This window comes from Centrocercus urophasianus, unplaced genomic scaffold (genome assembly GCF_019232065.1).
Source record: "Centrocercus urophasianus isolate 14NV4802_14NV808 unplaced genomic scaffold, USGS_Curo_1.0 seq_30, whole genome shotgun sequence".
Lineage (NCBI taxonomy): Eukaryota > Metazoa > Chordata > Aves > Galliformes > Phasianidae > Centrocercus > Centrocercus urophasianus.
Window position 1 is genome coordinate 3,228,727 of NW_024884867.1, and position 104,642 is coordinate 3,333,368.

The 104,642-nt window shown below is 47.1% G+C and overlaps 10 protein-coding genes and 1 long non-coding RNA gene across 14 annotated transcripts; 7 read left to right on the forward strand and 4 right to left on the reverse strand.

Moving 5' to 3' along the window:
* Nucleotides 1-29,702: 29,702 nt before the first annotated feature.
* On the reverse strand, nt 29,703-41,069 carry LOC122165547. 2 transcript variants are annotated; one of them, XR_006170541.1, is made up of 5 exons: nt 40,994-41,069; nt 35,386-35,522; nt 34,910-35,035; nt 30,114-30,313; nt 29,703-30,005 (listed from the first exon to the last, which is right to left on the reverse strand). It is a non-coding gene; the product is annotated as an uncharacterized LOC122165547 (long non-coding RNA). The 2 variants fall into 2 exon arrangements; XR_006170540.1 differs by lacking the exon at nt 40,994-41,069 and adding an exon at nt 37,626-37,801.
* A 61-nt stretch (nt 41,070-41,130) lies between these two features.
* LOC122165543 (cytochrome c oxidase subunit 6A2, mitochondrial) lies at nt 41,131-42,361 on the forward strand. The gene is made up of 3 exons (XM_042828650.1): nt 41,131-41,245; nt 41,450-41,589; nt 42,105-42,361. The coding sequence occupies exons 1-3, from the start codon at nt 41,146-41,148 to the stop codon at nt 42,189-42,191; spliced, it is 327 nt and encodes a 108-aa protein (XP_042684584.1). The 5' UTR covers nt 41,131-41,145; the 3' UTR covers nt 42,192-42,361.
* Nucleotides 42,362-43,968: 1,607 nt separating this feature from the next.
* TRIAP1 (TP53 regulated inhibitor of apoptosis 1) lies at nt 43,969-44,985 on the reverse strand. The gene is made up of 2 exons (XM_042828654.1): nt 44,795-44,985; nt 43,969-44,606 (listed from the first exon to the last, which is right to left on the reverse strand). Exons 1-2 carry the CDS (start codon nt 44,939-44,941, stop codon nt 44,523-44,525), a joined length of 231 nt encoding a protein of 76 aa, XP_042684588.1. The 5' UTR covers nt 44,942-44,985; the 3' UTR covers nt 43,969-44,522.
* Nucleotides 44,940-46,273, forward strand: GATC (glutamyl-tRNA amidotransferase subunit C). Its single transcript, XM_042829075.1, has 4 exons — nt 44,940-45,122; nt 45,201-45,367; nt 45,481-45,584; nt 45,934-46,273. Exons 1-4 carry the CDS (start codon nt 44,940-44,942, stop codon nt 45,987-45,989), a joined length of 510 nt encoding a protein of 169 aa, XP_042685009.1. The 3' UTR covers nt 45,990-46,273.
* A 2,918-nt stretch (nt 46,274-49,191) lies between these two features.
* Nucleotides 49,192-50,805, forward strand: LOC122165545 (dynein light chain 1, cytoplasmic). The gene is made up of 3 exons (XM_042828653.1): nt 49,192-49,245; nt 49,407-49,544; nt 50,427-50,805. The coding sequence occupies exons 2-3, from the start codon at nt 49,413-49,415 to the stop codon at nt 50,562-50,564; spliced, it is 270 nt and encodes an 89-aa protein (XP_042684587.1). The 5' UTR covers nt 49,192-49,245; nt 49,407-49,412; the 3' UTR covers nt 50,565-50,805.
* Nucleotides 50,806-51,436: 631 nt separating this feature from the next.
* On the reverse strand, nt 51,437-56,963 carry COQ5 (coenzyme Q5, methyltransferase). The gene is made up of 7 exons (XM_042828649.1): nt 56,813-56,963; nt 56,294-56,443; nt 55,766-55,990; nt 54,156-54,262; nt 52,439-52,527; nt 52,133-52,241; nt 51,437-52,015 (listed from the first exon to the last, which is right to left on the reverse strand). Exons 1-7 carry the CDS (start codon nt 56,961-56,963, stop codon nt 51,911-51,913), a joined length of 936 nt encoding a protein of 311 aa, XP_042684583.1. The 3' UTR covers nt 51,437-51,910.
* Nucleotides 56,964-57,574: 611 nt separating this feature from the next.
* LOC122165544 (dynein light chain 1, cytoplasmic-like) lies at nt 57,575-59,972 on the forward strand. Its single transcript, XM_042828651.1, has 3 exons — nt 57,575-57,673; nt 57,958-58,095; nt 59,377-59,972. The coding sequence occupies exons 2-3, from the start codon at nt 57,964-57,966 to the stop codon at nt 59,512-59,514; spliced, it is 270 nt and encodes an 89-aa protein (XP_042684585.1). The 5' UTR covers nt 57,575-57,673; nt 57,958-57,963; the 3' UTR covers nt 59,515-59,972.
* Nucleotides 59,973-60,117: 145 nt separating this feature from the next.
* On the forward strand, nt 60,118-61,711 carry LOC122165850 (dynein light chain 2, cytoplasmic-like). The gene is made up of 2 exons (XM_042829214.1): nt 60,118-60,331; nt 61,394-61,711. The coding sequence occupies exons 1-2, from the start codon at nt 60,200-60,202 to the stop codon at nt 61,529-61,531; spliced, it is 270 nt and encodes an 89-aa protein (XP_042685148.1). The 5' UTR covers nt 60,118-60,199; the 3' UTR covers nt 61,532-61,711.
* A 265-nt stretch (nt 61,712-61,976) lies between these two features.
* Nucleotides 61,977-62,565, forward strand: LOC122165849 (dynein light chain LC6, flagellar outer arm-like). The gene is made up of 2 exons (XM_042829213.1): nt 61,977-62,148; nt 62,232-62,565. Exons 1-2 carry the CDS (start codon nt 62,017-62,019, stop codon nt 62,367-62,369), a joined length of 270 nt encoding a protein of 89 aa, XP_042685147.1. The 5' UTR covers nt 61,977-62,016; the 3' UTR covers nt 62,370-62,565.
* Nucleotides 62,566-64,358: 1,793 nt separating this feature from the next.
* Nucleotides 64,359-80,242, forward strand: RNF10 (ring finger protein 10). Its single transcript, XM_042828768.1, has 17 exons — nt 64,359-64,496; nt 67,952-68,154; nt 69,172-69,371; nt 70,060-70,150; nt 71,152-71,336; nt 71,413-71,549; nt 73,087-73,247; nt 73,756-73,884; nt 74,038-74,296; nt 74,508-74,641; nt 75,130-75,247; nt 75,567-75,668; nt 76,116-76,250; nt 76,947-77,044; nt 77,250-77,310; nt 77,458-77,616; nt 77,893-80,242. Exons 1-17 carry the CDS (start codon nt 64,460-64,462, stop codon nt 77,967-77,969), a joined length of 2,286 nt encoding a protein of 761 aa, XP_042684702.1. The 5' UTR covers nt 64,359-64,459; the 3' UTR covers nt 77,970-80,242.
* Nucleotides 79,880-81,622, reverse strand: POP5 (POP5 homolog, ribonuclease P/MRP subunit). 3 transcript variants are annotated; one of them, XR_006170555.1, is made up of 7 exons: nt 81,585-81,622; nt 81,376-81,518; nt 81,158-81,307; nt 80,908-80,991; nt 80,653-80,838; nt 80,477-80,533; nt 79,880-80,378 (listed from the first exon to the last, which is right to left on the reverse strand). XR_006170555.1 is itself a non-coding variant. In XM_042828770.1 (5 exons), the coding sequence occupies exons 1-5, from the start codon at nt 81,602-81,604 to the stop codon at nt 80,738-80,740; spliced, it is 498 nt and encodes a 165-aa protein (XP_042684704.1). In that variant the 5' UTR covers nt 81,605-81,622; the 3' UTR covers nt 80,573-80,737. The 3 variants fall into 3 exon arrangements, 1 of the variants encoding a protein (XP_042684704.1); XR_006170554.1 differs by having other exon boundaries at nt 79,880-80,533; XM_042828770.1 differs by lacking the exons at nt 79,880-80,378; nt 80,477-80,533 and having other exon boundaries at nt 80,573-80,838.
* Nucleotides 81,623-104,642: the final 23,020 nt, after the last annotated feature.

Genomic DNA, 104,642 nt, shown 5'->3' on the forward strand with positions numbered 1-104,642 from the left:
CCGGACGGACAGGCCATGCTGCCCCCTCCCCCGACCCCTCTCCGCCGGGCGGGGAGGGAGCGAGGGAGGAGGGCCCGGCGGGCACAACCTGCCCGGCTCCTCCCACCCCCGCCGGCCCGCCGGCCGCCGTGCGCATAAAACCCGCCGGCGGCGCCGGGCCGCTCCGGGACCGAACGCCGGGAGCCGCGGCCGGACCGCGCTGGAGGAGAACGGAGGCAGCGGAGGCAGCTGGAACAGAGCGGAGCGGCGGCGGAGGCGGCCCGGGGCCCCGCGGGCGCTTTGTCCTCGGCCGCGCCGCTCCGCACCTGCGCTAGCGGACAAAAGGCCGCGGGCTCTGCCCCGCCGCTGCGGCCTCGGCCGGGCTGGGTCCTCCGGGTGCCGCGGGGCGAGGCCCGACTCGGGCCTCTCGAGTTCGCCGCGGCGGCTCCGGAGCTCCCGGTGGCGAAGGAGACGCCGGCAGCGGGCGGGTTAAAGCCGGCGGGCAGAGGGCCCGGCCCGGCCCCCGGGGCCGCCCTGCCCGCCCGGAGCGCGCTCGAGGCCGCGGCCCCCGCCGAGCGGAGCCTGCCCGCGGGCTCGGGATGCCGACGGGGCCGTGGGCGCGGACGGCTCGCACCCGGGTTTCCTGCTCGGAGCTCGGCGCTGCCCGTCCGGGAGGCTCCTCCGGCAGAACCCCGAACCGCTGCCGGACGGCCCCGCTCGCAGCACCGGAGCGGCGGTTCGGCGCGGCCCGAGCCCTTCCCCGCGGGTGGAGCGGAGCGGCCCCCGGCGCTCAGCAGTTCCTCGCCCGTATAAATCAACAGAGCCGTGCCAGGCTCCGGCGTCTCTCAAGTTCACCCGTGTACTGCGGGCCCTGCGCTCCGCTCGGGGGAGCTGGCATGGAGGAGCCCAGTGAGGAACAACTGATATGCTGGGTGTCAGAGGAGAACCGGAGCCTCTCTGCCCTGCCTGCACGGCGCATCACCCTGAGAAAGGGCGCTTGTTAGCAGTGGTGACACATCAGAACACAGCAGCACACAAAGCCTCTCTCGGGACAGGGGCGGCACAGGCTGATGGGCCGTTCCTGCTCCGTGCCACGGTGCTGCCAAACATTCTCCTGCCCATCTCTGCACCGCAGCATGAGCCTTCCTCAGCCAAACGGCTGTAGGTCAGCACCAGCCTCACCTGACCATTCTTCCCCTTTAACGACTGCTTTTCCCTGTGCCAATACACCTCACCTCCCTCCTGGAGGTGAACCAGGACACCTTTGTTTTAATAGCCCCCCTAGTAGCATTTTTCATTACCTAAGCTCATCCCAAAGGCTGTGGCTGCAACCGAGAGCTGAATTCATCCACCCACTAGCTCTGCCAAACCACCATTCACCCGCTCCATTTCCTGAGCTGAAGTCAGTGGCACTATCTCATCTTCTGGCCCCGCACCTGGCACTCAGTGAGCTCACAACCAGACGCTCAGTGACCACCCCAGGGACTGAGCTGTACCTCAGCCATGGTTGCAGCACAGCAGCACATGGCAGTCACCTCCCCTTGCATACCCTGTGAGTTCTGGGCCATCAGAAAGCCACTGCTGCTCCTGCCTCACTGCCCAAACTCACTGCTGCTGCGCTGCCTCTGGCACCTGCTCCAAGTTGGATGGCAAATACTTCAAGTGGGGAACTAATGTTTTGCAAGTCACCTGGCACAGGCTTTCGTGCTCCACTGACTGGCCAACTTCGGCAGAGTAGCAGTGCTAATTAAACTCCAGAAAGGAGAAAAGAAACAAGAGATCAGTGCTGGGCATACAAAAGGACAACATCCTTCGGTTTACTCCCAGCAGACTGTTATAATTTTAAGTGCATTATAAACAACAGATAATGCAGAGCACTCAGAGGCAGCATTAAAACACTTCACTAAAAATATATATATCTTCTGCATTATGCTTATTATTTTATTCTCTTCCACCAATATTGGAGGAGAGAGAACAGGATCAAAGTGAGCTACCATCTGTGAACATAAGAGAAAAAGCAATCTTCAGGAGGGGCTGGATGGAGAATGTGGTTGGAGCTGCATCCCTGGGAGTGACGGCACGCTGTACCACGTAACTTATTCCAAGGCCCTTTCCAAAACACAAGTCATATTTTGAGTTTCCACCTCAGGACCCCAAAGCCCTTTGGAAGTATCGATGCATTTATCTCTATAACACACAAGCCTGAAAAATCTGTTGATTAGTGACAGTAGGAAGCTTTCCTCACAGAGAAGTAAATATATAAAACATTCCAGACCTTATGATTGGAAAGATGATCTCCAAATATAAAATAATGCAGCATTGTATTCCTGGGGCTGCAGACAGACAGCTGTAGTGCCTCTGTGGCTGCTGCTGAGAGGTTGCCAAACACCAGCGAGATTAACAAAACTGCTCAGTTTTCTTGCTGCTATTCAGCGTCTCGTGTGTGGTAGAGTGACACTATCAAAATCATGTCCACTTCCTGCTGGGGACGATGACTGGCAAAGTGCTGCCCAGCACCAGTGGCAGACACTGGAGGTATTCATGGGGAGAGGGAGGTTCCCAGAAGTGGAGGTTAGGGGAGGGGCAGGGCAGCAGGGCCTCCTTTGCTCCTCCATCATAGACGAGTGACAGAGAGCCCAAGTCCTGGAGGCTCGGCTGTGTCCTGGAGCCAGGAGGTTCTGGCCAGCGGTACTCAGAGAAGTTTTGTTTTTCATTCAGTTTGGAAAGTTAATAAACAACCTTGAACTGGAACCCAAATCTCTCCTGTCGAATTCATGTTCCGATTCTGAACAAGCAAACCTGGAAGATATTAAGATATGGATACATAGGTGCATAGTGAAGGTGAATAAGGAGTAAATAGAGACAAGAGGGATAACGAAAAAGGACTGAAGTAGAAAAGAGGAGACTATTCAAATTACCACAGGGCAGCAGGAGAGATTGGAACCTCAGAAACAAGAATGGAAAGAACCCTGCATGGAAAGAAAAGCAGAATAAAATATCAGTTTGCTTTCTTGGAGAGAAGAAGAAAAAGTAACTTTCAGCTTGGTGAATAGGGATTCAGCATAAAACAGCAGAAGAGAAGAGGTCTGTGAAGGACAGCAGGCTTCCAATTGCTGGTGGATGGGGACAAAAATAAAAATAAAAATCAGTCCTTCCTGCTGCTCTCCCCCTCCACAAGCTCCAGCAGCTTCTACCTACAGCGATACAGCAAAGAGGGAGGAAGCACTGCCTGCTCAGCCAGGAGCACTGCGGGCGCCCAGCTCTGCGCAGCCTGCCCCTGTGCAGGCACCAGCTCTCCTATGAAGGGGTTCCCCTCTCCAAAGGTGGGCTGGCAACGTCTCCACTTCCCATTAACCTGGTCTCAAAACAAACAGCAGATCCGAAAAATGGGACCCCTCTCTCCTATCCACTTCCCCCTTCATCACTTCGTTACCATTTGTCACAGACTTTCATCAGCCACTGCTTTCTGCTCCATCCTGGCTCCTGCTTAACCTATGCCCAGCCCTCACTCAGCACCCCACACAGAGGTGGCCTTCCTGGATCGTCAGTCCACCCACCCCAGAAGCAGCGCATTGCATTGCCTCCTGTTCTTTCCTTCTTCACCAGGAAGCTCGTGGTGGGGTGGTGACACAGAAGAATCCATTTTCCCCACTGTCAGAGAAAAGACATGGCAACAGAAATCCACCGGATCTGTCAGACTTTTCTGCAAAGGACACTGACTGAACTGGTCCTTGTGCTCACCCAGGATAGGACAATCAGCTCAGCTGACAGAGAGAGACATCAAGGTTAGATGTGCCAAGAAACTCAGCAATTGTGGTGATGGCTGAAGATGGAAGAGGCCTGAGAAATCCACATCCATGAAGATTTTTAAGAACAAATTAAGCAAGCGTTGGTTTGCTGATCAGGTTATACTTTGCCCTTGCCTGTGGCTAAGAGGCGACTTCTCAGCAGTGTTTTTTAATGCTCAGTTTCTATTATTTCTTCACCTTGTTAGGTCAAGAACCTCTAAAATCCACCTTAGAGAAAGCGAGGGAAAAGAGGAGCAAGGGGAGAACAAGGCTGCAGGAAGGACAGCTGGATCCCCAGCTGAGATGCTTGCAGGAGACAGAAGTCTGGGTCCTGGCACTGCCCCAGAGCAGCACCAGAAGGAATAGGCATTGACAGGAGCAGGCAGAGAACTTTTGGCCCAACACAAGAACAGGAGCCAAGCAAGCAGAAGCTGTTTCTCCTTCCCCTCTCTTTCCAGACACAATCAGTTTCCCACCTCTGCTGTAACACTCACATCAGCTCTTAACTCTCCCATTTCTTCAGGACTTATTTTCTAATCTAATTTGATGGGACCTTTGCTCCACAAATCCCAACAGCACTTCCCAGAAGACATCTTTATAGCATTCTGGTACCTTGGTGGTGTAAAGCAACCGGGACTACACTGTTAAACTTAAGAGCACAAAATTGAGAAGGTTTGCAGATCATTTGGGGAACGAACAGGAAAAAACTTCTTCAAAATCCCAGGTATATGCTGGAGCTCCTGAGACAGGAAAGGTTCAGCCCAAGGCGAGTGCACAGGACAGAAATACACACTGCAAATCTCCTTAAGCAGCTCAGCCTGTCCTGGTTCCTCAAGGTTTTGTCAAGGTATTTTGTTTGTGCTTGTCACATGACTTACATCAGGCATCATGTCCTAATCAAGACGGACAGCATCATCTTCCCAGGCAAAGCTCCATCTTCAGCCTGCAGAAGCAGCTTATCTGCTTGGTGCATGTCACTCCTGCCTGAGCTGCCTCTGCTGAGCCAGACTACAACGTCCAGGTGCACCTGGAGACCTCATGGTCATTCTCCTGTTTGCTGCTGAAGAATACTGAAGCATCACTCACCAAGCAAGGCTCCAACACACCCAGAGGGTGCAGTATGCAGAAGAACTCCTGGCGTTCCAAAGTAGTGCACTCAGCACAGTCGCTCTGGGGCCAGGAGTGGTACCTTCCAGAGAAGGAGGGTTTGACTTCTTCCCCAGGGCGCACCATCTTCTCCCAGGCTTAGAGGCTGCTGAGCTGTTCAGGCTTGGGAATGTGAAACAAGGGGACTGTTGCTCGAGACTCCAGTCACAGAAACCTCGACCAGGTTTCAATTATGTTTAGAACTGAAAGCAGCTCAAAATCCGTTCCTTGGTCTGAATACACAGCGATTCCTCCCTGCCCACAGACCAACGAGCTGACCTCTAACTGAAGACAAGCTCTGATTCTGCATCACTCATAACCTAGTGGGAAATACTTTGCTCCTGCTGCTACTTGTCTGTTCTTGCCCTTGTATCTTCTGCTCAGTTTTCACAGCCTTTAAGCATTTATCTTTTCACGCCTCTGCCTGCTCCGGATTTCCCTCAAGGCTGATTTTGCTACATTCAGGTCCTTATGCCATTTTCTTTCTTTTTTTTTTGCTGCACACAGACCTCCACCACCCACCTCACACCCAGGCAATCCTCGAGCAGAAGGAAACTGAGGCATCGAGCCTTCTCCCCTCCAGAACAAGCAGCAATTCGCCAACTCACAGCACCCAGCTGTTAGGTGGCCAAGCCACCACAACCACAAGGGACCCAAACAGCCATCCAGGACATTGCTCAGCCCAGAGCTGGGACATGAGCAACGTGGAGACGCTGCCAAAAATGGGGGGATGCAGAGGAGCAGCAGGAAAGCTCTCTCACTGTGGAGATAGGCAATATATATTGGAGCCATCCCTTTATTAGAAATAAGAATGAAATTGTAACCTCTACAGTTCAGAGTTTGTCAGATACACGTATCAAAATGCAGCATTCTAGTATCAAATCTTATGGGTCTTAAAAAAAGAAGTAATGGAATGTTTGTAATTATTATTGCTTTTTAACTCCATGTCCCCTCCTTGGAGGCATTCAAGGTTGGGTGGATGTGGCTCTGAGCACCTGATAAGCTGTAGGTGTCCCTGTGCACTGCAGGGGAGTTGGACCAGGAGGCCCTTCAAGCTCCCTCCAAACTCACACCATTCTATGATGTACTTGCGGCATTCCAAGTTGATCAGAGAACAGATCCTCATGCTCCTGTTTGTGGGAATGACCAGGGCAGCTCCAGAGGCTTCAGAATACAGGAATCTCATGAGTTATACTGGAAATAGCAAGATCATACTCAGGCTTGTGAAATCTTGACTCACTGGACTTGTACTCTGATTACACGGGCTTTTGGAAGCCCTGTTTAGTGTGTCCTGCCCTGCCCCAGCATTACCCCTCTGGAGATCACCACGTTTGCTGCTTCAGACACCCATGGGGTTTGAAAGCTGCCTACTTGGGAAGGATGGAAACAGTGAGGCAGGAAATGTTTTTTTTTTTTTCAAAATTCACTGTTGTTTCTGAACATTTTAGTCAAAAAGCTGGAGGTGCAGGGAACATCCTTACTTCTGGACAAGGTCTATGGGAGCTATGGGCTCACATTCCTGCAATATCCCACGATGCATGCCCACAGTCTGTATGTCCTTATGCATAGTGGCAGACTTGTCGAGGTGGAAAGCATGACACTCAGATAATCCATACCTTGTGTTTTCAGCTGAACAACACCCTGCTTTCTGCTCAGCAGCACGCTGCTAGACACCAGGAAAGCTTGCACAAATATTTTCCTACCTCAGAAGTTATCATATTCCTGTTACATCTTATAAAGCGTATTTAAACCAAAACACGTTTCAGAGAATTGAACCTAAAAAAAACCCTTGCTGGTGTTTGGAGAAAGCTGGGGACAGAAGAGACATTTGCTGGGAAAGCAGCTCTAGAGCCAAGCAAATTTTTCAAGTGGGAAAGCTCCTCTTACACACTCCTGCTAGGCAGACGAAACGTGCTCAAGTTTGTTGGTCATTCTGGAGCCTTGCAAGAAATGCAGGGTCTGGTAAATTCATTCCCAGATGCTGGGGGAACGAGGGGTTGTGGGATTCGATTCAAGATGGGGAGATTTACTGCAGAACAGAGAAAAAGCCAATCAATGGAAGTTTGTTCAGCCTTCTTCCTTTTTCCCCCCCCCTCCAATGAGGCTGCAGTAGGAGAAATTTTGGGATTTTATGCTTGTGTTGCTTTAAGGGCAGGAATGCTGGAAACAGAGGTATTTGATACCTTTGCTGCTAATTACAGTGCAAGCTCTCAGTGTCCTGACAATGCCCTTGTCCCTGACCTGGAGGGGCCTCACTGTCTCAGGGTCAGCTGCAATTTAGTTTTAGGTCAGACCAGGGACTCTCCTGCCCAACTAACCACGCTTTGTTTTGAAGTAGAAACCATTTACTAGCAAGGAAGGGTCTGAGACCATCAAACTCTCTTCATTAACAAGAAACAGGAATGAAGTGCAGAGCCCCAGAGACGAAGGTCAGTGTAGAACACAAGGAGGGCTTGCCAAACTGCATCACTAAGGAAGGGGCCGTTCTGCCCATCAGCCGCACGGGCTCACATCTCCTGTTCCCTTCAATTAAGCAAAAGCATCCAGGGACCAACTAGGCTGTGCCAGTCCCCAGTCTGGCACAATGGCATCGTCAGCCTCTCACCTTAGAGGGTTTACAGCACATAGTAAGAGGCTTGAGAAAGAACTGATCTCAGCACAGCTCATGAAGTGCTCATGCTGCTCCTGCCTCTTCTCACAGGTTAGCTAAGTGATTTGGGGGCAAGAAAGTCTGTTTCTTTACTTGAAATCTGGGATTTTTCTTCCCTACCTCAAGAACTGCTTTGAGCTCTTCAGAGAGAACATGCTGCAGAAAATAACCTACAAGCTGTAAAGGAAAATGCTTTTTAACTTTAAGCACTCTAACTCAGAAAGGGAATGAAGTATTTTTTTTTTCAAACCAACAGATCTGGATCTGATCTTCTTCCCCCTCACCACATTCACGGACAGAGATTATACTGTCACCATACCACAAAACACTGCCTGAAATTAGCTTGCCACGTAAAGAACTGTTCTTTACCATTTGTGGGTTAGACTGAAAGACCAATACATTTCACGTGCTTTCAGAGCCCCCATTTCTGCATTTCTGTGGACGTAGGGCTGTGTTTGCCAAAGAAAGCCCACCCTTAGCACAAATTTTGCACATCACTCTGACAAGAGGTCAGATTGCACTTACAAGAAGAAAAAAAAAAGCTAGATTATAAAGAACAAAAAGTCAATTTAGTAAAAAGTAAGGTGCTTTGACAGTGGGTTACAGTGTCCAAATCATGAAAACATGGAGAGAAGAGTAGAACAAAATACACTCTTTGGGAACACTGACATATCTTCAGTTCCAGATGCTGGCCAACACTGGGGTTGGAGATCAAATGTGAGATTTGAGCTATGGAGAGAAGCGGGACTGCTAGGGGATGTTCAAACAGTGATGCTCAAGTCTCTCTTTGATAGAAGTTGACTACAAGACAGCAGCACACCCTGACGTGTGTTAATGCTTGCTCACTGCCATGCTCGACAGCTACAAAACATTGCAGTAGAAAGAATCACCAGCCCTGCAAACTTTCAGATGAGTTCAAAATGCAATATCCCAGTTGCCAACCACAGCTCCCCAGCTACACATAACCCCAATCTCTGCTCTCACTATTGATTCCTCTGTAAATACCAACACAGCTTCCAAGAGCCCATCTGAATTGCCAGAACTCTTTGTGGGACAGGTCCCAGTGACCCAAGAGACCTCTTCTTCACGGCCCCCGACAAAGGCATGATTTTCAGGAGCAACGCAACTGCTGTGTACCAGCACAAGGCTCTGGAGCAGAGCAGATAGCTTTCTTGGCAGCTGGCCCTCCATGCTGGAGCTCACTCCCAGGAGAGATTAGAGAGAGTAAAAACCTCATTGCCTTCAGAGCAAAGCGCTCAACCTGCTTCTACCAGAGATTTCTCACAAGAGGAAAAAAAAAATCCAAACGTCTCTACAAATAGAAGACTGCAGGAACAGAGAACAGATAGCCCAGCTAGTGCCATTTGTACCACTTTGTGAACAGCTCAGCCAACACTGTGATCAGTAAGGACAGTCAGAAGCTCTGAGCGTTTTACACTGTGAAGATCACCTTACTAACATCTGGACAGGTAATTGCCTCCCTACATAAAATCACCCAAAAAACAAATCTGCAATCGCAAAGTTTTCAAGCGAGGTTTTAAAATTGTTGAATAGCATGAAATGTATGTTATCTCCCAGGCAACCTTGTTCAAGCCCCCTTTTTATTTTCAAGGCATGCTAGAGGATGGAAATTATCCTCAGGTGCCCAGGTAGTGCAATTTATAGACTGAGGCTGCTGAAAGTGCAAGTAGAAACTACTCAGACTCTCTTAGACTGCACGTGCTTTCAGACTCTTCTCTCACTTCAGGTGTCACCATATCCACATAACCCCTGTAGCAAAGAAGAAAGGAGAGAGCTTTCACTGGTGTCAAGGAAGGCTGAACTCCGTCTATAGACAAGGAAGTTTTCTGTCCACACACAGAGCACTGCACAAATGAGCTGCTTCCCAAGGGCAGAGAAGAGTCCCCTTCAGAAGCAGCTCCCAGAGCTGGAGCTGCTGTGCAGCAGCACACAACGCCAACTCACCCTGCAGCTCAGCAGGCTCCCAGGGATGGGGCCACGAGCACCACGGGACACTCGGTTAACAACAGAGCGGTCACCTCCTGTCCTCTGCCACCGAGGCCAGGCTCTGCAAGGTGCAGCACAGAGCTCTGGGCAGGGAGCGCAGGCAGCAGCCTGGCCTGGGAACTCAGGAGCAGCAAGGAGGGAGAGGATGCTGGAGTGGAAGTGATTTGAATTAGAACAAACCGGCTGCTGAATAGAAGCTTTTATTCCAGCATGGAGAAAGCTTTGTTAGTCAAGCACATGTGATGCACAAAAGCCTCCACTTGAATTCATTGAGTTTTAATTGGTTCTCAGGTGGGGGAGGAGACGGGTGTTAGGAATTAGGGATTCCTTAAAGAGGCAATATCATTAAATCTTAACGCCTCTTCCCTCTCGCTCCACACCCCCAGCTTCAGCTTAGGAGTCTGGCCCCATTCAATTGTCTTACACTAGAGAATCAGAAAAACTGAAGGAGAGAAAGGCTGGGAGGGGGAGTCACTAATAAAGCCTAAAGGGAGATCAATGAACGAGGAGGGTGAGGGGCAGGACGAAGGCTGAAAAAAGAAAGGCTGGTTGGGAGAGGAAGAAGGTCACACACAGGCAGGGAATGCAGGAGAACCTCCAAGGGATGAACGAAAGAAAATGATGCCATTTGAGTCATGGCTTTCTTTTCTGCCTGCATTCCTTCTTTTATTGAAGACTTGAAACTTCCCCTGGAGATCCTCCATCTTGGCTCCGCGAGTCTGCGCTCAGTAGTAAGTCACTCATCATGAGGAAGGAAGAAAATACTGGGATAGGCACAGGACCGAGCGTGTGCACAAAACGACAGCAGCAAGAGAAACCTGTCTGGGAGGACCTTGTAAGAGCTGCCACTTGTTTTTGCCAGACACAGCACGTTTCAGACAGAAGTTTTGTCACTAGGAGCCCGCTACAGAAGTAGCTGAATCAAGGTCCTTGTGAGTGAAAGAGAAAGGGAGTAATTGGGAGCTAAGGAGATTTCACAGTCAGCATTGTAGGAGCTATGGCACACTGCCTGCTTTACGAGACTGTAGGTACCTGCAAGCCAGACCCCAACGAACGACTGCCATGGGGTGATGGGGCATGTTTCAAATGTATAACAATTCCCATCAGCCCAATATATCACAGCAAAGTGAGTTAATCTTGTTTTGCCTTTTACAATTGGAATTTAGATACATGAGTGAACAACGTACCAAACACACTGCTTGCAAGCATTAACCCTAATGCATTTTCTTCTAGAGATCCTGACAGAAGAATGCTGCTTCTGTGTTTAAGACAGAACATTTATCCTGTATAAAGCCATACATAGGATACGTGCTACTCAGGAAGCATGGCTTACTGTTTACAGTTCTCAATTACAAAATTAGAGTGCACAGTCTCTGATTGTAGACTTAGCCACAGCACTAATCTCCTCCAAAACAGGGACACTGCAACTAATTACTTCATGGACTCCATCAGGAGCTCTCAGGCTTCAGTACATTATGGGATGCTGAAAACAACATTCCCATACTGGCCTCTCCTCAGGAGACTGTCTGACCCAGCTGTGGCATGGGGCAGCTCTCACATACGTGCAGTTTATTCATGTATTTCAGGGGAAAAAAAGATGAGCGAATTCACTCATTGAAAAAGTCATAGGATCCCATTTTCCAGACTCCCTCCCTGAAACATGAGCCTAAGCATCACTTCAGAGTGACACAGAAGTGTCTCATTTGGTCCTTAACTCCAACTTACAGCAGACGGGGTCTCCACCTGGGGAAGGCATTCGTGAGCAGTGGGATGTGACAGTGCCTGGCACCAGCCACACAGAGTGCTCACCCACACATGGACAGCTGACAATACTTCGCCTTGATCTTAAATTGTGCGTACTCCACACTCTGACTTCACCACGCTGCTTACTGTCATTGCTTGACCAGCACCAACCCACAACAGCCCTGCCCTACAGGAGCAGCAGAACTTTCCACTAACAAGGCAGCCTCCCCTGCAAGGCTGGTGCAGGAAAAGTTAACAGAAAACCCCACAAGTAATGTTAGAGATATGATTTTTCTTTAAGCAATGTTTCTTGTGCACTTTATTTTTCCTCCTCTCATAGACGCACCTGCACTCCACATAGCACTCATGTTATAGATTTAATTTCTTGTTTCCACCTTGCATGTTTCTGTTAATCCACAGCATCATTTCAAACAATACCCAACCTGCTTGGAGCACCCAGCTGCTCTTCATCATCAACAGTAATATTTGGTAAGTCCATATTTGTGTGCACAATTGTAAATGTAATTCCTGCCTTCTCAAAAAGCCACAGTGCTCTGCAGAGGACAAAGTCACTGAACTGTTCCCTATAGCCCTGTGTGCTATGCTAGACACAGAACTCCTGTGATCATCTTCCCAGTCAAAAAGCCTAAGGCTGTCATGGTAAGGATGGGCAAGGTCATGCCTCTAAGATAGCTCCCAAGGTTTGTTCTATTCCTATTGCATTGGATGTATCTGCTCTCCCTCCCAACAGTTTTCTAGTAACAGTCTCTCCTGTAATTGTTTCCCTCTCTTTCAGACACATTCAGTTTATCTTTATACCTCAGCACAAGACTGTCGATTTTTCCAGTATCTCCTTGTTCCCCAGGAGCTCCCTGTTTTGTAGCTTAGAGCAGAATCAGACCACCAAGTACTATTTGTGCCTTTGGAAAAAATACCTTTATACTTTTTTTAAATCTTCCATTATGCTCAAAATCTTGCTGTCATCTTGCAGCTTTCTGTACATGCCATTGGTAGCAGAGATCCTCTTACAACACCTTTCCTAGCAGGTACCATTTCCACGGGCTCTTGGTATGCAGCAGCAGGCGCTTCTGAAGTGCTTCACTAAACAAGCTCCACGTTTGTCTGTCACAAACAGTGTCAGTTATAGCAGCATCAAATTTGTTGTATGCAGCAGGTCTCTTTAAGATTGCCATGAATTGAAAATTGTTTTCCTACCTCTTCTCAATGTGTGATGGAACTGGTATCTCAGCAATCAGCAGTGGCTTTGGGGCAAAGTGTGACTGACACATCTATATCAGCTATCTATTAATTTTATTCCCAGCCTGTTTTGTTACATTAAATCTCGAGATGCTCACCACACTCTTTTTTCAAAGCAGGAGCCATCCTTTCAGCTCTAGAAGAAGCTTAGCTATGGCTGCTCCCTCAGTTATGCCAACTTCACCTCTCAGGACCTCCTGAAAAGAGAAGATTGACTCTATTTGCAAGAACCAATATCACACAGAGACAATATTCAGCCTTAACAAAGGAACACTGCCAGCTTCAACAGGATCACAGCAGATACATCTTACACCAAGACAATGGTTAGGTACAAACTGACTTCCCTTGTGAAGTATTTGTAGGACTCTTGACAGTTTCATACCACAGAAATGAAGACCACTCCAGCAAAAGCCTTTAAAAACTAGATCAGAACACTAGCAGAGCAACATACTCCACTCTCCTTGGAAATCATCTGTTTCTGCTCCAGCAGTCAAGTAAGCCTTTGCAATGGCTTTGGGAGCACCTATCCCTTGGTCTGCGGCTGGCAGCACCTTGCACACAGACCAAAGGTTTCCTGCAACTTGCACACACAGAAACAGGCTGTAGCTTTTTGCTTGTGTTTGCCTGGCAGGCTCCCAACACCAGCTTCAGCCCCAGCCCATGCAAGGCTGTAGGACTGGACCTCAGAACATGCAGAGTCACTGTGGGTCCAAAAGCCACATCCCAGCTAGCGCAGGGAGAGGCAGAAAGCAGCACGAGAGCAGGGTGCTACGTACTGCAGAGACAGAATGAGGCTAGGATGACTAATGAGAGAAACCAGTGCAGCAGAAGCTTTCCAGTCCAGTGCCCTCACAGGTTTCTGTGCAAGATGGTAAAGCTTTGCACATTTATTGGTGTAATACCACATACTTATCATTTCTTAAGCTAGCACAACACCACACCTTTGGGCCCCACCAGCATTGTGCCTTGCTTGGAAGGATCTTCACAAACATACATGGCTGATATCAACCAACAACATGCAAGTTACCACTGTAAACTTCTGGGAGCACGTTGAGTGCTTTGCCCATTGTATCTAAACATGTTATTTCTCTGAATGGTATCACTGCTCCATCTCCTATGTTTTGACACGCAAGTAAGAAGACGAGGGGCACTGTGGCTTTAAGAAGGTCATTTCCACTGTCCTGCCAACGTAATTAGCCTGCTAAAGAAAGGGCAGAGGCTGGAAATTGGATTGAGCAAACCAGGCTTTAGCCTCAGGATGAAGGCAGAGCCCCAGGATTGTTATGTTAATCACCTGAGCTCAGCAGTCCCTGCCCTTCAAACCAGTACAAGCCCAGTACAAACCCGGGACCTCTCTGCAGAACAAACCCAACCTCATTTGCGTCAGCTCCAGCTGCCCTACGCATCTCCTGTGCCGCTGGGGATGGGGACAACGATGCCATCCCTGCAGACAGACCTCGGGCCACCCAGCACTGGGGGGAGCCCCTGTCTGCCAGCAGGCACAGCCCACAGTCACACTGTGCCACCCACCCTGAGTGCAGGACCACAACTAGATGAGGTCAACAATAAACTGGGAGCGATGCTGTGAGCTGATGGGCCAGGGCTGCATTTCACCAGCTGTGGTTGGAACCCTGGCTGCTTTGAATCAATAAGCACGTCTAAAAGTACAAATATTAAAAATCTAGGAGTACAAAAGCTTACTGTTATTTCACTGATAGAAACACAGCATTAAGAATAATAAGCCAGATTTGCATCAATAATAACAACCATAGGCAGTGGGGCTGCATGAGATGAGACTTGAGTTTGGTTTGGAGCTAGTGACAGCGCAAGACCCCCTCAAGCACAAGTCCAGCACCTTCAGCATCAGGGCTATCCCCAAGGTAATCTCAGAGGCAAGCCCAGGGAGTGCAGCTCTGTACCAGAACTGCCACCTGCACCTCCCTGGTGCACTTTACTGGTTCTCCCCACAGGCCTACTGGCCTGGAAGCATGACTCTGCATCTCTTCTCTGTGCAAAAACTCTGTGCTAACAACCCTCATCACCACCCACCTTCCTTTTAACACAGCGACCCAGGCAGGCCATCTTCCCCTCCCTGCAGCCTGTTTTTGCTGGGTGAGCTCGCACCTCTTCCCTTCCCAGACCAGTTGAGCTCTGCGCTGCCTCCCTTGTTCTTTCAGGCATTTTTTCACTGCACCCCTGCGCTGCCTGGGAGGGGGAGGGAAGGAGGAGGATGGGAGGGCAGCGTCTGGCCCCGCATCCAGCATGCCGGATGGCATGGTTTTGGAGAGGCCTGGCTTAGTGAAGTTATTCAAGCCAACGGCAGCCTGGCAACCGGGCGGCCACAATGGGAGCGCAGGAGGAGGAATGTTTCCACATGCCTGATCAATGGGAGCAAGGGAGACAGCAAAGCAAACAGAAGCTGGGAAAGAGACACAAAGAGAAAGCAGCCTTTTCTCTGCTCAGTTCCTTTCATTTGTCACAGCTCTTTGTGAAGCTGATGACAACGGAGGCCCTTTGGAGGCTAGTTTTAGGGAGTTTGGTTTTTCTAATTAAATAAAACGCTGTGTCCTTTTTCTTCACTTGTCACCCTCCAGCTCGCCAAAAAATGTCCACACAGCCCCATCTGCACTCCAGCCCCCAACTCCCTGCACCTCCAGGGAGCCCCAAGCACCTCCTCCTCCCTGGGGAGGCAGAAGCACCCTGGCTCGCTCCAAAGGATCTCCTGGGCTGTGCGGAGCCCTGCCTGAGCACGGCTGGGGGCCAGCAGCACCAAGCTGCACATGCCACCCCCCAGCTGCTCATTATGGGAATAAAGAGCTCTGCAGAGGACAACTCCTCTGGAGGTGCTGTGCTCTCTGCGGCAGCTGCTGACGAGACTAACGGGCAACTTTCTATGGGAACAAGGCAGCGTTCAAAATAGGGTTAGAGAGTAGTTGCCTTGGAAACTTGGATCATTTCTACCAAGGGGTTACAACTTTCCCCAGTAAGTCCAGACAGGATTTACCTGGTAGTCAACTATGGGGCAGAAGTTCCCATTTGCTGACTCCTGCAGCCTGCACAGAGGCTCCCCAGGAGGGAGACAGAGGTGAAGGAGGGGTTTCTGGAAAGAGGCACCAGCTTGGTGGCATTGGGCCGTGCGGCAACGAACAGCAGCCAGATCCAGCCCTGTTGCATAAACAGTGGTGGGAGCCCAAAGTTGTTTCCTCTAATTACTATGCAAGAGTTCACAGCAACAGGCCTCTTCTGTGCGGGAGCTTGCAGAAAAGGTCCTCCTTGGCTCCAACTCAGAGCCAAGCGCATCAACAGGAGCAGAAGTTTGGGGTGAACTTTCCTGTATTGAGGTCAGAGCAGAGACTTTTCTCCTAAAAGCACAAAGTCTGCTTTGATGTATGCATCCCTGAAGAACAGAAAGACCTCGTTGCTTGCCAAAGACACCTACCTCTTCTTAGCCACCACCAAATGCAGGATTCCTCTCCTGCAATATCTCTGTCCCCAGCCAGGGCACCGTGGGTGCCAGAGGAGGACTGCTGCTCCTGCCTGTGCATCTCAGCAGTCCTTTACTCAGTTTGACTCAAGATGTAGCCAAACTGCAGAAGGGAGACCCAGCAGCACAAGCTGTGTGTATGGCAGCACGAGCTCAAGGAAAGTGATCAAAATGCAGTCCAGATCACTGATGTAGCACTGGCTCAACAGCAAAGGAAGATTCCTGGCTATTTCCAACAGCCAAAAGACACAGTGGCCAAATGCAGGCTCTTCAGAACCGCAGGCTTGCTTGCTGCCAGGCTCTCCAGGCAGACAGCAATTACCTCAGCTGATACCTGTTTGCTTCCAGCATTGCCACTGAGCCCTACCATAAATCCCTTGGTTCCTCTGTGGTGCTGTTTCTCACCCAGCAGGATGAGAATCAGGTGCTTTGGCAGTCAGTTTCCGAGTGGGTAAGGTCACATCATCTTACCAGCTCCACTCAGCCTAACCACAGTGTGTTTCACAACCTGCATCTCCACCCAGCCCTCCCCTTGGAGGACTCAGACACTCCTCGGCTGCCTGGTCAGGTTAAAGAGGATCTCAGGATACATTTTGCATGAAAGCCATGGAGGTTTTCTCTACTTCAGTCTAAAGGAATCAAGAGGATGACACTGCCTCAGTTTTACTGCTTCCCCACCTCCCAACAGGGCCATGTGTGACCATCAGCTGGGCAATGACATTTGTCAGCTGCTCATTTAATATCATACTTCTAAAGAAAGACAATCATAACAAAAATTATAGATGACTGAAGAATCGGATTCCACCTTCTCCCAGTCTCCACAACATCAAGCTGTTTGCTTCTCTGTAATCAGCAAATATGCTCTTGGGAACTGTCTCGATTTCCATATCGGAGTGCATCACTGCCATCCCACGGATCCACCTGGCTCTCCCACTGCCCCCAGACATGCACCAGGCACCAGCCTGCAGCTGAATGACAATCAGGAACCTCGCCTCCCCAACTTCACAGTGAAATCTCACCCCACGAGCATTACTTACTGCTTAAAAAAATTATTCCACAACTCCTTGAGTTTTATTGTAAGGAAGGAGAAATCCTCCTTCACTCCTGCTCAAAGGATTGCTTTCATTAGGGCCTCTATAGATTTGCAATGGCAAGTATTTAACCTGCTTCAAAAATATTCATGAGACTCTCACATGCATTCAGTAAGGGCAGACAAGCAAAATCTTCAGCTCGTGTTCTCCTGGGGTCCCATGGTGCTGATGGCAATATACATCCTAATTACCATATATACCATATTGAGAATGAGACCTTGTCGGGCCTGGCGATGCTCTCTTTGAGAGAAAGAAACAGTCTGGAAGCATTTGTGATTATTTCTCAGTAGATCAGGAAAAAAGTCTAACCCTGTGTGAACATTTCTAAATACCTGCCCTGTCCCTGGCCTCAGCGAGCAGCTTCCCAGCCAGGTCACAGGAAAGAGCAGAGCTACACCAGAATATTCAGACATTTCCAAAACTCAGGTAATGCATAATGGCAAAACGTGCTCCTCTCCAGGGGGAGGAGGAAATCCTCAGATATGAAAAACTGTCAAGAGAGAGTGATATGATATTAACTGAGCTTCTACACAACAGCATTGCTCTTCCTTACAAACAGCACATTTGAAATGTCACAGCATAACACGCATGAGACAACAAGCAGGAAAAGCAGCATTCACTCACTGCACACAAGCACCACAGAATGCTAACCACTGACTGCACCTTTCCAGAAAGGATGCAGATGAGCACAGAGTGCAGTGCAAGTGGTCCCTTACGACAAAGGAAAGCAAAGCGTGCTCCCTTTTAACACGATCACCGCAAGGCAACGCAGGTCTCACATAGCTGGTGCTCTTCTTTCACTCATGCACCTGCTGAGAAGACACCGTCCTGATAAGTAGCAGCACTCTATAGCTCCCCAGCCTGCTTCTCTCAACAAGACCCTTCTGTGCTGCCTATGGATTCATCTCGAGATAACATTCTTCGGTATAAGGACAGCCTGCTGACGGACACATGCAATTAGCAGCCTGCTGACAGGCGCCCTTTCAACCTCTCTGTGGCCCCTTTTACTCAGGTGAAGCTGGTGGAGTGATCCAGGCACCCGTGCTTTGTTACAGCTCTATAAAGCAGAGGAAATAATTCAAAAAGTCTTCAAGGGAATCTGAGGGTAAGAAGAAAAAAATTGCGACAGGTATTCCGTATCTGAAGAAGCAGCAGCATTTTATCACTGTTGAATGGATCCCACTACTGAATCAATAAATGCTTGAGCTTTTTACAATTCCCCTTAGCACAGGTAGTACAACAGGCAAACAGTCAGCAGCTGCAAGCAAATAAACTTCAGAGGGGAAAGGGTGGGCAAAAAAAGAGAGCATTTCTTTCAGGAACAGCTGCATTAATCCAGATGTATCAATCCCATTAATCCCACACAGAAATGCCTCCTCTAAAATGCTTTCTTCCTATCTTTTGAAAACGCACCCCTGACACAGACAACAAAAAGCCACTGGGATGATGTTACTGCTGCCCCAGTCATTGGTGTTCTGTGGGGTACAGGGAGTGCTGGGCCCAGTATGAGATCTCCAAACAGCACAATCAAGTGACCTTTCCACAAGGTTCAACCCTCTGGGCGGGAGGGAAGGAAATCCTTTCAGACATTATCTCTGAGCTTCTTGAGATCTTCCCTGTTTACTTGTACCTCAGTGCCACCAGGCTCACATGTGGGTCACAGCTTTGTGTAACAAAACAAAACGTAAAGTGATCCCAGCAGGTTTTGGTATGGATTGAACAAAACAGTGTCACACAGTTGCAGGACAGAGCACAAGCACAGCCTCCTCCACACACAAGCTCTTTTAAGAGCTCTTTAAAAGCAATCAGAGAAATCCCTTTACCTTGAATATGAGATGTTCATGCACCTGAGTCCCAGACACAGAGCACATCCAGCCCCATTCCTTTCAGCACTTGAGCCCTGACCAACCATTTAGCAGAAGGTGTGCATGCTGTTCAGACCTTCCCCTCTGCTTCACAGGTATATGACAGGAGACAGCCCAAACTTACACAGGAGACAGGCAACTGTGAAAGACAGACATGTTTTCCATAGAAGTTTGTCAGTCTCTGCTTCACCTGCCACATCCCACTTCAAACATTCTTTCAAAACCTTGGAAAGTGTTTTTTAAATATTATTTCACTTGCAGACCCCTTCAAGCTTCTCACAAGAGGTACAGACCTGCACGTAACCTCAGCCTACCAAAGGCAGGCTTACTGTGGGCTCTGAGGTAGTCCATGGATCTCCATAAGAGCACAGATGGACAGTTCCTCTTGTTAAAGCATGCATAAGAATACTTACAAGGTAGAGAAGCAGAAAATAAGTAGTACCAATCAAGAGAAAAAGAAAAATCATAATTATTTATCCTTATCTGGGGAAGAAGTCATCTTCCCTATCCAAGGAAACAGCCTTTACCTTTGTTCTAATGAAAGAGATCTTTCATTTGATCATTTCATTCTGCAGCTTCCAGAGATCTCAGGAACATTATCTTGTAGAGCTCTTCCCTCATTTTGCAGTGACCACCCAACCCATGTAGCACAAGGCAGAAACCTCTTGGCTCCCTGTCTGGCTTAGTGTGGCAGACCAAAGAGCAGATGTGAGTGCTACCCAAAACCTCCACCAGAATTAAAAAGCCATTCACACTAAGCCATCAGTAACCTCCTATACTGTACCAAGATCGATAGCTAGGCATAGAAGCTCTCTTCTGATAGCCTTGCTAACTCCCTTTTGGAAGGGCTGTAACGGTTGTCACTGATATAGCACTTAGCACCTGATGAGGAGCAGCTGGGAAGGGGGAGCATGGCCTGGGGATGCTTACAGGTGGCCACAGAAACATGCTTCTCAATACAGAGCCCACCAGTGGCAGATTCCTGCACAGGTCTGGGGAAAGGAAGCTTCCATCATCCTGAAATTCTGCCAGCGCAGCAGGTAAGACCTCTTCTGCATCGTCACTCTATCATACTGGCTACAGGCAGTTGGGTCTACCTCCAGGAGCACCACAGGCTACTGTCCCATTTCCTCTGTCATCTGCCTTCTCTCAACCCTGAAAGACATACAAATCTATAGTTAAATCCACCCACTGCTGCGATTCCAGAGGTGGTGCATCATTCTAGTGCATGAAAACTACCACACTAATGGTACTCAACAGCAAGCCTCCATCCTACCTGTTGGTCATTTAAAAATAACTCTAAGTGATTCTCTGTCATGCTAGAAGAGTTTGTCAGCTTGTCTCACACCTGGCTCTGGCAGTCCTGGTGTATCCAAAAGACATCTCACAGCATTCACCCAACACAAAAACAGCCACAGGGCTGAACGCCGAATCTGGCCATGGGACAGATATCTGCCTGCAGCTCCAAGAAGCTAATTTGAATCAGACCAAGCCCACAAACTCAATAATTAACAAAGAATGTACCTGAAGCCAGAATATTAAGGGGTGAGAATGCATTTTAGGTCTACAGAATTAAGCCATTGTAATCAGAGAAGAAAAAAAATTTGAAGCAAAATCCTTGCATAGACCTTGACTATTCCCTGAGCAGGACGAACCTGATGACTAGTTGTTGTTTACAACGATAAGGTCAGAGGAAAGGCCATTTCCTCTCAACAATTGTCAGAAGGGATTAAAACCTGCATTCAGGCCCGCTTTGAACTAGCAGGTACTCCATTCCCCGATGGTATCAGACTCCATTCAGCGAGGTCTCAAGCAGCCTCCGGGGCATGTCTCCATAATGCCCCCATTGTGGAAATATGCAGGACTGCTTCCTGCATTCACTCTATCTTTATGAAGCTTCACCCTTGTGGTCTGATATCCAGGTCAGGAAGCAATCCTGCAATCACTGTTTAATTAGTCATTTCCCAAGTCTGCCTTAGCTGAAAGCTGCTGTTGCTTGTCAGCTTCTAAAAGGGAGTTTGGGAATCAGAAACATCGCTACCAGATTGAGAAAGAAAAGTTGCACACAGGGTTTGAGACTTGTTTGTATTGCAGGGTGATGTTCCATATTCTCAATTTCCAACTTTTTTTCCTCTGAGTAGAGAGGATGAAGGGGACATTGCACCTCCTGCAAGTCAAGACAAAAGGTGATTTATAACAAAAGCAGGTTTTACTTTTGTCAGTTGGTTTTTATTGACTGGACTTTGGTTGGCTTGAATTGTTTGTTTGTTTGTTCTCTTAATAAATCCCACTGCTCACACAAAACGTACTTCAGGAGAGGGCTGTTGCAGGAATTCAGCTGCATACTTGTCTTTGTGGAAGTCAGCACTGAGCCTGAGAGTTCAGATACACACAGCTCCTAACTTTTCCAAATGAGTTCACTGGGAGAGGTATTTCCTAATGCACAAACATCAATTTTAAAAGCATGGGAGTTATGTATTAAATTGGAGTATTAAAATATTTGTCTAGATAATGAACGTCTGTGTGAGGAATGCAAAAGGAAAAAATATGGCTGTGGAAATGCAACCGTTTGGGGAAATGATTTTTTCTGTTCAAAAAAATAAATGAAGTATTTCCATAATGTCAAAAACCCATTTTGCCATCTTCAGCGTTTGGGGGTTGTTGGGAAAAGCTTTTCAAACAAACAAAAAAGGAATTATATAATAAGTCATATAAAGTTGTGCAAGTTTAAAGGCACTGCAGTCAGAGGAACTGCTCTGATCTCAGTAATGTTTTCAGTTTCATTTTGTAAGAAACTTTTATCCATCCTGGAATAGAAAAGGTTTTGAAATCTTAGCGTTTCCTAGTAAAATGAAAACTTCTGTCCTTCTCTACTCCCAATTTCTTTTGATCTAAAGAAATATTTATGAAAGAAGAGTGCAATAATTTACCTGTGACAGCAGCATGACCTTGATTTTGATAAGTATGTGTGAGGTAGAAAACAAAAAAAACAACCAAAAAACAAAAACAACCCAGTAGAAAAACCTTAACAAATCAGAAATCCCATTGAGGAAATGACATATGTTTCAAGAAATTGTATTGGAGTTCACAGAAACCAGTGCCAGTGGGAAGCAGAACTGGCAGGGAGTTACAAGAGGAATTGTGTCCATCGTGTGAGAAGCTCCTGCTTGCTCTCTGGATGCAGTGTAACCTGCTCAAATCACGTGGTTACACAGGTCTTTGCACTAAGCCAGTGCACTGCACACTGCTTCCAGCAGCTCCAGGAAAGCTACACAGCTGCTAGCAGGCACTGTGCAGCTGTGTCCTCACCAAGGCGATATCACCGCAGCAACAGCTACATCCAGAAGACACAGAGATGAGAAAACTTCACAGGAACACCCCTTCTCCTCTGCTGCTCTTCTGTGTCTCGAGATCAGTGCCACCTGCTCTGAGCTGTTCATCCCCTGATTTTCCCCAAATTTTCCTACCCACAGCAATGTATCTGGGATTAGCCTCTGATTAGTCTTCTGTTTTCTTTCTTTTAAGCTGAGATTTCTTGCAAAGTGCCAAAATGCCGTATAAAAAATTATTTTTGATACCCACACTGATCAAAGAAGGGTGCAGAATAGATCTGTAAAGAGAGCTGAAGAACACCTGTGAGGTTGTCCTCTCCTCCTCCTCACCTGGGGGAACAAAAGCTCAGCATCCAGCATTACCATTCAGCAGCAATAGCAATAAATAAATTGCTCTTGTAAGAAAAGAACAGATGTGATAAAGATTGTTCCAGGGTCTATAGCAGACAACAGCCAAAGCACAAGAGTCTAAATGTGCCGGGCAGAGATGGCAAGGGAAGTCACAACTGGGTTCCATCTAGGGGAAATTATTCTTACACTCAATTCATCAATTTATGGGCAAGCAATTGTACAGGCAGCGCTGACTTGATTAAACAGAGCCATAATGACTGTGAGTGTAGGGAAGCATCCAGCCAAGTATGCAAACTAGCCTTCTCAGCCTAGAATAAAAGCTTCCTAACCAATAATTTCATGCTTTTATCTATCTGATCATTAATACAGATACCAAACAATGCCAGCTCGACGTGGTGTCAAAGGCTCTGACAACCTCTAATTGATAATAAATAATTCAATTTCTATCCCAATCCAAAACTGCTGAATCTTGGGGCATGTTCCAAATAAATGATTAAAAAGAACTTTGAGTGTAATTATATCTAACACAATTGGGGATATTGCCCAGATGAAATTTACAGCAACTATTCAGAGCGACAAAATCTCAATGACACTGGCAACTCCTTATGGCTGCTAGAAAATGAAATGTTCTTTACTCAGGCAATGGCGTAGGCTGCATTTCTGTCTGACAGCTGGCCTCAGCCAGGCCAGTCGTGCTGCCCACAGAGGTGCAGACTATCCCAAAATCACCCAAGAGAATTTGGGTGCGTGGTTTTACCTGATTGTCTCTGTTCTGTACATGCAGAACTTGAGATATATATATATATATACACACACATACACATACACTTTTTTTTTCTGACACAGCTGATTATTCTCCTCTTCCAAAATTGCTTTCATTACAATTAATGAAAGTTTATTTAGAAATTATCATCCTGCTTCCTGGAATGAAGGTAAGGCAATGTGTTTCAGCAAGGAAAGTGACTACCTGAACAGCCCTGAAGAGATGAACACAGCATTTTAGAGGCACATCAGCTGTTCCCACTAATTCTCAAACTCCAAAGCCAGAAGGAACTCCAAACACCAGTGAAGACACAGGACAAGTATTTACAAAAACATCATTTCACAAAATTTGATTCCTGATCTCCTCCCAGTAAACTTGCTGAAATCTTAGTTTCTGTATCTCTATTCTGTATCTTAGTTCCTGTATCTGTAAAACAGGGATGATAACATTCACTTTGGTTTCTTTGAATACAAATCGCCCATTTTTCCTTGGGAGGATGGTGGGAGAGGTGGTGCTGTTTAAGAACCTTCTAGATCTGCAGCAGTTGTCTTTGTGAGCTCAGGTGAGTTTCCAGTAACACACAGGGCTCACGTGCATTGTCCAACCTGTCCCATTTCTTCATTTCCACTTCCTTCTGGAAAATGCAACACTGGTGCCACCAGAATCCCCCCACTGAGAGGCAGGCAAACAGCACCAGTGTGAAGATGTACCTGTATCATCCATCTAGAATCTAATCACAGCTTAGACAGATTCCTCAGTCCTTTACATTTTGTTATTTGTAAATACAAAGGAAACAACAATTCATCATTCACAACAGGCTGTTCTGGGCTTTGAACATCAACTGTCTTGACCTGGCAAATACAGCAGCCAGGGATCAGCTGCAATATCTGCAGGATCCTGAGAACACCTGAGAAAAGAAAATAGCTCCATAATTTGCTGAACTTCACAAGTACCACGATTGGGTGAGCCAAGCTTGTTTCTTCAAGAAAAACATAAAACATAAGGAAGTGCCACGAACACCTGGAAGTGTGTCCAGTGCAGTTATCCAGAGCTGCACTGTGAGTTCCACATTACAGACATTCAACTGTGCTGCTCTCCAGCAGACCTAAAGGTGTCACTGTGCTCTGAACAGTTTCAGATCTTGCCCAGCTAGGCACCTTCACATTAGTATTCAAATAACAGAAAGAGGGATTTATAACAATAATTGTAATAGACAGTTATGTTAAACAGTAGATCAGTAGACCATTTAAGCATATATTTTGCTTGAAGCAAAGATGTAGTATTACTGAAATCAGGGGTTTATTGGACCCTCTGGGACCAGCCCATGAGCTGAGGTCAGAGCTGGGGCCTCAGTTCACTGCAGATATTCACCCTGCCTTATCTACAGGAGAGAAATTCCCTCACAGGTGAGAAATCCAAATGGCTCTTCATTATACGTCTTCTTACATTAAATACCTTCTCTGAAGGTGTCTTCTGCTAGCTCAGGTAACAACCAAAGTATCATATAAATTAGTGGTGACAACATAATAACAATGATAGAACTTCACAGGTTTTCTTTAATAAAGGAAAAAAAACCTTCTAAACTACGATTAAAACCCAATATTTGAAATGCATTGCAAGTGTAGTAATAGAGAAGCCAAGTTAAATCCTGATTTCTCATCCTACAATTGGAGTAAAGGGGCATGAGATGCCAGAAGAATGGTATGGATCACCTTCAGGAAAACAGGCACCACACTTCTGTTAACAGCTCTTCTGCTGAACAGAGGGGGCAGGACAGGGAGACTTGACCTATAATCTGTGTCAAAAACAAATTCTTGAGAAATAAAAAAAGCCTCTCAAAAGCAAACAAGAAGGAAAATAATTTCAGAACTCTACGAAGGGTTAGAAATGAGAAAAGAAGCAGAAATGAAGAAATATGGATTAAAAAAGGAGGTATTATGGCATCACCTCCTTAATACATCACTAAGTGTTTTGACTTGCCAGCTGTAAACATCTGCAGCTTCTCCATTTCCACGGTACACAAGATGGGAAAAGGCTGAGCCTTGTAGCACTACTCAGGGCTGGAGCTGGCCTTGCTGACTAGGCACAGGGCGAGTGCTGCAGAGGTGAACTCAGTTTAACAGCTTGCTACTTACAGGCTTAGGCTGATTTACAGGTGTTTGTCCTGAAATATGACCATCCATGTACTCGCTGCTAATCCTTTCCCTAACAAGCCTCCTCCCTCTCTGAAATCCTCCAGCTTTGGTAGATAGCTATTTTTGCACACCAAAAAGCAACGTCTCCCTCTAAATCTCCTCCCACAGGAAGGGCAGTCTGACTATCACACACCCAGCACGCTGTCTGCTGCAGCACAACACCAAACCTTGACTTTGACACAGTGGGTGTCAGCCGTCTGCATGTGACAGTAATAACAAGGATGTCACAGGGAGAGCAGCACAGATCTTGCATCTCTGCAGCCTGGCAGAAAACCTCCTGTTGGCAACATAAGGCCCACAAAGTAGAGTTGAGTGGCTATTGTTGTGTCCTGGGGAGCAGAATTTCCCATTTTCTCTCCTGAAGGCTTTGCTTGCTCTCACATCTGTGAACCTTTTTCTGCAATCGAGTTTCCATCCAGGTTGTAACCCAGTTTTGGATCCCAGCACACTGCTCAAGACCCAGCCTGGTGGAGGGAGCTGCAGCACTGTGACATTCCATGCCAGTTTCTACTCCTGCACATGCTATTCCAGCACCACGGTAATGACTTGCAGACATACAAGAGATTAAGGTTCACAGACTTTGTAATCTAAACACACACAAAAAAAATCTTCAGATTGAAAATAAACTCACAAAAGTAGATAACCTTTTTTTCCTTAACCTTATAAGTAATATATATCATATAGGTTCTCACTGCACTGCATTCATCTGTCTCTTAGCTGAGTATGACATCTAGACATCTATCACTCACAGCAAAATACAGGAGGCCATGTCAAGTCTCACATATAGAGCATGAGCCTGGTACTCTTGCTGATATCCTTTGCTCCCTACCCACAGAACCTGCATTTCAGCTATTTTGAAGCACGGACTCCCTCTCTTTTTCTCTCTCGTGCTTTAGGATTTTCACATGGCAGATGAGATGGGTTGTTGGGTCATGGTGAGCTCCACAGCTTTGCCAGGTCCCTGGGCACACCTTGGGATAATGAATCACAGGAAAACTCCTGCTGGAAGGCATGAGCCTGGTGCTGGGGGCCTTTCCCATCACATGGACCAATGGGACACACTACCTACCCGGGCATCAGGATGTCAGTCAGCCCAGCTTGTCCTATAACTTAGAGAATCAAATGCAAAGTCACAAGCCTCCCACTTTTTAACCCTGAAAAAGCCCAAGAAAGTCCTATAAATGTTTATAGACTTTCCAAGCAGCCGAGTGAAACACATAAAGCCAAACTACACGAGTTAGAGGTGAAACTGGAGAAAAGTGCACAGGAAGCCTGAGTTCCAAAACACCTGAGAAAATTCACCTCCATACTGCTGCAAATCAGTCACACTGGAGACCATGACATTGCAGGAACAATCCCATGCAGGACTTCTCACTTCTTTTCAGTGCTACAGAACCAACACCTCCAGTAAAAGCTGCCTCGAAGTGCTGATGGTGCAGGGATCCCATTCCCTGCAGCACAGAGTACAAGGGACTCTTCGTATGCTTCAGGTTTCATCTTCACCACTCCTATTCCTGGTTTTACAAGAACAAAGCTTTGAGGTATCTGGGTGCATATCAACACACCACAGGCTGTCCTCCAGTTTCTGTGGCTGCTACCATTCTCCAAAAGTCCTCCCTAGGACAAACAGCAGCATATTTGTATTTTTGCCCTGGTTAGTTTGCCCAAAGGCTTCCTCTTTTGATCTCCTCCTGGCTTTCTCTGATATGCCCTTGCTACGTGTGCAGTTCTCTATTCCTGCTTCTTTCTGCTCCAAGTCTGCACAGCACTTACTTGTTGGTTACTTAAAATCTGAATAAATTAGGTCAAAAAGCCTGATTAATCTGATGTGGCTTGTTTCACATTAAAAAAAAAAAGAGTGAAATTGAAAACCACCTTATTGTTCTCTACTGAAATGCTGCATCCCTATTAATTCAGGTGTATAAATAACGCTCTCTAATGCTGCATCAAGGGCTCTGCTGTGTGATTAAACCTGCTTCTCTGACCTGTAATTAGAAACTTTGCCTCTGAAAGTCAGTTTGGAGAAGAACGAAAAAAAAAAAGGAGAAAAAGAGAAGGAACCAGCTCTCAAACCCAACAATTTTGTTCTTAATAAATTATTCAGCATTTTTGAAAGTTGAGCTGGATTTCCATCTGCTAGCATTAACAAACCAAAAAGAACTGAAGGATTCTGACCACCCAGTACAACAGTACAGAGCGTGGGGCTGGAAATAAGAAGCCAGCTGAGAAGTTCAGTGTGTTCCTCTCTGCCTGTCTCTGTTCAGCTGTTGCCACTGAATACTTGGATATCTGACAGGTCTTGGAGTAATGCAGCGACCCTCCACCAGAGTCACACTGAATTACAGCTGTGTTTGGGATACAAAATCAGAAGAAAACCCCAGTATTCAGCAAATGACTTCTTAGTATCAGCTGAACCAAACAATGAACACGTGAAATTGATGGTGATGGTCTGAGTTGAGAAACAATATAGAGACCAGACTGCTTGGTCACACCTTTTCAAGGCAAGTAACTTCAAGATGATTCATTAATGATTAAGCTGATCTTTTGCCCCAAGGCTATCTAGACAGTATAAACTATACTACTGTTAGTGCTGGTAGTCACTGTTGCCATCCCAAGGGTACACCCAGAGCTGGAAGGTGAACTTCTCGCTTGGAAATGGGGAGACAGTGATGTCTTTTTGTCCTGCAGTCACTATGAGAAGAACTATTAATTCAGCTACATGTAGACTCATTTCAACAACAGCAACAAAGACCAGGCAAAATATTTCAATTGCTACAATGAATATTAGCAATCTTTCCATAAACTGGAAACAGAACAAGCTTTAGATCACCGTATAACACAAGAACTGGCCTGAGGACGAGGAGTCTCTGGCCTTGGGTATTTAGCAGCCGTTCCCAGAGTTCTGCTCAATTTCAGATCAGAGAGATTTTGTAGCAAATTCCTGCTCTGGTTAGGCCTGTAGTCTTTGTGTTGAGGGTGTGACTGGCATTACACTTTCAGTCTTCTTGGTCTTCAGGCTCAAGTTTGCCAGGCTTTACATGGGGTGAATCTGAAGTCCGGTGATTTTGTGTATAATTATTTTTCTAGGAACCTTACAAGATGGATCCAGAGTTTTGGGGAAGCCTTACATATTAAAATATCAAGTTCAAGGCGACTTACACAAGAGAGGAGAAACCTATTATTTACATACCAAGGACCCTTTGGTCAATTCCACAATGCCTCCTATCTTCTACTGTGGTTCAGACACACACAGTTTTATCACAAAGAACACAGTGAATCCACCAAAGTATTAAAGTGCCTCTGGAGGAAGTTCTTCATTCCAGATTGCCCGAGCTTGTAGATGTGTGAGGCACAGAGCCGTGGAGACCACAGCTGTGGGCTGAGGGTGATGTACTGCACGAAACAGAAGAGCCCTTCAAACTCAATAATAAGGGCAACTTTAAGTAATCTGTTCGTTTGTAATGTGGTGGGGTCCAAGTTTATCACAGAACATAAATCTCATACACAGTATTTTGGATTAGACAGTGCAGCAGAGAGAGCTTTGCAGGGACAGTGTGACAAGTTTTATGAACTTCTTAAAGAAACAGAACATGGAAATACTAGCAGTGTTGTTAGGTTATTGCTTAGTAAGCTTCAACATCCAGTACTAAGATGAAAAGAAGAGAATCTAATGAGTTTAGAAAATAGAGCAGTACTTGAAAGCCATTAAGGCTCCTTTGTTTTTCAACAGCATTAAGGCAGTACTTAAAAGCTGGGCCCTGTGAAGCCAGGACACTCACCTTCCTCGAGCCCACCACGGGCTATCCTCTCCCCCATTTTTACAAATCCTCAGAACAAATCCAGTCTCACCCCACTTCCCTTTACTCTAAGGGCCTCTCTCATTTTTTAACACTCCCCCCTGCTTCACAGATGCCTCATGTGCCACCTTTCCAAAGCCCTCTCTCAGCCTCCCCTCTAACACCTGAAGCACACACATGCTCACAAGCAGGCTGCACACAGGTTGGTGTGATGCCAATACTTCTCCCCTTCAGGAATCCTCTTCCTACTCTCCTTGAGAATCCTTCATTCCCTCCTACAACAGCAGCACAGTGCCCCATCTACCTCCTCTCAAGGTCACTATCAGCATTTCCATGCATACCTTCACTCCTGCTGTTGTTGCATGTCCACCATCCTTTCCTCCATTCTGAACTTCAGATCTGTTTTCCTTCAGTTTTGCACAGATTGCATACAAGCTCTGTATTATTTGTCCAGCCACAGATCTTTCAGTGATGTGATAACTCCAGTTCTCAGAGAGGAGAAAAAATGTATTGGTATGCCAGGAACACAAATGAGTGCTACTGCCCAATCACTTGATCTGCAAATGAGTGATATCTAAATTACTGCTGCTACCTCATTTTTCCATGTTGGTTTCTACTGTTTTCCCAGAGTAGTGATACTCTCCCACAGTAATAATAGGAATTACCTGAATGTTTACAATTGATCAGATGGAGCATTTTCAAGTTGTCACGTTTCGTAAAGTCAGGGAGAAATAATGTCCAGGTGAGAACATGGTTTCACGTGTTTAGCCTTAAACATCATGGAAATCAATGTGATCCTTTTGTCCTTCAAACCCTGAACAGAATGAACCACAGTGGGATAACCTTCAGATGGTATGCTGATATCCTGGGAAAAGGAAGGTTTATGTGAGGTTTTCTTGGTGACGTACTAAATGACTTCCAAATATCAGAGTAATAGAAAAGGTAGATCCAATGGTTTCCAATTTACCAGCCTTCAAACTAAAATATGGCACTACATTGAAAAATCACCTTCAAAAAATAAAATAAAGAATTTCTCTTAATAATTATCATCTAATGACTCTAAAGAACATCATTTCTGTTCATCAGTACACTTTTCTAGCTTCCAGAATGCAAAGAGAGTTCTGAAAAATCAAGCTGGATTTCTGTGCATCAAGGGAGTCAGAAAGTAGCACTTCTGCACAGAGGCTTTGCAAACGTGATTGAAATCCGAAGCACAGCGCTGTGCTCCGTGGGACATATCTGACCCATACACTGCCTTTCAGCTCTGCATTTTCCAAATCACATACATTATGGTTGAATAGGAAGAAAATGTGTAAACAAGAACATAAAAGATCACTGTGAATTCATTAAATCTGATAAGCTGTAAATTGAAGTGCATGAATTCCATTCTCTGAACACCAGGATAAATTTGAAGAATCTCTATTGACTTAACTTGCACTGATATGCATTACAATAGTTTCTAGTGCATTCCAAATAATTATTACAGCAATATTCAAGACCAGAAGGCACTTAGCTCCCGTTTGGATAACTAAACAAAGGCCAGACTTACAAAAAAAGTCCATCATAGGAAAGAAAAAACAATAATCTGGATTTGTTTTTAGAGGTGGTGCAGAGGCGTGGCTACAGGACCCACTCAGTTTGGGTCTGGATTTAAGAAGCAGGGGGAACACAGAGTATGACTGTTGTCCTCCTGTTCCTCCAATGACTGTTGTTTCTTACAGAAGAAAAAGATCAACTGTATACCAGGAGACAGAGCTATTTGAAGAACTTTGTCAGCTGAACACTCAGAGTGGTACTGATGCATTGCAGAGCTCCTTTGCTTAGAGGTTCCCTCATAGGGTGTAAGGAATCCAAATTGTTATCTTTCCTTGATATCTTTCTACTCAGAGATAAGGATTGCTTAGGAATTCTTTACTCCGTGGTTAGGATGCTGTTCATTAGCTTTCTTGGAAGTTAAAAAACCCATCTGCCTCCTTCCAGGAACCAAAATGATCCCTAATGTTTTCATGAATAGTAAGTTTCTCAATCAATGACTGAGAGAGACATCACAATGAAAGAAGGGACCTGAGAAAATGGGGGTGTGGAGGAATTACAAATATGTAAAATAAAAGTCACTGAAGCAGCTCAATTAAGTCAGTTTTTCTGCAAGAAAGTGCCTCTAAAGTGATGCCCTTAAAATATACCGCTAGGACTGTCCAAAAACTGATCAAGCAAAATGTCTTGAGAGCTCCTCCTGCCGGCTGTTTGCTTAGCATTCCAAGCCCTTGCCAACAGACCCAATTTGGGGTTTGTCTTTTTAAGAAGTTGGAAAACATGGAAGGCAAAACTAATGCAACGTTTCTTTTATTTGTCATAGCAATAAACCAGCATGGTCTCCCAGCATCTCCTGTACTCCTGCCCACTTGCTCTCTAACTTTCCAGATAGAGATGCTTTGCAGGGAGGCTGAGGTCAATGCTGGGAGCAGAGCAGTGTGGGAGCTGCAGAGGAGCACAAGAGAAGCCTGGCACACTGTGACAGCAGGGCAGGCAGAGACCTCAGCAGTAGGCAGAGTGCAGAAACAAGAGTGGAGCAGGTCTGGTAAGACTAACCAAGTCTAACCAGGAGTCCAAGAAGCATCAAACAAGCCTGCTGATTCGAGGCCAAGGCAGAAAGTCAAGTCAGCAAGTCAGAATCAGGAAGGGTGACACTTGGACACACCTACAGCCTACCCCCAGACAAGGACAGCTCTGTGTCACAGCTCTCAAGGAAAGCAGAGAGCCCCCAGCAGGCTTCTCTCAGCACTCTGGTCCCAGGATACACCCACCATATCAGAGCAGACCTTGAACACATGCAGCTGGACCTGCAGGAGCTTGCAGAGTTGGCTGATGCATGCAGGGCCTGACAACACGCTGCCCAGCACAGTCAGTAAAGAACATAAAAATTATGTGAAGTGCTGACAAGAGCCTGGGTACAAATGTACCACAGGGGTTGGCAGTGCGAAAGGCTGACAGTGTGTACTTCAGGTGTTTCAGAGCCTGGACAGGACTGACCTTTTTGTAGGGCATTGTGTGCATGCTTTTGTTTTGGCAATCTGCTGGGAAACATTTCTTTCAGAGCCAGAATAATTTTTAAATTACCACTGGCATGTAATAACAAAACCCCTCCAAGTTTTTCGCCTATCATTTAAAAAATAAACGTAAAGTAATCCTGGCTTCCCAGGAGAAACCCATCCGCATACATCTGTGACATTTTGACTGCTCAGTTTTTTGGCCAAATTATGCCCCAAAAGAAGAAAGCAGATGAGACTTACTGGCAGCTCCTTTCCTGCCTTCCAACTGGTGACATTTGCTGTAACCCTGCATTGGCTATCTCTTGCAGGTATGTGCACGAACCCAAACTCCCAGCGCTGCCTGCATGAGGCAGAACATCCCGAGGTTACAAAGCTCAAGTGGCAGGTGCAAAATATCTTCCCAAAAAGAAGCTTGTCAAATCAACAGGGAGAAGAATAACCCTTTCGAAAAGGTTGGCTGTGATTATCTTATAGAGTTACAACAGGAAAAATCAAAGGCAGACACAGAGGGGAAGGGAAACAATATGAGGAGAGTATCCTGGTAGTGTTCCCAGCTGGACTGACACTGATACACTGCCTAGATAAAGGTAGGCTGCTCTGAAAGACTGTGTGACTACAGAAGAGAGCAATGGTTTGCTAGAAAAAGAACATTCTTTATCAATACATTTATCAATGATAAAAAACAGCTCCAGGTTATGTGAGCTATTTTGGGAAGCAAAAAAAGAAGTCACATATACGACAGGGACCTGTAATTCTGCTAAGTTGGTCAGGGAGATATTTTGTCTCCTTCTGTATAGAGTACTGAATGTATACAGGACTTAATAAATGTGGTTTCTCTGCCAAGCAATTGTATTTCTGCACTTTATATTTCCAGTGTGAAAAAATTAATGAAACGTTTTAAACCAAAGCCGTTTCCTTGGAGCCTCCTCTGACCTTCTTTTCCTCCTCTCTCAGCCGAATCTCCCCGGCAGGATGAATTCAGACCTGATGTCTGCTCCTCCCACCAGGCTTTTGGATATGTGACAATAACCCAGTCACTGGGAGCCGTGCCTGCTGGTGTCCATTGTCCTGCGTCCAGTTTAAGGAAAAGCCCGGAATGAAATTGATGAAGAATACAGTGATTTACAGGAATGGTCGAAGGTTGTTTCTGCACACATCTATCAGCAGCTTGAGCGTCCTTGGAAATTAACACACAAGGCTGAAGCATGGGAATGATTCAAGGCTCACCAACAGACTCTCAAAAGTTAAAAAAACATCTGAAATAAAGCACCAATCTCAAACTGCTACAATCCTGTGGAACAGCAGAGCTGTGGTAGGAAATCAGGGTGTGCCTGTGTGGGGAACTGCCCCAGACCTGCCGGGCAGAGCCTGTTATGTTCTCCAGCAGAGCACTGACAGGCACAAAGAAGGGATATGCACTATATGCACTGACAAGAGGAGCTGCTGGCTGTGCTCTGTGGAAGGCATCACTTCAGCCACAGACTGCAGGTACTGCCAAGGACAGCCTACAACTACATCAAGTTACCTAAGCCCCAGTAAAAGGAAAAAAGACACACAGCATCCAAGAAAGCCAATATGCATAAAGCAGGTTGCATTGTCCATGGTGGAACAGGAGTGGGTCTGTGGAACAGGGGACACAAGCCAGCAGCCAGGTACAAGGCCCCAAATAACCCAGCAGTGATGCTCACAGGATGGTAGGGGGGCAGGGGGTTACCAGAAGGAAATTCACATGCCTTCTTTGCAGACAGGATTATCTGTGGGATATTATGTGCCCACACCCCATAGTGTTACCTGCTTCCCTCTTTCAGTGGTATCATACACACTGCCTGCTCTGTGTATTTTAGATACATAAACAAATAAAAGACCTAGGTAGCAAGTAAAACTGCTTTCTCTATTAGCATATCCCACAATCACACTGCAAACAGGGTTCAAAAACCTTTGCAGATATTTATCCAACTCCCACCTTAAATCATCACTTTACTTAACAAATGCTTCCATTTGAAGACCAGTTACCTGATAGGAATTCACAACTAGCACCAAGCCCTTTATCTACAAACTTTTATCATTTCTTCTGCCCTGTCCCCCCTTCCATCAGCGTTCTGCAATATCTGCCAGCCTCCTTTACGTCTCAGTTTTGCGTTCACAATGTGAGGCAGGCAGACTCATGTGCCCACAAGCAGAAAAAGCTCCTCCAGCTCACAATAACTCAGCAGGTTTCGGAGATTTTCAGAGACTGCATTACTGTGTGCCCATGTCTGCTGTCAAATTACTGCCTGGATGCAGGCGCCATGGCTAACCTCAGCCTTACCCCAAACACAAAACTGTCCCCAAGCCCTCAGAAACATCCATCTTCTCTTTCAGCACCACTTACAGCCTGGCTGACGTTTCTAAGAAATAAAGAGCGTGTTTACCTCTCTGAAAACTTATTATGGTTTTACGTCCTTTTTCTGCAACCTCCTGAGAGCATCAGTACTCAGCATCATGAAGTGAAAATGTACCAAAACAGATCTGAAACATGGAGAGTCTTCCTGACATTTCTAAAGGAAAATGAAAATAAAGCCATAAAAACAATCCTTCACATACAGCAGAGGTCAAAAAATAAAGTCTAAGCTTAAGTTTGTTTTTATCTTCAGCATAAGCCCCATGACTTCTCTAACTCTTAGCTGCTTGCCTCAGGCCCTGGCTGTAGCACCACAGCAGCAAGGAAAAACCCAGAGCATAGCTACTGTGACCTTAGCCACCTTCCCTTAAAACCCTCACCCTCCCCTGCTCCACAATAATAGAAAGCTGTTCCTGGAGCTGCTACAGGGGAAGCAGCTATTTCCGTGTCATGTCTTGCCTTAAATACCTGTACGTAGTGAAGATGGCATACAGAGATCATACAAACCTGTAATTGGGGCTGGATTTTCTCCAGTCATAGACAGACATTACTGCCTGCAACTGCTGCTGTCTGTTTCGACCTTCTCCTCGAGGTGTCTCCACCTCCCATTACAATGTCACAGCAAAAAAAAGTTCCACGGTGGTCTGCAAAGCAAAAGCAAATGGAAGGACAGAACTGACATTGTTTGTCTGCTGTCAGGGGAATTCCAAACCAACACATCGAAAGAATTAACATTGTTGCACAAAAAGCAGACAAAACCAGTAACTATGACCATAACTACAACATATGACATAACTATGGCCACCAATAAGAGCATGCTACTTAACAGCACACATGCATACATGAAGGATCCCAAATTCTCAACACCTCTAAGAAAAAGATACTCCTATTATTCAGTGTTTTACAGGGAAAATGATGCATCAGGTATTCATAGGACTTGTCAAAGTAAGTGAAAATTTACCATCAGAAAGAAGAGAATCAAGGCTTTTAAATCCCTGATGCTCAGTTAAGTGCATTACTTTAAAGCAGCCCTTAGATTGGATGAGAAGGAGCACTAACACAGAGAGAAACATGTGTTCTACATCTTAACACAAGATTTTCCTAGTGGAATGGCAATAAGGATACCCTGCAGCCTTTGGTTTCCTCTGCTGCCATGAAGCCTGCATCCTCCTGACCATGCTGGTAGCCAGGATAACCCCCAGTCCATATTCTATGGCCACAGCATGCTGAGGGAGGCAAAGATAACAAAGGCTGCGACAGAACTCTTATCAGGAAAGTCCTTTCGGGCCCCATTTCCATCAGCTCATAAAAGGAACAGCCTGGACCCACATGCTGGGCCCTGCTAAGGCTGCTCCAGGCTGGAGCTCTTCATTTGCAAAAGAAATGACCCATTCATTTCTCCCTGACCTCTGCAGGCACTTCAGGCTGCTGGCCCCCACCGCTCCTCAAACAGGTGCTCAGGGCCTCCAACCTCGGCCTTCCCAGGCAAGCTGACCTAATGCAGCTTCAAGAGCCCTGCACTGGGGCTCCAGGAGGGTTGTGGCACAGGTTGGGGACATTTACCTCTCAAAGCATTTATTTCCAATCCAGAAAGCCAGAGACCATATGAAAAGCAGCTACAAATGACACGGTGTAACCTTAATTGAAGCTGAATAAATAAATAAATGCAAATCCGCTTGCGTGCACTTGCACACCACTGCACAAGTGATCTCTTCCCTGCAACTGCTGACAGCTGCATTTTGCAGCTGCATTTCATGCTGTCTCGTGGTTGCACAAGCAGGTCCTGTGGTTCCTGTAAAGAACTGGCTGGTTTCTGTCACAACTGGGGAATGCTTTGCCTCTGCAATGGATTTCCAGATTCGATTTTGTGTTGATGGATGAACAGCAACCACGAAACTTCAGCAGGGAAATCCACATGCTTGCACTGCATTCCAAGAAAAAGACCGACCTCTTCAGACATGCAGAGTCACCTTAGAACTCAGCCCGAAAACCAAGAGCATCACAATCCATATCTTTTGTTCTCAACAGCCCCATTCTGGAAAGATGATGCTGTTTCACAGCTAGGCACAGGGCAGCCTCTTGTCAAAGGCCACAAAGGCCCTCTATGGCTGAACTGGGAACTCAGTGCTGATTTTAAGACCAAGTTCAGAGCCCCTTTCATGGCACTAATCTCCAAACAACATTTTTCTACTTTGCAGACAGCCTCCACAGAACGCAGAGTTATCAGACTGAACATAACCATCTTTAATAAGAAAGCTGGTTTGGAAGCTGACTTGTTTTTAGTGCCACATACACATAAGCTCTGTAACTGGAAGAGGAGTCCTGTGATTCAGAACCCGAAGTCTGATGCAATTGGGCGTTTCAAGCTGCTTTCCCCAGCAGAGAACAACCCTATTAGTTTGAGAAAGTCCCCTGCCTGCTTTCTCTCTGAGTAATTAAGAGAGAAATCCTCCTCTCAGTGACCCCAATGCTCTCAGCCTGGGCTGATTTACACATGAAAGGCCCCCTCTGAGGGGCTTTCTCCCTTTCACATTCACAACCAGGCAGGACCTATAAATAAAACCTTTCTGAAAACAGGAGCTTTCAAAAAGGTCTGTGTATATGCGTAAACGTGTATGAGAGAAAGGGAATGGATGCGTGCACTTGAGAATGCGTGTGTTTGCATGCATATGGGAAGAGCGGGTGAGCAGAATGTGCGTTCAGGCGCTGGCCCACATGCAAACAAGTGTACTTGGAAAAGCACCTACACGGATATGGTACACGGAAGCGTGCACAGGTAGCTGCATCCCTTGCAGGAGTGAGGCTGGTTTCCAGCTAGCACAGTTCCACAGGGCATTCGTTGAAGTCAGCTGAGTCACTCCGGAGTTACACATGAAGGAAAAAAAAAAGAGTGAATTTAGACCCAGCTGGGCACAAGAGGACGCCTGCAATACACCCTCCAACAAGCAGTAAAGTCCTTGCAGAACAAACTGGTAGGCTTACGTAGCACTGGATATGTGGAAGCTAAGAGAACCAGGCCTTGTGGTATGGAGACCTCCGTTCAAAAATCTCCGGTGAGATTTTTGAAAAGGCTGCATCTTCTTGGATGAACATAGAGAACAGCATTACACTGAAACAATGACAGCCCTGGAGAAAGTCATTCTTTTTGAGTTTGTTGGAACACAAAAACCCCTCCACGTTTGAAAATAAGCAGTGAAAATAAACAGAGCTACTGCCATGAAAAAGAAGGTGAGAAAAGTAAAAAGTCCGTGACGGCCTTTAACATGCATAAACCCCAAAATGCCCAGATTTGAATCCATGCTTCCCTCCTCCCCCCGCCCTGTTCTCCCTCGTGTCTGTGCAGCAGGGGTATTTCCCTTTCCAAGAGGCCTAAGCAGGACCCTACGCAGTTTCCAGGAAGCTGGCAGTTAGTGTGATCCTCTCCTAATACAAAACAGGTGACACACAGCATTAAGCCATGCCAGGACAGACTGCAGGGTTTCATAAAGCAGGTACTGGGCTGCGAGTCTTTGCCCCAGTAAGAGAGGGCTTTTTAAGACCTGGCTACAATGTGCTAATTTGAGAACTGCAAACTATTTCACTCCACTATTCCTTACCAGCTGAACCGTTTGCTCACTGAAACCGGGTCTGTGCTCTATGCTAACGCAGTGCCAGCAGTCAGGCTATGCTGACACGCAACTCAGACTAGCACACTGCAGCTGCACCACTGCCTGGTAGGAGGCTCCAGATCAACGCGCAAGGAAGGCAGGCAGGAGGGGTGCTGCACCCTCCTGACCTCATAATCAGTAACAGTAACTCCTCGATCTCCCCCCCCTTCCCAATTTTTTGCAAAAAGTTTGAAAGGAGGGCAGGGAAAAAAAGCACAAAGCAGGAGGACAGCAAAGCCTCACAGAAGCGCACAAAGCACAAAACGTCTGTTCTGCCAGTTCAAAAAACTCTTCCCAGCTACTCGCAGTAAGCAGGAGTGTGCGAGCAGGGACACTGAGCTCCCCTCCTACTGAGCTCTCAGCTAAAGCCCTCCCCCGGTTCCCAGAGTCTTCAAATGAAGATTTGCATAGTACTTCTAGATCATTCCCTAGAGAAGGGACAATGGCCCTCTAAACGCCCTCCCCCCCCCCCCCCCCCGGCCCCCCTTCACTTACAAAGCTGATAAAGCCCTGGTGAAAAGGGGAACAAAGAATTTACAGATGGCAGAATATTGATTTCCGCTGTCGCAGAACTACAGGGAGAAGATGAAGAACCCCCCCCAGGAACTCTGTGAAGTTTGAGACACGGGCACTATCTCTGCAGCTCGAACTCCGCATTCGTTATGGCAGTGCCCCGTCAATATCTGATGCAGGAAGCATTGCTATTGTAGAGGGATGAGCAGGCCGCTGAAAGCCTCAGAACGCAGAGAGATGAGATTACAGCCTGAAATCCCAGTGAGCGTGCTCGTTGTTTCCCAACTTGCTCAGCAGAGAGGCGCTGCCAGTGACAGCAGTTTGCCACCAGGCGGGCCAGCCCGGCATTGCTCCCAGAGGCTTCAACTCCAGCTGACAGTATCGAAGGCTTTCACGTATCACATTTCACCCCGAGATTCGTATTGCTACCCACGTCCTCTTTTCCCTGCTACCCAGCACCGCAGCTGGGAAAAGCAAGACAAGAAAATGGCCTAAGTCTCTTCTGTAAGGAAACAGTGTATAAAAGTGAGTCCAAACAGCGGTTCTCAGTGATCAGAGGCAGCCAGAGTCGATGGCAGAGCTGCCTGTTTGCTCACCAGTATTTTCCCCACACCTTCATAAAGACACATGCTGTCATGATAGATGCAGTCATCGTGGTGATAACAACCAGTACGTATTGCACAGTTCAGCATGTTTCATTCAGAACTGTTAGCAGAACATCCCTCACAATTCTCTCTTTAGAATAGCTTGCTTTCTTCAAATACCTGCCTGGCTTTTCTTATCCACAAGAAGATTTTTCATATGGAATCTTTTGTATATTTAAGTAGTCACTCCCCATTTATACCACGTTTAAAGAAGAGGTGAATCAGACCCATTAGTCTCCTGACATGCCCAAGATAGAGATTATTTGTAGGGATGATAAAGCTTGAGGAAGTACTATTTTAAATCAGAAAGTAATGAAACCAGCAGCACACCCAGGGGAGGACAGACAGGAACCCTTTTTAGTTGTTCTCCATGAGCCCTCTGGAGCTTCGCAGGCTGCTGCTCTGACTGTGCCCTCCATCAACCTGGCTTCTACCAAAGGTCAAACAGGCTATTGCCAGGCTCCAGTAAGAACCACAGTCAAATAGGATCCAGACATTTGCAAATTAATTACCATGAAGAGTTCTTCTGGAGATGTTTTGTTGATCCAAAAGATGTTGTCAGCAGAATTATCCCAGGAATCCACATAATTAAAAATATACCAGTGGCTACAAAAATACATTTAATTACAGGCATACTTTTACTGTTATGACCAACATAACTTTTATATCCCAGTGAGAACATTGGTCCCTAATACATACCTGTAAACAAACAAACAAAAACCTTAAGAAACACAACAGATGTCCTCTTGATGTTGCCTAAAAGCAATCAAAATACAGCAGTGCAATCACCTCACTGGCAGGGAACGTTACCCAGGACGCAAGGAGCATCTCTGAAGCTGCCTGCACTGAGCACAGACTCTGAATCTCAGCCACAGAACACTAGGAAACGTTCCTCCTCTACGTTTCATTTGCACACAGTGCCATGCATGGTTACCTTCCCTTCTTCTGCTTGGAGATCAGCCTGAACACCAATTCCACCCTGTGCTGACCTGCAGTACCCAGGATGAGTTCACATCAGCCACAGCCTCACTGCAGCCTCCTCTGTGCCCCAGCCCAGCCAGCCCTATGCCCACACCTCCTAAAGCTGGCTCCTTTCCTCACTGCTCTGCACTGACTGCCACTGCTTATGCACAGCCTCAATCGAGGGCCCCTTCCCATCCTCTTTCCAGGGCTCTCCAATCCCATCCTCACAGCTCCAGAGCTCACACAGCAACACCCTAAGCCTCCAACAGCAACACATCAGCATCACCCCTCAGCACCAAAATGGCGCCCCTTCACCACCCTTCAGCGACTTAGCGCGAGGATGCTCACGTGACTAAAGATCCTCCCGCCCTGCGACAACGCATGCGCAGAAGCGTGCCGCAGCTCAAGGTCAGGCAGGCGGTGGCGGAACACTGCGCGTGCTCCGTCCCGCTGCAGTGACGTCATTTCCGGTTCCGGAGGGCGCTCCGGACGCTGAGGACATGGCGGCGCTCAGAGGGCTGTCCCGGCTGCTGCCCGCCGCTCCCGGCTCAGTGCCTGCCCGGAGCATGGCGGCCGCGGTGGCGCACGAAGGCGGCGGAGGTAACGGGGACGAGGGGGCGTAGCGCGGGTTCGCATCGCGCCGCTGCCCTCTGCGCCGGGCCGGGACGTGCTGCCCCCGGGGTGCCCTTTGGGGGCTGGCAGGGGCCAGCGCTGCGGCCCCGTTCACGTGTTAACACTTAACGTGCCCTCGGGTCCCGCCGTGACGCGGACAGTCACTGTTGCTGTGTTCCGTACCGCCTCCAGCCCGCCTGTGGAAGACGCTGAGCTTCGTCGTGGCGCTGCCTGCGGTCGGTGTCTGTATGCTGAACTGCTACCTGAAGGCACAGCACAAGCACGAGCGGCCCGAGTTCATCCGCTACTCTCATCTCCGCATCCGCACTAAGGTGCATTTGTTTACCTGCTGTGTTCTGTGAGCTCCGAGTGCCCAGAGTTTCAAATTGGAGGAGCACAGGCATCTGCTGAGCAAGGTGCTGTGTGTACAGCCGTGCTTTTAACTCGCGGCTTTGCTCCCAGCTCAGCAGTGTCTGGCAGCTCTGGTACCACCGTGCATCTCCCAGCCCCAGGTAGCCTTGGTGATGTCTCCCAGAACAACATCTCAGGTGTAGAGATGCTGTGTTTACCTCTGGCTAATACAGATTGCACGTTAACAGCTGATCCCAGCCTCTCGTAGCAGGGGTCCTCATGGCACAGCACAGTGGATGTCCAAATGACAGCAGTGACTTTGCTGTTTGGAGACAACAGCTGTCAGCTAATGGAGATTTTTTCATCTCTAGTTTTGTACAGCCTGGGAGTGCTACCAGCTTGCTTAAGCTGGAGTCTGTGTTTGGTGTTGAGTCCATTTTTGCTATGCTCCTTCAGTTAATTGCTAAAGGCTTATTTTCCTTCTTTCCTCCAACAGCCTTTTCCCTGGGGTGATGGGAACAAAACTCTATTCCATAACCCTCGTACAAATGCTCTCCCAACCGGTTATGAAGATGAAAACTAAAATCTCAACCACAGCCACAACTTTGGCTCTTCTTGTGTTTGGACCAGGCTGTTCTGTGGGAACCATCACTTAAGAAGATCTGCATTCCTTCTACAGTCAAGTTGAATGGTGGTCTGGTCTCCACCAGTATTTCTGTAGAAGTCCTTTAAATAAACAGTTCCAAGCCTGAATTTAGGCTCTGACTTTTTTATTAATCTGTGACTCCTTAAAAATTCCTAATTTTAGCGTTGAACCTTCCCCAGCACAGAAACAGGGGGCTTTGACTGAGTGTTAATACCTGCTCCCATATCTGGTAATGCTAACAAGTCACACATCCATCACAAAGGATATAAAATCAAATAATGGATTTTGTCTGGTTTAACTGATACTTGTTATCCCACATGCAGATGAACGGCTATTAGTCTAATATTATAAATTCAGTTCCATTTATACTGAGTGACCCAGCAGTAAGCATTAACAGCTTACTCTGTAAGTGCTACACTTGATTTCTGCACAGGCTGTTTTGCCAGCTGCCTCATGCATGTGAGGAGTGTGGTTAATGCAGGCTATGTGACCGTGCTGGAGCTACTGCTGTTGCTGAGGGCATGGGGCACAACGATCCCCAGTGCTGCAGTTTCTGAGCTGCACAAGCCTCAAACCTCTAATTGCTCGCAGTTATTACTTAGAAGCTGTGGGGTAGACAGGCCAGCACTTATGTTTGAGAACTCCTAACTTCTTAATTAAAAAAATAAAGAAGTAAAACCCGAGTTGCCCTTCAGGTAGCGTCTAAGAGCCAAGGAGCGTGGCGTTCTCCATTTTCCCCTCACTGTAATTCCAAGAAAATTAAGAAATTTACTCCTGTTTTGTCCCCAGCATAGATTGTCTCTTTTATCTGTGTTGATGTAGAGGGGACAGCTCTGCCCATTCCTGCCACAGTGCTCACAGGGCCATGGGATGACATGGGTGAGTCCTGAGCTCGTGCTTCTCCTCCTGCACCCTTTCTCTCTAACTGTTGCAAGATCTGCAGGAGTGAAAGAACCTTTGTTGCTATAATATTGTGGTGGACCAAGTAGAAAATACTTGGAGAGGACAAGGGTAATTCCTAACAACTTCACAATTAGATGGGAAAATAAACACCATCCTATTCTTTTTGCTGAGAAGCCTCCTTTACTTTTCTACATTCAAAGGAAGAGAATTTCAGATACTCATTTTAGGAAAAAACAAAGTGCCTGCTACTCAGTCAAGTTGCACAGGAGTGACACAAACACTCAGATGGGGCGTCTGGCACATCAGCCAACCATCTCACTCTTTCAGCATCCACTACCAAATTGCTGAATAACTTACTTGGAATTTCTGCAGTTTACGAGCCAACGCATTAAGACCGACAGTACCTTTAGTTTGCTTTACAAGGTGTGAAGTGCACACAGTCCAGGAGCAGCTTCGTAAGCAGGTGAGGTGAGGCAGGACAAGCTGCTGGGGCTTTTAACTTATCAGCTGTAAAACTTCAGTTCACCACTGTTCTCATTCAACACACACTTTGATTATCTCAATGAAAAATGTAACAGTAGTTGTAGACAACCCGGTGCTCCATTGGTAGCGTGTACAAAGATGGCCAGGCCTGTGCAGTTCTACTGCAGTAACACATTACACCAAAGGAGCAAGAATTCAAATTCAGGATTACTTCAGTACCTCAGAAAAGGCCGAAGAAAGTGGGCTCTGCATTAACCGTTCCTTCACTTCTGTTACAGGCTGCCTTTGTTCCTCTTGGAGGTCATAATCAGACGCTACCAGACACTTATCCACTTGAACAAAATGTAACTTGTTATATTTATTTCATTTCAGTTATTGCAAGTCCAGCAAAAGTGCTTTTACACTATCTCTGTTAATGGCAAAATCAATGCTTTAGCCCCTCGTCTTTTGGGATCATATAAACCAGACTTCTTCCACCCAAATTCAGCACCACAGAGATGAGGCAAAGTAAATCAACCTTCTTGTTAAACACCTCCAAGTGTTATATAAATAAGCAAGAGAAATGGGTCAGAGATTAACTATAAGTTCAACATCTCCCATTACAAAGTACATTCGATAGAAGTTACTTAAATCATCTTTCTGCACTGTTATAAGCCGAACCACCACCACAATTCATTGGAAAGGAGGCAGCAGGTAGCACATCATGAAGTCTTTTGGTTCGTGGCAGTTTGTTTTTACAAGCATAGAAAACACCCCACTTCCTAGAATGCTACAGAGAGGAAGCAGCTTAGCAAAACGCTATCCAGGTGCGTCCCGGCTGCTGGCTGGTCACTGTTCTCAGCCCACAGGCTCGTATTAATGACTCCCTCCAGTCAGCTGAAGTCAAGAGGAATTTTCAGCTTTCCCTTTGCTCGGGCCCATGAACTCCAGCCCTTCGATGGGTATGTCCTTCTCCTTGATCGCTTTCTGGAAAGAACAAGAACAAAACAAGTTATGTTGGAAGCGTGTTTCAGACAGCGCTTTACAGTGCTGAGAAACAAAAGTTTCGGTTCAAACCATCATCTAGAAATAGCAGCCCCAGGTCTGCCCCGGGTGGGCTCCTAACGTTACGGACGCTGAAGTCCGTGCAGGCGGCGGCTCCGCAGGGCCCGCACCTGCACGCAGAGCTGGTAGCGCTTGAAGAGCTGCCCGCAGGGGTCCCCGTCGTTCTCGCCCTTGAGGAACTTCTCGGCGAACCAGCGGTTGAAGCACTGGTCGTACTCGCGCTTCAGCTCGGTGCACGCCTCCCCTACGCTGTTCATGGCGGCGGCACGGCCCCTCCGCCACCGTTCCGACGCACTTCCGGCGCGTGTCGATGACATCACGAGCCGCTTCCGGTGGCGCGCGATGCGGGTGTTGGGCTTGTGCCGGTGGCTGCGGGGCGGGACGGTGCGAGCCCTCGGACGCGGGGCGGTCACTGCGAGCTCCGCGCCGCCCCCGCAGGTCGGGCAGCTCCCGGGGCCGCGCCGCTCCGCTGGGGGCGGTAACGGTTTGAGCAGCCCGGTCTCCGCTCTGTTGCAGGACGGCGTCACGGTGGAGGTTCTCGACCACCTGGAGCGCCTGGCCCTGGTGGACTTCCGCGATGCCGAGGGCGTTGAGCGGCTGCGGGAGGCGGTGCGGTTCGCTGAGCGGCTGCGGGAGGTGAACACGGAGGGAGTCGAGCCGATGGACTCGGTGCTGGAGGACAGGTAAGGGCCGCGGCTCTGCGCTGTGCGGCCGTCGGGCGCCTTGGTGCTGGGAGTCGCCCACGTTCGCATCCGGCCCTCTGCGCAGCGCACCGACCCCTGGCCGCTGTCCTCAGGTGTCTGTATCTCCGGGAAGATGACGTTACAGAGGGCAGCTGCACGGCAGAGCTGCTGAAAAACGCCAGAGAGAAAGTAGAGGAATATTTCGTAGCCCCACCAGGTACTGCCTTCTTTATAGAACCTTTGTATTGTGCTTGAGTTAACCTGAGGAGCGTCACCTGCCATCACAAATTGCTTTCCAAAGTAAGGAATGACTGCAGTCATCTGTGCTAACAAACACAAAACCTGGGGCACACTGCAAGCTGTTGAGCCAAAAGCAGTTTAATGTTACCTTGCAGCTCTTCTGCACATCACTGCTTACAGGAAGCCAAACAGAACTTCCTGACTTTCCTTACGTGCTCACAAATTCAGACTGTCTGCATGCGCTCAGGATGAACTGGAGTAGCACTGTTGCATTAAGCTGCACTGCTCACTGACAGCTGGTCTCACACAACTCTGTTTTCTCCCAGGTAACATCCCTTTACCAGAGCTGGAAGAACGAGATACTGTCCTGAAGGGTTCGTAGTGAGAGAACTCAAATGCCATGTCCGTATTTTATTTGGGAAAACTGTTTTGTGTGGTCACAACTGAAATACCCCAGCATGAATTTGGATCCACAGAACACTTGCTCTGCTAAACTTTCTGTCCCATCCTTCTGTAAATTCTCTTGGTGCTGAAATACTTGATGTTCATGAAACTGGAAGGCAGCATGACAAGTGCTTCCATATATCAAAGCATATTTTATGTATTTTATATTCCTGAATGGCTTAAGGGCTTTAAAGAGAACATTAAAAACTGAAGGTTAAAACAGATAGTTTTATTGAGCTAATTTGTTAGGAAAACAAGGGAAAGTTGTATCCAACATTTCTCAGCTGGCTGAGAAGCTTCCTCACTGAACCTGTACAAATCAGAGACAAGGTAAGGTCAAGCTTGTTGAGGAAAGGCAGTGACACATTTGAAGAATGCTTCAGCAAACCAGAACCAAATAGCCCAGACCATTCATTTCCAGGCCACAGTAACTGGACTTAAAGGCTTAAAACCAATCTTTTTCTTCCCATGTGGTGCCCCTCCAAATACAGATTTAAGGATCCAGATTTATTTCCTCCGGCTATAATGCCACGCACTAAAAAAGATCACGACATGCTGAGCCACAGTGAAATTTCTGAAGAAGTGCTAGAAAAGACCCTTGAAGTTGTTGTAATGGAATACTGCTGGTCAGCAGTTTTAAGTCTGCTCTTGTGGCTCTTGAGATGTGCCAGGACAGCAGGGTCTTCCACAGCTCCTGGCACAAACTCCTCGAGGGCAGAAACTCCTCCTCAGATCAGAATTCAGTGTCGTCCACACAATGCGTGTTCTGTATCTGATTGCAGGAAAAAAAATTACTCCCACTTTGCTTCTCTGCATTTCTGTATAATGAACAACAGCAGCTTTGTGCATGTGATGCTTGGTAGAGGAGATGCTAAACAGCCATAATTGTAATTGTTTCTCCTATGGACTCTATATTCTACATCCCTACAAACAAGACTTAATTAATAAACTAAGTCTCTTTCTGACTGTCAAATTCACTGCAAAGCTTGAAAATTAGAGCTTGTGTCAGACTTGTCAAGAATCCGACCCTGCAAACTGTAAACCAGGTTGTGTTTGTATATAAATCACAAGGACAGACTTCAAGGTGCACCATATGACGCACACACGTTAGCAGAGAATTCCCACCCTGAGAAATCCCTGTGTGTTCTGTCCATGTTGGCTGTCGTCTTTTCCCTGTCAGAGGGAATGGGGACATTATTTACATAAAGAAAGGGAGAGGAGTTGAACAGCATGGCCGCAGGAGCCAGCAGCCCAGTGTATCATAAGGCAGCAATCAAAGCAATTTGGACCAAGATGATCCCACGTTCCCCGTGCAGCACGGGCTGAGCTTAAAGCTTCCAATTCTCTGCTGCTCCCTTAACCACACACCCTGGTGAGAGGACAGACTGCCTAATGCTTGTTCCCTGCAGCCTCAAACTGTCTTACAAGTTGAAAGCATCTATTTCCTTAATGAAGGGGTTTGTTACAATGTCCCTGCTAATAAGGGAATTACAGCCCTGACTCAGATCCCCACAACCTGCACTTCAGGAACCCTTGCACAGGGTGGACGAGGTGCCTGTGGGGCAGCATGCGTTGATTGGTGCCTCAACTCCATGTAATGAGGTGGTGCTGCCCTGTGGGATGGCTGAGCTCCACCGGGGTGGGCTGCACCCAGAGGAGAGGAGGCGCCCCTGGCTCACATCCTTACACCATTGTGCTACATACAATTGAGAAAAAAAAAACAACAAAAACAAAAGTGAGGCCAACATAATACAAACCTGTAAAACAACTGTTTTTTCTCAGTGGATTACCACAGCCAAAAGAGAAAAGTCTTTTTGGTTAAAAAAAGAAAGAAAGGAAGCCATATTCTGAGCTGCTATAGCTATTCCGGTTCCCTTGGAGACCATGGAGCTGGTTTGACTTACACCTGCTATGTTTTCTCCACAGCTATGCAGATCTGTAACATAACACTGGGCTAGATGCCCTGGCAGATAGATGCTATGTTTACAAAGACATTTCAAGGCAGAGATTTCTTCAGTTGTATGGAAACACAAAAACTGAGGGTGTTCTATTGTTAATAATTATTATTTGAAGTTTTGGTAGAAACTGGGAGCCCCAGGAAAAGCGTCATTCTGATACGTATTCAACACAGAGCAAAAAAAAAGAAAAGAAACCTCGGCTGAACAGTGCTGGCTGTCCAACCTCCACCTGCAGCAGGAGTCTCTTGACAGGCACCATCCCCTGCCCAACATCTCTGGCACGTCCTCTGCTCCAGCTGCCATCTCCTTGCATGTATGTTCTGCCTTCCCCTGCAGTTCTGGCCTGAGGGAAACGCGCTTTCACATTCCTGATCAACAGGAAAAGCTGTACAGTGTTTCTTTAAAGCCACGTATCTCTGGCTTTCGTGTTTGTGCAGCCCCACGTCTCACCCACAGACAGTTCTTGCAGCTGTCATCACATTGCTCCTTCAGCAAACCAGTTCTTAATAAAAGCACAGAAATGTGCCTGCAGCTACCAAACACCGCCTCCTCAGAGCCCACGGCTGGTTCTGAAGGTCACCGCAGGCACAGGGCAGACACTTCAGTGCCTCATTTCTGCCATACGCACGGAGCCATTGCTGGCGCTCTGTGCATTCATTGCACACTGTGGCCCCAGGACCCCAAAGCTTTTCAGGCTGTCAGCAGCAGGGCTCCTTCTGCCTCCTCACTGCTGCGCTCAGTCAGAACGGCGCAGAGATGGCGATGGCTGCCAAACTGCCTGACATCAAACTTGGACCCGATGGGTTCCGCTCGTTAAAGGAGCCGATTTTAGAGCCGGACCTGATCGATCTCCGTAGACGTGGGCAAAAGGCTTTTATCAGAGGTCGGTCGGTCAGAAAGACAACCAAAAACTGAAAATAGGCACATTAATGTGAAGATCGATGGAGCGCGGTTCCCGAGCTTCGGAGCGGGCGCCCTCCCGCCGCCCCGCCCGTCGCTATGGGAACGGACGCGGACACGCGGCATGCCGGGCGGAAAGAAAACGCCGGAATAAAATCCGAGAGGAGCTCCGCCGGCTGGCCAATGAGAGTTCGGGGAGGCGGGGCCGCAGCCAATGGCAGGCGGGCAGCGCGGAGGAGGTGGAGCTCGGGGCGGGGCTGCGGGAGCGGAGGCGTGCGCCGGGAGCGGCGTGCAGGCGGCAGCTCCGATCGGCGCCGGTCCGCAGCGCCCGCATCGGTGAGCGGGTCCGGGCACGGAGAGTGCGGGGCGACGGCGGCGGCGGGGCGGGGGGAGGACTGCCGGAACGGGACGGGGGGCTGCTGGGGTGGGAGGGGAACGGCGATGTGCGCGTAAGCGCGCGGCTGCACCTCCAGCTCCGGGTTCCGTGCCCGCTGCAGGCAACCATGAGTGACCGAAAAGCGGTGATCAAGAACGCCGACATGTCGGAGGAGATGCAGCAGGACTCCGTGGAGTGCGCTACGCAGGCACTGGAGAAGTATAACATCGAGAAGGACATCGCGGCGCACATCAAGAAGGTAAAGCGCTGCGGTGCTGTGTGTGACACCGACGGGGGGAATGCTGCTGGGCGAGCAGCGCTCGAGGAACGAGTTCCAGAGATACCGGCTCCCCGAGCTGGGCTTTCTTGAAGGCTGAGATCGCTTTCCTCGCCTTTGCATGGACTTCTCTGGTCCTTCTGCCTTTCTCTCGCAGTACTTTAAGCTTTTATTTCCATTGCCTCCCCATCCAAACGAACCTATTTGAGAAGGGCTGCTTTGCTGACCTTGTCACCCTTCGGCTTTCCTTCCCACCGCACGCAGGACAAACTGTTCTCACTAAAGCAGAACAGATGGGTCGTTCCTTACAGTGTGTCACATTTTCTGCCTCCTACTTGGAGCCTGACTGAGCTGAGCAGAAGACAAACTGCTGCACGCTCTTACTGCTGTGGACAGGCACTGCAGCACACAGCCACCAGCTGGAAGGTTCTGCTCAGACTAGGATTGCACTGATGAGTTTTAAATAATCTCATAGCAGGCTCCTGGTATGATGGGTAGAAAAAATGTTCTCATGGCACTGGTGTAAAGATTTGGGCAAAGAATATTTCAGAGTCCTTTCAGCATCCTTGCTGATAAGAACAGCTAATGAAGTTAAAATAATCTGCACAGATTCAGAACGAGCAGTGAAGCGTGGCTTTGGAGGAAGCAACCAGATTTCAGTCTTATTCCTGGTGAGCTTTTTTAAAGTAAGCAGCAGATAGTTATAAGACAACAGATGATCCCTGCACTTAAGAGCATATGCTGCTCCTTAATTGCTATCTTCAGAATGCGGTACTTGCTAAGAAGTGACAGATCAGTGCCAAAACAGAAGTGTTAGGCCAGTTCTCATAAGAAATGCTAAATTTGTAGTTCTCTCTTCTGTAGGAATTTGACAAGAAATACAATCCTACTTGGCACTGCATCGTGGGAAGGAACTTTGGCAGCTACGTGACTCATGAGACCAAACACTTCATCTACTTCTACCTCGGCCAAGTTGCTATTCTTCTCTTCAAGTCTGGTTAAACCACGGGCTCTCAGTGGCACTGAGTGTGGCTGCAGGACTGCACTGCCAAGCCAAGCAGCCTGCTACCCTCAGCCTTGCTGAGGACACAGACCTCCATCTCCAGGTCTTGTGTTGTATTGTTCATGATCAGGGATTTCTCTGTAGTAGCTGGTATTTTCATTGTGGCTATAAAGGTGTCTTCCTCATATTTATTTTCTTTCAAAACAAAGCTTATTTGCTAATAAAACTAATGGAACAGTTCATCCTGGAAGATTTCTATCTACCCTTCTGCTGTCTTAGTGCTTGCATTGAACTCTATTCCTCTCTAAAGGAACATCCACACAGTTTTTCTCCTAAATGCACAGCATGTGAGTGCCGAGTTATCTATGAGTAGATCATCCATCACTAAGAAAGAATACGAGGAAAGATTGTTTTTCCTGAGAGAAAGTAGAAAAAAAGAGTCTGTGTTTTGAGTCTTTTTCAGTAGGCATAACCTCCCATGCAAGCTGTGGAGCTGCTTTGCTGATCTCGTGTGAAGCGCTGAGCTAAGAGCAATTGCCCTTTTTGGCCTTCAGAACACAGGGTTTTTCATGTGCTTACATTACACAGCTGTCACTTCGTACATCCTCTAGTTTTGTTTTGAGGGGTTTTTAGTTTTCTTTATCCCTGCAGCCTGCAACAGCAGCACCACATCTTCAACAGTTTAGTTTAAGGAACAGAAAGAAAGGTGTGGTGTTTTCATGTAGAGATTATACATCTAGAATTGACAGAGGGGAAGACTTCACATGTAGGTGAGCATACGTAGTCTGATTTTGGAATAGTTATGCAGTTATTCTCTGAAAAATCTCCTCTCTTTTAGAAAGATAAAAATACCAAGTTAAGTGAAAAGTAGTTGATGGAGAGCTGTTTTATTCTACAAGCTTTTCATTTGTTTGAAAGAAGGCAGAAGAACACAGAAAAGTCCATTAAGGTCCATATGGCTGAAAGACAATCAGAGCTTTAACAGATTTAATAAATCCAAGTTACTTCTTGTTGCTACAGTAGCCTCCTTGAACCTCAGTAAGAGAAAGGAGAAATCTTATTTGAAGACTAGACAGTCTGTATCCACAGCAGTGTGACTGAAGCTGCCCCATTCATTGGCACTGCTCAGTTTTGTCCACATTCTCTATGCACTTGGAAGGGAAATTCAAGGGTAAGAAACTGGCCACAGAATTCACTTCACCCTCAGGTCTCTTGAGGGAAAAAAAGTAACCGATGTCCTTCTGGATCTGACTGCTGAGCAAATATCTGCTGCACACGTTACAGTTGCAGGGCTTTCAGATCCCTGAGGAAAGTCATACTTGCTGTGTTTCACTACATAGCAGACTCACAGTTTGAAACCTGAGTGAATGGCAACAATGCCGGAGTTCAAGTTCTGATAATCCACTTTTAAAAACCCTGCATCTTCTATCATTGCCTTCAGCTCCTCCTGAAAAGTAACAGTTCCATCATTACAACCACCTGGACGCCTACAAGCCCGCTGCCACCACGATTATTTTGGAAGCAATTCTGCACGTTGGTGCATGCAGAGAAATGCTGCCTTACCTGGGGGGGGGAAGCGCCGGATGCTCTCCACAAGATACTGGTAAGACTTCCAGTCACCAGCAATAACCTCACCCAGAACAGGGATGACCTGGAAGCTGTACAGATCATAGAGCCTGCAAAGACAGACAGCAAATACGTATCAGTACAAACGAATCTAAAATCAGTCCTCTCCAAAAGTTGGTATCTTTATCACTCTGCAGTCTGAATTTGATTTAAATGCACAATGAAAAGGCCCAAAGCATCTCCATCTCTTAATGTGAGTGCATGGAAGAGTCTTATGGCATGGCATAAGGTGTCACCATGTTCCTACCTGGAAAGAAGAGGGTTGCTGACATGACTAAATTCAAGGCAGAGAAATCTCCCTCCTGGCTTCAGCACACGATAGGCCTCCTGAAGTGCCTGAGACAAAGCAGACAAACTGAGTTTGTTTCTGTAGGACAGCACCTGTCTGTTACCATGCACGTAACAGCAATTCAGTGATCAGCTGAGGGCAGTAAAGACAATCCTGACTGGCAGTGTCTGATTTTTACTTGTAGGGAAGCATTGCAAGACCCTCAAAACCCAGAACACTCTGACTGTTGCATAAATAGATTTATACCAGGCTTTAAGATTAAACTATATTAGGAAAGCAATTTTTCTTCTCTTTTTTCCTACACTTAAGTTGATCAACATTTGCCAACAGAGCTCCTGTAATTACAGACCAAATCTGGAAAGGAGGTGACTCAACTAGAATAAAATGAAAACGAGAAGAGTAATACAAATACTTTTAATCAAAAGGCTTTGTTCAACTGCAAGACACACCAGAGAATCAAAGAAATGATTCTAGGTTTTGGAGGAATAATGTGTGAGAACAGGAAGGAGGGAAAGGGAAGAAGAGAATATTTAGCCACTTAGAAAATTCCATCCCGTATTCAAAACAAGATAACCAAAGGAAACACCAAGAAGCATTACAAGAACCACCAAGAAGTTACACTGATAACTCTGTGTCTTTTCCACCAAGAATACAACAAAACTGTGCTCCACAGCCTCTGCAGGTTTTACGTCTCACTGGCTCCAACTGTCATTCTCCCAAGGAAACGACATCAAAATATGAACAGTACACATATATGGCAGGAACAGAAACAGAGGCTTGAGTGTGTTTGTATCAGCTCTCCAAGGAGTCACGCTACCAGACTGCTGCACCTGGTTTCCTCAAAGAAATACGAGCTACTGAGCTTTGCTTCCAAGGGTGCAGATGAAGCACTGTGAAAGGTTACTGCATTAAGGTAAGTTCAAGGGCAGACTTTTCAAGGTGCTCTGGATCTGAACGCTGCACCTTCCACGGAAGGAGCTTTGCCAAGGTCTGTAACATGCTCCTCCAGAACACAGGCAACTGATCTAACTAGACACGGGTGCTCTGAGCTGTCTTCATCCACATGACAGCCCGTGTTCCCAAAGGCAGATACAACTCAGAGTTGTATCTAGAGTTGTACTTAGAGTTGCAGAGTACCACTCTCACTAATTAAAACTGTACTTGTTTTTTATGGCAAACTGTAAAGACACTGAGCAGAAGTGGGCTGAGCAGGTTACATCAACCTGCTGCTTCATACTTTCTTCTCTGGGAGCTCTGCTGGCTCAAGCAGGGAAACAACAGTGGGTCAGATGCTTCCTGCACCAGAGGCGTGATACAGATCAGGTGCTTCAGGAAGTTTTGGGACGTGTAGACTGCAGTGTCATCGGTTAAGAAAAGGTGGGGAATATAGCATTCAGCCCTTTTTGCCTTAGGAAGAGATTGCAGGGCTTGCCAAGCTGGAAAGATTGGCTGCAAATGGTATAAATCTAAGTTCTTATAACAAAGGTGGGGCATTTTATTGCATTCCTTGTTCAAACACACTGCACACTACACGTCACTTATATTAAGTGTCTTGGGAGTAGACAAAGCCATTTCTTTATCTAAAGGTGTTCCTCCTTGGCTTCCTCTGCTAGAACCACAAAAACATCAGATGGACTAAAAGGACTTTGTGCCAGTAAATGCTGTAGCAACTTACCAAATCAATGCGAGTGACATTTCTTATTCCAAAGGCAATTGTGTAAACATCAAACTTGTCATCATCGAAGGGCAGCTCTTCAGCATTCCCAAGCACCCAGGACAAACCTAAGATAAAAACAAAGAACATCCTGAACAGACTTCCCATCACTCCTGCTCCTCAGACTACTCCAAAACAAACAGAACTTCCCTAATCCAGAAGGAAGTGATTATTAATAAATTGCTATTGAAAAGCAGTGCTTCCATTTTGCCTTTCTGCCGGAGCGAAACAACAACATCTTTGCCTTCACTCACAAATCTCTCGATGCCCTGTATTGTAGCATAGCAGCCAAAGCATTCCTCTGTGTGCATGTGAATGCCTTCCACTCACAGGGTTTTGGTCTGCCAGAAAGATTTCACCCAAATTTTGCACTGAAGTGGAAAGTGACACAAACTGGCTTCTAACACTTAAAATTTTTTTGCTAGAAAGTTTCCATTGATTGAGGAACATAAAAAAACCCCACACTCCATCAGCACTCAACTTGTGACCCTGCTGCAGCCGTGTTGTTTCCCAAACCCCAAGGACCATCTGTGCACCATTAGATGTTTGGGTTATTTGTACTATAAATAAGGCTGCTTAATTTAGAATTAACAGTTTTTAAGGTCACTTTTTGGTGACTGTGATGCAGAACAATAACAATAAACTAAAAAAAAACAAGCAACCAGGAGCTTTCTGCACTGGAGAGCAGCAGTTTCAAAGGACAGTATGCTAGAAACAGGCACAGAGAACAACAGAAAACCTGAGTTGTTGCCAGGAAGCATTCAAATTTCATTTTTATGAAGTCAATATGTTAACAGTTGTAGAAAATACTGTAAGCAAAGGAGCATGCAACATTATTAAGCAAATATTAGCTTTATTTAAACCCCGGCAGTCTGGAAAGACAAAAAGTGAGCATCAAGAACAGGTTTTAAGCAACAGCAAAATGTCCCTCAGAATACACTGCAATAAAATCACAGGGCAGAAGTTTGTAAGGGGAGAGATGACAGGGACCGCTGGTGGCAAACAAGATCTGGGTGCATGCAGTGCACCCTACCACTCCTGCTGGCACCAGCCATTGTGAAGCACTCGTGTTTCTTCTCAGCACGCGCAGCCACCACTGTTGGCAGATATGAATGCAGAAATGTGTACATGGGAGAAGAGTGAGAGAAAAACTACGCTCCTTGAAATTGGGCAAATGTCAGACCTTGGACAACGAGCAAATGAGCTCAGAAATGAGTTCCATGGCAGAAGGGGGAATCACATGAAGAGCAGAAGGCAGGACACACCCAGTGGGTATGTGCTGAACGAGGGAGTGAAAGAGAGGAAGTCAGAATTGTGGCACAGGGGGACAACCCAGGCAACAGGAAGACAACTGAGTTTCTAAAGCTGCATTCTACAGAGAAAGGAAGTGGAAATCTAAACACCCATTTTGAGAATCTGTTATTAATTTTTTTAAATTTCTAATTTTCAAGCACAGCTTTGGTATAAACCATGGCTATATATTTTAAATCCCAAAGTGGTGACTACCTGAAGGCTATCACTCGTCAAATTCTATCAACCATGTTACTGAAACGGTCCAAAGCATGACTTACCTTCAGAGTAGCCGAGATGCTGCGCTTTCTGCTTCCCAGCTTTTAACATTTCTTTGTTAATGTCACAAACCACAACCTGGGAATCCCCCAGTGGATTATTTTTTTCCTCCTGGTAACTCTTAGAAATTTCCTGCCACGACAAATTCTGGTGGTGCTTAAGCTTCTGCTGGAGCTGCCGTTCTCGTACGGAACGAACGTAATTAAGGAATCGAAAGGCAATGTCACCTGCAATGGTTTGAGAAGAAGGAGATGTTTTTTAGAATGTTTTCTCAACTTGGAAATACTGAAACTCCATGAAATTGGAACATAAAGCTTTGAACATCAAACTCAGCACATACACATTACACATATAGCATGTATGCAAATAGAAGTATGTAAGTATGTATTTAAGTAAAGGGAACATACTAAAAGCAAACATTTCCACATCTTCCTGCAAAAGGAAAGTTTCTGGTAGCGTATCATGGCACTACCACGGTAACTTCAGAGCCTTACAGTGACGTGGTCATACAGAACTACAGGAGCGTTTACCTGTTCCACCAGCAACATCCACAAGGAGCGTTCCTGGGGAAGGATTCATTTTGTGCACGAGGATGTCCTTCCACACCCGATGGATCCCCAGGGACATCGAGTCATTCATTATATCGTATTTCTCGGCCACGTTTTCAAACACCTGGTAAACTGCAAAGAGAGAGGTGTGAGGATGAGATGCGACCGACTTAAAATCGGCCCCGTGGAAACCAGACGGGAGAAACTCTTCTCTCCTTGGGGAGGTCTGGCACCGTGCTGAACTGGGAAAGTTCACCCGAGAATTCCTTATACCGAGAAAACGAGAGGATCCCATTGACCTTGCTGAGCCACAAAGGTCTCTCTGGAGGAACAGCGTCTATTCCCGTAACCCTTCTGTGGCTCCGCGGAGATGAAATGAGTGGAAATAAAATGAGCGGGGATGAAACGAGTGGGGACGACGCCGCACACCGAGCCCCCCCAGCCCCGCGAGGCCCTAAGCCCCCCCAGACTGTTGTCCGGCCCCGGCGCTGCCGCCCTCACTTTTCTCCCTCCGCTCCGCCTCCGTCACGTTCTGGAAGCCGAAATGTGTCTCCGGCCGGGCTGCCAACCCCCGGGCGGCGCAGAGTAGCGCGCAGAGAGCCCCGCGGCGGCGGGAGAGCAGCGCGCGGCCCGGCCTCAGCCCCGCCGCCATCTTGGAGGGCGCGTCCGCCACTCTGCCACCGCGCGGGGTCCTACCGGCGCTCGGTCCGCCCGGCTGCCCCGGCCCGGCACCACTCCCTTAGCGCAGCGCACCGGGCAGAGCTCCGGGCTCACCCGCTCCGACCGAGCGGTTTCCCCCTCGTGCACCGCTGGAGCCATCCGCGACCACCAGCGCCTCAGAGACACGACAAGGGCGCCGAGCTCTGTGTCACGTTGGAGGGAGTAGCGCGCTTAAGGCCATTACTGGGAGAGCCCCACACGCTGCGCTCACGGAACCGCGTCCGGGCGGCTCAGCCGTGAGGAAAAACAAATGGGAAAGGCCCAGCGCAGGCAGCACGCCGGCAAGCGGAGCCCCGCGAGCAGGCCACGGCCAGACCCCACCCCGTCGGCCGGCACATACGTCGCTATGGCAACGGCCGCGGAGCACGCCGGTCCGAAAGAAAACGCAGGAGTAAAACGCGGCGAGAGTGCCGACTCGTAGCCAATGAGCGCGCGGAGCGGCCGCGGCGTTGACCAATAGCCGACGGGCAGTGCGGAGAGGGCGGGGCTGGCGGCACCGGGAGGCGGGTGCGACGCGCGCGGGTCGGTTAAACCGGCGCGGCGGCGACGCGAGCGGCTGATTGTGGTGTGCGTTCCCCTTCCTGCGCCTGTCCGCTGCGCGCCGATTCGCCAGGGCTGCTCCTGCTCCGCGCTCGCGGAACGGTAAGGGGTGGAGGGGGAGCGGGGGGGGGGCTGCCGGGCGGGGGGGCACCGGGCTGCGTCAGCTCCCGATCGGGGCCGGCCGGGAGCTGCGCGCGGTGAGTTGCTGCGTCCGGGCGCTTCCAGCGCCGCAGCATGCGGCCTGCGCTCGGCTCCGTGGGGCGGCGGCCTCGCGTTGCGGAAGAGCTGCGGGGCGGTGGCTGCCGGGCTCCGTGCGGCGCCGGGCTGCAGGAGTCGGAGGGAGCGGCCGCGTGTGACCGCAGCACGGCGCTCCGTGCCCGCTGCAGGCAACCATGAGTGACCGAAAGGCGGTGATCAAGAACGCCGACATGTCGGAGGAGATGCAGCAGGACGCTGTGGAGTGCGCTACGCAGGCACTGGAGAAGTACAACATCGAGAAGGACATCGCGGCGCACATCAAGAAGGTAAAGCGCTGCGGTGCTGTGTGTGCTGGGCGGGGGGAATGCTGCTGGGCGAGTAGCGCTCGAGGAACGAGTTCCAGAGATACCGGCTCCCCGAGCTGGGCTTTCTTGAAGGCTGAGATCGCTTTCCTCGCCTTTGCATGGACTTCTCTGTTCTTTTTGCTGCTGTCCTGTAATACTTCCCATTTAAGCGTTTACCTCTGTTGTCTCCTGTCCGGTTGAACACAAAAGTGGCAGCTGAGCCGTCCCTGGGACTGATCTGGGCCAAAATACAGTGGTTCTATTGAGTGCCCCTACAGCTTCCCTCTGAGAGAAGGCTTGTTTGATGGAGTTCTCAGTTACAGCTTTATTTAACTTAATCTTCAGGATCTCTTCAGTTCTGTACAGCTGAAACAGAAACCGTGTGGCAGCATCCTCTTCTGCAAGTTTACTGTAATTGTGTCTTATGTAGTAACCAAAGCAAAAAAAACAAACAGACAAAAAAACCCACCAAAACTTAAAACCGAAGTAAATAACATCTGCTTGTTTTTTAATCTGTTTGCTGTTTTTTTAATATCAAATTAACTGTAATGAATGAGGAGCATAGTCAGCCCAGGTGAATAGAAAAATCAGAGTTTTAGTAGAAGTGACTAATTTGAATGGCAGAGCTACCTGAAAAGCAATGAAACTAAGAAAAAATCTTTCTTTTAGAGAAAATGCTGCTCATAATACAGAAAGGAGTTTTTTTTCCCCAGATGCTGGAGATATCTGTGATAGTGGAGAGAGTTTAGCCTAATGTTACTCAGGTACTTTTTGTGGCAACTGCTAGAGACTTCTAGAGAATTTACTTGATAGGTGTAAAGCACAGCTACGTAGGAGATGAGTAGATAGCACTGGTATTACACAGCTTCTGGCAGAGTGTTTTCCACAAACAGTCCCATCAGCACCCGTGTTAGACATGAACAAAGGAGTTCAAATAATGGCTTCGTCTCCATAGATACAAAACTGGTGGTGAAGCCTTCACTTGGAGGCTGTAGTTTTAGATGATGAATTAGGGGAGGGAGAAGAGTACCTTCACTGAGCAAAGGCAGTGTTCTGAGCTTCTGTCTGCTCAGATGGGAGGCACTGTGTTTTTCTTTTTCTTTCTCTTTTTTTTTTTTTGTCTGACTAAGCAGCAGGTGAACAATGCTAGGATTATCTTGTTTAGAACGTATTCGAGAGCATCTGCTGCTCCTCTAATTGCCCTGCCCAGAAATTAAATGCCTGTTTAGAAGTGTTCTTAGCATCTAGTGGTCTGTTTTGCAGGAATTTGACAAGAAATACAATCCTACTTGGCACTGCATCGTGGGAAGGAACTTTGGCAGCTACGTGACTCATGAGACCAAACACTTCATCTACTTCTACCTCGGCCAAGTTGCTATTCTTCTCTTCAAGTCTGGTTAAACCACGGACTCTCTCTGACACTGCATCTGGCTGCAGGACTGCTGGCTCCTGTGCCCAGATCCTTCAGCCTTCCTGAGGACGCAGACCTTGATCTTCAAGGGCAATGGCAGGGATCATGATATAGCAGAAGGTGTTACGTTGTGGATATGAAAATGAAAAATACCAAAAAAAAAGTCTTCCTTATATTTATTTTTTTTTTCTAAAAGGCTTCATTTTTCCTAGTAGAGCTGATGGAGGAGTGTGGCCTTTAAGAGTTCTATGCCATCTGCAGTATCAGTCCATTACTGCTTATGCTCTGTGAGTACTGACAGTGTTCTGTTCCAAAGCTCTCCTTTTCCTTTCTGATTCTCTCGTACTGTTGGATATACTGACAGCTGTACTGTTGCAGAGCCTGAGCTGTTTCTTTTTCTGCTGATGCCTCTTGGAGATTTGATTTGGAAAATAAACGTCGAGATCCACCTGGCTGCCGCCTTGTTTTCTGGGTAGGGTCGGAGTGCCAGCGGGACTACAACTCCCGGCATGCCCCGCGCCCCCACCCGGCCCCACCCGCTGCCCAGCACCGCCGCGGGGCGCTGCTCGCACGTGGGGAGCGGTTAAACCGCAGCGGGGCGGAGGGAGACGGTGCGGGGCTGCCGGTGGACTCCGGGTACCTCCGCTCCTCCCGGGAGTGTGGGTGCAGGTGGCCATGGATGAGCAGAAGGCGGTGATAAAGGACACGGACATGCTGGAGGAGATGCAGGAGCAGGCTGTGCAGTGTGCCGTTTTGGCCATAGAGAAGTACAGCGTTGAAAGAGAAATCGCTGCCCTTATAAAGAGGGTAAATAGCTGCGATATCCTGCTTTTTGATCTGCTCACATCAGAGGTAGGGTGGGGTGGGTAGCACTGAGCTTCCTGGAAAAGCCAGTTCTGCGGGGGCAAGGCACGGTGGGCCCTGGGCTTCTTTCCCTCTGTTCCTTTTTGTCACCCTTACATGTGTCTTATCTAGAACGTGTGCTTTTCCAGGTCCTTCCCATTTTGTTTTGCAGTACCTCCTGTTTTAAATTTCTTTGTTGCTCTCATTGAGCAACAGGAGGGCATCTGCTGGCCTGTCCCAGTGCCTGGAGCTGGTAGGAAACTGAGTCTGCCATAGCTTTCCTCTGAGGAATACTTGAACTGTGCCTGAATTGGTCTTAAGGTTCTGTTCACATTTCTGTAGCAGTTGTGCAACACTGGCTGCCTGGTTTGAAATTTGCAGTGGGAAATAATTTTCAGCATAGCTTCTGTATTCACTCCCCTGTGCTGAACTATGCAAACATCTTGAGGCCTGGGGGCCTTGTGTCCTTACGGCTGTGTGAGAAGCAACAAGGGGTGCATGAAGTTCCTTCTGCCTTGCCATCTTAAGTTGCTGAAGGAATCCAAAGGTACCGCAGCTCTGAGAGGGAGCTGTTCAGTCCTTCAATAGGAGTACAAATGCTTCTTTTGTGGGAGTCTTCCTTTCCTCTCATAAGGAATATACTTTGGTGCTGATGAGCAGAGGGTTTGCAGTTTGTTGTGTGGCTCCTTGGTGGAGCCTGAAAACTGGGAGATAGGAACTGCTTAACCAAGGTTGTAAGAGCTGACCCTTAGCTGGTATGGGCTGAGGCCAAACTCTGACATTTGGGGAGATGTCCCTGAGCTCATTCCTGCTCAGCTATGAAGTGCTGTGGGTTTGACTTTCTGTAGTCTGAGCAGCAGTGAGCTGCAAAATGTAACAGTCTTTGAAGCAAACAGCACCCAGTGCTTCTTAATTGCTGTTCCAAATGGCTGCCTATTGAGAAGAGACACATCCTGACAGAAAATCTACAGCCAGGGCAAGGGAAGGTCTGCGCCAGCACTAACTTCCCTGTGGTCTCTTCCCCAGGAGTTTGAGAAGATGTACAGCCCCACTTGGCACTGCGTTGTAGGAAGGAAGTTTGGCAGCTACGTGTCTCACGAGACCAAGCACTTCATTTTCTTCCTGGTGCGCGGCCTCAATGTGCTCCTGTTCAAGGCTGGGTAGCAGCTATTGCTGGAAGCTGCAGTGCTGTGCAGGCTGCAGGTGACAGCACAGTGCTTCTGGGAAGCTGTTGTGTTCGACACGGGAAAAAAAAAAGAATAGTTATTTGTTTTTATTTCTGAAGTCAGCTCCTTTGTTATTTCAAATGCTGTGTTTACGCGTCTTTCTGAAGTCAGTCCCTGCCCAGAGGGAGCCTCGGCGGGCCAGCAGGGGGCGCTGTGCGCGCAACCTGGGCGCAGGGCCGGCTCTGGGACCGCGCTTTCATGTCGCTATAGCAACGAGTGCAGGCGCGAGGCATGCGCGAGGATCTTCCGCTCTCCGCCCCGTGGCCAATGAGCGCGCGGAATGGTGGAGGCGTTGGCCAATGGGTAGCGGAGGGGGTGGGGCTAGCGGCTCCCCGGGGCGGTTAAAGCGTTGAGGCGGCGGCGGTGCGCGTCCGCCCGCGGGATTGCGCGGCTGCTGGCTGCGCGGCGTTGGTGCAGGGGGCCATGGGCGAGCAGAAGGCGGTGATAAAGGATACGGACATGCCGGAGGAGATGCAGCAGCAGGCCGTGCAGTGCGCCCTGCGGTCCCTGGAGGAACACAGCCCTGAGTGCAGCGTTGCCGCTCATATAAAGAGGGTAAATGTGACTAAGCTGCTGAGCGCGGCACCCCGCCCTGCTCTGCACCGCTCCGCCGGGTGACGCCTTCTCCGCTCCTGCAGGAGTTTGACAGGAGATACAACCCCACGTGGCACTGCGTTGTGGGGAGGAACTTTTCCAGCTGCGTGACGCATGAGACCAATCACTTCATCTTCGCCTACCTGGGCCACGTCGCTCTTCTTCTCTTCAAGTCTGCTTAGAGCCGGGGGCCGCTTCCCGAGCCCAGCCCCGCCCTTCCGTAACCCGCAGCCCGCTGCTCTCAGGCCGGCCGGGGGAGGACACCGGGCACGGGCTTTGCTGAAGTGAATGGTGTTCTTGTTGCTCCTAGGGGCGAAATGGAAAAAGGAACCCCTCTTTGTGTTTATTTGTGTTCTACAGCAGGCTTCTTTCCCAATAAAAGCGTTCTGCCTTTCGAAGCTGTGTGGCTATCTGCACTCTCTCTGACGTTGCTTGGGCTGCTTGTTTCTCCCCGAGCCCTGCAGTGAATATACTCACAGCTTGGTCAGTGATCGAAAGGTAACAGATGAATTGGGGACAAATGAAAGCAGTCCCTTTGTAAGGCTTTTGCTAAAAGGTAACATATGTATGGTTATGTAGTCTTTTTGTTAACTCTCCTTGTCTTTTTGGGCCCAGTGCTGTTGCACTGAGGCTGAAGTTCCTGCCCAGAAAATAACAGGAAAGGGATCAGCGCCTTGCACTCAGGATATTCAAACGCTATTTTTCGATTGAATTAAAACCCCTTTAAGAAGCCGTTGTAATTTCAGTCTGAATCCCCATTTTATTTATTTATCTATTGTTTGGAGGACCAATTTGCAAGTCTTACACAAATTCAGCAGAACGGACTTGTTTTTATTTATAACCTTCACAACCGTTTGTCTCGGTTACTGCGTGCTATCGAGGTAGGCTCACACGGGAGCCCCGAGGACGGGTTGCGATCTGTTCCCCGCCCCGATACCTCTCGCTTTCGTGGCCCGGCAGCCGCTGGGCACTACAACTCCCGGCGTGTCCCGCGCGGCCCCGCACTACAACTCCCGGCGTGCCCCGCGCCCCGCTCGGGCCCTGCTCCATCCGGGTCCCGGCAGTGCTGCGGGCGACTCGTCGCCATTACGGGGCAGCGGCGGCGGCGGCCGAGCCGGGGCCGGGGCGGCGCCGAGGAGCCGTAGGGTGCCTGCGTGGCGCCGACCGACCGCGCGGGCGGCAGGCAGAGCCGGGCCCCGCGGGGCTCCGCCAGCAGCTCTTTCCGTCGTCGCCCGGAGCCCCGCAGGCCCGGCCCGGCCTTCCGCGGCCTTCCCCCGGTTCAAGCGGAGCGCCGAGAAGATGTCGCCATGAAGGAGGCCGAGTCCGCGCTGCGCCGCCCCCGCCGGTCCCCCCCGCGGGCCATGAGCCTGGGCCCCCGCCGGCTCCTCCAGCGCCCGTTGTGCCCCCCCGCCCAGGGCCGCCGCTCGCCCGCCGGGGCGCCCGTTGATGCTGCAGAGCCCGCCCGGCGCGCCCCCCTCCTCCGCCCCCGCCATGGACAAGAGCGGCCCCTGCGGCCCCGGTGCGCCCGGCTCCTCGGCCGGCGGCAAAGCGCAGCCGCCGCGCTCCGCCTCGGCCGGGCCCGCCGCTGGGGAGTCTAAGCCTAAAGGCGGTAAGAGCCAGGACGGGACGGGGGGGCGTCGCGGCCTTCGGGCTGCGCGGGGCTCCGTGATTCGGGACGGGGGGGAGGGACCCCGGGCCGTGCGTTCAGCTCGGTGCCTGGTGTGGTTATGGTTTTCCCTCCTCCTCGGCCCCGTTCTCCAAGGGTTTCTCTTCTTCCCTCAGGGTTGTGTTTGGTTTCAGGTCGGGTGTTAAGAAAAGCGTGTTGTTAGGAGCTGTAAGGCTCTGGCACAGGTTGCCTGGGGGTGGTGTGGTCACTTTGACAGGTGTTCTAGAGCTGGGGAGATGTGGCACTGAGGGACACCGTCAGAGGGCATGGTGGGCTGAGGATCTGAGAGGTCTTTTCTAACCCAATGGCTCCATGATCTATACTGGCATTGGAGCAATCTGTTTGAGAGACAGAGCTCTGGTTTTGCACTAAGAACACATGTGTGCTGCTGCTTGTCAAGAAGCACTGACTTTGTGCTGCACTCAGGCCTGTGCCTTTTTGCTGAGCTTAAGGAGGTGCTGTGTCCCTGCAGCAGTCCTTCACTGAGTGCTCTGCTGACCATCTTTGGGAGAGGTCAGAGTACATGTTGCAGCCTATCTGGTGTTGCAATCGAAGTGCCACAGCTGTCATTGTACACAGCTGGTTCTGCTGACGGAGCAGTTGGTGATGAGCCTTCCTGCTTCCTCTCCTGGTTCTTCTCCAGGTAAGACCTGAACCTCCCCCAGCTCCCTAAGGGTGATCAGAAGCCTCATTCCTGCATTTTCTTCAAATTGTAGAAGCGAGGCAGCAGCATTCAGAGCGTGTGGTTGTGGTCCCGGAAGTGTGTGTGTGTGCTTACAGGTTGCTTCAACACCATCGCTGTCCATATTTCCTTCCTCACTGGTTTATTTTGGCTGAAATACTTCAGGCAGCCCACACACAGCATTAGGTGTCCTGAAGATGCTGGCTCCTTTTTAGATCTCGTAAATGTGTTCAGGTTCCAGGTGGCTGAGTACTGCCTGCTGTTCAGCTGTATTCACTGATCTCCCACTGAGCAGCCTGTGTGTAGTTTTCTCTAGATATGTAGGGTTTTTCTGTTTTCAAGTGTATAGATGTTGTTTTTTAATAATTTTGAAGTGTATGCTTATAAAGAATATCTGATGTGATGTAGTTCTGCCTCTGAGACATCTGTTAATTGTAGTGGGGAGGTGCTATGGGATGAGGCCCTGCCTATATGGCACATTGAGGAGGTCTGTAAAGCAAGCAGCAACTTCTTCAGCAGGAGTTTATGTATGTTTGGGAGTGTCTTCCTTGGAGTGTATTGAGAACTAAAATGAGAAGGTTCCCCTGGTTGGATGGGATCAAACAGCCCTGGGCTGAGTGTACACAATGCAGTGGTGTTGAACAGTGACTTTGTTTTCTCACTGTCTTGTCTCACAGCAGACACTGACACCTCTTTCTCACACAGGCTTTCTTTCTCAAGTTCCTTATCCACCCAGAAGCAGCCAGGCTGAGGCTAGCTGATGCAGCCTGCCCAGGTTGAGAACTGTATGGGAGGAATTCTGAAACTCTGGTGTCTCCTTTTGAAATGCTCTCCACAGAAGGCTGACCTGTTTCCTAAATGCTTTTGCACCAGTGCTCGCTGGCTTTAAGTCCAGCCAAGCTCTTGTCCTTTATGTGCTGCTCAGTTACCCGATGCAGCTGTGTCCAGCTGAGGAGTAGAAGGAAAGGACATTCCTGAAACCATGGAGAAGCTCCTCCTGTTCTCTTGCAGCACGGCTTGAAGCGAGCTAATGGGGATGCTGCAGGTGCTCCTGACTGTGGGAGAGGCATTCCAACTTCCTTTCAAACATGGCCTTAGAAACTAAATTAAACTTCACTCCATAAGGCAGGAACAGTTTTCTTGTTAGCACTATAAAGTTATGTAGACAGCATTTTGTAGGTCTGCTCTTGGAGCATGAGTGGGTAAATATTACAGGTTAGGTCTAAGGAGAACTGAGGATGTAGGGGAAGAGAAAATACCTCACCTGCACTGCTGCTGCCAATGTCCAATTTGCCAAGAAAAGATGGAAAAATAAACCCCAAATCCAAACATACCCTGCTTAAAACTAATGAGTGGCTGTTGTGAGAATCTTTTGCTTTTCTCCCTGCGTGAGGGCAGATATCCCTGTGCTCTGTGCAGCTCTGAAGGGAATGCAGGGAGGGGTGACGCAAAGCAGAGCTCTGGCACGTGGCCTGCTGTAAAGGTCAGCAGGAATGGCACTGCTTAGTTTTGCTGGGGGAAAAAGAGGTGTTCCAGATTACAGATGCATATTTTAAACTCTTGGTTGTCTGCTGACTTATTTCACTGCTACCTTGATGGACTGGAATCCTCGTGGGGTTAGTTACTTTGGGAGGGGGAAAAAGGGATCAGTAAAATCAAGTTTGAAGCGTTGTCAGGCTGTAATGTGAAGACCTTCCTGAAGAGGCACAGGTGGGGAGGACTCTCCTGTAAAATGTAAGAGCTGTTGCTGTGAATCGCAGAGCTTGGAGGAGCCTGTCTGGAGTGATGCAGTGTGGCAGGAATGTGTGTAAACCAGCTGGCTGACACACTGGTGCCCTTGATGATGACTAATGTGATTGAAACGACAAGGGGAAGGAAGTTCTGTTAGCAGCACGTAGGAGAGCTGCTCCTGGACCTCGTAGAGAAATGTAAAAACTCACTTCAGACTGAACGTCTCCTCTTGAGTTTGTTTTTCTCCATTGGGGGTTGCAGAAAAAACTGCAAAGCCGCTACAGGCAAAACAGGAACGCTCCTTTCTGTGGCATTGGCTGCAGTTGTGGTTTTCAGAGGGCTCTGAAGCAGTGAGCTTTGCTCGTAAACAACTGAAGCAGTGGTCCAAACCTGCTCTAAATAACTTGATTTTTGACCAGAGGCTGAAGGGTGTTGATTATGGCCTCTTTCCTGCAAACACTCCAAAAAAGGTCTATCTAATCATGAAACCAGGCCCGGTTACACCCTGAGCACTTGGCAGCTTCTGGTGTGTTTTTTTCCCTGATAACTCTAAAGCTGTGTCCTTTCAGCCTGCGTGTGGCTGTGGGGCACAGCAGGTGTTGGAGTTGCATGTCTGTGGTTCTGGTGGGGTTGGTTTTATTCTGAACTGAGGGATTTGTGTGAGCAATGCCACTGTGAGGTACACTGACCTGTTTGCTGCCATATGAGATTCATCTGAAGGGGTGGGAAGGGCTATGGAGTGGGAAAGGAGAAACTGATTGGATTGTTTTACAAAGCAGAGCTGGATGCCATGGCCAATATGAGGTGTGTGTGGTGCTCGGTAGCTGCAGCATGGGGATGGCAGTTGTGCAGAGAACCTGGGGAGCTCAGCTTCTAAGTTCATCAGCAGAGCTCTTCTGCCACTAAAGCTTATGGCAGGTGGTGGGAAAGCAGCCTGCTGCGTATTTGAGGCAATTCCAGCAGTAGGTTAAGGCTACTGGAGACATCTCCATAGCGTTAGACTTCAGTTTAACCATTTAAGAAGTAGCTGTGTAGACATAGGAAACGTTTCTCAGGAGCTTGACTGATTGTTCGGCTCTTGTGAGCCTCAGGCCTGCAGTGTTTTGCTCTGTGCTCGTTCCCTGTGCTGTATGGCAGCTGTGTGCTCAGCACACTGCCAGGCAAACCGTCCTTGTTGTGTGGGTGATGGATTCAGTACTCAGATATTGGGAATGTGCACTGAGAGGCTGAGGTGTCAGCATCAGTGGGTGTTTGTTGGCCTTGTGAAAGAAAAGGGTATTAATTTTTAAAACAGATCAGCTGGGGGCAGAGTGAAAATTGGCAGTGGAGTTTTGAAAAGAGGGAGACTTCAAGGCAGATGCGGGTGGCTGCATTTATTTAAGGGAAGGATATAAAATATTCAGAAATGGAATGAAAAATGACCCGGCTGCTGTCAGTTCTTGTAATGGGCCATGGAGGCACAGCGTCGGTGCTCATCGCTGAGTGCACCAGGGAACGTGCTGATGAATTAAACTAAGAGAACTGTTTGAATAAGGGCTGAATCACAGGAGATCAACCTTCCCTACGCTCTGACCAGTTTGTTGGGCTGTGTGCATGCCCTCCTTCTGAGCAGTGCTCAAACCAGGGGGCAAGGTGGTGCTGTCTCTGGGGCTCTGGTTGATCCTTGTGTTGTTCTTTTCTTTCAGATGGAAAGAATACGAATGGATCCAAACAGCGCTACAATCGGAAAAGAGAAACTTCATATTCCAAAAATGAGAACTTTTCCAGCCAGTCCCGTCGCTCCAATTCACAGAAAAGCAAAGCTTTTAACAAGATGCCCCCTCAGAGGGGCGGTAGCGGTGGAAGTGGCAAACTTTTTAGCTCTAGTAATGGTGGAAGACGAGATGAGGTGAGAATTGTAACGTGGTGTCTCCAAGGCCTTCTTTCTTGGAACGAGAGGATCGCTGACCTGCATAGATAGGTCTTCCGTGTTCAGCTCCTGGGCTGGGAAGGGAAGGAGCAATAAGAGGTGCTCACATCGGTGAGATGCCAGATTGCAAGGTTGTTCTGCTCCCACTCAACAACAGAAGAGGAGTGCTGTCTGCTCTGAGGGACTCGCAATAAAAAGAACAGTAAAACTAGTGAAATGGCCATCTGAGGAATGGGTACCTAGGCAGGCTGTGTACATATCTCGTGAAGGAAAGGTCCTCCATGAAAATGTGTAGTGGTAACAATTTCTAGCTTTTAAAGGTCTGAGATGATTGTATCTGACCATTTGAGTGTACAGATTTGCACATGGTAGCATCATTGGGAAAGTAATCAAATTAACCTTGGTGACAACAAGATGGAGTAAAACCAGACTGAGGCTTCTTATGGTGACGTGGGTGTAAAAACTGTAGAGTATTGGTGGTTTTGCATTGATACAGAAGACACTGATGTCAGTATTAGTGGGTGAGCAACGCTCCTTTGCTTGAAGAGCTAACTGTCAAAACTCATTGGCTGTCTCTTGAATTCTCATTCTCTGCTTTGTTATATGAAAACTAACAAAAACAAATATGATCTGTGTAAATAGGAATCAAACTTGTATTGCTGGCTATCTGAGAGAATACTGTGAGGATCTGAACAACTTCCTTCTGTTATTAACCTTGGCTGCTGGGTATTGTTGGCTTTTACTTTTCATCACGTAGGTTGATTTTATACTCTCCTCCATTTGATCAGTGTGGGTAAGACCGCTCAGTTCTAACTTCCAGGTTCTCATGCCCTTCTTATGCTGCAGTGCTTGATTTGCACAGTGGGAATGGGAGAAGGTAAGTGAGTGAGTGCTGCACGTTCTGTACTTAATCATTGATGGAGCCTGGGTATCCACCTGTACTGATGCTTTTGCAGTAAATTCTGGCAAGTTCTAATAAATGCTGTTGTCTCTTAGGTAGCAGAGGCTCAACGGGCAGAGTTCAGTCCTGCCCAATTCTCTGGTCCCAAGAAGATTAATCTGAACCACTTGCTGAACTTCACTTTTGAACCCCGTGGCCAGACTGGTCATTTTGACGGGAATGGACATGGCAACTGGGGGAAAAGGAACAAGTGGGGACATAAGCCTTTCAACAAGGAGCTCTTCCTACAGGCCAAGTGAGTGGAAGACTGGCAGGGCTGTTAGATTTCTACAGAGACAGTATGCTGCGAGGGTTGAGGAGCCAGGGAATTGTCTGACCATGCATACTTGTATTGACTTCCTCAGGGTGAAGTTACCTCTGTACTTTTTAGAGGTCACAACTGTACTTAAGAGATAAAAATATATCAAGTTCCCTTCTTTGCCTATTGACAGGATATTTAATTGAGTCCTTTAGGCACAAACCTGTTAGACTTCCACCTTAATTTTCTAGCATCAGTGGAATATGACACTCCATTTGGGAGGACCTATGTAGCTTCCTTATGGAAGATGTTCCTTTCTTCCAAAACTCAACATGTTGAGATGGTAGGGATGTGGCAATTGCTGAATCAAAGCCAGTCTGAATTTGTAAGTCCCAGAAGCAAAGACCCTGACTCTGCTTCTTATGGTTTTTGGTTTGTTTGTTTGTTTTGGTTTTTTTGAAGACCACTCTGTGTGGCTCGCTCTGTGATGCTATTTCTAACTGCAGTTAGACATACCTGTATCCTGGGAAAACGATTGTGAACTGAACATCATTTTTTTATTGGTAGAGATTAGCAACTGCATCCAGCAGTCTTGTGCAAAGAAGCTCTGAGAGTCCTATGGGGTACTTTTTAAGAATTCTTAGAAACAACTGAGTAGATCATCTGTCTCTTTGCCTTTCCCCAGCTGCCAGTTTGTTGTCTCTGAAGAACAGGACTACACAGTCCACTTTGCTGATCCAGATACCTTGGTCAACTGGGACTTTGTGGAGCAAGTGGTCAGTTGTGATGGGATGGATCTTTTTTTTTCCCTCTTTATTAAGAAACTCAACTTGTTTTTAACTGTTTCTTTGTGATGTTACATAAAACTCAGCTGCTTCTGAGCTTGAGGCCTTTTCTGTCACTCCCACAATACTGGGGAAGATCTGTCATGGAATATGTTATGAAGTGCTTTGACAGGAAAAGAGAAGTGCTAAAATCTATTAGGAAAATTAGCAGCTTCTTGCTTTTGCAGATGGAAGCTCATCAAAAATAGTATCTGACATTCTATAGACTCAGTCCTTGTGATCAAGATATTAACAGAAAACCTGGGCATGAGTCCATGAAACAGGACTACAGTGTAGAGTTTTGAAGAATTATCGTGTGCATACGTGGCCCATCTTGCCTAGCAACAAAGTGGAAAATCTTCTGATGATTGTGCCCGTAACTTTAGGTTGCCTCAAGTAGAAACTTACAGTCTGCAAAGATCAGTCATGGTGTATTACCTAGGTGATGGGCAGGTATGTTTGTTTATTGCTGTGTGACCCTGAGAGATCTGATGAATAAGATGCTTGTGTGGCTGATTTGTCCCCGCAACATCCAGATGCTAACAGAGCATCTGACTAAAGTAGTTTGTTCATGGAAATAGGTAAGTTCAGTCTCTCAGTTCAGTCTGTCAGGACTGCACATGGGTGCTGTGTAAGTGAGGTAACATGATTCATTTGCTATCTTCTCCATATCTGAATTCAGATGATGTCGTCAACTCTTAAGAGATGGCAAATGAAGAAGTTGCTATTTCAATGTTATTAGGGTAAAAATGCCAGATGGGTGACTTTGTGGGTTATTGTGTGTATAGACTGTAGGTGTTTAGTCCACAGTGTACTTCGTTTCTTGATAAACGAGCAGAACCTAAGCTGGGAGTCTGACACGTTAGAGAAGATCTCACGGGTGGTTTATTTCTGTGCTACAGAATGATTCCCAAGTCTGTAACTTGTGCTGTTCTTCTCATGTGCCGTTTCAGCGAATCTGTAGCCATGAGGTGCCCTCCTGCCCAATCTGTCTGTACCCACCCACAGCTGCAAAGATCACCCGCTGCGGGCATATCTTCTGCTGGGCCTGCATCCTTCATTATCTCTCCTTGAGTGAAAAGACCTGGAGTAAATGTCCTATTTGTTATGGCTCGGTTCACAAGAAGGATCTCAAGAGGTGAGATGATATTTATTAAGTGATAAGTCTTTTGAAATGTCAGTTTTACCCTGCTAACCTCGTCCTTGCATTGCAGTGTTGTAGCTATGGCAACACGTCAGTATGCAATCGGTGATGTCATCACAATGCAACTGATGAGAAGAGAGAAAGGTGTTCTGATAGCACTGCCCAAATCTCAGTGGATGAATATGGTGCAGCCTGTTTATGTTGGAGGTGAGTGTCTCGGTCCTGCTGGCTGGCATCCTGTTCTGAGCTGTCATTAGGACGTGCCTAAAGATTTCCCATGAAAGTTCCATGCTGCCATCTTGCAATAGTTCAGACCAAAGCATGTGTTTTAGCATCTGAAAACCATAATGATCACATCTTAATTATCCTTCTACTCACGCTTGACTTTGTGTAAGGCTTAAACATGAGTTCTGTTTTCCTGCAAGCAGGCTTCCTGTACTTTTGTTATTAGTTTGTGCATTCTGTACTGTTTAGTCACGAGTGTCACTCACTGCTTTGGCTTTTTGGTGGCCTTAACTTTGCCTTCTGGCTCCTCAATTCTACGGCTTAGTCTCTGCGTCTGAACTATTTCAAGGATGTATTTTTCAACAAGGTTTTCACCGTCTTCACTTATCCACTAAGATCTGTGAACAATTTGGGGAAATAGTAAAAATTCTTGCAGACCCACTGCAAACATCTGTTGCCTGACTTCTTCAGTTTTCTCCACTCGAGTGATGTGTGACAAATACATCAACTTATCTGTTAATATTGCAAAAATTCTTTGATTAAATGATTTTACTTAACATTGCTGTTTTGGGGCTGCTATTGGCTCACTTTGTTTTGCAGCCATGTTTGTGAAAAGCTGCATGCATTTAAGCTCTCTGTAAAAAGTCAAGCTTCGCAGCTTATGATGTGTATCCAAGTATGCAGAACGTGTGCTTACATTTCCCTGGCCTTTGAGAGTAAAAGACTTTAAATCCCCTTACAAAAGAACAAATCCTTCTATAAAAACCCAGTACTGGCTGTGAGATTATTCCAAACCCAGAAAGTTCAGCATTAATGGGGTGTTGTGTAGACAAAGCTATGCACAAGTTGGACCTTAGAAAGCAGTGAATACAGACTGTACCAGTATGTGCTGCTGTTCCTGCTGTAAAGCTTATAGTTAAGCACTTTAGTAACAGGATGAGTACATTTTGCTAAGCTTCTTTAGTTTATCTATAATTTCTGCTGTGCTTACTGTAAAAGACTAATTATCAGACTAATTGTTATTGGGCTAATTATTATTAGACTGTTAACAGTCTATGGGTTTTGAATAAGTAAGGGATTATGACCTTATTTAAGACAAAACAGTTGCAGTGTGTGTGAGTATGCAGAGAAGAGGAAGAAGCTGCAGACTGGATTTTCAGGAAGCTGTGACCACTGTGGGCTTTACAGGGCTGATGCTTCCACAGAAAAGAAGCTTGGATGTAATTTTTTGATGCTAAGCACTTAGGTGGTGAATTGGCAGGTTGAAAGTGGCAGATAAAAATGCTGTAGCAGAGATCCATGTAGCAGGGCAGGCATTTGGCACCAGTTTGTGCCATCAGTAATAGAACAGTAACGTGCAGAGTTTGTATCAAGCACATTCTAAGTATTGTCCACCTCACAGTGATTTAACTCACAAAATTGAGCAGTAGTGAAACTTCAGAAGAAATTGTAATTCCCTATGCCTATTCAAACTGGTGCCTCTCCTTGAAGATACTAATGTTTCTGCTGCTTCTGTTAGATGATCAGCACAGCCAGTATTCAAAGCTGCTCCTGGCATCCAGGGAGCAGGTCTTGCAGCTGGTGATTCTGGAGGAGAAAGCAGCATTGCTAAAGCAGTATGAGGAGGAAAAACATACTCCTGAGGCATGCTTCATTGAGGCAGCCATCCAGGAACTGAAGGTGAGAGCCTTTTTTAGTAACTTTATTTTTAACAGTATGCTGAGCATTCTGCCACTGAAGTGGCTGTGTGTGATTGTTCTGGTCTCTGTGATAGACATGCTATCAAAGTGGTAATGTTTGCTGCTAGAGGAGTGATAGAAATCTTGGAGGAGGCTGTAGCCTTTGGGCTCCAGGTACCTGGTGTGATGCCTTCACGTGATAAGAGAATGCATTTCACTAAATGGGATTCCTTCAAAAAATGTGGAAGGGTTTTGCTCTCAAAAGAAATCTAGTAGTTTCTGGGGTAAATTCTGTGCCACAAATATGAGCAAACCTGTAGAGTATTCTTTTTCAAAGCCTTTAGGTGCCATGCAGTGGGAGGGGACCTCTCTTCAATGATCACCTTTTATCACAGATGGATTAAAGGTCTTTGAAAACCTGAACATAGGCCAGGGCTGAAAATAATTGTGGTGACAGTCTCCTGTCTGAAATAGGAAGCTGACTCTTGTTCTCTTTTGATCACCTGCAGGAGCGAGAAGCGGCGCTCTCTGCTGACCAGGATAAAAACAGTGGTGTTGCTGCAATTAGTGCAGCTGTGGAAGAATTGGTCCTAGACAGCTCCAAGCCAATGGAGCCTGCAGTTTCCCAAGAGAAAAAGGTGAGTGACAGCTCTGACCAGACAGACCTTAATATCTAGTTCTGCCACTTTACGCTGCAATGCAGGGCGAACTGGTACCAAAGATTTTTGCGGCGGTGATTATCCTTTGAAGGAGGTGATGTGGTTCTAACTGTGTGCTCTCTGCTGTGTTAGTGTGATGTGGAGTATCTCTCTGCGTTTGACGAGGAGCTTGTGGAGCCTTGCTCTGATGTAGCAAGTTCCTTTTTGCCTCCTGCTGAGTCAGAAGAGGCGGTGTTGGATGAAGAGGAAATGCATGAGGTGGATAACATAGGGGAACCTGAAGTGAACACTAGAGGAGAATCAAATCCAGCTGAAACAAGCTACCAGGAGTCTAAAGAAACAGTTAGCAGCGGACATCTTAACAACTCTCCTTTTTACTATTTCTATCAAGGTCAGTGCAGTGAAATCCTGGAGTCATGGGGGCAGAGATGCCTCCTTTGGGGCTCTTGTCACTTTGTTAGGTTCAGCTAAAGTCTGTGCAGTAAAACTCCCACACCCTCAGAAAGGAACTTCATTTTCATTACGGTTGAGTGGACTGAGGTGGGGAGAAGCCTTTTAAAAATTAACAGGCAAAGAACAACTGATGGTGTCTTATGTTGCAGCGGAGGATGGACAGTGCATGTATCTTCACCCTGTGAACGTTCGATGCCTCGTTCGTGAATATGGCAGCTTGGAGAAGAGCCCGGAGAAGATAACTGCAGCTGTGGTGGAGATAGCTGGATACTCAATGACAGAGGTAGTTATTTTACTTCCACGTTTGATCTCTGATAGGTGAGATGTTTCTCTTCAGTAATAAGGAAATGGATGGGTGTGCTACTCTGTGAAAGGCATCTGTGTAAGCTGCAGTACTTTAAGTTGTTTTTGATGCACAGCTGCAGTTTGGCTTGCTTTGTTCTAGAAGGTAAGAAGTTGTAGGAGTAAGAGAGTTGCAAGCTTGGTGTTGGTTTGTTCTTAGAGCTATCTTAAAAATAAAAAATCTGGGATAACCTCATCCAGGTATGGGTATGATGCATTTGTTGGAGATTTTGGAGTATTTGGTTCTGACCCAAGGCATCATTCACATTTTTGTAGTTCATGAAATAATTACTGTGTTGCTATGTTCTTTGTTTTTTTTCCCCCCCCCATTTGATTTGATGAAGGATGGGCATTCAGTCTCCACTGTTGTTCATCAGTATGGCAGTCTCTAGATTTTGCAGTTGTATGTTTGCCTTTTTTCTTAATCAGGATATAAGACAGCGTCATCGTTACCTCTGTCACTTGCCCCTCACCTGCGAGTTCAGCATTTGTGAACTGGCTCTGAAGCCTCCCATCATCTCTAAGGAGACCTTAGAGCTGTTCTCAGGTTGGTATTTACCTTTCTAAAAATCTTGGTAAGGGGGGAATCTTTCCTATCCCTTAATAGCAGGAAAAATTACAAAAGTAGCAGCTTTATTCCTCTTGCATCAACTGGCTGCTGACTGCAAGACAGAACAGCCTTTACTCACTGCTGTGACGACAACTACACAAAGAATAAAAAGGCTTGACTGCTTGCAGGAGTGTATGTAGTTTGTAAGCATGTCTTGTTACTAATATAACTGAGCACATTGTTCACAAAGCTGGAGGAAACATTGCCAAAGCACTGGTGTGGTTCTTTTATATCCAACGCTGCGTGTTGCTCCTAGATGACATTGAGAAGAGGAAGCGCCTGCGGCAGAAGAAGGCTCGCGATGAGCGGCGTCGGGAACGCAGAATTGAGATAGAGGAAAACAAGAAACAGGGCAAGTGTAAGTTTTGCTCGAGTGTAACTGGTGGGTTCACGGTCATCTTTAGTGCTGAGCTGATTTCTTGAGCTGTGGAATGAATTGTAAGGCCTTTAGTTTGTAGTGTGTACTTAGAAATGGTTCTGAGTGACAAAGTGTTTTTAGGGTGCTGAATGATGTGATTCAGTTCCTGCATACTTGTACGTTATTGGAGAGAGAGCATTTGAGGGCACAGTTGTCTCCATCTAGCTCTCGGGATTTTTGACTTCTGTTTTTATAGTAGAAAGTGTAGAAGGTGGGGGGGGAGGAGAGGGGGGAGAAGCCTGAAAGCTGCTTCCATCCAGCAGCAGAGCTTGTAAAATAGAGGATGGAAAGAAAATTTCTGAGGTGGCACCTACTAGCATCCTGAAACAACTTGCTCGACAGTCTTCCCCCACGTTGTGTACTACTTTAATTAAAACCTCTTTCTAGATCCAGAAGTCCATATTGCTTTAGAGAATCTGCAGCAGTTCCCTGCCTTTACCTCTTGCCATAGAGAAACTACCAGCACTGATCATCAGAGCTTCTGTCTCTCTCCTCTTGGCAGAAGCCCTGTGTTTCAGACAGGTGAGCATCTGGAGAAACTTAATACATCTAGCTCTTGGTCAGTTCTCTGGGGATCTGTTGCTCAGGTCAAGCTAAGGTTTCTTAATACTGACCAATGACTACTTTCTTAGGTTGCCTTAAAGATCGTACTGGAATGACTAACACTGCTAAGGGATTTGCTTTTTCCTGTACTGTAATGACAACGATATCTACACTGTAATTACTGCATCTGTTAAATCTTTGCTGACACAGAAGAGAATAAAGGGGACAGAGCTGGGGAAAGGCAGAAATGCATGTGTGCCAGGAACACTCTACTGGCATTTCTTCTATCTCTATTTTCCCCCATGGTGTAGCAAAAACATAGCAAAATATAACTGATAAGCACCCCATTTGTTATCTGGTGATGCATCTCCAAATGTTATATAGTATATCTTGCAGTTCTTAAAAAACATTAAGTAGAGATTATTAATAAGTGCTGTTTTTAAAGTAAACAAAAACAACTCAGAAATGAAACAAAACAAAACAAAAAAACCATCCCACAATCTTTAATTTAAATATTGAGCAAATTCAAAACTTCCCTCTATGTGATCAAGGAATGGAACCAGTGAGAGAAAATGGAAGATAATAAAATCCTTTATTTCTGTTTTGTATTTATGAGCTGCATAAGTGCCTTTGCTAAAATGCACCTGGCTTTAACCAAGTTCTTTTTCTTGATAGATTCTATTCCAACTCCATTTTCTCCTGCTGCCAGCCAGGCCAGCCCGTCACTCTGTGGGAGTTTAGAAGAAGAGTCTCCATTCCCATCCTTTGCCCAGGTAAGAGACAAGAGTAAATCTTGTCAGAATTACTTGTATCTTAGTGGATGAGTCTGAAAACACAATTGCAATCTGGGATAAATCTCAAGGAGAAAATATAGGGTTTGGAGGCTGAATGTATTCCTGGGTTTTCTTGCTACTTAGGGCATAAGCAGGATTGTTCTGATGCATGGGATTTAATCAGATCTTACCACTTTTTTGATAGATGCTGAGGGTTGGAAGGGCAAAACCTGAAACGTGGCCCAAACCTGCTCCAAAGACAAAGGGTAAGAAAACTTAATATTACTACATTGGCTTCTTTACTGTGCATCTAAATCTTAAGGACATTTTGTAGCTTAACGAGAGACACCTGGAGTGGGGGGGAAAGGCATTTGCACTGTGGAAGTCTCACACATCCCTTCCCTTTCTTTCAGATGAGAACACTCTGGCACTGCCTGTGCCAGTGGAGAGCGATGCAGAAAGTGACAGCTCTGACCGCATACCTGTGCCCAGCTTCCAGAATTCCTTCAGCCAAGCTATTGAAGCTGCCCTCCTGAAACTGGACAAACCGTCCACAGCTGATCATTTGTCAGGTGAGGAGGGGAGGCTTCTGAAAATTCTGAAGCAAGAAAAAATGAATATTTCTGCCTCCGGGAGAAGGAAGAGAAGAAATTTTGGGGATCAAAAATCAGCTGCAAAGCAGGTCTGAAAAGTATCAAGTTGTGGTTTCTGAACCACTTGGTTAGGGCTTCTGGTAGCTTAAAGCAGTTATCTTAGAGGGAGCTTAGAAGATCTCAGTTAGCACTGGTTTCTTGTGTGCTATCCCTGTTCCACAAGAAGAATGACAGTGTCTTTTTCATTCTTTACAGAGGAAAAAGGAGGGAAGAAAAGAAAGAAACAGAAGCAGAAGCTACTATTCAGCACCTCTGTTGTTCACACAAAGTGATTCTGCTATTCAAGAGAAGTTTCCTCTCCTGGTTTTCTTTTCATTTTGCTTTGTTTTGCTGCTATAGTTTAAGTATTTAAATTTGAACAGACTAAACTTGTTTTTCCAGGGCTTCTAGGGTGTTTCAGGAGGAAACCATGACAGTATATGTTGAAGATTTCTTTTTTTATTCCAGCTTACCAAATTGGTTTATACTGAAACAAAGTTTTGAAAGATAAAACCCAGAGATTATTCAGCCAAGGCTTCTAGTCTGTACCACGTCAGTTCTTTTGGCCTAGTAAGCAGTATGAAAGTGTTTACATCTGAATGGTACTGCCAGAGTGCTGCAATATTGCCTAAGTGAAGAGGCAGAGTCTTTACCTCCCCCAGAAATGCACGGACAGAAGTCTGTCTGATTGTGAGTGCTGTTTCAGTAAAGCTGTTAAACTGCTTTCTTTGGAAACTGGTTTCCTCTGCACTGGGGCAAAAGAGCTTTCTGGCTTTCAAGTGTTAGCTGCTATCTGTTCTTTTTCTAAAGAGCAAGAATTCCTTCTGTTCTCCTGGCTTTGAAAGGCTTAAAGCTGAGGTGAGTGTAAAGAACTTGGCTACTTGGCTTTGAAGTGACTGTTGCTGAAATTGTGTATTTCAAAGTGCATACTGGCACTGTGGTAGAAGGAACTCCTGGCTTATCTCAGTTGTTTAGCTCTGTTTTAATGTGGGTTGAATGAGGCTGCTCTTTTTTTTTTTTTTCCTTTTGCCAACCATGGCTGACAAATTCTTTGTAACCTGATGATCATCCAGAGCAAACACTCCACCCTAGGGCTCTTGGTAAATAGGTGAACTACATTTTGACGCTGGCTGCTCTTGAATTGGAGGAACAACTGATAGCTGGAGTGTATAGACTCTTTTATCCCTCAGCAAGAAACATGGATCTCTTGCACTGGGATAAAGTTCTGTATCTGCTTGGTTCTGGGATGCGAGCTGATCTGCAGTAAGCACCTCGGCTATAACCATGCCTCTTTTGGACCCCTCCTCCCTCTTTCTTTGGGTGGTTGCATTCTGCACTGCTTGTGGTTTGATTTGAAGCTAATGAGTTAAGTGGTGTGGATTTTGTTAAATAAAATGAACTGTAGGTGTAATGTACCAGTCAAGGCCACCAGTCGCAATAAATCATATGCGCACACTTACAATACTGCAGACTTTTTGAGCTCCAAGTTTGTATCACCACAGTGTCACACCACTTTTGGTAACACGAGCAAGTTTAGCATCATACTAATGCTACAGATTTCCTTTCAGGAAGCTGCTATGAAGTAACACGTAACATAGTGACAGGTGTCTTCTGTTATATTCAGCCCCACCTGTGCCAAGAGCGTTCACATAGCTTTTGAAAAGCTTATGGGCTTCCTTTAAGAAGCAGCCTCTGCCCTCTCTCTCTTCTGTGCTGTGACCAGTTTGAGCAGAGATCCCATGGATTTGAAACTTCTGTTATTAGGTATCCTCACACCACTGACATGTTCACTGGTTTTATTCCTACCTTGAAAAGTCTGTCAGTAAATTGCTGCTTCATGTCAAAAAAAAGAGGCTCCTTCTACAGGTGCTTCCTCCAGGCACCCGAGTACCACAGAGCACAAAAAACTGCAGCTGCGAGCCAGAAAGAGGGGGGAGACTGGGGAGGGCAGGAATGTTTCTATTACTAGGGGAGAACAGAGGAAACACTGGCAAAACATTCTTTGAAAGCAGCTTAATTTCACACTTGGTCACAATTAACTACACTTGAGGGAAAGAGCACAGCTTGTCAAGGGAATATAAAGAAACAAAGTGCCTAGGAGTGGCACACAGCTTGCTGTTAATGCTTCAAATGCACATTGGAAAATTGTTGGTGAGGGCACAGAAAGCCATTAAATAAAAAAAAATTCAAGTATGCAGTTAACTGTTTTCACAATGGTATTGTTTCTTACTTGTAACAGTTATTTTAAGCCATGGAACAGGAGTAACTACTTGAGTGTCTAACCATTATATTGTTTATTATCTCCTACACTGTTACAGTTGAGTTTTCTTTGAGTTGACAAGAAGGAGGAGTTGGAGCTGGTACAACTCACCTCCCTGTCTCACAGGCACTGTCACAAGGGAAGAACGCAGGCAAAGAAGGCTCTCCTGTGTGCAGGGGCAGCCTCTATTGGGCAGATCTTCAAGTTGTGTTTTGTTTTCCAATGGATTCAAGAGATGTGAGCAGCAGTGCTACTTTCCTGTAACTGACTGGTGTAACCTCAATAAATATCTAAGCAGTAATTGTACCTATGAGTTTTAAAAGGGGTTGGGTGGAGCTGAGCCACGTAGTTCCACCTTGTGTTCCCTGTAGTCTATGCTCCTGTAGACAATCAGTGCTTTTGTGACTTGAAACACCAGACAACCCTTTCAAGAACAGCTGCACTGGAAGATAAGGGCAAAAACTAAAGTTATTGCTCTCTGTACCGAGGGAGCATAACTACATTTCTTTCCCATACCAACTGCCTGAAGTTCACTTCTACCTCAGCACAAAGATCACGTTGAGCTTCGCTCCTTTGGAGCAGTCAAAGGTTTGAATCCTGGAATAAAAGAGGCAAGAAACCTACTTAAGCATAATCTTTTGTGGTTTTTTGAATGCATTTTATTTAAGAACACTTGGAAGGGAGAAATGAAATCTAAGTAGAGCCAGGAAAAGCACCTTTACTTGCTTTACTTAACACAGGAGGATACTTGGTATCGCTTTGATGATAGCCAGGTCCAGAACAAAGGCGAACAAGTGCTGCTCAGTCTGTCTCTGTGCCATCCTCCTCCTCCTCCCCGCTCTGCGCCTGCTCTTCTGTGAGGGAGCAGCTCAGCACCGCCTGCCGCACGCTGCGCCTCTCCTCTGCCAAAAGACACAGCAGCAGTGGTGCCGCAGCCCCACGAGCAGAGCCGCGGGGCCGGAGGAACTCACCTTCACTCGTACACTTCTGCAGCAGCAGCAGCAGCTGCCTTCTGTTATACTGGATGAGAAACTTCTGACAGGTTCTGATGGTACCTGCGGGAGGCGCGAAAGCGGCGCGTTTGGAACCGAGCGTTGTTGTAGCACGCGGCATCCGTGCGCAGGCCGCCCTGCCGCCCATTAACGGTACCCCTCCGTCAGCGCAGGTGCCGAGCGGCCGCGCTACGGACGGATCCGTTCCCCCCCCAGGTACCGCACTCACCGCCCACGTGCAGCGTGCGCAGCGCGCAGGGGAAGCGCTGCCCGCGGCCCTCCAGGTGCCGGACGAGCGGCAGCGCCGAGCTCAGCAGGCGCTGGAAGTCCTTGCGGCAGCGCAGCAGCACGGTGCCGGTGTACGCGTTCAGGTACTTCACTGCGGGCCGAACGCAGCCGTCAGCGCCCGCGCCGCCCCGCCGAGCCCCCGCGGCCCCGCCCCGCTACCTGTGAAGGACACGCAGCAGCAGCCCAGCCCGTAGTCCCCGTGCGCCCGCGCGACGGCGTCCCTGACGGCGAGGCCCACCGCGCGGTCCTCGATGCACTGCCGGCACCGCGGGTCCTCCGAGAGCACCTCGCACAGCACGTACCTGCGGGCGGCAGGCCGCTGTGAGCTGCCGGCGGAACCGCACCGCGCCGCCACACCGCGGCCTCACCTGTTCTTGAAGCGAACCATGCCGCCGCCGGGCCCCTCCGCGCGGATGATGCTCATCCAATGAGCGAGCGGCCTCCGCTCACCGCAGCCAATCGCCATGGCGCAGGGGCGGGGAAAGAGGAAGGACTTCCCGTCCTCGCTCAGCCTGCGTGCTGCGTTCCTTCCTCCCGCGGCTGGCTGTGGCTTTGCGCATGCGCGCTGCTTCCCGCGCTTCGCCGCTTTCCTCACAGCCGCCGCGCGGGGGCGCTCGAGGCGCGGTGCGAGGCGTCGAGGGGCGTCCGCGCGCCTCACGGCTCATTGGGAGTGGAAACGTCGCCCTTAACGGCCTTCTGTGGACAAAGCAGTGATAAAGGCAGAGCAATTCCTGTCCTGGGTGTTAAACTCCTGCCTCGTGACACAGGTGCTGCTGACTGCCCGCTCTGCTGCTCCCGCTCTCTCCTGACTCCCCTCCGTCGCCTTCAGGCAGGCGTTAATGAGACTTTCTGGGGAGAAAAGCACCAAGTCTGCTGCGAGGCCTTTACCTGTGTGCTGTGAACAGAGGCAATGTGGATATATGCCAGCCTGTGGTGCAGGTAGCAGGCCTTTCCTGCATTGCTCTGTGCTCTGACAGCTGCCTGGGCTCCGTTCTGTGCTCCCACATCTCTGTGTGCTACCAAAGGCATCGCTCTGTGGGGTTCCCGTGTGGTTTTGCTGTGCAGTGAGGAGCCAGCAGCTGTCAGTGCAGTGCTGTTCCCCTCCCTGCCTTCTGACCTGTTCAGGTTGCTGTCACTGCTGCCCTCCTCGTTTCCCGGTTCTTGCGGAGGCACAGCTGGGGCTGGACGAGCAGCCCGCCTGAGTGCACTGTGCCCTATAATCCGATAGGACATGTGCACTGTGCATGCTACAGGCACGGCCCCGTGCATTGCGAAAGCCTCAGTTTTCGGTCCAGAAAGCTGATTAGGAGAGACACAGTGCAAAGAGAGAGCAGTGTGGTGAGAGAGCGCCGTCCTGCTTCATTTGACGTAGGATATGGCCTTCAGTTCCCTGTTGTTGATTTGGACGATGCGCAGAGCAGCCCTGAGCCACCACAGCTCCCTGCAGACAGCGCTCGTGTCAGCACAAGGCGTGCAGATCTGGGCAGGCTTCACGGTTTGTTGAGCTGACAGCCCAGGACTACAAGATTCTAACACCTCCTCGTTTGTTTTCTTTCCTCCTCGCCCTGTCCTCTGCAAGCTTTGCTGTATTGATTTGTGTCAGTGATTCAAGAAGCAATCATAAGAGACACTGAGTTACATGGCCAAGGTGGGAAAGAACTGTCTCCTGAAATAGGGTTGGAGAGAGAAAAATTTGGAAAATGCAATTTGAGTTGAAGATTGGCTGCAGAGAGCTGCCAAGAAGGAGGATGGGTGTCTCTCCTGCAGACCTAGAGAGACTATATGGCCTTGGAATAGCTTATCAAATAGAAATTATGGAGGTCAGAGTGTGCTAGGGCAGGGGCAAGTAACATGCACTCTAGGTGCATTAGAAATGATTTGTAAAGCTTTTTGAGAACTTTGGATAGAAGGCTCTTAATCAATGTATAAGGAATGATGGCTTCATCAATGATTGTCCTACAAAGGGGTGAGTCCAATAAACTCCTGGGCTGATTTTTTCTGATCTTGGTTCGCATAATGATTTCATTTTGAGAATAATACAGTAAAGGCTACAAATGGCTGATATTAACTGATGTGTTTTAGAGAGCAGGACAAAGCATGTTTCAGAGTCCTTTGGGTCTTGTGTTGCTGTCACTGCCAGACGCTTCAGGGGCCTCAGAGGATTCCCTGTTGAGGTTTTCTTCCATCCATGTCCCGTGGATCCTGCCCAGATGCTGGGTGCCCATGTGGGCAGTTGTAGATTTGGACTCAAGCTGCTGATGCATATTGGGAGGATGAGTTTTGGGAACAGGTGCCAAATTCACCCAACCCAGGCGGTGAACCAAATACCTTACACTTATCAGAAATGGTCGAGGGGCTTTTGAACCTGTCAGCCATGCCCTGCCTGATCTGAAAAGCAGGATGGGGCTAGAAAATGGGGGAGGTTACATCTGCTGTGGGAATGGAGCCCTGGTGTCCTCTGAAGTGGCTCTGTTCTGTTTGCTCCAGATGGGGTTGGCCTTTGAGAGCTGGGCCTTTGGGATCCAGACCTTTGTGTTGGGTTTACACAATATATGTAATCTCCAGATTATGGGCTAAGTCATATTTGTATCGTATGGAATTAATTGTGCTAATAAGCTGCAGTAAACAGTGTGATTGATGTACACCCTTTACTGCATGCAGTCAGCTCTTAGAATTCATAACTTTTTGCTATATTTAAAATCACCAGCATATGCGTTCACTGAAAAGACAGAGATCAGTTCGTGAATCTTCGTCCTTTTTAGATAGGATGTTTGCATTTTGTAGACAAGGAAGCAGAGGTACAAAAGGAATCAACACATCGTTTGTGGTAAATAGCTGTCAGGCTGGAGATGGGGAGCAAGGACACAATGGGAGCAGAGGGAGCCAGCGTGTTAGAGCATACTGTGTTGGAGTCTCAGTCTTGTATGTTGCTCACACATAATGTAGCCAAGTAATTAATTATGTTCTGGAGTAAAATTAGGCGTGCTGGTGCTCCATCCTGGTGATACCACAATTTGATCTTCCTCGCACAGCCAAAGCCATGGCTTTGCTTCCCCCTGGAAGCACTGAGCTGAACTTGCCATCAGGTGTGGTATGAGGGTGACAGCTATGTTTTGTTCCACTGCATGCACATTGCATCCCCAGATAACCCTGTGGTTGAACACAAAACAATCTGCCTAAAATTAAAACTGCTTCTTAAATCCTCTGTGTGATGCTGCCCGAAGCTTTTTGTTCAGTTTATCTTCACAAGGTCACTGACACAGAAGAGTGCATTCTGTAAGCATGTTGGCCTGGAGCCTTTCATGTAGATGCTTTAAAGGAATATTTGGGACGTGTTCTCTCTCACTTTGGTCCCTTCCTTTTACTCTCTCATTTTCTGTATTTCCCCTCCTTCCTTTTTAGCTCAGGAGCCCTCAGATCAATATACTTAGGAATAAAGCTATCCTTTTTTATCACCTTAGCATATAAATGCTAATGCAAATATAATCAACGCATAATGAAAGAATGAAATTTGCAGATTTCTTTGTTGGAACAGTCAAGAACTGTTGGAAACAGTCGTTCTCTTTAGATTAATGGTGACCATGTGCTCTTAATTATCAAATGCAGTAAAACTGCTTCTAAATAGGAAATCTGTGGGCAGCGCCCTTTTTGTTTGCAGCAAGCTGCTGCAAGGAGCAAACAGCTGCTGCTGAGCTCTGAGCTCACTGCTTAAGGCAGAACCTGGAGTATCAGTTCAGCTAGGTCAGGATCCTCTTTTCTCTTTCCTTCCTGCCTATGAGAGCAGAGGGAGCAGCAGGACACAGAAGTTACCGTGTGATCTGCTGTGTGAAGAAACCATACGTAAAGCCTCCTTAACAGGGGTGTTAGGATGGATTAATTATTCTTTGTTCTGGTCTCTGAAGATAAAGGGTAATTTCTCTTAATTACGTTTAATTGAAAAAATGCTTCTTCTCAAAGAACCCAATAGCATTAGCAGGATTTTCTCTTCTTGCCACCTATTGGGGGGAGGACAGCGTTCCATAAGTTACAGCAAAGACTGACATCAACCTCGGAATGGCTCAGAGAGTTCTACTCCATTTCCAGCCTGCACTCGAGAGCAGTACGTTGAGATAGAGCAGATCTCAGAGCATGGCAATGAGACGGGGCTCCTCATCTGTGCTGTGCTGCAAGGCGCTGAGGCAGGAGATGCAATCTGCGAGGCAGCTTTCACTGCTGATGCTGAGAGGCTTTTCATCAGTAAGTTTCCAGGCACCCGTGGAACAACCGCAGATAAAGGAAAGGGAAAACATTTCAAATAAACAAAAACCCTCCGGTGTACCTATCTGTGAAGGAAGCTTCTGAAAGAAAAGCAAGCAAAAACCTGCAAGTCTTGAGTAACCAGCACCTCAGGTGTGGGTCAGTGCTGTCTGCCAAAGAGACAAGACCTTGATGTTTGAATCAGGAGAAGAAACAAAATGTGTTTTTTACCTGGGTAGAGCAGATCTTTGCTCTTTGCTTTTTCTTTCCCCTGCATCCCCGTGTGCAGGGCAAGCCACAGCCCCATCAGTACATCTGCTTACAGTGCCATATGTCGAACAGCCCTTTTTCTACGTGGCTTTGTGTTGAACTCCAGCAGCCTCGAGCAGCATAGGATCAGAGATGCCTTCTGTAGAGCTCTTGTCTCCCTAATGAGAGAGACAAATGAAAAGCATTTTCCAGCACATCCATCACTCTGCAGCTGCGACGCTGAGCGAGAGGACAGGCATCCTGGAGCAACCTTACATAAGGCGTGCCTGCTGCGTGGCTCTGGCAGAGCAGCACGGCGTGCAGGAGGTAAGGCTGGGGCTGGGGCTGGCTGCCGGGGGGCTCAGCTTGTCCTGGTGTCAGCTCGGTGCAAGGAGTGTGTCAGTCACCCACTCGGGGCACGTGGATCTCTGCTCTGCCTGACCCAATCTGCTGGACGCCTCCTCACCGCTCTGTTCCAGCCTCCATCCATCCAGCTGCCCAGCACACTAATTGAAAGCCCCCCAAAAGCAAAGCGGGGTGCAGTATGAAAGTGCAGATTTGAGTGGGGCAAAGTCAATTGCAGCTCTTTGATTTGTGCCATGCTGGCTGGGGGTGCTTGCAGTGACCAGTAAGTGCAAACACATCTCTGGGGGCCATGGCTGCTACAGGCTGAAGAAGACAAACAGCACGGGAAGCATCTGACCTATTTTAGGAAGCTTGCTGGAGCTTCTTGATTTTATTCATTTATTTTTTTTTAAGGACATGTTTGCACCTTACTTAAAGGCTGCAAACATTTGTCACTTTTCCTAACTATGCACACTGTGAAGACAGAAACAAACAAAAAATGTCTTGCTGCATTTGCTAGGCTGATCCCACCAGGTGCCCTGAGGGCACTGGAGCTCGAGCTGGCACTGGGGATGACTTTTGCCTGCTGTTGGTTGGTCCCAAGCTGAAGCTCATGGTGGCAGACATGGCACCCTTCCTGCAGTGCTCTGGGAACGCTGAGGGCACATCCCTCAAAGCACTAAAACTCAACAGTGCACCTGCTGAACTCAAGCACTTGTTGCTGTGTGACCTTCTGTGTCCCTGTTTCATACCTGCGATGCACAAAAGATCATGTTTGTCCCACTGTAACATTAGTGACTTAATTAGAGCTGAATTTGGTCCTTCTGCCTCTGAACACGAGCAGCCTCCATCAAGTCATCTAAAGGATCAGATCTGGTTTCTTCTTTCTCTCAGCATCGGTGGCATCTGGTTTCATTTTCCACCTTTCCTAAGGGAGCTCACTTTTCCCCACATTTCAGCATGTGCCTGTTGTATGCCAGCCCCCAGGACTGCCTCGATGCCAAGCCAGGGAGCACTCTTCCTGCCAGCAAAGTCCTAGATGGTGCTGGAGATGCAATGGGAGCTGTTTGAAGGACTGGCATGGTGGTGTACATAGCTTCAAACCAGTGTGCGCATGCAGGCTGAGAAACTAAGCCATGGCCAGTTGGTCTCCGGTAGATGGATTGATTCATTTAACGTGTCCCTTCTCTGTCCCTTTTCCTACCCCAATTGCTTGGCCAAAGGAGAGCTCCCTCATCTCTGCATGTGGCAAACAGATGGACAGACCTTTAAGTAAAAAACTGTGGAGTTGGTTTTTTGTTTTTTGGTTTTTTTTTGGTACGATATAGGATTTAAAAAAGAAAAAAAAAAGGTAATGGATTTGGGGTTGTTAGATATCCCCTGAAACACATTCTCAGCTTCAGCTCTCGGTATTTTAATGCACACTGCTGCATATGCACATCTCTTGCTTTGAGAAGCACATCTACTTCCTATTATATAATCAGCATTGTAAGATGATGAGCATCTATGAGTCAGATCACAGACATCAACAAAATCATTTTAAAATCATTTTATTTAATTAATTTTCTTAAATTATATGTACGGAGCTCTTTTATTTTGGGGGCTTGCCGGGTGCAGGTGTTCCTCTGTAAGTGTGGGGGCAAGAAACTGAATTAGTCTTTTGATATCTCAGCATCATAGACTGATGGTGTCACCTTATACTGAAGCTCATTTTCCAATAAAACAGCAGGAGTTGATAGCATGGATCCAGAGCTCCTGCTCCCATTCACGTTCCCTCCTACTCTACCCTGCATTCTCTGACTGAAAGATGCCATAGTGACAAAGACACAGAATATTTCATGTGGAGCACACACTAAATCTCAAGTTCAGTTCCTTATTAAGTCTTTCACACGTTATAGCTTTATGGAAGAGGATGATGTTTAGAGGACAGGATGTAAGTAATTTTAGATTAAGTAATGGACTTAAGGACTCTGTATTCAAGCAGACTGTCTTTCTGGCTGTCAGCGCTGTGTAAGTGTGTCACCAAAACCCAGTCTGATGTTTTCTTTATTATTATTCATAAGCTCCCATTCCAAACAGCAATCAAACTCGTCAGGCTGTGCCGCCTTGGGGATTATCACATTGCCGGGCGGCTAAAGTCACTGCGCCTTCGGTCTTCTGCCTCTGAAAAATGCCCAGGGCTAATCAGTGTGACATGTGATGCCTGTCATGTCTTCTTGTTCAAGTGTGTGTGGCAGGCCTGTCATTCACTAAAAGCCTTTACATCTGTTATTACATGGTAATCCTCATGCATCAAGCTTCCAAATAAGAGACTGGTGGAGCCCAGCAAGGTGCGGCTCAGCCTCAGTTTGCATAATTCCCACAATGCAAGGCAACTCGCTCTCCCTTCTGAAATCATTAATAAGCAATAGGAATATTATATAAGCTGGCATCTTTTTTTAAACCATGATAATTTCCAACGCTATTATAATTAGGACAAAGACGAGAGTTTGAGCTGGGGGAGGGAGCAGACAAAGGATGAAGCTGATCTCCACCGTGACGTCGGAGGGTTTCTTTGTCTGCTGTGCGCCGGCTTGGGCAATAATGGCTGTGCTTCAGCCACGTGGAGGGGAGAACAGGCAATTTGTTTAAAAGTATTAATCCTTTTCATCCGGAAATGTTGTCTGTTACCATAAATAGGATCACATCTTTCTCGTCCACTTGGTTAACCGGCCCTGCAGTAAAAGCCTGAAAAGCAATGCATGTTTGTGTCGTATCCTGAGGATTTTCAGCTCAGTGGTGGGCTGGATGAAGTGGGCAAAAATGTTCTGTTGCTGAGAATATCTCGAAGGCAGAGTGGCTGCTAACTGACTGCAACCACAGTGCAGTCATATGGCAAGAGATGCGTCCTCCCAGGTACTGCATCCCAAGCCGCGACAGATCTGGTGTGATATTGTCATGAAGAAAAGTGCAACGTCTGCATTGAGCAAGCAGGATATGCTGGTGAAGGAAAAGAAGTGAAAGTGTGGTTAATAGATGTAACTAATAGGGCCGCTTACTGTGGAGTCGAGAAGATTTTAAAAGTCACTTGTCAAAATCATTCTCCCTCTAACGCTGCAGCAGCCCTCGGATATGAGCGCGTTCCTGATGTTCCCCCTCATCACATGCACGAACACGGGCAGGCAGGCGGGGGGAGGCAGCTGCACTGACACACTATGGGGTTTGCAGGAACACGATGGCAATTTAGCAGAACGATTAAAAGATTGCAAACATTTATTAATAGCTTTGCTGCTGCAGCACTGTGCCGGAGGAGCCTCGTTTCCTCTGGGATGCTCTTACCTCCTGCCCGCTCACTTCTGCAGCTTTAGAAATCAAAAGGACAGTTTGGGGCTCGATTTCAAGCCATAGCTGTGGACTGCACAGCACGCTGCTGTGCCCCGTGGCCCAGGGAAGGGAGCTGGGGGAGCCTGAGTGTGAGAAAGAAGTCTTAGAAAGCAAAAAGAAAGCAAAAAGAAAGGATTTTTTGCCCCCGCTATTGGTTATGCTTCTTTTTCCTCCCTGTGCTCCTTTTCCTTTCCCCCAGGACAGTGGCTTGTTGTACCTGTGATGCTGGGCTCAGATGTGGATCTACGGTGTCTTTTTGTACTGTATAACAAACCCAGTGAAAGACAATATAAATAACTATTGCAGCAGACCTGCTCAAAGTTCTGCAGGACGGCCAAATTCCCCTCAGGTTAGGGCAGAGTCAGTTCTTTTGCAGTTCTCACGACAGTGTTGTTGTCTCTTCAGATTTTATTTTGCCTGGGAAAGGGAAGAAGGCGGAGGTAGTGAAGAAAATTAAAGAATGGCAATTGTCTGAACAAGAAATCACTTACATCATCTGAAATCTCTCTTGTAGTTGGGTAGGATGGCAGCCAGCTGTTTCTGCACAGCACTCCCACGTGAGTGGAGGTGCCACTGGGCATCAGCAGCTGATCACCTGTAGACAACTTCTTCATTCCTTCAGGAGAATTTGTCTTCTATTCATTCCCACAGTCTAAGCATGCCAGTAGGCAATAAAATGTATATCTATATCTCACTGCATAACCACTGCATCTCTACTTAATGCTGTTGAATAGGAAAGTTATGTGCATCCAGCGAATGGAAAGGAGAAAAAATAAGCTGGGGGAAAAAATGAAACCACAAAACATGAGAGAGAAGTGTAAGCCCCACAGAAAGCTTCCCTACTTGGGATGTGTAAAGATAGCCTACATGGATTTCTGCAAAGCTTGGCATGCAGCCTCTGCAGCCTTAAACAGGCCTACTTTTGTGGGGAATGAGTGATACACTCGTTTGTGTACTTGTTTGTATACTCCCAGTCCAAAAGCCAGAATTCCCACCTGCCACTGTTGCTAGTGCCATGGATGCATTTGGGCTAATGGCCTTCTTCAATTTGTTCTTTCTAGGAGCTGGAATTTCCTTGCTCAGAATAGCCAAAGAATTACAGATGAGGATGAAACAGACTTGGATGTTGGGGGTTACCTGGTCTCAGGTGAGATGGAGCTTTATATTCTGTATAGGATCTCTGGAACAGCAGTTTAACAGAAGAAGCTGCTTTCAGAGATGCTTTCTATTTCTCATTTCTCGCTTGAAGACTGAAAATTGTAGGTGCTACCAGAAGGTAGCACATCATAGCTTCAGCTGCCCTGTTCAGTTTTATCTCTTTTCTTGGAAATAGCCATTTTATGTGCACTGTTTTCAGCATTGTTGATTTCCATGTTTAATGTGTGTGATTGAACAGGCACCTTGGTGTCTTGGCACAATTTAGGCAGCCACTGGTGGATGGGTTTTGGTTGTTCTTCTTTTCTTCCATGTCCTGAAAGGCTGTTTTGGAATGTGTTGGCCTTTAAAAATACTTAAAGCAAGATTTTCTAAATTTTATTTTATTTCATCAGTATTTCCTCTACTCCCATCAAAATCTCAAACCTTGGTGATGCTCCTGCCTCCCATATGCCTTATTATTTTGTTACTAACCTATTTTCTTGCTCATTAATGAAAAATATGTTGTCCAGCTGAGGGTGTGGAAGCCACCATCCTGTCTCTTGTGTGGTAGTCAAAGCCTTTGCCATTGGCATTGCCTCCCATTGGTAGGCTAGATTCTCCATTTAGGTGCACTGCCCATATATCTGAAAGAGATTGAAATTCTATCTTTGCAAATGAGTAAAGAATTTGCTTTCTTATGTACTGATATCTCTGTATGTCCTTTGTCCTGGCTGCTGTATCTGTGTTCAGGTGGTAAGCTAACAGGGCTACTGTGATGGCTAAAATTACTGTATTAAGATTTAAATGCCACCAACAGATCAGAGAGTTAATTTTCTCAATTGATAAATAAATTTATTAGCTAGATGACATGAAATGCTAGAGTGTAAAAAAAAACACCTCATGAAATGCCAAGAGTTCACCTATTCTGTCCCTTTCCCATCATTAAGGGATGATAGGAGTTTGAGATAGATAGCAAGGGACTGACCTTTGTAATTTTCTTTCTCAGCCATCACACACACAGGAGCTGGGGACAGCACTCAGGTACATCCCAGATACACCCTTGAGACACAATTAGGCTGCACTTGTACCACGTTTGTAAAGCTTGGATTCCACAGAAAGGCTAAGGAATAAAATGATCAACAACAATGTGGGTAGATCTTTTCTAACTGGAAAATGTAGAGATGAGAGAAGAGGTGGTGAGCCTGTCTCTACTGCACGGTGAGAAGCAAGAACGTAAAGGTCTTCAGCTTTTATTCACTGCTACAAGGCAAGAGAAAAGAGGTGTTCTTTGTATCAGAAGAGATAATGACGAAGAAAGGAAAGAGAGGATAGAGGTGATAACAGAAATGAGAATTGCCTTTTCTGGGTGCCAGCCACTGGTAAATAACTTTCTAGCTGCTGAGAAGAAAGGTGGAAACAGGACAGAGAAGTTTTCCAGATTTCAGTTCCTCTGTGCAGTGAGTCCCTCTGAAGTGATATCTTTGAAGATAAAATATTCCAGGACAATGTCAATATGGGAATGAAGCTGCACACGTGCAGAACTGACTTTGTCAGTAAAAGTCATTAATGAAATGTACTTTGTGGATTTGATGATGAATTAAAAACTGGAGGGAAAATGGACAGGCAAGTAATGTAAAATCATTTCATCATCTTCCTCCACTGAGGCAACACCGTATCACCTCTGCCAGTAGCAAAACATCTGCCAGCCTTTGTCAGCATTTTACATCACTGCATGTCTGAAAGCATATAATATTCTCTCTGCTGCCATGCAGAACGGCACCAGGGAACACTTGCAGAAGTACAGTGACCATATAACTGTGGAATATTGCTCTTGTCTGTACTGCTGAGTGCTGAGAAGCCAAGGGAACTGAAACATATTGCTGTTCGTTCCATTTGTCTGACTCTTCATCAGCCCTACCAGTTTTTACTTCTAATGATAACTTTTTGTAAAGTTTTTATTTCAAGGTTTTACTTGCAAAATTTTGGCTTCAGCTGAAATTGGAAGGTGACAGAGCACTGGAGCAACCTTCACAGAGAGGCTGTGCAGTCTTCTCCTTTGGAGATATTCAAAACCGCCTGGATGCTTTCCTGTGTCATCTATTGTAGGGAACACACTTGAGCAGAGCTGTTGGACTAGGTGATCTCAAGGTCCCTTCCAACACCTACAATTCTGTGATTCTCTGAGCCATAAGATGTTCTTGCTTGCTGTCCTGCTTGTTGGCACTCACTGTTGTCCAGAGTTTGCTTCCTCACACGACATTTGGGTGATCAATAAGTCATTAATCTTAGCATACGGAAAACATATCAGGATCACTTGGATCACATTATCTTAAATTCTCCATTTGAATGAAATGTAGCATCAGATTTCTTCACTTCCTATCTCCATATTTTGCTCTTTTGTAATAGTAATAGGCTTCCAGATTCTGTCTGTGTTCTCCTTTGGTATCAACTTTGTATTGTCTTCACTTCCTGACATTCTTTTTCTTCCTTTTAACCCAGTTGGTTTAGATTATTTGCCCCCATCGTGTACTCTCACTCTCAAATGTTCTGTTAATCGCAGCAAATTTGTTATGTTACAGATACCTGTTTACCTTGGCTAGAACTTGTTACTTGCTTGAATGGATGTATACACTAAGTTCATGAAACACTCATCCTTAACGCCTTAGGCTTGAGAAAAGACATGTTTTGGTAGAGCTCCATTTGTCTCCAATTAAAGCCCACATGAGCAAAGCAAATAATTGCTAGAATCCCTTTACTCTGAGCACCTGGATTTCTCTCATGGTGGAATAATCCAATCTAAATCTCACTTTGCTTCTTAAAATCCCCATATTCTTTACTCTTAGGAGTGAAAAGAAAAAGAGTGTTCCTAGTAGCAAGGTTAGGGTATGTCAGATCATATGCTGGTCACCGTGTCCATTTGCTGGGCAGATGCTGACTAACCTTGGTAGGGAGTAGTTTTTTTTGCAAGTAGAGTGAAACATTCGAATACATGCTCAATCATTTCCATGACAAACCAATTAGCAGGTTAGAAGATCACGCTGGGGTGGCAGGGATAGCAGCATGAACAGAGGTGGCTGAAGTGCTGGCATTGGTTCCTAGGTGCTGTTGATGGCTCTTACACCATTCTTACTCACAAAGTGATGTGTCTTTTGGGTGCTTATGAGTAATGAGCAGAGCTAGTTTGTCTAGTGTCCCTGTCCCCCAAGGCCGCTGCCCTTTGAGAGAGAACAGTGTGTGCCAGTGCTTTTGGCAGCCGTGCTCCCACCCTGGTGCAGTCGTCTGGGGGGCACGGAGCAGCAGAGGTGACTCATTCCGCCTCAGTGGCTCATTGAGGAGCTGCAGGGAGAGGCTATTTATAACAGACCTTTCAGGTTCAGTGCAGCAGCATCTTCTGCAGCAGGAGGGGGCAGAAATGGGGATGGCACGTAAGGCTTATCCAATACAAATTAATCTCCGTCCCGGTGTTGTCCCTAGAGCTGTGTGGTCAGTGGTGAATTCAGCCAGCCCTTTTCCCCAGGCCTTTTGCTCAGCTGTCTGGATGCTCTGGTCCCAGTGTAAGATTCTGCTGATAACTTTTCACTTCCCCAAAGAGCAGACAGACAACTGTGAATATCATCAGTGTGAACAAAACATGAAGTCTTCCTAGCGTAGCTACTGAAGCAGCTGTTATTGATTCATTCTGACCCATGACCACAGCATTGTCACCTTATCCTTTCTTTGTCCCTGTGCATGTTTGTCCCTGGCTTACCAATAAGACAAACTCTTTTCATGGGTGTTTTTAAACAGTTTTTATGCTGCCAGCAAATCTCCTTTAAGCTTCCTGAGGTTTCTCTTGTATATACAAGCTAACACTGTAATTTATAAAACTGTAGCTGTCTTTCTGATCTTACCATGGACTCATTTCATCTCTAGGTGTTTCTTTGACTCCATATGTGAAACACAGATAATGATACCCCCTGGGTTAAGCACAGTGTGATCTGCAGCTATGAAACACCACCTATGTGGTAATGTTATTACCAGAGATTTGCAGAACAAGAGGAAAGAATACTATACAACACAAGAGGACAGCACGTGTAGAAGAAAATATTTACTATGAGCACCTAGATACCTCTGTATCTAGGTAACTGTGGTCTTTATCTTGATGCATATTAGCATACAACAAAATTATTGAATATTATGTTAGACTAAACTTCTTGAAGTTGCCTGTTCTCTTAACTGGCTTTTGAATTCCAAAGGGATCCTGCTGCATACATGCTTACCTCGTTCTTATTCTATATCTGCTCTGTTCTTAAACCAGTTTGTGTTTGGAACTTCTAACTAGAAGCTTAGAAAGCTTCTGGTTAGAAAGCTCCCTGCTCCTGTTATTCTGCAGGCTTCCACCTATAGCTTAAACACTTTGCTTTTGGCTCTTCATCCTCTCCTTTCCTTCTTTCTACCTCTTTCTTCCCTCTCCTTCTCCACTAAGTAGATAATTGATTTCACAGCACACAACCACAGTACAGTTTGATGACTATAAATTTCTCAGCATCTCATTAATGCGATTTAGTAGATCTGTAAGTTTCCTTGGTGTTTTCACTCTTGGCTGTCCTGCATCACTGAGCTGCAGACCCAGGGGCACATTGGCCTTTTCTACAGTGGGTTGTATTTATTATCTTCGTGCAGAAACTGTACTATAAATAATTCTTGCCTTCGGTTTTCACGGCCAACTCAAGGGGAGGTCTACCCTGCATAAAACCAAACAGTGCTGTAAAAGTCACTTCTTTCTCAAAGACCAGCTATAAGACTGTAAGGACTTGTGGATGTGAGATGTACCCTGCGTGCTTCATCGCATAATCTGGACTGGAGGTGACCTCTGCAGGGTGACCTCAAGTCTCCCTCGCTTCTGCCTTATTTTTCTGTATCTGTTTCATTTTGAAAAAAAAAACCAACAGACTTCTGGTTCTTGTGGTTGCAAATAAGCCTCTGAAACCTCAAAAAAAATATAGCTGGTGCTGAGGTGTTTGTAGCAGTCTTGAGAGAACGAGGTCATTTTTCAGGGACTTGAAGTTCATTTTTTGAGTAATAAACTAAGATGTGCAGTGATTATAATTGCAATGACAACTGTGCTACTTGTCTCTTTCTTCAAAAACTGTACGGAGTAGATAAAATGGTTCTTAGGGCTCTTGGTTGATCCCTTGAGCAGCTGCCTTGGTGAGCTCTGGTGCCTTAGGCCCTGCTGAGCTCTCATTACACCATGTGCAGCACCTCTGGTTCTTCTGAGTCTCACCACAGCCTCTCATGGGGCTCCTGGTGCTCAGAGCAGACCTGTGGAAGGGGATGCCAACACTGGGCTGTGGCTGAAGAGCACGCAGGGAGAGGTGCCCAGTTTTGGCTCCGCAAACCCAGAGAGGGCCAGGAAGGGGAACCAAGAGTCTGCGTACATGTCAGAGGCTGGAAGGGATTTACCTCCCTGCATTTCCAATTGCTTGTTTTCTATCTGGGGAAAATCCCTTTTGACAGCCCAGGCGGTGAGCTTCTAATTCCTGTCTCCGGCTCATTTTTCACTTCAATCCCTCAGCGAACGGATTTTAATGCTTGATGGATTCAAACAAAATTATTTCTGTTCCTGTAGCTTTGCAAAAGCCTCTAGGGTGTGTGTGTGTGCACAGGGGAGGAGGGATGGGGCTTGTTTTCGTTACACTCCAATAAGCCTTCTCTCCGAGGGAAATGTATTTCATTTACCCATTTAGGGCTATCTTTCTGGTGATTCCTCCCATTGCTGTCCTTCTGGCCTCTTGGTCACAGGAGGGCCTGTAAAAGATCTGCTGTTCCAAAGGGGTGCAGTGTTCCACATCAATGTTTCTGCTGCATATAGGGATTCAAATAACAGGACCAGAGCTGCTTCCAGGAGCAGCCTGGGGCGGGAGGAATAACTGTGACAAAACTTTCATCTTGCCCAGCTCTGGCTGGGAGCGAGGCAGCTCTGCAGGCTCACGGATGGGGTCAGTGACTGATGTGGCATCCAGGTAATCACTGGTCCTTAACACAGACATATTGTTTGAACACGTGTATAATGCTGCTGTTATAATGGAGATGTATTGCTTTTATTACAATTTTGAGCCTCTCTTACCAGCAGAAATCACTGCAGGGAACTCTGCAAGGGCTCTGCTTGCATAGTACTCAGTAGTCAGAACTGCCTGCTGCTTCTGCCGGGCATCTTTCATGGAATTCCTGCATCTGAGAAGCTGTGCTCAAAATCCCACCATGCTTTCCAAGACAAATCATCATCACAGCAAAAATTAACAAAGCAATAATTCTATTATGTACGGCTGTAATCAATGCTCATAATTAGCGTGCTGAAGATCTTCATTATGTTCTGAGGGATTGCAGTGCTGCATGAACTTGACGATGTCTCTCAGCACACACAGCCACTGCTGCTGGGGTGTGCTGAGCCATTTAGTGAGAATATGTCTCCACTAGGTTGTTTCAATTTATAGCTGCTACCAAGTTGTCACTTGCTCAGGCAAGAAAAAAATGTAGTTCCTGGAGATGGAAATGTACTGTGTGTTTTTCATCACACGCTGTCTTCTAGGACAATCTCATGTATCCACAGATTCCTGTGAACACTTGTTTGGAGCTACTGATTTTCATCATAACTGCATGCCGTGTCAGTCTCATAAAGCTCGTGGATCCTGGATACTGCTGTTGCTCGTGGGTTTGTCCTGTCTCATGTATCTCTTCCTATTTGTATACAATCCCCGCTCCACAAACTTCAAGTGTTTTCAGTGTAGTCACACCAAGTCTCAGTTTTTGTTCTGTTAAATGTTGCTTACAGGTGAGATGCCCTGTTTTGTTAGTGTAATGTTCTAATTGTTATTAGCCTACCCTGCAAATACCCCAAGTAATACATAAAGCATATCTTGAATTTTCAGTTGTAAATTCAGGAAATATTTTCTTAATCTAGCTAACACATTCTTGTTTTTAATTGCATGTTTATTTTAATCTTGTCAATACCCTCCAAGCCTTTGAACCAAGGACAGTAAATTGAAATACAGGACACCAATTTTAGCAGCAGTATTTATCCATAACTCATAGCTATTATTTTAATACTGGTTTCCACTGTGCTGTTGGAATGAGGATAATGGGGACTCGAAGTTATCTATAATGACAGAATGCAGTGTCAGTACCTCTGGGAAAGTCTCACATCACATCTCACTTGCCTCTTTTACTCAGTTGGTGACTCTGAAACCAGTAACTCTTTCCTGTGTGGGCTGGCATCTTTCAGCTGGAAAATCCTTATCAAGCCTTTCTTTCCATTTCCTGCAGTGCTGACCTTTGCATACATGCTGTCAGTTGCTCAGGTCTGCCATTCGGTGTGCCTTTGGGCCTGCAAACACTGGTTTTAGCCACTATCCTTGGATGCTTTCCAGTCTCCTATTTACTCATACATCCAGCCCCTATAATCCATTAATGGTGAAAGGCTTATCAGTGTAATCTCTGAATTTTACCTTAATACCCTTTCCCTACTGATTGTTGTTTTTTTTTAATTGCATATCAGACTGCTTCTAGCATCACACTCACTTGTGTGCCATTGTCCAACTTCATAAACTTGTCACTTCTTTCAGGCTGGTAGCATGTTCATTTATTATTGCAGCATTGAAGTTTTTTCCTATGAACAGTTTACCTGAGGTCACAACACAGTGATTTTGTCTGTGTTGTACAAGCCCAGCTGCTGCTTGCAAGTTGATGACACTTCCTGCATCTATATGCCAAGCATCTTCTTGTTCCATGCTGGTTGTCGTAGTGTTTGAGTCTATGGGATTTTATCCCTGTGCTTAATATGCTCTGTTCTTTGTACTGAATATGATCTCTTTCTTGGTATATTTTGTGTTTTCATTGTGTTTGGACCTACCCTATGCTTAATTCTGGCAATGGATGATTGCCATGGGTTGCTTCTTTGGCCTTTTATCAGCTTTGAAATGTTAGAGGGAAAAAACTTGAATTTTCAGCACAAATCTCAAGAGAGGCCCCTTAAGTAATCTTTGAGAAGGTAAGACTCAGTCTCACACACACATCTCTTCAGTTTTACATTACTTTTTTACGTTCATCTCAAAACCTTCTGCACTTCATTTTTCCAACAAGCGCTCTGTCTCATAATGCAAACAGATATTTAAGGGGTTTTCACAGTCAGAGTTGACTGGAACATCTTAAGCATTTCAAATGTCTCAAAATGATCAAAATCGAGCATAATGAAAACATAAAGCTTCCTTCTGATTTGCCTTCCTTTTTTCTGACATATGTGGCTTTCAGATAAACATGGATTTCTAGCACATACAATTTAATATTTTCCCAGTTGCATTCTGCATTTCCAGACTTTCAGCTCTTCTGGGCATCTTCCTGCCTTTTTTCCATTCAAACACTCTTTGGCATCTTTTTACTTCTAATATCATACAGCATTCCTTAATCCCTCTGCACCCAAAATACTTTAAAAGTTATTCCTTATTAACGAGGCTTTTCCTGCTGTTTCTCCTTAACAGAACAAAGGCTTTTGCTGTGTCTAGTTTTCTGAGCATCTCAATCACCTGAAGTAATGGTTGTGATGGCTGTGGCCTGGGGGGGAACACACTCCAGACATAAAAGGAATTGAGTGGGAATGCTGTCTTTGCAGAGGGCTCAGTCCCCATGCTTTTCCTAAAGGAGTTTTCCTCAAAAGTAAGAAGAATATTCAACCTGCAGTCAATATTATTTGCTGGATGACCATATATTACAGGGTGGTATTTCTGTAGGACAGATTGAAAGGTGGCAGGTAATGATTCCTGTGAGAGCTGCAGGGAAGTGGCCTGGGCTCATAACAGAAATAGCCCTTAGGACTGCCTGGAAGAGAAAATCACCAGAAAATCACCAGAAAATAAAACTAGCAAAGCACAGTTCATTTAAATAGCATTCAGAGCTGTGATGTCACTTCTCGGCCAGTGCTCAGGTAGTAGCAGCTGAGCAACAAATGCCTTGTGTGCAAATTCAGTTCTTGCTTTTCTGAGGAAAGCCAGTGCAGCTGCATAGGTGTAAATGAGCAGATGCTTGTTCATGTTTGCAGAGACACCTGCTGTCAGTGTGCACATTGCTAGCAAGAGAAGCTCCAGGCTCCTCTCCTTGTTTCATGTCTTCTGCTGCTCTGCATTGCAATCTGTAGAAGTTGTAGTTGCTATTATTATTATTACTATTAATGATACTGCAGATCTTCTCTCCTCCCTCCAAGAAGCTGTTTCTGCCAGATCCTTTTCTGCTGCATTTGATCACAGCCAAGAAGATGGCTTTGACGTTGTATGCGCTCCCGCAGCTCTCTGCAAAGTCCTAATCCTTCTAATAGCTGGAGGTTTTCAGTTTGCCTTTTATTAATATTCAGCCTTAATTGTAAAGCACTTCAGTGATATCCAGAAGCCTGTCTTATGTAACAGCCTTATCCACACTTGAGTCCCTCAGAGCTGGAGCGTCGAGAAAAGACTCCGTTTGATCTGCATAGTCTGTCGTTAGTCCTCATGACTTTAATGCACAGAGCCATTAGAAATTAACAATACATTTCAAATATTTCTAAGTATTTGACTTTACTAGAAAGAGTATGACTTGCTGTCATGGACAGTTCTGAGCGATGTCGTTAGAAAAGTCTCCATAAAGTCTTCTAGGAGCCTTGTTATGCAGCTCTGAGTGAGCTGGAAAGTGGAAGAAGCTATAGATATGGAAATAAATTAAGATGTTTCATAAATCTCCATTATTAATCAAATTCTACTATGCATTAGGGTGCTTTTTTGAGCCAGGTTAATAGATGAGACAACCTAAAAACTGGGAGCTGCTTGTTTCCTTACTGTGGATATCCCAGACAGTCCCTATCACTCAAACTAATTATTAAAGCTATTAATAAGCAAGCTTTTTATTTTTTAAATGATAAAAATGTAATGATCTCAGTCAGAAAAAATAGCAAAGGCACTTTACCCGATGACCAGGGATCCGTGCAACACAGCTGAGGAGCCCACCTGTCCATGATAAGCAGCTGTAATCCTGTGGTCCAGGTCCTACTTCAGAAAGAGATCATTGCCTTCCATCTCTCGTTTATTGTGACTGCAAAACAGCTGCATAGGCTCATGGAGAGGTTTGCACTTACCTAGGAGAGCTCAGATCATCTCGAAGTGGAAAAATGATTATTCCTTGAGTATTCCTTTGCTGTTTACTCTTTGGCTCACTGTCATTTTTGCCTTGAGACCATTAGAGAGAAGCACTGCTGTCACTGCTGAAACCACATCAGTCTTGCTTCAGTGGTTTTCAAGAGTATTTCCTTCTAGAACTTGCACCCAGACCTCCACCTAAATGGGCTTCCTGCCTGCTTCGTGCTTTACCTCCACTCGCACAGCAGTGCTTCTACACGGATGTGACTGTAAAGAGCTGATCATGGTTTGGCAATGGAGATTTCTGACATGAAAGAGGGGACGTTTGCCAACTGCGGGCACATAAAACTGCAAAGTTAAGCCAGCTAAACCAGCTTAATTGATTGTGTTGCTAGCCGTGTGAACTGGGAGACTGTGAGACTCAAAAGTGGCACGAGGGAAGCAAGCAGGGTAAGTAGTAATGCCAAGAAAGGAGTACTCATTTTTAGCGAGCCTGGAACAGGGAAGGCCCAATCACTTCTCTGGGTCCTGGCCATACCTGCTCACACAGGAAGCTCACTTGTATTTGTCCCATTGGGCAGCAGAGCATCCGTTGTGTCTTCCTCCATGTTATGTCATTTGGAAGGCAAGGAATAGTTTGGGGCATCACCTTGGTGTGCACAGTGCTGTTCTGCTCTGATGGCCGAGTGCTGACAGCACAGAGCTGTAGTCACGCTGACCCATGGCCTCATGGAGCATTGGAGTGCAAAGGTCTCTTGCTTCCTCTGGAAACCTTCCCCTCCCCTGCAGTGATGCTAGCTGTAACCTGTTCTGCTCACTGCATGCTCAGGTAGGCACAGCCCAGTCCTGTCTCTGGTGAGCCCTTTGCTTTCATGCTATAATGTGTAGTGAGCTTTACTTTTATTCCTGCCCATTCTCTCACTTCTGTTATCCTGCTTCCCTTCCCCTCCTTTCAGGTAGATCTTCCCATCTTCTTGGGGACTGTTTTTTTGTTCCACCCTCCTTTCCCATTCCTGTAGCTTTATTACAGGATCGCACTTCAGCATTTCCCCCTTCAAAACTATCTGACTGTAGAAAGCGACCTTGGGTCCATCTGCTCATCTCCTCCTGACAATCACAAAGGGAAGTTCTCTGCTTGCAATCAAGATGCAAGTCACTGGGGTGGATTTGAACACAGAGATTACAGTCAGAACCATAATGCCTTTGTAATGCTGTCAGATTATTCCTCTCCCATGGAGTAAACCCTGAAGAGCAATACCAAGTCTTCAGGCAAACAGAATCTCCAGCTGTCAGTGCTTCTGCTTCCTCTGGAGGCAGACACATGCCTGTCCAAACACAATATGCTGGAAGACTGATAGTTGGCATCTTTGGCTATTGAGACATGCCATGTTTCTGGAACCTTTTATAAGTGATGGAAAGATAATAAAGGGAGAGGTAGGCCATAAATCCAGGCTGTCCAGTTCACTGTCTCTCATGGGACAAGTTGTGTTTAGCGTCCTGATTCTTAGCTTAGATTTTACAGTTCTTTGGCAGATATTTTGGCAGATTTTTTTACCTCAGACAATGATGTTCTTGCTAATGCAGCTGCCAGAAACAAAGACTAAAGAAGACAGGCAGGAATCAGAGGCAGTCCCCCTGCTCACCCCAGGAGCCCCAGCTTTGGGCCGGGCTGCAGCTCCCTCTGCCTCAGCCTCTGGCTGGATTGCACCGTTCTGACTTAGATTCATCTCTGCCAGCAGCGAGTGTGCACATTACATAATGTAATCTTTGTGTCTTGAGGATTCAGGCCTGTCCTCTTTTGTGCTGCCAGATGGAGGAGAAGCCATGTGCTCTCTGGAGAGATGTCCCTGTGTGTCTCGCTGCTCAGCCGCGCTGGAATTACGTCTTTCTCTCTGCAATGGGCCACTGCTGTTCCCTGGCATTTGGCTCCTTGATAGCTGGCTTTTTAGAATGTAGTGGATGTTATACAGCCACTGCATCCCAAAATTAATTTGTCTAGAAAAGGTGATACGCAAAGAAAGTCAGAAATGGATTAGTGAGGAGGATGTGCTCCAGATTCTCTGAATGGCTGGGGTCCTTTCCCAGCTGAAACCCAAATGTGGGGGTCAGGGACAACCAGGTTTCCAGCTCCTGTCCATACTGTCTCATTTCATTGTTGTTTCAGCTGTTGCTATTTCTCAGTTTCTCTGCTCTGTAACATGGCCTTGCCTGCATTGTTCCTGCCTCTATTAGTCTAGCTGCTCCTTGCCCTGATCCCTGAAGGGCTCTCCAAAGATAAATCACACCTGTGCGACTCCCTGCTCACTAATGAGGCATCTGCTCCAAATTCTGCAGTGCTCCATTGACTGAGACAAAGAACTAAACCCACCTGTGGACAGTAATACCACTGCAGTCCTCAGAAATAGCTTGAAAGACCCCAAGGAAGGTGAGGGCAGTGCTAGTCAAGGCCAGATAGGACTTTTACCCATCTGAACTTTCATACTGCAGCACACTGTCAGCAGTCTCCAGAAATGGCAGCTTCCCTGGAGCAGTGTTACAGCCCAGCACAGTGAACTTCCCCAGGACAGGGAGGTAGAAAGAAATTCTTAGTTCCTCCTGCTGCCTCTGAGCTTCCCAGCAGAAAGACCCCATCAGCTGCCATGGCTCCAGCAGTGCAGTTGCTGCAATGAGAGCCAGAGCTCACGTGCAGCCAGCCATGCTGCCTTTGAGCAGTGGTGACACCAAACAGGAGCAAGCCTCTTCTAGTGACGAAAAAAGAACAATCAGCACTTTGCTTGAAAATTAGGAGCTGAAATGATGCTGCATCTATGAATAGGGAATTGCTGCTCAACAAATGTCCTCATTGCAATTCCCATCAGCAGCCCCATTCAGCCACCGCGCCGGCTGCTGCCAGGAGTCTCGGGCAGAGGGGCTGCCAACCTCTCTGCCATCCTGAGCGTGGACACAGGGTGCCTTGTGCACAGGCTGCAGCACATCTGGTGCTGACTGTACAGGGAAGGGGCAGAGCATGCTGATGCAGGACTGCGGCGTGACGTGGTAGCTTTGGCCTTCCCGGTGTGCATAGTTATGCAGGCACGGCAGCAGGACTGGAATGGGACCTCAGGCTGCAGAGAAGTTGCACTTTGATTGTTGCACTGAAGTCTGTGTCTCTGCATAGTAACTGCTGTGCATGTGCCAGCAGAGCTAGCATGAGTAAGCTTATTATGCGATAATCACACCTTCATCTCTCTGGGTACATAAACTGCTGAGGTATCCAAGTCTGGCGGTGAGGCACAACCGCTGTCTGAAGATGAGCAAGAAGCAACCGGGTTCTTTCCTCATCAGGAACATATGTCTGATTTGACACTATTAGCCTTTAATGTTTTTAAACAGAACATCATTACCGAACCACCTGTCGCCACTTAATTACCTGCGTCTGATTACAAAGACGTCAAATAATCTGCTTTTTAGGTGCGAACCCCTTCGTTTGTATGGGCTTTCACCATGCGCCCTAGCGAAACCTCCGCGCTCGTTTCGACGGCTGGACAAAAACTTCCCGAGCGCGTCCTGCCGGGGGCTGCTATGAGGGCTCCGAATCCTCCCGGCCACGCCGAGACGAGCGCTGGGCGCTGCTCCGTAGCGCCGGCACCTCCTGCAGCCCCGTTCCGACCGGCGGAGAGCCGAGGCGGGGCTCCGGGCCCCCCTCTCTCCCTGCGCTTCCCGATGGCTGCGGGGCAGCGCCCGCGGGGCTCTCCTCCCGGTGCGGGGTGCCGCGCTCCTCTCCGGGGCCACGGGGGATCCTCCGGGGCCGGGCCTCCACCGCGCCCCGCGGGACGCCGCCTCCCCGCTCCCGGCCCGCGATGTCGCGGCGACGCTCCGGGGGCGGCGGCGGCTCCCTCCCGCCACGCGCCAGGGGGCCGCGGCCCCGTGGCCCCCGCCCCGCCGGGCCCGAGCGCGGCACCCCGCACCGGGAGGAGAGCC

Excerpts from the sequence above, each read along its gene's own strand:
- LOC122165849 (XM_042829213.1), top strand. The coding sequence starts at position 62,017 with ATGGGCGAGCAGAAGGCGGTGATAAAGGATACGGACATGCCGGAGGAG. Across the intron at positions 62,149-62,231 it reads TTGCCGCTCATATAAAGAGG|GAGTTTGACAGGAGATACAA; the intron begins GTAAATGTGACT and ends CCGCTCCTGCAG.
- GATC (XM_042829075.1), top strand. The coding sequence starts at position 44,940 with ATGGCGGCGGCACGGCCCCTCCGCCACCGTTCCGACGCACTTCCGGCG. Across the intron at positions 45,368-45,480 it reads GACTCGGTGCTGGAGGACAG|GTGTCTGTATCTCCGGGAAG; the intron begins GTAAGGGCCGCG and ends CGCTGTCCTCAG. Across the intron at positions 45,585-45,933 it reads ATATTTCGTAGCCCCACCAG|GTAACATCCCTTTACCAGAG; the intron begins GTACTGCCTTCT and ends GTTTTCTCCCAG.
- TRIAP1 (XM_042828654.1), bottom strand. The coding sequence starts at position 44,941 with ATGAACAGCGTAGGGGAGGCGTGCACCGAGCTGAAGCGCGAGTACGAC. Across the intron at positions 44,607-44,794 it reads GCTACCAGCTCTGCGTGCAG|AAAGCGATCAAGGAGAAGGA; the intron begins GTGCGGGCCCTG and ends TGTTCTTTCCAG.
- LOC122165544 (XM_042828651.1), top strand. The coding sequence starts at position 57,964 with ATGAGTGACCGAAAGGCGGTGATCAAGAACGCCGACATGTCGGAGGAG. Across the intron at positions 58,096-59,376 it reads TCGCGGCGCACATCAAGAAG|GAATTTGACAAGAAATACAA; the intron begins GTAAAGCGCTGC and ends TCTGTTTTGCAG.
- LOC122165543 (XM_042828650.1), top strand. The coding sequence starts at position 41,146 with ATGGCGGCGCTCAGAGGGCTGTCCCGGCTGCTGCCCGCCGCTCCCGGC. Across the intron at positions 41,246-41,449 it reads GGCGCACGAAGGCGGCGGAG|CCCGCCTGTGGAAGACGCTG; the intron begins GTAACGGGGACG and ends TACCGCCTCCAG. Across the intron at positions 41,590-42,104 it reads ATCTCCGCATCCGCACTAAG|CCTTTTCCCTGGGGTGATGG; the intron begins GTGCATTTGTTT and ends TTCCTCCAACAG.
- RNF10 (XM_042828768.1), top strand. The coding sequence starts at position 64,460 with ATGAGCCTTCCTGCTTCCTCTCCTGGTTCTTCTCCAG. Across the intron at positions 73,248-73,755 it reads CAGCCATCCAGGAACTGAAG|GAGCGAGAAGCGGCGCTCTC; the intron begins GTGAGAGCCTTT and ends GATCACCTGCAG. Across the intron at positions 77,617-77,892 it reads CACAGCTGATCATTTGTCAG|AGGAAAAAGGAGGGAAGAAA; the intron begins GTGAGGAGGGGA and ends CATTCTTTACAG.
- LOC122165850 (XM_042829214.1), top strand. The coding sequence starts at position 60,200 with ATGGATGAGCAGAAGGCGGTGATAAAGGACACGGACATGCTGGAGGAG. Across the intron at positions 60,332-61,393 it reads TCGCTGCCCTTATAAAGAGG|GAGTTTGAGAAGATGTACAG; the intron begins GTAAATAGCTGC and ends TCTCTTCCCCAG.
- COQ5 (XM_042828649.1), bottom strand. The coding sequence starts at position 56,963 with ATGGCGGCGGGGCTGAGGCCGGGCCGCGCGCTGCTCTCCCGCCGCCGC. Across the intron at positions 56,444-56,812 it reads GGCGGAGCGGAGGGAGAAAA|TTTACCAGGTGTTTGAAAAC; the intron begins GTGAGGGCGGCA and ends CTCTCTTTGCAG. Across the intron at positions 52,528-54,155 it reads ATGTCACTCGCATTGATTTG|GCACTTCAGGAGGCCTATCG; the intron begins GTAAGTTGCTAC and ends GCTTTGTCTCAG.
- LOC122165545 (XM_042828653.1), top strand. The coding sequence starts at position 49,413 with ATGAGTGACCGAAAAGCGGTGATCAAGAACGCCGACATGTCGGAGGAG. Across the intron at positions 49,545-50,426 it reads TCGCGGCGCACATCAAGAAG|GAATTTGACAAGAAATACAA; the intron begins GTAAAGCGCTGC and ends TCTCTTCTGTAG.
- POP5 (XM_042828770.1), bottom strand. The coding sequence starts at position 81,604 with ATGGTTCGCTTCAAGAACAG. Across the intron at positions 81,519-81,584 it reads ATGGTTCGCTTCAAGAACAG|GTACGTGCTGTGCGAGGTGC; the intron begins GTGAGGCCGCGG and ends TGCCGCCCGCAG. Across the intron at positions 80,839-80,907 it reads GCAGAAGTGTACGAGTGAAG|AGGAGAGGCGCAGCGTGCGG; the intron begins GTGAGTTCCTCC and ends GTCTTTTGGCAG.